General features: G+C 41.2%; 6 protein-coding genes across 8 annotated transcripts in view; 1 reads left to right on the top strand and 5 right to left on the bottom strand.

Moving 5' to 3' along the window:
- Positions 1-8307, bottom strand: part of LOC124146773 (neuronal acetylcholine receptor subunit alpha-10-like) — an 11418-nt gene extending 3111 nt beyond the window's left edge. Inside the window, exons 1-5 of the mRNA XM_046517228.2 lie at positions 8132-8307; positions 4543-4682; positions 3741-3785; positions 700-809; positions 1-340 (exon numbers count right to left, since the gene is read on the bottom strand). The exon at positions 1-340 is cut by the window's left edge and continues 196 nt beyond it. Of these exons, the coding sequence (XP_046373184.2) occupies positions 1-340; positions 700-809; positions 3741-3785; positions 4543-4682; positions 8132-8177 (681 nt within the window). The 5' untranslated portion in view covers positions 8178-8307. The remainder of the gene's footprint in view (positions 341-699; positions 810-3740; positions 3786-4542; positions 4683-8131) is intronic.
- A 14108-nt stretch (positions 8308-22415) lies between these two features.
- LOC124146814 (acetylcholine receptor subunit alpha-like 1) lies at positions 22416-38466 on the bottom strand. Its single transcript, XM_046517281.2, has 7 exons — positions 38384-38466; positions 28067-28206; positions 27579-27623; positions 25434-25543; positions 23724-24259; positions 23265-23488; positions 22416-22796 (listed from the first exon to the last, which is right to left on the bottom strand). Exons 1-7 carry the CDS (start codon positions 38421-38423, stop codon positions 22506-22508), a joined length of 1386 nt encoding a protein of 461 aa, XP_046373237.2. The 5' UTR covers positions 38424-38466; the 3' UTR covers positions 22416-22505.
- Positions 38467-40420: 1954 nt separating this feature from the next.
- LOC124146815 (neuronal acetylcholine receptor subunit alpha-10-like) lies at positions 40421-51187 on the bottom strand. The gene is made up of 7 exons (XM_046517282.2): positions 51064-51187; positions 47598-47737; positions 46412-46456; positions 43137-43246; positions 42424-42959; positions 41829-42058; positions 40421-41258 (listed from the first exon to the last, which is right to left on the bottom strand). The coding sequence occupies exons 1-7, from the start codon at positions 51101-51103 to the stop codon at positions 41001-41003; spliced, it is 1359 nt and encodes a 452-aa protein (XP_046373238.2). The 5' UTR covers positions 51104-51187; the 3' UTR covers positions 40421-41000.
- An 11280-nt stretch (positions 51188-62467) lies between these two features.
- On the bottom strand, positions 62468-97966 carry LOC124146813 (neuronal acetylcholine receptor subunit alpha-10-like). Of its 3 annotated transcripts, none has more exons than XM_046517279.2 (8): positions 97810-97966; positions 73896-74035; positions 73180-73224; positions 69936-70045; positions 68575-69110; positions 65819-66048; positions 65662-65697; positions 62468-64675 (listed from the first exon to the last, which is right to left on the bottom strand). In XM_046517279.2, exons 1-8 carry the CDS (start codon positions 97865-97867, stop codon positions 64388-64390), a joined length of 1443 nt encoding a protein of 480 aa, XP_046373235.2. In that variant the 5' UTR covers positions 97868-97966; the 3' UTR covers positions 62468-64387. The 3 variants fall into 3 exon arrangements, with proteins under 3 accessions (XP_046373235.2, XP_048256919.1, XP_048256924.1); XM_048400962.1 differs by lacking the exon at positions 97810-97966 and adding an exon at positions 91352-91675; XM_048400967.1 differs by lacking the exons at positions 65662-65697; positions 97810-97966 and adding an exon at positions 91352-91675.
- An 8427-nt stretch (positions 97967-106393) lies between these two features.
- LOC124146812 (neuronal acetylcholine receptor subunit alpha-10-like) lies at positions 106394-128789 on the bottom strand. Its single transcript, XM_046517278.2, has 8 exons — positions 128654-128789; positions 116403-116708; positions 116051-116196; positions 115652-115696; positions 113013-113119; positions 112238-112770; positions 108437-108633; positions 106394-107705 (listed from the first exon to the last, which is right to left on the bottom strand). The coding sequence occupies exons 2-8, from the start codon at positions 116467-116469 to the stop codon at positions 107358-107360; spliced, it is 1443 nt and encodes a 480-aa protein (XP_046373234.1). The 5' UTR covers positions 116470-116708; positions 128654-128789; the 3' UTR covers positions 106394-107357.
- A 10596-nt stretch (positions 128790-139385) lies between these two features.
- Positions 139386-140156, top strand: part of LOC124146811 (neuronal acetylcholine receptor subunit alpha-5-like) — an 11405-nt gene continuing 10634 nt past the window's right edge. The window contains exon 1 of the mRNA XM_046517276.2: positions 139386-139509. Within this exon, the coding sequence (XP_046373232.2) occupies positions 139431-139509 (79 nt within the window). The 5' untranslated portion in view covers positions 139386-139430. The remainder of the gene's footprint in view (positions 139510-140156) is intronic.

The following is a 140156-nucleotide window of genomic DNA, read 5'->3' as shown; positions in this document are numbered from 1 at the left end:
GCGTCGTAGATTGACGTAGAACGTCACGTCAGGATAGGGTTCCGGGCAGCAACCATAGTACAGCTCATGTCGTTCCACGGGAACACTCACCAAGTCCCACTCGCTGTTGACTTTGAAGCTGGACATGTCCCCGGCGCTGTCTCTGTTAGTGGAGTTGATCTGAAATCCGTTGAAGGCCCAAGAGCCGAAGCGTAGGGCGCAGGATTGTCTGTCGAAGGGGAAGTAGGTGACGTCGACTTTGCAGAGGCTGGTTATGATTGTGGGGAAGTTGTAGCTGGCAGAACCGTCTGAGTTGAAGGTAGGGCGGTAGTCCTTGAGTCCAACAAGTTCGTCATCGGCGCTGGATGATAGTGTAAATGAGGCATTATTAGATCAGTACAGGTAATACAATGGATAGACATGCTGCAAGGAACATTGTTTGTTGTGTAACGCCGCACTAAGCAATTTCTACAGCTTATGACGGCGGTCTGTTAATAATCGAGTCTGGACCAGGCAATCCAGTGATGGATATCATGGGCATCGATCCCCGCAATTGCGATACGATGACATGCATCAACTAGGTCCGCGAGTCTGACCACCAGATCTCGTTAGTCGCCTCGAGCGACAAGTATGGGTTGCTGAAGGCCTATTCACAATTTTGCAGTTCAAGTTTAAGGAGGAAGAGAAAAGAGAAAAAGGGGTGAAGTATAATCGACTCACTTGTCATATAGAGTAATATCCGGTGTCCATACTTTCGTATAGGGGAGGATAAGCTGTGAGATGCCCCCATATTCAGTGGCGTTCCACGTCATCTGACAGTCGTACCAGTTCTACAACACAAACATACAGACATGACTGAAAAGCAAATAAGGCTTAGAAGGTTATTGCTGTTAGTGTTGTCTATGTAGATCATGTATGTGGAGGGGCACAGACGGAATTCCCTTCTGAACAGATACGATTCGTCTGTGCCACAGGTTTTGTGTGTTTGTTTGGTGTTCAACGCTGCACTCGGCAATATTCCTGTTAGGTGACGGCGGCCTGTGATTAACATCATGGGCATCGATCTACGTAATTGGGATACGATGACATGCATCAACCAAGTCAGCAAGCCTGACCACCCGATCCCGTTAGTCGCCTTTTACGACAAGCATGGGTTGCTGAAGACCTATTCTACCCTGGATCTTCACGGGTCTGTTCCACAGGTTTGACTATGTAATATCTTCCAGTACTTGAAACAGTTTGAAAAATGTGTACACACTAGGATGATTTAAAATAAGCAAAATAATTCGACTCGGAAGGTACTGGTCAATTACACCTTGCTTCGGGTTGTGCACAAAAACAAACTTGTTCGCTAGACGCGCCAGATTCCTGAAGCAAAGGTGAAGTTTAAAAAGATGAAGTTGGACTCTTGTTATCAGAGATACCTCCCCAACAAGATGAAATGTTCGGAAAAGAAAAGTAATATCGGGAGGTGATGAGTGAGTGAGTTGGGTTGAACGCCGCTTTTAACATTATTCCAGTTATATCACGGCGTGTCAGCTTAATGTGGGAGGAAAGCCCGAAGTGATGCAGGCCTCAGGCGTTTACCACTTCGGTGAAACCCACGAGCACAGGTATGGTGCTGACAAACCTAGAAAAATAATCGGGGCGACCTGGGATTCGAACCCACAATAATAGGTTTCTGGTGTGCCAAAGGGGCGCAACTCTGCACAGCGAATCGCGGCGCCTTAGACGACTGGCCCACCCGTGCCCCCGGGAGGTGATGGGTTTGGCATTAAACGTCAAGGCCAGAGAACAACCAGTCTCACAATTCGCCTAAACAGATTCCACCGGGCGCAAAGGGCAAAACAGTGATGAAAAACACACGAATGGGTCACCGAAACCGAGCGACGACACCAGGTATTCGCGAAAAGGGTAAGCATGTTCTTTCATACCAGAAGCACCCGCCACTCTCACAATTTACTAAAAATCCAGACAATCATGAAGTTCCAGTGACACAACAGGGCATTTACTAATATTGTTGAACCTAAAAATATGTTAAATTAGAATAAAGTCTGCTGTGTAGCTTGAAGAAAATATTCATAATAACACAAGTATACTGAACAACAAAAGTTCCTGTGACACTGAATAAGATTTAATGCAAAGTTATGTTTTTTACCAAATCTGAAACAATTTCGGTTTTCAAAAAGACTCCTGTGTTCAAATGGTTTAATTTGCTATACTGACTTCAGAAAATGCGTGATTTCATAAAAAGACCCCATGAACATGACAAAATGTCAATTTACAAATCAATAGCGTGTGTGTCCACCTCTGGTTGCGATGCAAGCAACACATCTTCGTCTCATGGAATGCACCAGGCGTCGCACAAAGTCCTGTGGAATATCTGTCCATATCTGCTGAATCATGTTTCGAAGTTCCTGGCGTGTCTGTTGAACACGTGGTTGACGTCGAAGGCGCCGATCCATCTCATCCCACATGTGATCGATTGATGAGAGATCAGGGGAGCGAGCCGGCCATGGGATGACATTCACGTTGTTTTGTTGAAGAGAATCCTGAACAAGTCGAGCAATATGGGCCGGGCGTTGTCATATTGAAAGGTAATGCCTGGGCCATGACGACGCAAACACGGTAGAACAACAGGGCCGGTGATCTCGTCGCGGGAGCGCTGTCCATTGAGTTTTTCCTCTACCACTATCAAACGGGTCCTCTGTCTTGCTGTAATCCCACTCCATACCATAACGCTGCCGCCCCCGAACCGATCTTCTTCCATGACACATTGATTGGCGTAACGTTCACAAGGACGTCGGTACACTCGAATCCGTCCATCGCTGTGGCTGAGGTGAAAACGAGACTCGTCAGTGAATAGAACTTGTCCCCACTGCATGGCCGTCCAGCATAGACGCTGTCTGTGCCACTGTAGACGTGTTTGACGGTGGTGGTTTCCTGTCCAAATGGGACGTCTGGCGGGTCTTCTGGCGACAATCCCTGCATATCCTAGGCGAGGACGTACGGTTTGTGAAGCTATTCGTCGAAGGCCAGGGATGCTTCTTGCAGTCACTGTTGCTGGCTGGAATCGATTTCTTAGGTGTGTTGTTCGAATCCATTTGTCTTGTCGATTATTGGTTACGCGTGGCCTGCCAGTCAGAGGATGGTCTCTGACTGCATTCGTCTGTTGCCAACGTTGCCATAAACACCAAATGGTGTTTCTGTGGACGTTAAATTGTCTTGCAACATCACGTTGACTCGATCCTGCTTCAAGCATACCAATGGCTCGCAGACTCTCATTTTCGGACAGGCGTGGCATTTCGTAATGTTGAATAATTTCGTAATTTTGTTGTTTTTCTAAGTGGTTGTTGTCAGCACGATGCTAAACAATGCATATGGAATCCCGTTAACGTACAAGTTTTATTACCCATTCTTGGGTAGTGAAATGTATGGGGCTTGCAACTTTTGCATGGCATGCATGCTTTTCTGTAGCAGTTGCGTTTTTGTGACTTGATTCCATACAATGTACTACAATAATGAAAACCAAACTTTACTTGTTTAATAACACTAAAATATTGGTGTCACAGGAACTTTTGTTGTTGAGTATATTTTTTCAATATTTTGGAGACAATTTATTTCTTCCATTTTTTCCAAATTATTCTTATAAAGCCCATGCAAGCCATATAAAGCCCATGCAAACTTTACTTGTTTGAAAAATACACTAAAATATTTGTCACAGGAACTTTTGAGTATAACATAAACATGACAGAACTTACCAAACGAATCCAGGCGTTGGCTGTCAATATTTGATGAGGTTCATCCTGGAAAACAGCAATTGACATACTTGATGCTCAAAGCTAAGGGGTCAGTCGAAGTGTATTTCAAAGGTTTCAATGTTAGAAGTTTGTAGTAAAGTTCTGAGGAAGTACTTATTTTTTAAGTTATTGATTGGAAAATATGTGTGTCTTAAAATATTATAAGTTGGGCATACTAACAAAAAATGTAAATCATCTCCTATAATATTTTTACAAGGAGGACAAAATCTAAGGTTTCTAGGTACCCCCTCCCGCCTACCTATAATTTAAAAAAAAATCTTTTTCAGATAATGTTCAAAGAACATGGGATTTGAAAAAACAACAGCCCTGTAAATATGTTAACCTGGATTTGGCGTTGCATTGGGATTCGATTACCAGAAATGTATGGTCGTGTACAAGTGTGTGAAATTGCCATTTTCATCCTTCTGATAGTTTGTTGATGCATTCAGACTTGGGGTAAATGAAAGATTGATACTTGTTGATTGTATTGTGTTCATAATACACTACTGCTTAGCCCTATCTATAGATGGAATGATGGGCCCTATCTATAGATGGAATGATGGTCAAGGCGAGAGGTTACAAACTCTTCTCTGCATTGTCTCTTGAATATGAAAAAAATGATTCCTAAATGTGATAATTTCTTATATGATGATATTTTCAGATCAATGTGACTTAATAATGTATTTCAAAGAATAATGAATTTTCTATAAATTAGATAGTGTATTCAAAGTTATATGAAATGATTGACAGTTTGTCTGCTTACCAGTTCAATGACCTGTCTTATGGCAATGCCAATTTTTAACTCTATGGGAGCGTCTGTTCCACAATTTGGCCGCGCATAACTGATATAATTTGCAAACAGCTTGTCCATCAGTGCAGTCTGGTTGCCATGGGTAACTGTCACTGCAGGAAAGAGTATACATTGTGAAGAATATTGAACGTAAATGCAATGGTAAAAAAGCGTCCAGTATATGCCTCCACACCTTGATGAAGGAATGGTCTATTTTGGCTCTAAATTCTAATGGGGCAATATACTACTACATGATCAGATAAATGTATTGCATTTGGCACGCCAGAAACCTATGATTGTGGGTTCGAATCCCGGTTCGCCACGATTGTTTCTAACTTTGTCATCATACCCGTGCTCGTGGGTTTCGACGAAGTATTAAACGTCTGAGACCTGCATCACTTTTGGATTTCCTCCAACATTAAGCTGACACGCCGTGACATAACTGCAATAATGTTAAAGCGGCGTTAAACTCAACACACTCATTGTTATTGATGATCAGGCAAAATTAGACACGGGGGACACATTTGTCGCAAATATTTATATGAAGATACAATATTGACGAATACGGACGGATACAGGTATGCCGTAAGTCACCCGCACTGACTATTACATAACACGGGACTATAGGAATGAAGTAGAAACAAGGTTGCCGTTTTCGGAAAGAATGTTTTATTTCTCGTTTTCGGTGTCGTCGTTTTTGTTTGTTGCAGTACCCAACGAAAATTGCCAATCCGTATCTAAAATTGAAGTCATCTAGGTACCGGTTTTGGAGCATTTGTACGTTATTTGGTTAAGTCGCCAGTACCCAAATGTGGAGTACCCGAGCTAAAATTTGGAGAACCGTACCCAATTTGGGGGGACTCATACGCATTTATTTTTTTAAAGCGACATGTCCCAAACGAGATTGCTCTAATCCGTATAAACCGATAATATATATAAACGATAAAATATATATGTTTCTAATAATTTATTCAGGAGTAAATTCTCATATATTCTGACCCGCAATATAATCATGAAACTATTACATCTTCAAGACCCGTGAAGATCCCGGGGTAGAATAGGTCTTCAGCAACCCATACTTGCCGTAAAAGGCGACTATGCTTGTCGTAAAAGGCGACTAACGGGATCGGGTGGTCAGGCTCGCTGACTTGATTGATACATGTCATCGATCCCAATTGCGTGGGTCGATGCTCATGATGTCAATCAGTGGATTGTCTGGTCCAGACTCGATTATTTTACAGACCGCCGTCATATAGCTGGAATATTGCTGAGTGCGGCGTTAACCAACAAACAAACAAAACATTTTCAAAATCCACTCATTTCACATTTCCGACATTTATTCATCACACACATTTCCAACATTTATTCATCACACACATTTCCAACATTTATTCATCACACACATTTCCAACTTTTATTCATCACACATTTCCAACGTTTGTTCATCAGCTCAATCAATGCAATGTGATGATGAATGACTACTAATCAGTCATTGCCTCTTTGATATACAAGTAACATTAGGGTTATATAAACTGAGTTAACTCAATAGGCGATGGTGGCATATTGTTGTTCTAGTAATTCTACCATTAAGTTCTTCGAAGTCGGTCGGTGTAACAAGACGTTTACACAGTCCGTGATTGGAAGACTCATGTGTTGTTATAGGAAATGGCATTGTGTTTTCACAACAAAGTCTAAGTTAAAACATGTTTAATCCGATTAATGTTCAATGTTTCAAATCATATAATATATTTTCATGGGCACGGATTCGCTTTTTTGGTTACGAGTTATCCAGGTGATCAGGTACGGATGATCCAACATTTGGGTACGGGACGGTGTCTGGTTCAGATCTCCCTGTTTAGGGATCTCCCTGGGTACGGACCTCCCTGGGTACTGATCTCCCTGGGTACGGATCTCCCTGGGTACGGATCTCCCTGGGTACTGATCTCCCTGGGTACGGATCTCCCTGGGAACTGATCTCCTTGGGTACGGATCTCCCTGGGTACTGATCTCCCTGGATACGGATCTCCCTGGGTACTGATCTCCCTGGGTACGGATCTCCCTGGGTACTGATCTCCCTGGGTACGGATCTCCCTGGGTACGGATCTCTCTGGGTACGGCTATCTCTTAGCGGCTATCTATTAATGCTAATCAGTAACCAGGAAGTGCACACTTCGTAAACAATTTCAATTTACTCGGAATGTTCCGTCTGCTGTAAGTAAGGAGTGATTAATCCGTTGATACATATTTCTGGCATCTGTTGTAATATTGCCTTACCCCCATCTATCAATGGCCAACGATATAACCCGCAGTTCCCCAAGTAAACTTTCTCTATCGACCTGAACTAGATCATCTGCATATTCATGGCGACTAATGAGGTAACGGAAGTTACGTATTCCGCACATTTTTTCCCGCTCTGTGCCCAGAATCTATTGGGAGATCATACGAGCCATAATGCCAAACTTAGAAATACGTTCTTCACTAGTAACCAAAAGATAAATACATACTTTGGGCATACTAGGAGTCTGATATTTTGATGATGACTTATAAAAATATTTTTCTCTTACTTTTCGGTAAATATGCATTGAATACCTATTGCTGATAACACATTTAGAATTTTACTTGTGCTGTCTTTGCACTTGTCTGGACAAATCACTGATGTCTGGCATGATCATACCAAGTGGTTGGTAGAATTATGTCCTCTTTTTGTCCAATTCGGACCCCCATACACAACTTTTCTCTGTACCGCGATACGATGGAGTTCTCTCCCTTGTCAAACAGAGCACGAGGCCCTGCTTTTACTCGGAGCTACTAATGTAAATAATGAACTTTTATCAGTAAAATATGCATTGTTTGATAAAATAAATGATATCTGATATGGAGAACACGAATAATCATAAAGGTTAGTGAGTGCATTTTGTTTCGATTAGCGTACATGACAAGTATCGCGATACCCCGAGGTTGCAGGCTAATACCAGTATGTATCCATGTACCAACAAAAGAAACCATAGAGCCAGGTAATTATGTATTAATGTAAGAATGTATCAACTATGTCATATGTATCCATGTACCAACAAAAGAAACCATAGAGCCAGGTAATTATGTATTAATGTAAGAATGTATCAACTATGTCATATGTATCCATGTACCAACAAACGAAACCATAGAGCCAGGTAATTATGTATTAATGTAAGAATGTATCAACTATGTCATATGTATCCATGTACCAACAAAAGAAACCATAGAGCCAGGTAATTATGTATTAATGTAAGAATGTATCAACTATGTAATGTGTATCCATGTACCACGGTGAGTGTTTTAAAAAAACAAAACTTTGACTTGAAAAAAGTCGAGAGCAAAAACAAACCTTGACAGCGTGAATTAGCGTTTCCAGCCTAACTAAAACACTTTACTGATCACAAACATCTGGCAGAAGAGGAGTAAACGTTTCGCGTTCGCTTTGTTAAGATGTACAGAAGAATTTATTACCAAGCTATGGACAGCACAACATATGTTTATACAACTTTCAATGCTTATCGTTAACAAAATACAGAAAAGTACGTACCTAACGTTCCGAAGAATGCGACAATGATTATTCCCAGGCTAGCCATTTCGGTAAACTTTCCAATGAATCACAGTCTGTTGCCCAGTTTCATAGTCCTGTCAGTTTCCTGAGATTATTCAGAAAATTGTTTCAGTAAGTAAGCAATTTGGGACCTCGTGCCCTATTCCGGACCTATATCGCGCAGGTTTGTGCAAAAACGGGGTTCCCTTTCTTATATGATCGATTTAACGATACCTTCCGGTTAATCCAATTGTAACAACGAATTACCGTACCCCAGTAACCAATTACAAATACCAGAAAAAATAATTGTCGCGCCAGCAAGGCATTAGGTAGCCGTTTTTCTTTGTTTGAAACATTGATCTATTGTCTATGAGTTCATTGTTATGCAACTGCAGTATACATTTAAGTGTTACGCAACGAATGGTATACAATTAAGTGTTGTGCAAAGAATGGTGTACAATTAAAGCAAGAGGTATAAATAGCTCTATTGCCCTTGCCGCGAGCTAATCCCAAACCACAATCTCTTCAATCTGTGAAGAGTATTCTTATCTCAACAATAGTGTTTAATAATTAGTGCACAAACAGGTTTGGGGACAAGGAAACGCGGGGCCGCCAATGACCAACTGATGTTGTATGGCCTCCAGCGCCTTTAGCCGCCTTAGTGTGCGAAACCTGTTTGAAAGTACTGTTGCTTGGACGTTCACACTTGGTGTTAGTTTTAAAAATATATATGAGAAAGTGCCCTTTCTTGGGCGAAAGAGAAGATGAAATATTTTTTTCCTGATAGACTGTCCCATGTATGAGGATATTCGGTTTAATCACATAAACAATATCGAAAGTGTAAATAACTTGACGAAACTGTCTCCAGTTGGAAAATTAGTATTCTTCATGCGGTGTAAATACATGGAGTAATGTCTTGCCGATTATTTACAATGTTTCGTCGCCGGAGATCTCTAATGTGTTGATTATAGTCAGAATACAAAAGTTTGGTTTAATCATATTGTGTTACATTAATCTGCTATACTGAAGGGGTACAAAAGCCTGATTTTATGGTGTTGTTGAAAAAAATATTGTATTCTTTTAAATGTTTTTTTTTATGCATTTCAAATGTATTGATTCTTAATGTGAAACTTCTCTCTTCATTGTATGGCGGAAATATTGCAATTTTACGACGTTAAATTTTAATTCACTCCCGCTTCTTTAATACGACCCGTGAAGATTCCGGGGTAGAATAGGTCTTCAGCAACCCATGCTTGCCGTAAAAAGCGACTATGCTTGTCGTAAAAGGCGACTAACGGGATCGGGTGGTCAGGCTCGCTGACTTGGGGGGTGATGCATGTCATCGATCCCAATTACGTGGATCGATGCTCATGATATTAATCACTGGATTGTCTGGTCCAGACTCGATTATTTACAGACCGCCGTCATATAGCTGTAATATTGCTGAGTGCGGCGTTCAACAACAAACCAACCAACCAACCAACTTCTTTAATACTATTATATATGGTAACAGTAACTTCTATCATAGGCAGCAACTTAATAATGTAACACACACACACACACACACACACACACACACACACACACACACACACACACACACACACACACACACACACACACACACACACACACACATCACACACACACACATCACACACAGGCATATCCTACACCACGAGGTCTGACTTGGTTGTGGTTCAGGGAATTTTGACAGCAAATCGCTACATGAATCAAATTCTTCAACCTCACCTTCTTCCAATCATTGACCGCCCAAGCAACGACCAGCACAACGCTCCACCGCACACAGCTCGTATCACGGTAGACTACCTTCATAATGCCAACATCAACGACTTGCCCTGGCCGTCAAGATCTCCACATCTCAACCCAATCGAACCCCTCTGGGAGTAACTCGATCGACGTGTACGTCAACGCCAGAACACACCGCAGACAATCCCACAACTGGCCAACGCGTTACAAGCAGAATGGCGCAGAATTCCGCAGGACCGAATTCGTACACTTATCCAGTCATTGCCGAGGAGATGCATAGCCGTGATTTCTGCCCGTGGCGGTCACACGAGATACTGAGTTCAGTGCAACCTTGTGGCTTTATGTGACATGACAATGAACAGTTTTCAATGCCCTTGTACAACGACAACATGTGACTATCGACCTCCAAAATTTCATATTTGTATCTGTTATTTTGAATTAAATACATCGACTTTATTAGGTACAATACATTTACAAGAAAGAATCCCGTGCGTTCTCTTTTTTGAAGAGTATATATATAATATAACTTGTCACGGGGAAGTATTAACATCAGCCTTTTGTCTTGTTTACAGATCCAGATTCATTGAATAAAGATATGTTTAAATCATATTTTTTATGATAGAAATGTTTTACTGTCTCTCTAAAATGGGTGTTTTTTGTGCATCAGTTGCATCTTCATCACAATGTTTCATATTTTACGTAGTTTTAGTTTCATTTTTTTATGCAAACTGTGTACAATTATGTAAAACCCGGTTAAAAGTAAGTGCAGTAGATCATTTAAAGTTAACTCAATCAGAAAAATATAACTTAAACAGTACTTTGTTCCTTCAATTCCTATTTGAAGACATCTCCGATACAAAATACTTATATAATATATCTCAACACATATTGGATGATAAAAATTCAACATTATATATATTAATTAGTTTCTATTAGTCTCATATTTGCTTCTCATGTTGGATTTATGTTATTTCAAAAATAAATAAATCAATGTTTAGCAGTGCTTCGACAAATGACTTAATTTGTTGATATGATGATGAGCCATTTCCGTCAGCTTTAGCCTGACGGATTTTCATATTGAGTAATATAGATTTCAGAAAGCCATCGTTCAAGGGTTCTCTGATAATCGTCTGAACAGGACTTAAAATATCTATAATGTGCGCGTGTCATTCGCGGGTTTAACTATAGGATTTTGTCCAGACAGGCCGGGTATGTCAAGCAATAACAAACAATGGTATGATCTCGAATGTCTGTTTACACGATGCTGTCCAGCGCTTCGGTCCAGATACTAGTGTGTACTGACTGACTGATATAGAAGATTTAACGTGCGCTTTCCGACTGCAGCGTATTTCGCACACGGGCCTGGCCAGACCATTTAGTGTATTCCGAGAAGGGTGAAAGTGGTGTGTGCAACACAAGAGGGGGGCTTTTAGGGGTTGCTTATATCGATTTTTGAAATTTTAAAATTTGGAATAAATGCCTAGGTGGATGGAGGAGGGAACTAAGGGAGCTGGGTGAGGTGGGTATTTGTATGTTTATTGGATTTTGGGTTGGTAGATTAATTAGTTTTTAGATGCGCTTAATTAGGCCTGTTTTGATTAGGAATACGCCTAGGGCCTTGAAGTTTTCTAGTTTATTTTGTGTACTAGTGTGTACCAAACAACCTGTTTTTATAACAAACGCTGGCTTCTACCAGGGACCCTTTATGAAGGGCTCTTTGTATGGCCTCCCTGCTTCCAACAATTATCTCTTATGTTGTATCAACACAACTGTAATTATATGTGTATTGTCAGAGCCCGTGTCATGTCGGTATCAACCCGCTGCCAGGTGAACAGTAGCTATAAGATAACCTTGGTATAATCTGGGATGAGTGACTGTTGGTAAGACAAAGATGGTATGTGGATCAATCCATTTTACTGTGAACAGGGATGCACAAACTTAAAAACAAAAATACCTTTTCTAGCATCATTTATTTATCTATCTTATCCCATAAACACTTCACTTTTCTCGACAAGCATAGGATTCAACAATTATTCCACACAGGCACTTCTCTGTTCACGACGAGCGTAAGATTCAACCATTATTCCACACAGACATTTCTCTGTTCACGACGAGCATAAGATTCAACCATTATTCCACACAGGCACTTCTCTGTTCACGACGAGCATAAGATTCAACCATTATTCCACACAGGCACTTCTATGTTCACGACGAGCATAAGATTCAACCATTATTCCACACAGGCACTTCTCTGTTCACGACGAGCATAAGATTCAACCATAATTCCACAAATACACTTCAGTGTTCACGACAAGCATAAGGTTAAACAATTATTCCAAACAGACACTTCACTGTTGAAGACAAACATAAGATTCAACAATTGTTCCACACAGGCACTTCACCGTTCACGACAAGCATAATATTCAATTGTACTGTCAGAAATGCTAGAAACATGCTTTTTGCACCTTCAAACTAGATCAAATGTTTCATAGACAGGTGCTACCGAAATATCAAGTAAATATCGATCTACCTACCTGTGGCTTGAAGTATTTCAGTTACAATGAGTTTTAATGACAATTTTTCTATTGTCTGCTATTACTCTTCAATATGTTATTTCCCTTACATTTTTTATTGAGAAACACTTTAATTAATCTTATTCCATTACGAAGAATCTGAATAAATACACTGCTTTATTAAAAACACCTATCATCGCCAATCATCTGTTGGCTTCCCTTGTTAGTTCCCCCCTTGTTAGTTCCCCCCTTGTTAGTCCCCCCTTGTTAGTTGCCCCCTTGTTAGTTCCCCCCTTGTTAGTTCCCAACTTGTTAGTTTCGACCCCTTGTTAGTTCCCCCCTTGTTAGTTTCCACCCCTTGTTAGTTCCCCCCCCTTGTTAGTTCCCCCTTGTTAGTTTCCACCCCTTGTTAGTTCCCCCCTTGTTAGTTCTCCCCTTGTTAGTTCCCCCTTGTTAGTTCCCCCCTTGTTAGTTTCCACCCCTTGTTAGTCCCCCCCCCCCCCCCCCTTGTTAGTTCCCCCCTTGTTGGTTCCCCCTTGTTAGTTTCCACCCCTTGTTAGTCCCCCCCTGGTTAGTTTTCCCCCTTGTTAGTTTCCCCTTGTTAGCTTCCCCTTGTTAGTTCCCCCCTTGTTAGTTTCCCCCATTGTTAGTTTCCACCCCTTGTTAGTTTCCCCCCTTGTTAGTTCCCCCCTTGTTAGTTCTCCCCTTGTTAGTTCCCCCTTGTTAGTTCCCCCCTTGTTAGTTTCCACCCCTTGTTAGTTCCCCCCCCCCCTTGTTAGTTCCCCCCTTGTTGGTTCCCCCTTGTTAGTTTCCACCCCTTGTTAGTTCCCCCCTTGTTAGTCCCCCCTTGTTAGTTTCCCCCCTTGTTAGTTTCCCCCTTGTTAGTTTCCCCTTGTTAGTTCCCCCCTTGTTAGTTTCCCCCATTGTTAGTTTCCACCCCTTGTTAGTTTCCCCCCCCTTGTTAGTTCCCCCCTTGTTAGTTTCCACCCCTTGTTAGTTTCCCCTTGTTAGTTCCCCCTTGTTAGTTTCCCCCCTTGTTAGTTCCCCCCATTGTTAGTTTCCACCCCTTGTTAGTTCCCCCCTTGTTAGTTTCCACCCCTTGTTAGTTCCCCCCTTGTTAGTTTCCACCCCTTGTTAGTTTCCCCATTTGTTAGTTCCCCCCTTGTTAGTTCTCCCTTGTTAGTTTCCACCACTTGTTAGTTCACCCCCCCCTTGTTACTTCCCCCCTTGTTAGTTCCCCCCTTGTTAGTTCCCCCCTTGTTAGTTTCCACCCCTTGTGAGTTTCCCCCATTGTTAGTTCCCCCCTTGTTAGTTCCCCCTTGTTAGCTTCCACCCTTGTTAGCTTCCACCCCTTGTTAGTTTCCCCCTTGTTAGTTTCCCCTTGTTAGTTCCCCCCTTGTTAGTTTCCCCCATTGTTAGTTTCCACCCTTGTTAGTTTCCCCCCTTGTTAGTTCCCCCCTTGTTAGTTTCCACCCCTTGTTAGTTTCCCCTTGTTAGTTCCCCCTTGTTAGTTTCCCCCCTTGTTAGTTCCCCCCCATTGTTAGTTTCCACCCCTTGTTAGTTTCCCCCCTTGTTAGTTCCCCCCTTGTTAGTTTCCACCCCTTGTAAGTTTCCCCTTGTTAGTTCCCCCTTGTTAGTTTCCCCCCTTGTTAGTTCCCCCCATTGTTAGTTTCCACCCCTTGTTAGTTTCCCCCCTTGTTAGTTCCCCCCTTGTTAGTTTCGACCCCTTGTTAGTTTCCCCACTTGTTAGTTCCCCCCTTGTTAGTTCTCCCTTGTTAGTTTCCACCACTTGTTAGTTCCCCCCCTTGTTAGTTCCCCCCTTGTTAGTTACCCCCTTGTTAGTTCCCCCTTGTTAGTTTCCACCCCTTGTTAGTTCCCCCTTGTTAGTTTCCACCCCTTGTTAGTTTCCCCCCTTGTTAGTTCCCCCCTTGTTAGTTCCCCCTTGTTAGTTCCCCCTTTGTTAGTTTCCCCCCTTGTTAGTTCCCCCCTTGTTAGTTTCCACCCCTTGTTAGTTCCCCCCTTGTTAGTTTCCACCCCTTGTTAGTTTCCTCTTGTTAGTTCCCCTCTTGTTAGTTCCCCCTTGTTAGTTCCCCCTTGTTAGTTCCCCCTTGTTAGTTTCCCCCTTGTTAGTTTCCAACCCTTGTTAGTTTCCCCCCTTGTTAGTTTCCCCCTTGTTAGCTCCACCCCTTGTTAGTTCCCCCCTTGTTAGTTTCCCCCTTGTTAGTTTCCCCCTTGTTAGTTTCCACCCCTTATTAGTTCCCCTTGTTAGTTCCCCCTTGTTAGTTCCCCCCTTGTTAGTTCCCCCTTGTTAGTTTCCACCCCTTGTTAGTTCCCCCCTTGTTAGTTCCCCCCTTGTTAGTTCCCCCTTGTTAGTTTCCACCCCTTGTGAGTTTCCCCCCTTGTTAGTTCCCCCCTTGTTAGTTCCCCCTTGTTAGCTTCCACCCTTGTTAGCTTCCACCCCTTGTTAGTTCCCCCTTGTTAGTTCCCCCTTGTTAGTTCCCCCTTGTTAGCTCCCCCTTGTTAGTCCCCCTTGTTAGTTCCCCCCATTGTAAGTTCCACCTTGTTAGTTTCCATCCCTTGTTAGTTCCCCCCTTGTTAGTTCCCCCCCCCCCGTTAGTTCCCCCCTGTTAGTCCCCCCTTGTTATTCCCCCCCTTGTTAGTTCCCCCCTTGTTAGTTCCCCCTTGTTAGTTCCCCCATGTTAGTTCCCCCTTGTTATTTCCCCCCTTGTTAGTTCCCCCCTTGTTAGTTCCCCCTTGTTAGTTTCCACCCCTTGTTAGTTTCCCCCCTTGTTAGTTCCCCCTTGTTAGTTTCCACCCCTTGTTAGTTCCCCCCTTGTTAGTTCCCCCTTGTTAGTTCCCCCCTTGTTAGTTCCCCCTTGTTAGCTCCCCCTTGTTAGTCCCCCCTTGTTAGTCCCCCTTGTTAGTTCCCCCCATTGTAAGTTCCACCTTGTTAGTTTCCATCCCTTGTTAGTTCCCCCCTTGTTAGTTCCCCCCCCGTTAGTTCCCCCCTGTTAGTCCCCCCTTGTTATTCCCCCCTTGTTAGTTCCCCCCTTGTTAGTTCCCCCTTGTTAGTTCCCCCTTGTTAGTTCCCCCTTGTTATTTCCCCCCTTGTTAGTTCCCCCCTTGTTAGTTCCCCCTTGTTAGTTTCCACCCCTTGTTAGTTTCCCCCCTTGTTAGTTCCCCCTTGTTAGTTTCCACCCCTTGTTAGTTCCCCCCTTGTTAGTTCCCCCCTTGTTAGTTCCCCCTTGTTAGTTTCCACCTTTTGTTCCCTAATAATTTTGCTGTCCTTACATGTACATATATATGCTCTCTGCCTAATGACATTCATTCACCTGGTGAAGGAGTTATACCCCCTTTCACTACGACCACGAATATCCCGAATCACCCCGAATCGGAAACTTTCGAAATTCCTGATGATTCGGCCAATAATGCAAACTTTCGTGGTTAATTGCGTTGAAAAATATGAAGAATGCGGGAATGGGTTAAGAAACATGTACGAATTACAAGATTCATGTACGGATCATGCACGAATTGTAAGAATCACATACGACTTAGTTACGAATATACCGAATGTTGTTCTAACTTAATTCTTACATTATTCGTAGTTGACATTCGTGGCTGTTTCGGGATGTTTTCGGGTTGAGGACAAAAATATTTGGGAGCCACGAATCGCTAAGAATAGCCAAGAATGCAAAAGAATCGATTACGAAGCTGTTAGGGAACATAAGAATGGATTACGATACCGCCACGAAATTGCAATTCGGGGATCCATCCACGAAAGTTTTTGACAAACGAAAACTTTCTCGCCGATTCGACGAACTCCCGCGAAGAGTACGAATGTTTGGGAATCAAATGAGATTCATTTAAGAACTTCAAGAAATTATTGAGATTTATCTACGAACATGAAAAATTTCCTATTCAGGGTGATTCGGGATAATCGTGGTCGCAGTGAAATGGGGGCATAAACATGTACTCCGAAACGTTGTGTTCCTCATAAGTTGACATCAATAAATTCTCTTCCTTATGTGTTTCACTTCTATATGCCTTTCAAAGACCTACTTTATTAATCTCCATCTCAAGTTGTCGTCCCTACCCAAACACCCCTGATAGTCTCTCCCAAACAGGTTATACGGGTCTGTGACGACACGAATTACACTTGAACCATAGAGAAACCTCTCATGCATAGAAAGACAACCCAGGCATGGGAGTATATACTTAGTGTCCACCCACTTCGTGTACTATTTACCCTTTGTGTAGCCGGTTGTCTGGTCTACAGTTCGTTTCGTGCAGTCTTTTGAAAACAACGTTATGCACCAGTTATTAGAAGGGTCATGAGCTGACCCCTTGAAACGCATAACAAGCCAGCCGGTGTAGGATAAGATAAAGAAGAAGTCGAACTGTAGTCGAAAGAAGGTTGCAGCCTATGCAGTTATTTAAAAAATGTTTGCACGGAGTCAACATTTCATTACTTAAAATTGTAATCCCTTTTTATTGGGTTTCGAAATCCCGTAACTTATAATTCTATTATATAAATAATGGTTTTCATTGTTCATTGTGTCTCATAGGCCTTTTATGGCCTGATGTTGTATGTATTTTATGCCTGTTTTTTTATGTCTAATGTGTAGACATACAACATGTGACACATAAATAAAATATTTTCTTCTTCCTATGGCATAGTCCACTATTCAATAATGGAGAGAGGTTGGAACAATAGGTTATCTGGAAAAAAATCAACGATTATCCCCCCAAACCCCAAAAGAATAGCATATATAATTGTGATCAATGTTATATATTTTCTGTTTGTCATTTCGCAATTTGAAGATGATTTTCAATAGTCACATCTACAATAAGGCAGGCCTTAGGCGAGTGGATAGACTAACCTCTAGTCTCTGAAATGAACATATTTTTCAGATAAAAGCAGTTATTAAATTATGGTTATAAAATATAATAAAGAGCCAAGAGACTTTCTTCATATTCAGATAATGCAGTAATGTCGACTTGCCAAATACTATAGACTTGCATGGGCTTTATTAGATATATTTGGAAAATAAAATGGAAGAAATAAATTGTCTCCAAAAATATTGAAAAAATAGTAATGCTTTAGATTGTTGAAAAAATAAGAAATTGCCTGCCACAAAACGAGGGGGGTGAGGGGTGGGGTGGGGGATTGGGGGGTGGGGGATGGGGGGTGGGTCACGGGTGGCCCATTCTCTAAGGCGCCGCGATTCGCTGTGCAGAGTTGCGTCCCTTGGTCGCGCCAGGAACCTATGATTGTGGGTTCGAATCCCGGTTCGCCCTGATCATGTTTCTAGGATTGTCAGCACCATGCCCGTGCTCGTGGATTTCACCGAAGTGGTAAACGTCTGAGACCTGCATCACTTGGGGCCTTCCTCCAACATTAAGCTGACACGCCGTGATATAACTAAAATACTGTTAAAAGAGGCGTTAAACCAAACTCACTCACTCACTCATAATATCAAGTATTGATTTGTCTGGTTCAGAACCGCTTCTCTACAGCTCGCGTGAAATGGCTTTAAATTACTGACCGCCGTGTTGACAACAAAGCAACCTTCATGTTACACACGGTGCGGTCGGGTAGGCGATTGGTTAAAACGTTCGCTCGTCACGCCGAAAACCCTGGTTCGATTCCCGGCATGGGTACAATGCGTGAAGCCCAACGCCGTGATATTGCTGGAATATTGCTAAAAGCGGCGTAAAACCAAACTCACTCACTCTCTCACACTCACATGTTACAAATGTTGGGCTACAATTATTTGTTTCAACTCAGTGACTCAGGGAACAAGGCACTTGATTAACTCACGCTCCCAGAATTATAACTGCAACCATGAAAAACAACAATTCTGTTAAAATAGTTTTTATTGTACATTCATAAATATTTATAATGGTTAACAATGGCTGAAGACAAACACAAACCAGGTGAGGTCCACAATAGATGGCTGTCATAGGGATACTTTTCAGGAGTGACACTCACCGGGACTTTTGCTTACGAAGAACTTTTTTTATACATGAGTCACGATGAGCCTTCATCGAATTCCTTGTTAATTCCTTTTAATAAAGTGTCTCTGTACATGGTTTTCTACAAATACAGATGCGCCTTTCTTCTTTCGCTTTGATGAATAATGTTACTACACATCATAGCTAAAAACACATTCTCCTTATTTCTTTTCATATCTATGGACGTGACACTTAATGAATATTTCCAGAACTTTTTTTTTTTCATTTTTGGGGCCATGAACGTCCATGTTTCCAGCCAGACATTGTTCAACCATACGTCATTCCGGTGACACAAATATTTGCCTATTTCTCCGACAATGTGTATATCGCCATGCAAGATGTATATCACACAAACTCAACACCGAATCTTCATGTTTCTTAAGTGAGTGAGTGAGTTTGGTTTTACGCCGCTTTTAGCAATATTCCAGCAATATCACGGCGGGGGACACCAGAAATGGGCTTCACACATTGTACCCATGTCGGGAATCGAACCCGGATCTTCGGCGTGAAGAGCGAACGCTTTAACCACTAGGCTACCCGACCGCCCCTGTTTCTTAAGGACAAACTATGTAAAGAGTGGAATTTCGAGTGGGTACAAACATAATTTACACTGTCAGGGTTACATTTCGTAATCGACTCAGAAAATATATATCATACAAAAAAGAAATGAATGTATGTCGAGTTCCAACACTAACACCTATTGGAAGAAATACGGTATTGAAATACCTATTGGTACCTAGATTAAACCATCTCTTATCGGCGTGCCAAACACATCAACATCAACTGATGCCATTAAATTATGCTTTAAATTTATTTGGAAACGTAAACCGGACAGAGTAAGACGAGATATTATGACCTTTATCCCATAACATGGGGAATTAAGGTACCAAGAATTAAAGAATCGTTAGCTGCCCAATTTGTTAGATGAATTAATCGGTTAATATTTGATAATCAAAAGTGGGCTGTTCTTTTTAATAAAAAGCTTTCAAAAATAATTCTAATTTTCCACGTGGATAGTCCTTATATTAATAAAGAAATACAACCAAGATTTACAAATATGTTTTGGAAGGACGTGTTTCACTACTGGTCATGGCTTATATCACTGTGTGAGGACGAAATTGGCAAATAATCTGAAATACAATCACAATCTATGTGGTATTATAATCATATAAAAAAGGAGAAAATCGGTTATGTATATTAGCCACATAAAGAAACTGTTCATTGTTACAATCTATTCTAAATTTGAAATATACCAACAATGAAAAGTTTCCATGTAAACTTTTACAGGTGGATATTGAGATCACAAGAGGACGGCAAAACAGCATGTTTAATGTCCATGACAATAACCTTATGCGGGGAACAAGGTCACAAACTCAATAACGGGTACGCCCACCGTGAACAGCGATAACAGCAGTGCATCACCGACGCAAAGAGTCTCTCAGATGGGCATGGAAGGCTTCTGGAATGACTTGCCATATTCCCAGCAACCCTGCTGGGAAATCACGAACGTTATCTGGTGGAGTTGGTACTCGGGGTAGACGTCGCACTATTTCGTCCCTCTATAGGGAGAGATGCGGCAGTGGCAGTTTTTGAACATTGTCCAGTGGAGGAAAAGCCCGAGAAACCCTGACCATGTGAGGATGGGCATTATCCTCTTGGAGTGTCAATCCTGGGGCATGACGTTGAAGAATTGTCACAGGTCCGAGAATCTGATTTCGGTAACCCACACCTGTCATATTGCCCTGCACAGCAACTAAAGGGCTTCTCTGACGTGCACATGTCCCACCTAAATCATCACGGAACCACCCCCAAAGCGATTCCCCTCCACGACACAGGCTTCAGCATGACGCTCCAAAAAGACGTCTGTAGGCACGTTGACGCCTGTCACTATGAGAAATGTTATATCTGGACTCGTTTGTAAAAAACCCAAAAAACAAGTCCTCGACCACAACCGAGGTTGACGGACGTGATTTCAGCACCACTTCTGACGGTTTTGTCGAGCGTTGCGCCAGGATAGGTTGTATGATGGGACGACGTGGTCGTTTCCCGTAAGGAAGTAAGCGGTGCCTGACTGTGTTGGGCTGGATACGCCAAGTCGTGGAATGGTCTGAGCAGTGGTCACTGCAGTCTGGAAATGGGTCAACCGTGTCCATCTGTCCATCTGTGACGCGTGGACGTCCTGTACAAGGGCGATCGGCAACTCCATCACTGTCCTGGTGACGTCTCAACAGTGTTGATATGTTGTTTCGATGGCAAGGGAAAGGCGAAGCTACCTGACGTTGAGGCATTCCCTCACGGACCATCCCAATAGCCTCATGACGTTGTGCAGTCGTGAGTCGTGGCATGATGTGCGGTTCATTGGGTGTGTAATTTTTTAAACGATCAAATGTAAAATATTCAACTTCCCAAATCGACATTAGTTTTTGCCCTCCATATGCTCCACGCACTATATCAAGATGCACATGCACAAACGTGTTGCACCCGGCCATGCCGAAACCACTGACGTCACGAAACGTAGCACACTCATATTGTTCAATATCAATTCATTTCACTAATTACTGTGTTTACTGTATTTGTTTACACATGTAGTTCCAATATATATTTTGATTCCCTATGTGCACAATTTCTCTTTGTGGCTAATATATAACCATTGGTATGAAACAGGAATATGTTTTGTTAACGATGTGCTCAATGATATTTTCGATACTTTACAAGAATTAGGGGATACATATTAATGGAAAAATACAAAATCCTCACCCCACACATACGCGTTATATAAGTGCAATAATCTTGAACGCGACGCTAAACCCCATTTCACCCCAATTATGTATAGACTTATGTATATATATATATTTGTATATATTTGTATATATATAGTCAGTCACATGATTTCGGGGTCTACATTGAGATGTATTGTTTCGTCACGTGGTTCGAATTAACCAATGTAATTGCACGATTCTGAATATAGATATTAAAATAATCGATATGTCACAGTGATAATAATCGATATGTTGATATCATCGACGAGTTGGTATTAATCGATATGTTGATATTAATCGATATGTTGTTATCACTGACATGTTATTAATAGATATGTTGATATTAATCGATATGTCGATATCATCCAGATGTTAGTATCAATCGATATGTTGATATTAATCGATATGTTAACAGTACAAGAATGGGATATAGTCATTTATGGGATTGTCTGGTTCAGACTCCATAATTTACAGACCGCCGTCATATAGCGTGCATTTTGCTGAATATATTGAACACATTCTTACATGTGGCATATGAGAATACTTAGTCTGGTATATCCATATTCACTGACACACAGAATACGTATTCCGTATACCGTCACTGCAATCGCCAATTACACACATACAACTAACTGAAAATGCTTCTGTGTGCATAATTGTCAACAATGATGATTTGAATCCAAGAGCAGCCCATGTGTAAGATGGTTTCGATATAATCAGTCTGAGGGTCGTGTTTAATTATTTCAGATGGAAGAGAGACATGGCAGTTACCACGCCTAGCCAAGTAGACTGTTACGATACATACTCTGTGGAAGGTTAGCAGTCAAATATTGTGGGATTTTATCGGAAAAAAAGAAATTGTCCCCCCAAATTATTGAAAAAAAATAATTATGCTTCTGACTGTTAAAAAAAAAGTTGTTGCAAGGTGTTTTCTTAAATATAAATTGTCAATGCAAGAGAATACCCATCCTAGATTTTCTGCCGAATCAGATACCACTTGGCGTGAAGGGCAAGAAATCAGGCTCACAGTCTTGAATAAAAATATATATCTGGTTTTGAAGCTGCAATATATCAAATCTCAATACAAAATCCCAGAAATCTTTGATTATGGGTTCGAATCCCGGTTCGCCCCAATTATGTTTCTATGTCAGCACCATACCTGTGCTTGTGGGTATCACCAAAGTGGTTACCGTCAGAGACCTGCATCACTTCGGGCTTTCCTCCCACATTAAGCTGACACGCCGCGATATAACTGTAATACTGTTAAAACCGGCGTTAAACCCAACTCACTCACTGATGTTGTAGCTTGTCCTAAACTCAGCCTCTATCACCAACATACTGCAGCAAGATCGCCATCGTGCAAACCACGGACGAAACGAAGAACAAGACAAGGAACAGTCTGTCCATCACAACTGCCACTTTCTTCCAGTCCTCCTCGATAGATTCAGCTGCATCCTTCTCGATGTACCGATTGTTGATCTGCTGAAGGACACCCAGCTGTTCTTCCATCACTTTGTTCAAGGGAGATGCCTGCTGTTGGGAATGTTCTACACCGACGCGTGAGTCATTTCGCTCAAACTGATCTTGGTTTAACTCATTGAAAACTCCCTGAAACAATGAAGAATGTATAAACATGAAGCGATATGTAAACCCCTATCTTAAATGTACACGATGAAGCGATATGTTAACATCTATCTTAAATATACAGCATGAAACAATATGTAAACACCTATGTTAAATATACAGTAACCTTGACACAAAACCATTAAGATATGCTCCTTATTATTTTACAGATAATGAGTGGGAACTTTTCAATATCATACCATCAAACTGTACACAGAGTACAGGCGTACTGGCGCCGGCGCTCGGCATTAAGGGGCTAAAATAGGACTGGTCGATCGGAGTCAGTGTACTGTGCCTGAGTGGGGTATTCACGTTAAACTGAGGCATGGTATCTCAATGGGCTAGCACTATAAAATCGGAATACGTATGGACTAGTACAAGCACACACACAAACACTCATGCACGCACGCACGCACGCACGCACGCACGTACACACACATACTGTATTCTTACCGTAATTCCGTTCAGTTGAGGGTCACCATTGACGTCCTTCTTGACAGTGAAGTCTGACATGTCTGTCTTGACACAAAGGAGGCGCGCAAGCGTACCAAGAAACAGATTCCTGACCCATCGAGGAACAGCAATACCATGTTGACCTTTGAAGTGCACGTTCAGCACAAGCACAGTAAGGATCAAGGAGGCGGCCACCAGCGCCAGAGTTAGGCAGAAATAGATTCCTGTGGAGGACAATGACGTTTAGTAGTCTCATATTAGTCTCCATATATGATGGATTATGTCACTTGTTTAGCTGACGGTAAGATAGGTTGTACATGTATATAGTATGTCGAACATACATGAAGTATTTGTCACCTTTTGGAAAATATTTCTTATGTCATGAATAGTATCAGTAGATCCTTATCGAACAACCATGTGAAATTAAGGGTTATATTTAAATTGGTTTTGATGCCTTACCTACATAAGGGAATGTTTCCGAAGTTGGTGGTAATATACCAGACACAATCAGCATGAACACTGACAGCGACAACAACACGGTGATCTCCAGCGACACCTTCTCCCCGGCGTCTGGAGGCAGCAGGAAGCCAAGAAGACCCACAGCGGAGATCAGTATGCAAGGAAACAGAAGGTTCACTACGTAGTAGAACGGCTTGCGTCGTAGATTGATGTAGAACGTCACGTCAGGATAAGGTTCCGGGCAGCAACCGTAGTACACTACATGTCGTTCCACGGGAACACTCACCAGGTCCCACTCGCTGTTGACTTTATAGCTGGAAATGTCCCCGGCGCTGTCTTTGTTAGTGGAGTTGATGTGGAGTCCGTGGGAGGCCCAAGAGCCGAACTTGAGAGCACACGTTTGAGTGTCGAAGGGGAAGTAGGTGACGTCGACTTTGCAGAGGCTTTGTATGATGGTGGGGAAGTTGTAGGTGACAGAACCGTCTGAGCTGAGGACAAGGCGGTAGTCCTTGAATCCAACAAAGATATTTCCGGCACTGGGGGTAAACGTCAGGGAGGAATTATTGCAGCATGCATGTGATGGTGTATCGATGTAAGTTATTATGATACAATCATGATATTTATGTATATTTATTAACTTGAACGTGTAATAACTGAACCGTAAAATATGATTGTTCTTCTTCTAGTGTCGTTAAACACTACAGTAAATGACATTTCAGTTATAATACGGCGGCCTGTAAGAAATCGAGTCTGGCCTAGACGGAACGATGCTTGAGATATTGAACACCCTTCCACGCTGTCGGAACGCACTATTAACTAAATCACCTGCCCTGCTCTCCTGCCCTGCCCTCCATTGTTTTTCCTCTGGTGACAAATGTAGATAGGCGGGGGTTTATACGCTATCTAGAGTGAGTGAGGTATTGGTTTTGTTTTGCGGCGCTTTTAGCCATATTCCAGAAATGTCACGACGGACGACACTAGAAATGGGCTTTACATGGTGTACCCATATGGGGAATAGAACCCGGGCAATTGGAGTGACGAGGTAATGCTTTTGCCACGGGCCTATCCCACAGCCTTCGGAGTCTTGAGAGGGGTGGCATGAATAACGTATATCAGTATACAACCACAGGTTACTGTGCAAAGTAAAAAATTACGACACATGTACTATGAACAGTGGCATACTGATCTGGACACTAAAAGAAGATCAGAGCTCTTTCTGGAAATTACTTTCCTCCCGAAACGTGAGGTAAGAGTTGGATTTAACGCCGCTTTGAACATTATTCCAGTTATTAGTATATCATGGCGTGTCAGCTTAATGTTGGAGGAAAGCCCGATGTGATGCAGGTCTCAGACGGTTACCACTCCGGTGAGACCCACGAGCACGGGTATGGTGCTGACAAACCTAGAAGCATAATCAGGGCGAACCGGGATTCGAATCCACAATCATAGGTTTCTGGCGTGCCCAAGGGACGCAACTCTTACAGCGAATCACGGGGCCTTAGACAAAACCCCGTGTCCACTCTCCCCCCCCCCCCCCCCACCCCCCCCACCCCCAACACACACACACACACACACACACACACACACACACACACACACACACACACACACACACACACACACACACACACACACACACACACCTCCGAAACGATTTAATGAATGCCTTTAGGTAGAGCTGGTAAAAAGGTAGAGCTGAGTAATACTTACTTGTCATATAGCGTAATATCCGGTGTCCAAACTTTCTCAAATGGGAGGTTAAGTATTGAGATGCCCCCATACTCACTGGCATTCCATTTTATCTGACAGTCGAACCACTTCTACAACTCACAAAAAACCGTTTATAAAGTTAAATTCAATAATGTGAAAGCTGTTCTACATTAACTTTAGTCTGATGCCAATATCGATGTGGAAGATCAGAGCAGCAGCAGCACCAACACTGATCAGATGATGTAAAACCTATGCTAAGGGTACTTTAGTAACCATGGTAACAGATTTGTCACTGGGATAGTTATGGGATGATAAAGTTGTTATAAATAATAAACGACATAACCCTTTTCCAAATCAAGGAAATCGCTTCCATTGCACGATTCCTAAAAAAAAAGAAAAAAAAAGTACTCACGGAAATGAAGAAAAACTGTTTTTTCGATCTCAGATTTTAAATAAATGCATTTACTATTCAAAATATATAAATATTCAAACAACTCAATTAGTACTAATTGGGCCTTGGCACAAATACAGCGTATCAAAGGTTTTTATGTCTTTTTACACGTAAAACCCACGTGCATGTGATTTGTCAGTGGTTAGTGATTTGTCAGTGGCATTGTGGGATAGTGAATCATCGTCGAAATATCAGAACGTAAAAGTAACATATTCCCTTCTCAAACAACAACTTACATGTAATTATTATTATGTACATAAACATAGCTGTTATTTTTATTGTTGTTTTGATAACTTTTTTTCCAGGCTAAATTGCATAATGCCTATAACCTGTTTCTGCCATGTCAATTTGGACTTAGTTTTATTTTTGAATGTTGAAAGTGCCTACAAATTACCCCCTGTAAAGTGCATTTTGTATTAAGCACTGAGATAAAACTAGCAAATCAAGACTAGTACTTTTCCAGTTGTTTTGTTATTTCGTAATGCTTTGTGTATATTATTAAATCCAGCAAAACAGTTTTTTTTCATTTCCATGAGTACTTTTTTTTTTTTTTAGTGTATCACGGGCATGTTTTCGATTCACCGTTAAATAGTGATGACACCAGGTGTTTGCCAAAAGGTGAGTATATCGTGCCCCCACCGGTGGCTCACCTCTTGCTTTTTGAGCTATATTGAACGATGTAAGATCTTCGATATACATGAAGCTTCTTATAAGTAAAATCTTGGTCAAATTCTCTTGCTTTGATTTTGCCAATCCGAGCAGAAATTCGTTTCAATGACAATGACGATGGCAAACACAATCTGGATTGTTCATTTGGTCAACAGACCCATACAACACACATTTGCTTATATGATATAACGTAAACATATTGTTATATAGACTGGTTATAACTTATTGTTCTATATTTGCATGGACTTGGAACATGTTGTACACACATATAGGAAGCATGAATATTGTTTTCTTATTATTTGATAAACAAACGCATGTCACGAAGAGCGTATATCATATTGGGGACGGTGCATGTTCTTCATTTTCTAAAACAGAGAAATTAATGAAAAGAATGCCCTAATTATGTACAGTACCTTTCCTAAGTTTCTGACTGCCCAATGCATTAAACCCACTTCGAAATGTAAACACATATATATATATATATATATATATATATATATATATATATATATATATATATATACTTCGATGTCATATATATAGTTTTCGCTTTTCAAATAACTTTCATGGAAGGATAGAATTTTAACGATGGGCTATTTATGAGTTTGTAATGCCTTGTTGTTTATAACAATCAGTCAATTTTTGTTTGATGACATCACGAAATAGAGACATGTTACCGACATCTTGAGCAATGCACACCTCTCCAAAACCAAACATGTTTTATTCTCAGTTTCCTCATAGATTTTATCACTGAGGTTGTCCGGCATTTCACATATTGTTTACTTAGTAAACTGAAATCTCCGTCAAAAGCAGGGACCATCTGTACCATAGGTATCTTTTTATGAATCACTATCAAATAGTCACGATACCAGTTGTTCTCGTAAAAAAAAGTGATTGTATCCTGTCCTGCTGGTGGCATCGTCACAAAGACCTGAACTATTTGATTAAATTGTTCACCTGAACAAAGGCAACGGCAATATATGGAACATGTTAAAATACTCAAATACTCTACAAAAACAACCTACCAATCGAATCCAGGCGTTGACAGTCAGTACCTGTTTAGGCTCATTCTGGAATGGAACATACACAGCGGCGTCATTAGGGTAACACAATGGCGTCAAGGCATTCGGGATAGTGTACAATGATCGTGGAGTAGTTATGGTAACCTGATTTATATACTGATCCGCTAACTTTGATTTCTTGGCGGACATAATCCAGATGGCTAATGTTTGTGTTTGTGCGTAAATGTAAATTGCGCGTAACATATAGCCTTGATATATATTGATTACCACAGCAGCCCAAGTAATATACTCACGTACATGTATCTATTCAACGTGGCACAGGAGAATGGAAGTTCAGCTTGGGAATTTGAATAGGTGGAAAACATTTCCTTAGGAAGGTTTGAAAAAATGAAACAACCAAGTCATGTATTTGTATCCACGGAAGGCAAAGTATACATTATATGAACTGATAATTCTACTCTATGAACAATAAAATCAATTCGTATACTAACCAGATCAATGACCTGTCTGATAGCGATTCCAATTTGAACTTCTATAGGAACATCCTGTCCACATATTGGCCGCATTTCGCTTTTGTAATTGGAAAACAGTTTGTCCATCAATGCCGTCTGGTTGACACAGGAACCTGTCACTGTAAGACAAAATATTATGAAATTTATTGAACACAGATATTGCCGTGGAAAGGTCACTGCATGCCCTTTTTACGAAAAAAGATACTTTCAACTTTGGGTCATTACAAAGTAAAATAGTCAATGTTGTACATTGTTTGAGTAGTCCATTGCAAGTGTATTTGGTCTGTGTAGGCCGTTTGTATATTAGTGACAGCCAGTTGAATGTGATAGGTGTCCAAATGGACACAGATATGATGAAAAAGAACGAGTAACGAGCAGTCATCAATTATTTGACTTTAGAGAAAAGTACTCCCCAAGAAATTCATGACCGCATGTCACAAGTGTTTGGAGATAAGTACCCTAGCTATTCCACTGTTAAGGCTGGGAGAACAAGCCTTGATGATGACCCAAGGTCTGGACGTCCCTCAATTTCCAGCAATGACGATTTAATCAAGGAGATGGAGAGACTCATACTGTCAGATGGACGTATTACCATTGCCGAACTTGTGGAAGACACAGGTCTAAGATATTATTCATGAACATTTACGGATGGATAAGATATCTGCTCGTTGGGTGCCAAAGTTTCCAAATTCTGATCTTAAGGACAAAGGAACAGACATTGTCAGAGAAAATTTAGAGCTAATTGAGGAGGATTTCGTCAAATCCAGAAAGACATTAGTAACGGCAAAACATTGGTCTACCATTATGATCCGACTCAAAACATCAATCCATGGAAAGCAGGGAAAGCAGGGAAAGCAGGGAGATTTTGTTGAAAAATAAAATTTAAAACACTTTCACAATTGCTAGTTTTGTGTTTGACCAACCCTCGTAGTAGTTTATTTTACCACAGCAGATGGTGAAAAAATCTTGCACACTGCAGTAAAAGTATGAAATTTAGCACACATGTAAAACTACCTCAGAATAATTAAATTTAGATATGGTGCCATTTCTTATTTGTCCTCTGGTGACCTTGGCGGCCATTTTTCAAAATGGCGTCCATTCCATATGTTGCAGCGACAAGCACAACATATCTGTGGACCTAACCGCTAAATCATTTATGGTGTTTGAACACACGTATGAGGTCCCAAAGAGTTTTACAGAAAACATACAAGCTGGTCATTTAAACTGCATGTATGGACATATAATGCCTTTGAGATGGTATGAATGCTAATTTTTTCCCAAAGGTAGATGGCGTATCCAAATATGTCCTCTAAAGTAAAGTTGATTATGCCTATCACACAGTCTGTTCCTGTCGTTTAATAAACTGACTGGTCAAAGTAGGATATTTGTCAAGGAGACGAAACTGAGAAGCTTTCATGGCCATGTGATTCTAAACGCAAAAAAATTGTCAGACACACTACAAGTTCATTGTCGACACATTTGCCTTCAATAGCGTGTATGACCAGCTGCCTCAATGTATGCTGTGATACGCCGCCTCATCGATGACGTCAGTCTTCTGATGACGTGGACTGGAATCCGTTGCCACTCGTCTCTCAGGGCCTGCTGCAAATCCTGTCTGTTGACGGGAGGCTGATGCGTGCTCTAATCTGTCTGTGAAGATGGTCCCAAAGATGTTCAATAGGATTCATATCGGGTGAGTGGACAGGCCAGGGCAAAACGTCAACGTTCTGCTGGTTTAGAAAGTTCCGAGTCAGTCTTGCAGTATGGGGCCTGGCATTGTCGTGTTGAAACAATGTCCCCTGCTGTTGGTTTTGTAAGAACGGAAGCACAACTGGCTGCAACACTTGGTCTCTTTACTGCATAGCGTTCAGGTTTCCCTGTATAATCACCAACTCAGTCTTCTGATCTCCACAAATACCGCCCCACACCATGACATCCCCCCCCCCCCGCCGAATGGATGGACCTCTCGAATACACGCCGGAGCCAAACGTTCCCCTCTGCGTCGATAAACTCGTTCTCTGCCGTCATTTCGAAACAAGTTAAACCGACTTTCATCAGTAAACAGCACTCGACGCCAATTTCTCACTTGCCAGCGTCGAACCTGCCTCGCCCATCGCAGTCTCAGGCGTCGATGTTGAGCTGTCAGTACCATTCCTCGGAAAGGACGATACGCTCGGATTCCAGCAGCACAAAGTCGTGGTAGTACTGTACGTTGGCTAATTGGATGTCCCAACGCTGTTGCTGCCGTCGCCGTCGCCGTTACGTTTCTGTTTCGCAAGTGAATGAGCCGTATCTGACCGTCTTCCAGTGGTGTTGTCACTCGGGGTCGTCCGATTCTAGGCCTGTCCTGTGTCCCCCCTGTCTGCCTGTACCGTTGAATCAGCCTGGCTACTGTCAATGGTGTACAGTCAAACCTTCTGGCAATTTGGACCTGTGTTGCCCCCATTTCGGCCTTACAGATGGCTCTCTCTGCTCCTGTGACTGTCCTGGCATTTCTTTTGTGTGCTTTCACCACGTGTGGTTATACCCTTCAGACGAACGCATTTATACAGCTAACATGCACCTTTCACCATTTTTATGTCACCACACGAGCCCCGTCAAAAGGTGGCGCGTTCGGGTGAGGTGTTTTTTGGTACCTTTTCCATGGCAAACATATTCCCAATACCCACTTTCCACTAGTTATCGCTGTTTTTAGGAAAATTACAAATTGCCAACCTTTACTTTCTTTTGCCGCTTAGTTTATTTGTGTTTCTCAGCACAGAAGCTATCACTACTCAAACCGACGAGCAAGTCATTAGCATACTGAACGAGGATGTTGTCTGCCTGGAACAAAAGAAGGACGAGCAACTTGCACACACGAAGAATCAGACAGCCGACCTACGGCCCGTGTTGCAGATGCAGCTAAGCAGTACAAGAACGTTCTCATCCGTACAGGACCGCCTCCGTGGTCCAGTGGTAGAGCCTTTTGATCCCGGTGTCTTCATCCCCGGCTGCGTCATACCAAAATACGTTAAAAAATGGAACTTGTTGTTACCCTGACTGGCGCTCGGCATTAAGGAGCTAAACAAGGACTGGTCGGCTCAGAGTCAGTATACTGTGTCTGAGTGGGGTATTCATGTTAAAACTGCGATATGGTATCTCAGTGGGTTAGCACTATAAATTGGCCTCAGCCTCCGGCAGCTTAAAAATCCCTATGCGTTCATAATGTGTTATTGATGAGTGACTAGTAGTACTACTCTGATACAGGAAACTGACAGTGACAGTATATCTGACTATAAGGATAAACCCTTAAGTTAATTTAGTTACCATAGACAGCCGCCCCCAAATTAGTGAATCAAATTAATACAACTAAAATAGCCCCCCCCCCCCCCCCCCCCCACACACACACAGACAGACAGACAGACAGACAGACACACACACACACACACACACACACACACACACACACACACACACACACACACACACACACACACACACACACACACACACACAATCCACACACTCCCTTCTGTATCCACATTAAACGCTTATATAAGCATAGAGAACACCCTTTAAAATGAACAGTGTTGGGCATAGATATATAGTGTAGACAACATCAGGGGTCTCACGTCCATGTTACATCTGCATCAATTCAGCCTATTTTCATGGTCTGCCACGGGTTACTGAGTAAAAAATGTGGACACATATAATTTGTACAGTCATCTCCCAATTTGTTGCCGAAATAATTGTACCTCTTCTCCTGGAGTAATGAAAAGACGCCTATTGTGACTAGATACTTCAGGGTTTTATTACTTAAGGTACATGAGTGTATACATTTATGTATATCACAATGTATTTTCATGTTTTTGTTTTGCAATATCCATATACTAAATAAAACACACTCAAATGGCAAGGTTTATATATTTAGTCATAAATATCCGTCATAAACGTCATCGTATCCAAATTGCGTAGATCGATGCACATGTCAATCACTGGACTATCTACTCCAGACTCTATTATTTACAGCCCGGCGTCATATAGCTGGAACATTGCTGAGTGCTACGTTAAACAACAACAATAAAAAAAAAATAGTATGTCCGTCATGGTAGTGACTCTCTGAGTCACTGACTCATTGTTGTTGGATTGGGGCGGTTTGGTAGAGTAATGGCGAAAGCATTCGCTCTTCACACCGAAGGCCCGGGTTCGATTCCCTACATTGGTATAATGTGTGAAGCCCATTTCTGGTGTTACCCACCACCGTGATATTGCTGGAATATTGTTTAAAGCGGGATATAACCATTTTCAGTCAATCAGTGATTGGAGGTGGATGACGACACTAGGATGAGATATTTCAAGTGGTATTGTTCGGTGGCCCATAAGGGACATGGAGTCTGTTTTTCAATATTTTGATATTTAACTTACTTTTATCATAACCTTTTGCAAATTAACACAATTTGTCATACAAATATGTGGTAAATCATGTATAAAAACAACCGAAAACATGGAAAATGTACTTCCAAGTAGCTATTGAATCGCTGAAATTTGAAGCGAAAATGTCAAAAACAAAGCGAAAATATCAAAAACTACGGTGGCCCATAAGGGACATGGAGTCTGTTTTTCAATATTTTGATATTTCACTTACTTATATCGTAACAGAAAACTATTTCCACCGCGGTAGAAATATTATCACCGCGGTGGGAATAGTTTTCTGAATTTTCATTTTAGTTTTTGACATTTTCGCTTTTGTTTTTTGACATTTTCGTTTTTGTTTTTGACATTTTCATTTTAGTTTTTGACCATTTCGTTTTTGTTTTTGACATTTTCATTTTAGTTTTTGAAATTTTCGATTCACTTTTCAGCGATTCAATATCTTCTTTATACATGATTTGTATGACAAATCGTTTTAATTTGCAAAAGGTTACGATAACAGTAAGTGAAATATCAAAATATTGAAAAACAGACTCCATGTCCCTTATGGGCCATCGTAGTATTGAAACGACATCTCAGTCCGACATGAATCATATTACAATCATTAAAACTCTACCTTTTGAAGGTACCATGAGTGCATTCTTTTAAACCATTTCGTGTCCCATGCCCCACGATGACACAAGCGTTTTAGCGCTGACAAAAGATAGCACATCTTTTGAAATTTCACAGTTTGAAATACTTTATGCAACATTAATTTTCGCTGCCTCTGTTACTCATGTACATTAACCGATATGGTTGACGTTATAAACAAATTGAACTGCGGTATTTAAATGGATGATGTCTTGTTGTCAAGGTTGTTATATGCTGAGAATATTGCACCAACAACACGATATGAAGCGTCGCAACAATCCATGTTTATGTGATCCCTTGAACGTCTCTATATCGTTGGCGGAAGTAGAGAAAGCAATAGAGCGTGCTAAATCCAGAAAGGCGGCGGGTACAGATAATCTTCCTGCTGATTGTCTGAAAAATCCTGTCTGCGTTGACATATTGTTTAAAATAATGACTATTGTGACATTTTAAATGCGAGATTGAGTGAGTGATGCGAAAGAAATAATATTTTAGCTGAGGAGCAATGGCTTCAGAAAAAACGAGCTGTTTGGATCACCTCTACAGCATTTGTACAATAATCAAAAATAGAAAACAATCAACATTATCAACATTTATTGACATGAAAAGGCGTTCGATAATGTAAACAGAGATTGTTTATGGTTTAAAATATTAAAAAATGGCATAAACCCCCCAAAAATGTTTGAAGCTGTTAAAAGTTTATGCAGCAATGTGAAGTGCGATGTGAGAGTAAATGGTTTGCTTTCACCCTGGTTTTTAAGGCCTCACGGGGACTAAGGCAAGGGTGCCTTGTCTCTCCATTATTGTTCTCTATTTACATTAACGACCTGGCGGCCAATAAGAAAAGCATGAACTGTCGTGTTGACGTAAATGATTTAAATATTGGTATTATGTTATATGCTGATGATATTTTATTATTGGCGCCCACGGAGGATAAACTGCAAACTATGTTAAACGTGGTCAATGAATGGTGTCAAAAGTGGAGACTTGCAGTTAATCCCACAAAAATTAAGATTGTTCATTTTAGGCCTGCCAATACAAATTGCTTAACAACCAACTTTTTAATTGGTGAAACTCTTTTGAATTATAGTAACAATTATAAATATCTTGGTTTGTGGCTCAACGAACACATGGACTTTAAGTTCCCAATTAATTAACTGACTAAATCGGCAAGTCGAGCTTTTGGTGTTTTATGTACAAAATATTTTGATGCTGGTAGTTTTACTTACGCAGTTTATACTAAATTGTATGAATCTTTGGTTCAGCCTATTATGCAATATGGTGCTTCCATCTGTGGGGTGTATGAACATAAAAAAGTGCAAAACAAAGCATGTAAATATTTCCTCGGCCTTAAACGTAATGTGTCAAATGTTGCCGCCAGGGGAGACATGGGTTGGAAAACATGTGTCACTTAGCAACGCATACAAGTATTTCGTTTTTTCTTCCGCCTTAACAGTATGGACATTACAAGATTGCCCCGTGTCATCCAAGCAAAAAGAGGGCGCTCATGGGAAAAGGAGGTTTACAAGCTGTCTAGAAACTTAAAAGTCCTCGACTTGATCGATGTCCATTCGATGACACGTGGTCAGTTCACTCTCATTAAGCAAAATTATTTCAAGTGGATGAAACTGCTTGGTTTTCAGAGCTGTGGAATGATGCTAATAACCCTAATGGTAATAAGCCGAGGACCTATAGATTGCTTAAGAAGTATCTAGCGCCTGAGCCCTATGTCTATTATATCCATAAACGTATAATGCACGTATGGTGTGTGTGTTTGTGTGTGTGTGGGATAGAATGTACGTATGGTGTGTGTGTGTGTGTGTGCGTGCGTGTGCGTGCGTGCATGCGTGTGTGTGTGTGTGTGTGGTATAATGTACGTATGGTGTGTGTGTGTGCGTGCGTGCATGCGTGTGTGTGTGTGGGGGGGGGGGGGGGGGGGGGGGGGCTTGTGTGGGTGTCTACGTGTTTGTGTATGATGGTGTGCGTGACTTTATAAGTAATTTGGCGTGTGTGTGTGCGTGTGCATGTGGGTGTGTGCGTGCGTGTTTATAACCCAATCTTAACTTCAAACATTGTGTTAGTATATGACATATGTTACGTTATCCAGATCATGACGTTATACATATACCTGTATGGCTTGTGTCTCGTAGACCATACCTGGTCGGATATTATATTTTATTGTTTGTGTACGTGTTTTAGTATGAAGTGTATATAACATGTGACACTATAATAAACATCATTCTCTATTCTCTCTCTCTCTCTCTGTGTGTAAAGGTTGGCATTATCAATAAACAGCAACAATAAAAATAAAGTGCATTGCAATATGTTGATTGTTACAGTGGAACTATATATTATAAAATGTACGGTTTCGAGACCAGCGCCGAGTAGGGTTTAACGCCGCTTTTAACAGTATTACAGTAATATCGCGGCGTGTCAGCTTAATGTGGGAGGAAAGCCCGAAGTGATGCAGGTCTCAGACGTCTACCACTTCGGTGAAACCCACGAGCACGGGTATGGTGCTGACAAACCTAGAAACATAATCAGGGCGAACCGGGATTCGAACCCACAATCATAGGTTTCTAGCGTGCCCAAGAGCCGCCTTAGACGACTGGGCCACCCGTGCCCCCGACCAGCGCCGAGTCTTAGGACCCGTGAAGATCCGATGTTGAATAGATAAACGGCGACAATGCTTGTTGTAAGAGGCGACAAACGGGATAGGGTGGTCAGGCTCGCCGACTTAGTTAATGCTGGCTATCGTATCCCAATCATTGCGCGGGCCGATGCACATGATGTCAATTACTGGATTGTCTGGTTTAGACTCGATTATTTCCAGACCGCCGCCATATATCTGGAATATTGCTGAGTGAAGCGTTAAACAACAAACAAACAACAAGAAGCCGAGTTTTAGCCCTGTATAGATGTGGTTCCCTTCCCATTGCAGTGAAAACCGGTCGTGATAGTAAATCACCAAACCCTTTAAATGCTAGAATATACCCACATTGTTTCGGTATGTCTAATGTCCGCATTGTTGAAAATGGGAAGAACGTTTTTATTTCAGTCCTTTTAATTGTGACATTTTATCTAGAACATTGTTATAAATGTATAAAAGAAAAAAAATGTCGTGACTACATGCAGCACATAACGCAACTATTGATCATTTTTCTGTATACACTGATTGTTTAGTTGTATATATACTGAACAACAAAAGTTCCTGTGACATTGAATAAGATTCAATGCAAAGTTGTGTTTTTTTACCAAATCTGAAACAATTTCGGTTTGCAACAGATAAAAGATTCCTGTAAGTGTTCAAATGGTTAAATTTGCCATACTGACTTGCAGAAAATGCGTGATTTCATAAAAAAAAAATTGAACATGCCAAAATGTCAATTTACAAATCAATAGCGTGTGTGTCGACCTCTGGTTGCAATGCAAGCAACACACCTTCGTCTCATGGAATGGACCCGGCGTCGCACAAAGGCCTGTGGGATATCGGTCCATATCTGCTTAAGCATGTTTCAAAGTTCCTGGCGTGTCTGTTGAACACGTGGTTGACGTCGAAGGTGCCAATCCATATCATCCCACATGTGATCGATTTGTGAGAGATCAGGGGAGCGAGCCGGCCATGGGATGACATTCACGTTGTTTTGTTGAAGAGAATCCTGAACAAGTCGAGCAATATGGGGCCGGGCGTTGTCATGTTGAAATGTAATGTCTGGGCCATGACGACGCAAACACGGTAGAACAACAGGGCCGATGATCTCGTCGCGGTAGCGCTGTCCATTGAGTTTTCCCTCTACCACTATCAAACGGGTCCTCTGTGTTGCTGTTATCTCACTCCATACCATAACGCTGCCGCCCCCGAACCGATCTTCTTCCATGACACATTGATTGACGTAAAGTTCACCTCGACGTCGGTACACTCGAATCCGTCCATCGCTGTGAAAACGAGACTCGTCAGTGAATAGAACTTGTCCCCACTGCATGGTCGTCCAGCGTAGACGCTGTCTGCACCACTGTAGACGTGCTTGACGGTGGTTTCCTGTCCAAATGGGACGTCTGGCGGGTCTTCTGGCGGGTCTTCTGGCGACAATCCCTGCACATCTGAGGCGACGACGTACGGTTTGTGAAGATATTCGTCTTGCAGTCACTGTTGCTGGCTGGAATCGATTTCGTAGGTGTGTTGTTCGAATCCAATTGTCTTGTCGATTATTGGTTACGAGTGGCCTGCCACTCCGAGGATGGTCTCTGACTGTATTCATCTGTTGCTAACGTTGCCATAAATACCAAATGGTGACGGTGGTTTCCTGTCAAAATGGGACGTCTGGCGGGTCTTTTGGCGACAATCCCTGCACATCTGAGGCGACGACGTACGATTTGTGACATATTCGTCGAAGCCCAGGGATGCTTCTTGTAGTCACTGTTGCTGGCTGGTTCGAATCCAGTTGTCTTGTCGATTATTGGTTACGCGTGGCCTGCCACTCCGAGGATGGTCTCTGACTGCATTCGTATGTTGCCAACGTTGCCATAAACACCAAATGGTGTTTCTGTGGACGTTAAATTGTCTTGCAACATCACCTTGACTCGATCCTGCTTCAAGCATACCAATGGCTCGCAGACTCTCATTTTCGGACAGGCGTGGCATTTCGTAATGGTGGATAATTGCGTCATTTCGTTGTTGTTCTGAGTGGTTGTTGTCAGCACGATGCTAAACAATGCATATGGAAACCCGTTAACGCACATGTTTTTATACACATTCTTGGGTAGTGAAATGTATGGGGCTTGGATAAAAGTCAACTTTTGCATGGCATGCATGCTTTTCTGTAGCAGTTGCGTTTTTGTGACTTGATTCCATACATGTACTACAATATTATAGGATACAAGGATCACAATATATATATTATACTAATTTATTTGTGTATTTATCTTGTATTTTATATGTATCTAACCAGTAGTTTTATTATTTTATTAACGATGACAAATGCAACGCGGGACACGTAAATAACTCTCTCGTGACATTTTGGCGCATTAAGAATCCAGGTGGTCTATATGGCGATTCGACAATAACTTCAATCAATTTTATCACTAGATCTGTTTCGTCAGACTGGTTCTTGTCTGGCGTTGACGTTATATGGTTAGAATTGATGTAAATTTGTGCATTTATATGTATTTCCAAACCCGAACGGGTCAAGCTTTTCAAGCAGTGATGTATATATATATACCTCATCATATACAGCTCCAGAACAGCCTTTCACTTACCTAACATTCCAACGAATATGACAAATCCTACAAGCGCCATTTCAGTGCAGCTTCCAAAAGGTCCCCTCTCACAGAACGCCAGATGTATAATGTCTCTGTTCCCCTTCTTGTACCTCAACTTGTTCAATGTTATGCTCTAAAAGTCTCCAATTAAGATACGCATGGAGCGGTTTACACGCACTATGCACACATAAGATCTGTCTGTGACATTGTAATTCTACCCCAGTTGGAGTTTCGTTATATCTTTACTAGATCGTTGGAGTACATGTGTACGTGTACACGTAGTCTAATATAACACTAAAGGAATTAAACGTTAGATAAAGCATTTAAATGAATGAAATTTCAAAAGATTCTTTTTTTGTCATCGATCGGGCGTGAGTTAAAAGGTATCAGCTCGGAATACATCCCGCGTTTCAAATGTAGACGTGAAATTCTTTTCAACAAAGAATCGATTTAATTCCAAATAAATGTATCTGGCCAAAATCTGTGTATACATTACTCAACTTGTGTAACGTTATAGCCCGATTTATTGTATAACTGTTAAGTAAGATTGAAAAATGAAATTAGAACATTTTGCATACATCTACCATCTTGATATGAATGCTATATAATGTATACACTCATGGTGGTTTGGATATTGAGATGGAATGATTGGTACTTTTTTAATACCTGCAATTGGTGGACAGCTATGTTATTGTATGTTTGTTTAAATGTGGTGTATATGTTGAATTTGTATGGATGATGGGGGGAAATGTTAATTGTAAATTTCTCCTTTTCAGTTTATTATATGTCATTCATGGTTATAACATTGCTATGATTTCTTCTGCTTTGAGTTAGGGCGGTTGGGTAGAATAGTGGTTAAAGCGTCCGCTCGTCACACCGAAGACCCGGGTTCGATTACTCAGAAGGGTACATTGTGCGAGGCCCATTTCTGCCGTTCAGAGCCGTGATATTGCTGAAAGCTGCGCAAAGCAACATACAATCAATCACTCTGCTTAGAGTTATTGAAATAGCCCCAAACATATTCTTTCTATGAAACAAATCACAATACTCTAAAACATCACAATGGAATACACAAATAATGCTGTGCGGTTGCCTCCTGGTGATGTTATACAGACCGTAGCTTATTTGGCCTACAGTCTTATAACACCCATTCAGAAGACTATTGGTGTGTAGGCTGCAGTCAAACAAAACTAGAGGCGATTGGAGCCCACACACAAGAGCTTGTTATCAATGAACCTGCCCACTTGGAAGTAGTTTCACTTTTTAACTATGGCTCAGAAGACGGAGAGATAGGGATAAGCCTATGTATAATGCTAGCTCTCTGAGATACCGTGCCGCGGTTTAACATGAATCCCCAATCCAGGCATAGTATACTGACTCCGAGCTGACGAGTCCTTGTTTGAGCCCCTTAATGCAGAGCGGGTAACAAGAAGTACCATCTTTTAACGTCTTTTGGTATTACGTGGCCGGGGATCGAACCCCGGACCTTCCGCTCTCCGGGCAGACGCTCTACCACTGGTTATATATATATATATATACTGCCTCCGTAGTCCAGTGGTACAGCATTTTTGGATGAAATTAAGTCATTTTCCAAATCTGTAACATCTAAAAAAAACCCCACATTATTTGATGGTAGTCTTGGCTATGTTCCTCCTAAACCCTTTCTTTTCACTAAATAATTTATTTGGTATCGAAATCCTTTACACATTTCCTGAACTAGTTCATTAAAGTTGCCCGGTCTGAGAATATGCGGGTGTTGCTTAACTAATTTCCATGTGTATATATGCAGATTTACTAAAGCATACGGAATACACCCATATCTCGGCGTGAAGTGCCAAAACCAACATACTTGCTCGTTGTTATCTAACTCAGTGAATGCTTTTAAAGAACCGTGGAACTCATGAAAGTAGTTGTCACGTGGGCCAATCACGTTCTCTCAGTTGGCCAATGGGACTGGACACCTATGTGAAACACCTGAAACTAACTTCTGTAACTAGATAAGAAACCAACACGAATTAAAATGTCCCGAAACGTTATAAACATATATTTTAAATTATTAGATTGTTACAAAGACACATGGCATCTCCAAATGTACATTAAATTTGGTTTTGGTCTCTCAGTGTCTCTCGATTTAAAATAATTTTCATTTTTTAAGTTGTTTGACTGGAACATATACACACAATATAATGAGCAATGCTCATGTGAAATCATTTGTTAGTGTTACAAGTAAAAATAGTGTAAGCGACAATCGCAGAATACCAAGAAAGTGAATTATCAAAACTTCGTAACCATTACCGATGCGACCCCCAAAGATGCCTGCCATTCCTAATTCCAAGAAAAAACTGCATTTCACTTTGTTGATAAATGTGGCGATATACATTGAAAAAAACAACAAATGCACTTGCGACTGGCGCGGCACATTTTGCGATTTAGTCGAAATTTCTGGAATATTATCCACGTAAAAAAATAACAAAGGCAACATCACGTACCAGAGAATTGAGGAAATTGAGATCTGTGTCCCTTTAAGCTTTCACGCCGTGATATAACTGGAAAACTGTTCAAAGCGGCGTTCAATCCAACTCACTTACATACTGTCAGCGAGTTTGTCATAAACTTATCCACTTGCAACAATGCACTGCAGCAAAATACCTAAAGTACAAAGCACAGACAAAGTGAAGAACAAGACAAGGCATAATCTGTCCATCACGACTGCCACTTTCTTCCACTCGTCCTCAAGGGCTGCGGCTTCATCCTTCTCTGCGTGTCGACGGTTGATCTCTTTAAGAACCGCCAGCTGTTCTTTCATTACTTTGTTCAAAGGAAGCAGGTCGTTCATTTCGGTGTCATGATGTTTTCCCTTTTTGAAATCACCCTGAAACAATTGGAAACATATGAGCTTGACGAAGTGGCTACATATATGGATTTATACCATAGGTGCTTAACTGATTTTATGTTTTATCACAACGAAAAGTCATTTTCAATCAGTAATGTATAATCATCATTTTCCCTCTGTGCTTTTAATAATTAATGAATTTTGTATAGTCTTTACTCTGGTTAGCTTTAATCTGGAAAGAAGGGATCTATGATGCTAGTTTCAAGGGATGACCAAATTGAAATTAACTCTTTTGCAGGTTCTTCTCCCGCACTTAGATGTGTCTCTTTAAAGTGAAGTAGAATGTTTTTAACGTGAAGTAGAAAGTGTCTTTACTGGAACACGTGACAATTACCACATGACCATCGAGGCGAAGGTCTTATAAAGACTTTGATGAAAAACGTATTTGATTATTAAAGTATAACCTTCAAAGTTAAATCATATTGCATCTGGTCCCAGCGACATAAACCGGTGAAAGTATTTTGTCTGTAATAGGAGAGGTACCAGTTTAATGTTACAAATAAAAGTTACAGTTAATGTTATTGTAACTATCGGCTTGACCTTTCTCACCATATAGTCTTGGACGTGAAGGTCACTGTCATCGCGGATCGGTGTCTTGATTGGGTGGACTGGCGTTTCTTTCCTGACACAAAGGAGCTGCGCAAGCATCCCAAGAACCAGACTCCTCACCCATCGAGGCACAGCGATGCCATGTTGACCTTTGAAGTGTACGTTCAGAACGAACACAGTGAGGATCGTAGAGATGGTCACCAGCATCAGGGAGAGACAGAAGTAGATTCCTGTGGAGGGCAGAGGCGTTACATAGGAAAACCACTGAGGATGTCAGCTGGTATGGGTTTGTCAGGTAGATTCTTGTGGGGGACAAGGGCGTGTACTGGACTCATAAGGGTATTACAGGGTCATGAGGATTGGCTGCATCTCCAACGTAAAAGCAGGTTATCGAGTCATCCTTACATTTATAAAGTCTTAAATTGGTATTAAAGTTGGATCATGTCCAACTCTCAGATCGTCCAGTTGAACATAATATTCATTCATGGTGTCGTTTGTTTTATATTATCCCCGTCAGGAATGATTTTACAAATTTAACACACATGATTTCAAAGTTATGAATAACGTAAGAACGAACTTCGGTTTATGCACGTACCTATAAACGGAAAGGTTTCCGACGTTGGCGGTAAGGTGTCAGACACAACTAGCATGAACACTGATAGAGACAGCAACACGGTGATCTCCAGCGACACCTTCTCCCCGGCGTCTGGAGGCAGCAGGAAGCCAAGAATACCCACAGCGGAGATCAGTATACAGGGAAACAGAAGGTTCACTACGTAGTAGATACTCTTGCGCTTCAGAATGACGTAGAAGGTTACATCAGGATAAGGTTCTGGGCAGCAACCGTAGTACTCTACATGTCGTTCAACGGGAACACTCACCAGGTGCCACTCGCTGTTGACTTTGAAACTGGACATGTCCCCGGCGCTGGCCTTGTTGGTAACATTGAGCTGGAGTCCATGGTAGGCCCAAGAGCTGAACTTGAGAGCACACGTTTGAGTGTCGAAGGGGAAGTAGGTGACGTCGACTTTGCAGAGGCTTTGTATGATGGTGGGGAAGTTGTAGATGACAGAACCGTCTGAAGAGACGACATTGCGGTTGTCCTTGAGGCCAACAAGTTTTTCACCAGCACTATGCAATAAAGTATCTTTTTCAGGAAAAATCCGCAGAGCCTTACAGATAATGTAGTGTGATTGTTGTGAATCTGTATTTATACACGTATGAAAGGTAACCTGAATCATTAAGGTACAAGGATAAGTTTCCATATAGTTAAATTATATTAAAGCAAACATACTACATGCAGCTCACTTGTCAAATAGGGTAATATCCGGTGTCCATAATTTCTCATAGGGGAGGATAAGCTGTGAGATGCCCCCATATTCAGTGGCGTTCCATGTCATCTGACAGTCGAACCACTTCTACAACACAAACAGACGGTCTCATATGGAAATACAATTATGTAACAGGTACATTACAGTTACTGTAATCTGGTGGAAATATTGATGTGGAATACCAGAAAGGCAACAGAAGCTCGTTATTTTAATAAATAATTAAGAAATGACCTTCACTTGATGTGAGTTTATCGTAGTGTGAGCCATGCGACCACGTTCATACAATGTTTGGCCCTCACAATGAAGGCTCACACTCCAATGAACTCACATAAAGTGAAAGTCAATTCTTATGATTTAATATGTGACTATCATTTTACCTCCAGGTATGTAGATCTATTAACAACCTCATTTAGTAATTGTGAATTCATATTTACACTGACAGACATACACCAACCAGCTGTATCGAGGAATGAAGTAGTTACTCAGAGATGTGGCATGACCCTGTGTATGCTCGCAACGTTCTTCAGTGACTTGTTTTGTAGCTTGTTTACAACAAACGTATTCATATAAGGTAAGGCACGTTAAGAATTAACCCAGTGAGTCGGTCACAATGACAGTGCGTCGTAATACATGTACATCGCGTACAAGACGTCAAAATGGCCGTTTCACCACACGATATCAGATCATCGATATACCCGAGATAAGATAAGATAAAATGATTGATTAGATTAACAGTATTCGGTGTAAGTCTGAAATTATGGATCAACAGTGTTTCACAATCAATATAACAAACTAAAACAACCCTCATTCAATACCAGTCAATCAATATAGCACTAGGCACTACCAGAGGCACCCCTTTACTGGCGGTTTGAGCCCTAACTGGAGGTCTTCACCTCTAGTGAGTGAGTGAGTGAGTGAGTGAGTGAGTGAGTGAATATGGATTTACACCGCTTTTTGGCAATCTTCCAGCAATATCGCGTCGGGGTACATCAGAAATGGGCTTCACACATTGTACTCATGTTGGAAATCGAAGCCGGATCTTCGACGTGACGAGCGAATGCTTTAACAACTAGGCTACCCCACCGCCCCTCTTTCCCTCGGATGGACCAGTTCTCTTCAAATTACTGGCCGCAATACACTGATGCAACGACTTAGATATAATCAGCAAAACCTAGGTCCACGTATCGAAAAGTTCATCAAAGTAGCTAAACGTAAGGTCAACAATCAGGCGTTAGCTTCAATCAAATATACAAACTAGGCATTAGAGTAGTACACTTCCGGTCAAAAGGCCCCATACTCCAGCTACCTATTTCAGTCACAAACATGAATCGTATTAACTTCACAAGCAAAAATGGGTTTCCATCTCCCAACAATACATTGGGCACCAAATGGTTCCTGAACACAAGCTAGTAGCTGACAAAGTATGCTTAGGAACCAACTACTCAAATCCTAATACATCAAACCTCATAAGGATTATGATGGTTAATCAATCCTCACGGCGGAGCCGATGGCTATCTGCATCGCCCTGTACATTACACTAAAAACAAACTGTAATACTTAATGATGTTCTCTGTAGCATACAAACACTCAAAACGATCTCCCATATAAAGAGGTATCTTACAGGCAAAATACTTTCAGCTCTAGATACAATACAAAATACAGGATAATGATGTCAAGTTGGCTCGTGTTCCAGCCCAAATAGGGGGGCACGGGTGGCCCAGTCGTCTAAGGCGCCGCGATTCGCTGTGCAGAGTTGCGTCCCTTGGGCACGCCAGAAACATATGGTTGTGGGTTCGAATGCCGGTTCTCCCCGATTATATTTCTAGGTTTGTCAGCACCATACCCGTGCTCGTGGGTTTCACCGAAGTGGTAAATGTCTGAGACCTGCATCACTTCGGGCTTTCCTCCCACATTAAGTTGACACGCTGTGATATAACTGGAATACGGCGGCGGAAAAGCGGCGTTAAACCCAACTCACTCACTCACTCAAGCCCAAATAGGAATATTTGGAAAAGGAGAAGCCGATGAAGCTGCTGAATCACAGAGTACCTATAAACACAGTTACACTTTATATAATTCGACAAATTCTTTCCATCATCAAAAGAAAGTTTTTTGAATGCAGAGTCCATTGTACGATTCCGATTATACAATAATCATGTGTTTATGAATAACTATCAAATATGGATGATACCAGGTGTTCGCGAAACAATCAAACGGACAGTGCTAAAACTGGCTAAAGAGGAGACACGCATATTTGGATAACAGTGCACACAAACTTTGGAAGCATCGTACAGGTCACTGCTCTCACTGTCGTACAGAGAATATGAACCCGGTAATATTCCAATGCAAACACTGCCAATAAAACACCGCAACAACCTCTCAAGCAAATATCTTAACAAAACCAAATTAACGTTAGAACGGTAAATCACCCCACCCCATAAAAGCGTGAGGCACAAAAACGTATTATGTTCAGCAAAGACTTTCCTCCCCTAACGCCAATGTTTTTCATGGGTTATTTTAGAGAGCATATTGTGAACATCCAATCATATTGTTAACATCCAATCACCTAGAGTGTACCGCCTCTGTGGTCAGGTGGCTAGCGTGTTTGCCCAAAGAGCGGAAGCCGGTGGTTCGATCCTCTGCAGCGTCATACCAAAATACGTTAAAACTTCTGTACTCTTCTGCCTTCTCAAAGTCAGTATAAAGTACCTGAGCGGGGCATCCATGTCAACTGAAGCGTGGCAAATATGTAGGCTAGCACTATATAACTGTCATATGTCCGCATCAGAACAAACAGACAGACGGACAGACACACACACACACACACACACACACACACACACACACACACACACACACACACACACACACACACACGTGCATGCACATCGCTATATCAAAGTGAAATACTCTTGAAAACATTCATCACCATAAAACTTGTAATTTCACACGCAATTGTGACCAGAACATGTATATGGAAGCTACAACAATCTAGGTGGTGAGTTGAGGTTAAATTGGGTTCAACGTCGTGTTCAAAACTATTGCATTTACATTGCGATGTGCATGCACGTGTGTTGGCACCAGTACAACAAGTACCATCTTTAGCGTCGTTTCGTGTGACGCTTATGTAATCTGGGACAATGGTGGCAATTGCAATAAGATATTGTCGGGACAGGTGAAAAGGGACTTGTTTCACCTATGAAACCTTTTTAATAATGTCATTGATTATGTAAAGGGTTCAGCAGCACCTACCAATCGAATCCAGGCGTTGACAGTCACTATTTGGTTGGGTTCATCCTGGAAAAGAACAGAAATATAAATTGTTAACTTAACATGTTAACATATTAGCGATAATTTCCATTGTAAGGTTCATGTATCGCCAATTTGTTTGGCTGAAGGATTGCTGGGAAGAGTGAGTGAGTGAGTGAGTGAGTATGGTTTTACGCCGCTTTTAGCAATATTCCAGCAATATCACGGCGGGGGACACCACAAATGGGCTTCACACATTGTACCCATGTCGGGAATCGAACCCGGGTCTTCGGCGTGACGAGCGAACGCTTTAACCACAAGGCTACCCGACCGCCCCTTGCTGGGAAGAGAAACTGGTGGTTATACACGGTATGTTCACGTATTCGTGTATGCTTGTTTGTGCGCTGTGGATGACGTGATTCATTGGCACCTTGATCTTTACTTTTGGGATTAAAGTGTCAGCACTCGCTGATGAATGAGCAAGTGAGTTTAGTTTAACGTCGCTGTGAGCAGTAGTTCTCATTTACGAGGGGATATCAAAACGTTTTGAGCCTCACACAGTATTCCTGGTCGAATGGTACAATGCGCTACACCTGATGTATATGAATGTCTTAGCTACTATGTTAGCTCCATGTAGGAGGAAAACCTGAAATAATAATGTTGACGTTTTCACACTTTGGTGCAACCCATACTGACAAATCCAGAAACATAACATAGAACAGTATGAGGTAGATATGTAACCTTTAGTTGAACCTATTGTCCGCTGTCCTATTATTTCGTGTGCTATTGTTCTCTAAATTTTGTCCATCCTTCTTCACATTTTTAATTCCTCCTTCGTGGTCAAGTGGAAGGGCGTCCGCCCGGACAGCGGAAGGTGCGGAGTTCGATCCCCGGTCGCGTCATACCAAAAGACGTTCAAAGATGGTTCTTGTTGTTACCCGCTCTTCATTAGGGGCTAGAACAAGGACTGGTCGGCTCGGAGTCAGTATACTGTGACTGAATGGAGTATTCATGCTAAACTGCGGTATGGTATCTCAGTGGGCTGGCACTGTAAATCGACATCAGTCCAGACTAGTACAAAAGCAGCCACACACATGAATGCGCGTCGCTATATAAGTGCAATAATAAAGTTTAATCTGACATAAATACATATTTTTGAAACGTTTGACGCATATGATGGGACTCTCACCAGTTCGATGACCTGTCGGATAGCCAGGCCGACTTTCACCTCTATTGGAACGTTCGCTCCACAGATTGGCCGTACGTCGCTGATATAATTGGCAAACAGATTGCCCAACAGTGCTGATTGGTTGCCATGGACACAGGTCACTGTGCGAAAAAAGAATAAACACAGATACATAGATTACTGAAGGTGTGACAATTTCCTCTGTATGCTGCAACACATTGACGACTTCTTTTGCCGTCCAGATTCAAAAATAAATGATGGGGTGGTTGATAAGCCAAAGTTGCTTAATGAACATTCTGTTGCGAAATTAGCAATATTCCAACCTTATCCCGGCGACATGTTTAAACAAGCAACACCTCCCTTTCCATAATAATAGGAACTTTCTGCTATAATTGTGCGAGTCCGGGTGCATCGTAAGCATGTTTCTGAATCACTATACAGTCGGAATCGTATAATTGACTCTGCTTTTAGCAGAAATTTCTTATGATTATGGAATACGTTTTGCCGCATTTATTCCACCACATTTATTTCTAACGATCCAGGAACGCAGCAGTACTGTACATCATGTTAACCTGACCGAATCGACTTCCATGCATAGTTTACTGTGTAAACCTACGTTGAATATCCAAGGTATGGATCATGCCACGATAACATATAATACATTCTGTATTGTGATCTTTGACAAGTTGCATTGCCCCGAGGCGTGCTTTTAACGTCAATCATTTCGAGACTTCATAAACAACTGTGCACAAATAGACTCATTATACTCTCTTTAAAAGGGCGCAGATGAAAGTGTGCATGCCTCTGTAACTTTATCAACATATCTTTAATTATATAGACGCTGAAAAGGTGATGAAAGCCTAGAGATGAAGGATGTTGATTACTTGATAAACGTTCTTCATCTGTACCGAAGCGTCGTATTCAAAAGGTAAAAACTACGGTGGCCCATAAGGGACATGGAGTCTGTTTTTCAATATTTTGATATTTCACTTACTTTTATCTTAACCTTTTGCAAATTAACACAATCTGCCATACAAATATGTGATAAATCATGTATAAAAACATCCGAAAACATAGAAAATGTACTTTTAAGTAGCTTTTGAGTCGCTGTAATGTGAAGTGAAAATGTCAAAAACTAAAATTGAAATGTCAAAAACCAAAACGAAAAGGTCAAAAACTAAAATGAAAATGTCAAAAACACAAAACGAAAATGTCAAAAACTAAAATGAATACACAGAAAACTATTTCCACCGCGGTGAAAACTATTTCCACCGCGGTGATAATATTTACACCGCGGTGAAAATAGTTTTCTGTATTTTCATTTTAGTTTTTGACATTAATTTTTCGTTTTGTGTTTTTGACATTTTCATTTTAGTTTTTGACATTTTCGTTTCGTTTTTCAGCGATTCAATATCTTCTTTACACATGATTTATCACATATTTGTAAGACAAATAGTGTTAATTTGCAAAAGGTTACGATAAATGTAAGTGAAATATCAAAATGCGGAAACACAGACTCCATGTCCCTTATGGGCCACCGTAAAAAACAGTCGAAAGTTAATCTGGTGTACAATGAACTCTGCTTTTAGTAGGAATTTCTTATGGTTATGGAACATTTTTGTCGCAAATTATTCAACACACAACAAGGTAATAGAGAGAGGAACGGAAGTTTGTCTGTTAACAGACGTACATGCTCAGAGACCCGTGAAGATCTGGGTTAGAACTGACCTTCAGCAACCCATGCTTGTCATAAGAGGCGACTATGCTTGTAAGAGGTGACTAACGAAATCGGGTGGTCAGGCTCGCTGACTTGGTTGATGTCATCGTATCCCAACTGCGTGGATCGATGCTCCTTTTGTCAGTCACTGGATTGTCTAGTTCAGACTCATAAAGAAACTGTGCACGGAGAAAATATAGATATAAGGGCACACCGTCCATATATGAAAGATAGGTTTGAACACAGCAATTATTGGAGACATTCAAACGCTCATGCACGTGCCATGCGATATGACGTCATTGATGGGGGCCTATGGACGTGCAATGTGTTACTGCACGTGTATCCTGTGCAGCTGTACACAGCATGTGCAACTCGAAATTCGCTGTCACTTTGGAAGCATGATCTGTGGTCATTCAAAAATTCAAAACTTCTCAGGCGCAGACGCAAGCATATCACAAGCAAATCATGCCAAGATTGACAGCTGCACAGCGTCATGAAGCCATTGGAATGATCCGAGCGGGAATAAGGCAACAACAGGTGGCAACACTTTTCCAATGCCATCGTAACACGATATCGGCATTGGTGAGGCGTTATCAGAACACAAATGACGTTGCCGACCACCCACGTTCAGGACGTCCCCGAGTAACGACGCCAAGACAGGACAGATGGATTCGAGTTACACATCTCCGACACAGGTTCCAAACGGCAGTAACGACGTCCCAGACAATTCCTGGACTGCGCCGTATCCATCCCAACACTGTCAGGAATCGTTTACGTCAGTACGGGATTCGACCACGACGCCCTGCCATACGTCCCATCCTGACACACCGTCATCGAGTCAACCGTCTAAGATGGTGTCGAAATCATGTTCGCCAACCTCGAATATGGTGGAGAAATGTTGTCTTTACAGATGAATCGAGGTTCAACATTTCCCACAGTGACGGGCGCCAACGTGTCTACCGGCGTTTGGGAGAACGTTATGCACGCAACTGTATTGTGGAGAGGAATCGTTTTGGAGGTGTCTCTGTGATGATTTGGGGTGGGATAACAGCACGGCACCGAACCCCTTTGGTGGTTGTTCAGGGCAATCTCACCGGTGTTGGCTACAGAGATCAGATTCTGAGGCCTGTGGTCATTCCTTTCCTGCAACGTCATGGCCTGGGATTGACATTTCAACAGGACAACGCTCGTCCTCACACGGCTAGGGTCGCAATGGATTTCCTTCACCATAACAATGTCATGTTACTGCCATGGCCTGCAATTTCTCCAGATCTCTCCCCAATAGAGCATGTGTGGGATGAAATGGAGCGCCGTCTGCGTCGTCTTCCACATCCTCCAGATAACGCCCGTGACTTGGCACAGGATTTGAGGAGAATATGGCAGGCCATTCCCCAGGCCTTCCATGCCCATTTGGTGGACTCCATGCGTCGCCGATGCACTGCTGTGATTCACGCACAGGGTGGTCATACCCGTTATTGACTTTGTGACTTTGTCGTTTGACCCCCTACTCCATTTTGATCTTCTGACGTCATCGTAACAGATGTTGTTCAGGTCCCGTTGACATTTTCTGATGGTCCGATCATTCAGCTGCTACAGCGACTGCATCATTTTGTTCTTGCTGTGTTGTATTTCAATCCAGAATATATTTTCTCCGTGCACAGTTTCTTTATGTGGCTAGTATAGCTGGAATATTGTTGAGTGTGGCGTTAAACAACAAATAAACAAACAAACATTCTCAGAGGGGCCACTTACCCAACATGCCCACAAGGATGACAATTCCTACGTTCGCCATTTCAGTGAACTTCCACAGAACGTTACATATGCCAATGCCTTAGCGAAGCTCCGTTCCTACCATGTGTATGGTTCAGAAAAGACTGAAACGAATCATAATGTTTCACAGCAAAAGGATTTAGGTTTATGGACTGATTATTGTATCTCAGAACTTTTTGTACATAATGAAGCATGGAGTATAAGGCTCCCAGAGGAAAGTATTAGTTAATCGGCTTTGTAAATCGTATTATCCTGTAGGTTCTACTAAATATGTTTGTAACTACGTATTATCATCACCTGCATAAGGATTGATACAATGTAGAAATAATAAGCATTAGCGAGTGGAACCTAAGCTTAAGTCAACCAGCAAACCGGCCTTGTATTGGTTTTAGGACATGATTTCCTGTTTACGGAAAGGACACATTCTAGTGGTCAGGGGTAATGGCAATAGGCGCCCTAGAACACACTATGCCGGTGTTACGTGGCGACTTACGGTCAGGCTAGATGGCTTTTGAGAAGTTGCTCATAGTATCAATCTCTGGTTTGTCTGGCCGCCGGGTATTTACACGCCGCCGTCTAGCGTTCAACAACAACATATATTGCTAAATATGACGCGCAGATATACTGTGATATAACGGGAATAGTGTTTGAAGTGACGTAAACCCAATTAACTGACTGACTGAATATGTCGCTCTGGACGCGCTGATGGGCCCTGTTGACAGCTGATCCTAAAGTAATGGCACATTGCAAGGTAATTGGGTGGTGGTGGTGGTGGTGGTGGTGGTGGTATGTGTGTGTGTGTGTGTGTGTGTGTGTGTGTGTGTGTGTGCGCGCGCGTGTGTGTGTGTGTGTGGTCCAGTCGTCTTATGCGACGCATTTCGCGATGTCCGTGCATACCAGAACACTATGATATTGGGGTTCTAATTATGGTTCTAGGTCTGTCAGCACCATATCTTTGCTTGTGGGTATCACCAAAGTGGTAAACGTCATAGACCTGCTTCACTTTGGGCTTTCCCCCACATCAAGCTGACACGCTTTGATATAACTGAAATACTGTTCAAAGCTCGATTAACCAAACTCACCTAATCGTCTATTCATCGTCTAATGAAACTTTCGATGCACTGTGTTGATTGTAGGCCTTCCAAGTACATTGTACTGGTTCGTTATTCTCTGTTGGTACATCACACAATAATTGTGTTTGAACGTCACGAGGGTGTCACTTGGTACACACGTTAAACACATTAATGGCGACCTCAATAGAGCCCAAATTTGGTTAATGCTTTTTCTGGATATTGATTGATTAATAATAAATATGCCTCTACAGTTGCAATCTCTTGTGTAAGTCATACGTGTTAGTTGTTAATAGTTAGTTATTATTTGTTTGTTCGTTTGTTTGTTGTTTAACGCCGCACTCAGCAATATTCCAGCTATATGACGGCGGTCTATAAATAATCGAGTCTGGACCAGACAATCAAGTCATTGACATCATGAGCATCGAGTCACCCAATTAGGATACGATAGCACGCATGAACTATGTCAGCGAGCCTGACCACCCGATCCCGTTAGTCGCCTCTTACGACAAGCATTGTCGCCGTTTACGGCAAACATGGGATACTTATATTTCAAATAGTAATGGTCTGCTTACTACAATCGTACATAATATTATCATAAAATGAAATGTGTTATCTGATTAGTATAAAGTAACATGTTGATATTATAAATGGATAGAGTTATCTGCTTACTATATCGTTATATGTCAATATCATAAAACGAATAATGTTATCTGCTTAAAATAAAGTTATATATTATTATAATAAAATGGATCGTGTTATCTGTTTACTATAAAGTTATATATTATTATTACAAAATGGATAGTGTTGTCGATGCGATAAACCAATCAGATATAATTGTCACGATTCAATAAATATGCAAATGAGGGTAATCTAGCAAGAACTACTCAGTCTGTTAATAAACCCGAACTCTCAAGTTTCTTTGATGGGACGAGAAAAATCGTAAATTTTTTGGAAAGAGATCATATGAAAGATTAAATTTATACACAAGAGACTATTAGCCGACTGTATTTTCGTATCGTAAATGTCATATTTATACTCAACGCCAATAGAAACGATAACCATAAAAACATATAGAGAAGTATGTACGTTAAGAATAGATGTTTCCAATGTGTATCACTTAATGACATAACTAACAGTTAGTCCAGTGTTACTACAGTGTCTTTATTCTTATCCCGATACGCTGCACGTGATTTCCAAACTTAATACGCTAATCCTGCACGAGACAAATGGTGCATCTCGAATCATAGATCTATGACGTCCCATGTGATGCGTTCATGAGCGTCGATTCACACAAATACCAGAATGTTCGTTTGTGCGTCGAACCAATCTAATATGTCTTGAACATGAGTAATTCTTCATATATTAAGCAAATGGTACTATATTTTTCCGGTGATTATATATAAATATCTTTGAAGTGTAACAGCTGGAAACCGCCGTTCTGTAATAAGCTATTGCTTTTTGTTATAGAAAATCAATCTCAGCAGTAATCCATCCGTATTTCGTCCGTGATTAAAAGACAATTAAGCCGGAACAAGTGATCGGTATGAGCAATGTCCCATGACGTCGTTGTACAACTACACCCAATCAACCATGTAAACGAACCTCACTACCCGATCCAATTCGTCGCTTCGAACGACACACATGTTGTTGGAGATCTATTCTAACCCGAAATCCCCACGGGGGAATTAAACTCATCATTTGTTCAGTATGCGAATACCTGCGCGTTTACAATCGCATAACAACAGAAACGATCCGCATTAGGATTTTACTCGGCCATTCATTCATGTATGTCTCTTCAGTGTATGCGTGTTTTCTATGTTGATGAACGATAAATCAGTGCACAGTTTTATTCTATCTTCTTGCCGATTTAGAGATTTTGTCTGAGATGATGGCTTTGCTACATGGTACTGCGATGTTGTTGTGCTGGAAGTAAATAATAACGTAACTGTAGTTATGAAAGATAATCCAGTAATTAAACACTTTCGTCACAAACACATGCAAAATTCAATTGTTCACCTGAAAAACCACGGGAGCAATATCTGCTACAAGTCAAAATATAGAAGTGCATCGACAATCATTTCGGGCGCTGATGCGTCAGATTTGGAAATGTCCTCTACATGTCTGCCATAAAACGTTTTGAAGCTTTACTGAGGCCTTGAGACTCGTGAAGAGCCGGAGTAGAATACGTCTTCAGCAAGTCATGCTTGACGTAAAAGGCGACTATGCTTGACGTAAAAGGCGAATAACGGGATCGGGTGCTCAGGTTGATGCATGTCATCGTATCCCAATTGCGTGTATCGATGCTCATGATGTCAATCACTGGATTGTCTGGTCCAGACTCGATTATTTACAGACCGCCGTCATATAGCTGGAATATTGCTGAGTGCGGCGTAAGACCACAAACGAACAAACAAACAAAATAAGGCCTTAAAAGTTGTAACTTGATCAAGTAACTCCTGAGCAGGAGTTGTATGGCGCTCTTCGAAATCTTCATAGAAAGAGTGAGGGAGTGAGTTGGGTTTTAACTTTGTAGTAATGCTTTTAACATTATTCCAGTTATATCACGGCGTGTCAGCTTAATGTGGGAGGAAAGCCCGAAGTGATGCAGGTCTCAGACGTAAACCATTTCGGTGAAACCTACGAGCACGGGTACGGTGCTGACAAACCTAGAAACATAATTGGGGCGAACCGGGATTCGAACCCACAATCATAGGTTTCTGGCGTGCCCCAGCTACGCAACTCTGCACAACGAATCGCGGCGCATAAGACGACTGGGCCACCCGTGCCCCCTCTTCATAGAAAGAGCATGCTCGATTGTACCTCAAAAGTTTGAAATGGGAACACCAAAGGCCGGAGCTACTGGAACATATTGCTACACATAGGAGTTACGATGACCATTCGAAAATCTAGTGGCATAGATCAAAATATGAAGCAGATGAGGTGGTTTCACTGGTCTCTTTTATGTCTAGATTAGGAGTAAAATCAGTGAATGGACTTTTCTCATTGATGACTATTGAACGTTATTTGATAATCGATATACCTGAAGCTTATGGTAAACTTAAGTCCAATTGTTCAGCACAAAGAAATAGATCACCGTTGGTACCCATGGGCATACTTACTTCTTGCCTACATGTCCTTTTGTTGAGGACGACCAGCAACGTATTGGAGAAGTATGTTTAATGACCTCTCTGTGACGTAAAAAGAGTGAAGAGTTAGTGAGTATGGTTTTACGAGGCTTTTCGCAATATTCCAGCAATATCACGGCGGGGGACACCAGAAATGGGCTCCAAAGCATTAAAATAAATGAATACACAGTGAAATGTAAAATGCTGACAATAGTATACATTTGTTTTTCAAACTATAACAGATGGTTGTGAATTATTCTGTTACGAATGATTGTTTGTTTGTTATTTATGCAACAATATTCCAGCTATATCACAGTGATCTTTAAACAATCGAGCCTTGCCCAGAGAATCCAATAGTTAATATTTTTGGTAACGTCCCGCGCCGTGGGTATATGATGACAATCAACCAGTCACCGAGCCTGACCACCCGATGCTCTATAGTCCAATGATGACCAGGAACCCCTGCGGGCACAAGGCAGATTGGAGATGTTTGGTAAGACTACGCGTCTATGTGAAATCATTTCTCTGGAATGGCCGCTACTGTAAAGAATTGTAAATAATGTAGTTATGATCATGGTCATGGAAGGGCGGTCGGGTAGCCTAGATGTTAAAGCGTTCGCTCGTCACGCCGAAGACCCGGGTTCGATTCCCGACATGGGTACAATGTCTGAAGCCCATTTCTGGTGTCCCCCGCCGTGATATTGCTCGAATATTGCTAAAAGCGGCGTAAAACAATACTCACTCACTCACTCATGGTCATGGACATAATTTTGTCTCCTAATTACTATTCGTTATTCAAGTCCATCACTTGACAAGGAAAACGCTTTACTGTAATTGATAACTTTTATTTCTTCAGTTTATTCACTGTTGTGCTACTAGTATTCCGGCCTAGCCTTTATTTGTCAGGTTATTACTGTCGGCTGACTGTGTGGCGTCAGACAACAAACACTTCCTTTTTTATATAAATGTTTGAGTGAGTGTGTTAAGATTTAAATTCACATTGGCAATATAGGTAATTTGTGTGACTAGGCGGATACTACTGGTAGGGCATTACATGCTTACCCTTTTCGCGAACACCTGGTGTCATCACTGATTTTCAGTGAACCATTCATATCATTTTCATCACTATTTTGCCTTTTACTCCCAATTAAATATCTTTCGGTGGGTAATCGATATTTGTTACTCTCTCACGTTGACGTTTTTTTTATTTCTTAAACAAAACCCCACAGGTTGGTCAATTGCGGATTGAACTGGAAATACAATGTTTTCTTTCTGTGACGTTTTGATTTGTTATGTCAAAATAAGAGCTAATCACCAAGACCATCAATAAACGTTATTCGAAAACCATGGCGTTGGTTATTTGTTGATCTTGTAAACACTGCGTGAATGTCATCATTATTAGATGTGGTTTCATGGAAACAGTTTATTGACAATAATTCATTTTGATAGTGCTGTGTCGCGGAAACGGTTATTATCATCAATCATTCCGAGAGAGTTTACAGATTGGAAACAAATCCCAAATAGTGGCAAATAGTGGTGAATTTATAGGAATGAATCCCTGGAAATCATTGACGGCAACAGGTGTTCGTGAAAAGGGTCAGTGTGTCCTGACCTCATATAATTGGCACAAAAAACGTTTGTGTTCATGTTAATCATCAAACAGCTGACATTGGTTGGAACATACGCTTTGACACAGTACATAATAATATACAAGGGACGAATAACAGCAGCAGCTAGTCATTACATACAGTCACCACAGACGCTGAAATCCAATCGTGTTTGATTCTTATTTGACGCATCAGTGACCAAAATAATGTCGGATAAAAGTCCCTTTTTGTACTTGTACTATACGTTCCAGTGTTTTTGCAGTGTGGCAGTATATCCTCAACCTTTCACGAACTACTGGTATCATCACTATTTGATAGTGAATCATAAATACATGCTCATGTCAACAATCGAAATCGTACACTGGAATCTGCTTTTGGCAGAAAGTTCCTATGATTCTTCATTTACTGTATATTTTGCATGCTATTTAGTTTACTCTTATGTTTTCTATCACACACAAAGGCGCTACCTCCAGGCTTGAAGCTGGCCATCACTGTGAGGTTCCTGGCTTCAGGTGACAAGTACCCCAGCCTATGTACAGCTTCCGTGTGGCAAGGATCACCATCAGCCTCATCATCCCTGAAGTCTGCCAGGCCATTGTGGAGGAATACAAGGATGTGGTCATCGCATTGGCACCTACTGGAGAGGTCTTCAGAAACAGGTGGAATGTTCCTCATGCTGTGGGAGCTCTGGATGGCAAGCATGTGGCCATCAGGTAACCTGGCAAGAGCGCCTCCTTGTACCACATCCTGGTTACCGTTATCCTGCTCTCCACAAACGGTATGGTGGATGAGGAAGATGACAAGCTCAACGTGGTGCCAGGAGCCTGGAGACAATTTGCGCAGCTTGAAGATGTGCAGCGTGTTGCAGGGGGAAACATAGGCATCTAGGCTGGAAATAGGCAGCGGGAGATCCCCAAGCATTACTTCAACAACCCAGTAGGAACCATGCCATGGCAGAACAGCACGATTGATGGATAAGAGACAGAAAGGATGATGACATATGCCATATGCACACGGGATTTGTTGTTTTGCCAATAATCTTATCATTAATAAAAGTAGTAATTGCTTTTTGTTTCTTATTTAGTTATGACACAGTAATTTCGGTGTGTTATTATTATGACATATTCAGCTTTAAAAGGGAGAGAAATAAAATAAATGTTACAATACTTGTTTACCAATTAAGTTCCAGGGTCATTACATTTTTCATAAGCTATGTTAACTGTATTTCTAAAACATATTACAGTTTCAATTCAATTCAATTGAATTCAATTCAATTGAATTCAACAATTCAATTGAATTCAGACTGACGTTCCAGCGGCAGCTGGTCGCGTTTTCATGCGATTCAGCGGTTTTCTGAATTACGTCCGTAGTCATTCGAGGGCCAATCGGGACGTTCCAACTGCATTCGAGCGGCAATCGAAAGATTCTAACGGCATTCGAAGTGCATTCCAGCTGAATGCTTTTAATATCGAAATAGATTCCGTCAGCAATCGAGATGCATTCGAGGCGCATTCCGGCTCATTCGAGGCGCATTCCGGCTCATTCGAGACGCATTCCGGCTCATTCGAGGCGCATTCCGGCTCATTCGAGACGCATTCGGGACATTCTGGCAGGATTTGAAGTGGCTTGGCGTTTCGATTCTCCCTCGAATGCGATCAGAATGTTTTGAATGCTGTTGGAATGCCGTAAGAATATTTAGAATGCCGTCAGAGTACAGTTAGAATACTTCGAATGCCGTTCGATATTTCTCTACTTCGAATGCACCTCGAATGTTTTGAGCATGAGCAAAACATATCGGCCGGCCACAAGAATGGGCCGAATATTTGGAATACACTCAGAATACAGTCAGAAGTTTTAGAATTTTCATTCCGACGGCATTCCGGCTCATTCCGCCTCTAGCGTGGATAGGGTTTTACAGTAAATTAAGAAGTTGTTATCCATAAATTGTGTTTACATTGTCATCCGTCAATTTCTAAGTAAAGCCTCTCAAACAATTTATCAGAAAGTTAAGTTTGGTACAGGGCACTTTACGCGGTGACAAATACATACATGTTGCCTTTTGAAAGGTTTAACATGCCTGATAGTCCAAATACGTTCATAACACATTATGTTATGTAAGTGATATGCGCTGTTTAGTACATATTATGTACTACCGAATATGCCTGACATTTCAAAGAGCAAGATAAATCACACGTTAGCCATGTAATGTTCCAAAATGCAGGTTATTATTAGGACGTTACTGACATCTAATAGGATTTTCCTTACAGTCTCACTTAACAAATATTAAATATAAGACCATAGATCCGTTTATTACGTACTTATTATACACTATAATATTACCTATGTATTAATAGGAGGTATTACATCAAATGATCACACAAAGTTCTTGACATTGCCTGTGTTCGTTTGCACTGAGCCTGCGCTTAAAGTACTTAGAAGTACACATGTGGTTATCAGTAATAATAAATCGTTGTTTGCAAACCTTTCTGCAAGTATTGATAGAGTTTACCGCGAAGTATACTCTCCAAGAAACGAAACGCACAGCTAGATTTGTGTGAGGAAGGAAAATACTTTAAAAAGAGGAACCGTACAAGGTATTGATCCAAAATGTTGTGGAGAGAACACTTGGTGATTGTAGCCATGTCAGTTATCGGTACATAGGAAAAGTCCAAGGTGAAGGTCAGCTACCATCAATAACGCGTATGTCCCCCTTTGGAATCGACAGCGGCCTGATATCTCCTGCCCATGGAAGAGACGAGTATGCGAATCACATCCTGGGGACTTGTAGCCCACTCGGCCTGCAACGCAAAAGCCAACTGCTGCAACGTCTGGGGTTGTGGTTGACGTCGGCGTATCCGTCTATTCAATTCATCCCACAGGTGCTCTATCGGGTTCAAATCCGGAGAGGGCCAGGGGAGACCATCAACGTTGTTGTGTAGACAGGCTCTTGTGATCCGTGCTGTATGCGGTATTCAAGACGGCGAATGATTGCTTTCTTTATCACCAAATTAACTGTGCAAATGTCTGTATGATTGGGTATGCGACGCCAATGCGGTCGGTTGCTTTGTGGAGGGTGGTTAGACGTTAATGAAGACTTGGGTTCCGCTGTAGTCAGGTTCTGTGACTTGGTTGATGCATTTCACCATATTCCAATTGCGTAGATCGATGCTCATGACGTCAACCACTGGATTGGTGGGTAAAGATTCGATTATTTACAGACATAGCTGGAATACACGCTTAAAAAAAAAAGTGCACACGTAGATTTTTAGTAACTTTATTGTACCTAATAAAGTCGACATGTTTAATATTTATATAATATCATAGATATAAATATGAAATTTTGGAGATCGATAGTCACATGTTGTCATTGTACAAAGGCATTGAAAACTGTTCATTGTCATGTCACATAAGGCGTCAAGGTTCCGTTGAACTCAGTATCTCGTGTGTCCGCCCCGGGCAGCAATCACGGCTTTGCATCCCCGCGGCACTAACTGGATAAGTGTACGAATTCTGTCCTGTGGAATTCTGCGCCATTCCGCTTGTAACGCGTTGGCCAGTTATGGGAGTGTCTGCGGCGTGTTCTGGCGTTGAGGTACACGTCAATCGAGTTCATCCCAGAGGTGTGTCATTCTGGGGATCTCGACGACCAGGGCAAGGCGTTGATGTTGGCATTATGAAGGTAGTCTACCGTGACACGAGCTGTGTGCGGTGGAGCGTTGTCCTGTTGAAACAGTTCCCTCTGGCGGTCAATGATTGGGAGAAGGTGAGGTTGAAGAATTTGATCCATGTAGAGATTTGCTGTCAAATTTCTCTGAACCACAACCAAGTCAGATCACGTGGTGTACGATACACCATGGCACTACCGCCGCTGCATTTGTCGAATTCACGTACACAACTCATTTCTACAATGATAAACACGTTGTCTTCCATCTCGCCGGTGAAGAAGAAATCGTGATTCATCGCTAAACCACACTCGTCTCCAGTTTCCCAAATTCCAAGGCTGTAAGGTATGGCACCAACGCAAGCGTCACTGTCGATGGATCTGTTGCAAAAAGGGACGATAACTGGTCGTCTTGGTTGGATTCCAGCCTCGCGAAGATGGTTCTAGACAGTCTGGTCCGCTATCCTTCTCAAACCAGGGATGCGTCCTGCAGTCCCCGTAGCTGTGGCATTGCGATGACGTAGGTGGAACAGTCGAATGTAGCGATCCTGTGCAAGGTTGGTAACTCTTGGTCGGCCGGTTCTCGGACGGTCTGCGGTGGAATTGAACTGTGTGTATAGGTCCCAAAGGCGGCAAATGTTGCCGTGGTGGACGTTGAAGTGACGTGCAAAAGAAGACTGCGATTCCCCTCTTTGGATACTTCCTGTGGCGATGTTCCGATCGACAGCGCTGAGTCGCGGCATTTTCGAACTTGAAATATGTTGACAAATGTCAAATTATTAGTTTATGCTTGCCTTTTTATAGCCACTACCACGATTTAGGAATGCCATAATTTGAACGTGCTTTTGCTTTACTGTTTTCCTCCATGACATTTTAGAACAAGTGTGAAAACAACGCCATTTAAGACATTTCAAATCGACAATGGCTGCGTTTTGACGCATTGTTTGTCGAATATCAGGCCACCAACATCTTCCAAAAAAGTATATCCAATGTATATACTGGATTTTTGGTGTAGTCGGGTTCAATGAACTACCAACTGCCTATGTGTTTCCTTTTTGTGAAGAGTGTTATGGTGATTTTGGCGTTAAACAACAAACAAACAAAATAAACAAGGGTGCATGAGAGAGTGAATGAGTATGGTTTTACGCCGCTCTATTATTATTATTCTAGGGGACACCAAAAAGGGGCTTCACGCATTGTACTCATATGGGGATTCGAACCAGGGTCTTCGGCGTTACGAGCGAGCGCTTTAACCACTAACCGTAAAATCCTGTTCCTCCTTTGACTGAAAACAGTTCAACAGTATGTGTGTGTATGCGTGCGTGCGAGCTTGCATAATACTCTTTGGCCATCCTTTTTATAAAAAAGCAAAATAACTCTTAATATAGTAGTTTTTATTCTATATTCATACAAATTAAAAATATTGGTGTCACAGTCACCATTTTCGTGAACTCAAATTATATCCAGTAACGTTTTTTCCAACGCGCTTATAATACACCGCGATAGCCCTGTTGGAGGTCTAAAACTAAATCATGGTGTATTAACATTGACAAAAACTGAACTCGTACAAGACTAACAGAATCTGTATGACTCTGAGAGTAATATACCAAAAAGTCTTAACTGATAATATTTATGAAAATGTACACAAATGCATATTTTTCACGACATTATGTTATTTTCAAGTGACCACTAACTATGAAATATAACGTAAGCGACAAACGAGCGTACAGTTGCACCAACGCTTTGAACATCACAACAAGTAAAGACATCAGATGTTTTGCTTCTTTGTTGTTTAACGCCGCACTCAGCAATATTCCAGCTACATGACGGCGGTCTGTAAATAATCGAGTCACGACCAGACAATCCAGTGATTGACATCATGAGCATCGATCCACGCAATTGGGACACGATGACATGCATCAAACCAAGTCAGCGAGCCTGACCTCCCGATCCCGTTAGTCGCCTCTTACAACAAGCAAAGTTGCCTGTTACAGCAAGCATGGGTTGCTGAAGACCTATTCTACCCCGGATCTTCACGGGTATGGTTAACTCGATTGATATGTGTGGTACTATATTCACCAAGGTTATTTGATCAAATCGCAGGGGGCCATGATAAATAAATCTAATTATTTATAGTTCGAGACAAGCAGAGAGTACCGGGACTTGGTCACTTGGTCTTAAATGGTAACTAGATGCCACATGCATCACAGAAGTGTCGAAAACACAAACATTGGCTGAACATTCAATGATATGCAGCAGTTGTTAAACAAATGTATATAAACACATCAATGGACACACATATTGCCAGCACAAACTACCATCGACTATTGTTCAAATAGATTATTGACACACAGACTTTCTATATTTCTCAACAAACCTGTTCGATGTCAAAAATAATAATTTCCATGACGAGCTTGTGGTTTCACATATAAAATACAAAACTCCTCGGTCATCAATGAGCTTAGACGGAGTAAAATCGTCACTCACCACAATATCATTTCCTACCCTTTGTTCGACTGAAAGGTTGATCAAAATGTCTATCACGGCTGTCCTCACTACAACATTTTCACATATATACACCGTGTGCTACCGTCAACTCGAACATCATTAAACTGGGCAAACAGAAAATGTTTCTTTATCTGCTGAGACAGATTGTCAAGAACTCGTTAAACTTGTATGGTTTATCATACCATGAAGCAGACCTTTGTCGATACAGTCACATCTATTTGCGTATGGCTTAGAGTATACGAATATAAGTACATACACTAGTGTACGATCTACAGGGTCAGACACGGTATGTGTGAATATATCCGTACATATGTATGCCTCCCGTCATCGTCTATTCCAACCAGGTAGCTTCGGGACCTTTGTTTCTCATCCCATCTCTTATGGCAGACATCTAGAAATATCGCAATACACATTATTTGGGCTAACTACACTTCCGGTAAGTATACACTTGAAGAAACATTGGATTTGACCTCAAAATTACAACGTTATTGAAACGTTACTGTTCTGAAAACAGTTGGCGAAACATCGCAAACACAAGGTCCAAAATACAACTATGACACCCGTATCAAATACTTGACTATCGAATAACTATTTTTAAAACAAAACAAAAACAAACAAAATAAAACAAAACAACAACATGTTTTACAATGCAAGAACCCTGAACAGTTTTCATATTTGAAAAATTCTAACTGTTAGTGCACAGGTTTGGGACATAAGTGACAAGGACGCTTTAGTAAGATGCAATTCAGTTTCACAACTATCGTTAAACATTGCTCAAGTATCAGCTTATACCTTCCTTTTAACTCATGCTACTCTAAGGCTAGGGATCCTGATCACAGATAGTTCCAAGTGTGACATGTTCATCCATGGCGCTTACTGGTAGCGATTTCGTTGAAACGCCCTCTTGTTTACCGCTACTAGCTCCGAAATTCAAAACCAACCAGTAATCAACAGTGAATGTTCCTTTTACAATATATATTTTTCAATAAATGCATCCAAATGTTAATATTTCTTTCTAGAATATTTCAAAATGTCGTCCAAAATAATTTCCATATGGACATGTTGATGGCGATAGATTCAGACTGAGGGAGGCGGTTTATCAGATGGGTGAGACTCACTGATACAGGGAGTCTACATACGACATGGAGACCCTGCTGCTACAATATCTACCCAGGAACACGTTGAGTGTGTTACATCGTTAATGGACAGCTGTCCGGGAATATCAGTGTTGTAATATGTCCGTCTATATGGTGTAAAGTCCCATTCGCTCATGTGTTGACGGCACGTGTGACATGCATTGTTTGTACTGTGTCCAGCTGGTCATCGTAGCCGTCACCCACTGTTAACACACTGAAGCAAAATCCCCAAAGTAACAATCACAGACAGTAGGAAAAATACCACCAGGAACAATCTGTCCATCACGATTGCGACTTTTTTCCACTCCTCCCCAATAGCTTCAAATTTATGCTTCTCGGCGTACCGAGTGTTGATCTTCTTTAGAACCGCCAGTTGTTCTTTCATCACCTTTTGCAAGGGAGACGACTGTCGAAGATCGTGCACCTCAGTCTCGCGGGAGTCGAAACGATTTACTCCATTTTGATTTGTCTTGTTCAAATCATCCTGAAATGAATGGGTGATACATAAGTCAGATGAAGTTAGTGAGGGAATGAGTAATTTGGGTTTAACGCCGATTTGAACTGTAATCGAGTTATTTCACGGCGTGTCAGCTTAATGTAGGAGGAAATCTCGCAAGTGATGCAGGTCTCAGACGTTAAAAAACACGGGTATGGTACTGACAAACCTAGAAACATGGCGAACTGGGATTTGAACCCACCATTATAGGCCTGTACAGCGAACATATATATAGATAGACTGGGATATATAGATGACTAGGCCACTCGCGCCCATGAGACAGCGAACGTACTATGTATGAAACTGATATAAAGAAGATGATGGACTAACGTGGACTTTATTATTTTATTATATATATATTATATTATATATATATATGGAGGTCATAGTGTACAGTTATAACACCTTTATCTGGTGTTGTGATAGATAAGTGGATGTTTGATTAACGCTGGCGATATGCCCACATTGACACAGGTCGTACACATCCATCACTTCGAGGGCGGTAGGATGGCCTCGTGTTTAACACATTGGCTCGTCCAGGTTCAGTTCCCCTCACGTGTACAATGTGTGAAGTCCATAATCTGTGTCCCCGCTATTTGTGGCTTTAAGACTGATATATCAGTGGATTTCTCGGGGCACTGATGTGGTATTAGAATTCAGCAAATTTTGCATCAAACAGACGGCAAACGTGTTGCACATTTGGGAATACAAATACTAAGAAACACTACAAATGTCGGATTGAGTTCAAGAAGTTTATATATCTAGGTGATATACAACACACGGTTGTATCTTGGTTGTATCTTCACGCAACTACATAACAACTTGGAACTAAAAGCAAAGCATCCGTTCTAAACACAACCAAGAACTATCTTACTGGATTGGAGAATCATGAAACGTAACATCTAGATGCTAGATAAATGCAGACAATGTATAAAAAGGTTAAAAGAAATATGGTGATAATGTTAGAATTTTACCTGATCATCACGACATAAACTTTGAAGGTATTTTGTCTGTAATGAAATAGGACCCGGTTGTGAGCAATTCATATTAAATTACACATATCACAAATGAATAGTATGTTTTAATTATAACCGCAATGATTGACTAAGAATTCTGCCCTAAATCTCTTACCGCATGATCTTGGAGAAAAAGGTCAAGGTCACCATTGACCGCCATCTTGATTGGGTGGACTGCCATTTCTTTCTTGACACAAAGGAGCGGCGCAATCGTCTCAAGGAACAGACTCCTCACCCACCGTGGAACACCGATGCCATGTTGACCTTTGAAGTGCACGTTCAGCACGAGCACTGTGAGGACCGTGGAGAAGGTCACCAGCATCATAGACAGGCAGAAGTAGATTCCTGTGGACGTTATTTAGTGGTCTCATAGTAGTTACAAAGGTATTTTGTGTGAACATCTCGGTTTTATGGTGGACATGTGGAGGACATTTCCAAATTTGACGCATCAGTGACAAAATGATGTCCGATGTTATTCCCTATTTTGACTTGTGTCATATGTTCCCCAGCTTTTTCCCCCCAAAAATTGACTAGCCTGTGCATGTGTTCGTGACGGGTGTCTCCGGTTGGGCAGGATACTCTCACCTATTAGCGAACACCTGGTATTATCACTTTTTGGTAGTGATTCATAAACACATGCTCCTAATAGAGTCGGATTCGTACAATCGACTCTGCTTTTAGCAGATATTTCTTATGAATATGGAAAAGGTTTTGTTGCTCTTATTTAGGATACCCGCTGGTATGTTTTTGTGAGGCAGATTCCTGTGACGGTTAAGGGTATTCATAAAGTACGACATCACAAGATCATGTTTTTGTCATGCAGACATAGATTTCTATGGAGGACAATGAGATTGGTTATTCTCTGGTGTTCACACTTCGTATTTAGCATTATATTGGTAATGTTTCCAACAATGTCAAACTAGTTATTAAAACATTTACGTTTACGACAACAAAAAGTCATATATGTTCAATCTCGTATGTATATATCAACTAGAGAAAACAAAGGTATTTGTTGCTTCAGAAGATATATTTTTGTCTGTCAGTGTACAGCATTAAAGAAACCAAAAGACCCACTTTGCATAGAGGATACTGCCCATGCTACTGTCAACTTCACACGCCCCTCTATGTTTCAGCCATGCACATTAATGGTCTCATTACATGCAGAGAGTGAGTGGATTTTACACCGCTTTTGGCAATATTAGTCACGGCGGGACCACCAGAAATGGGCCTCACACAGTATACCCATGTTAGAAACGAACGTTTTAACCACTAGGCTACCTCAACACCCCCAATATGCAATGACTAATTTACAAATATCATAAATTTGTCGTGAAAATATCAAAACATTTTCGTGAGTGTTAAATGTGGGTTTTATGTACAGGATGAATCGGTAGTCTCTTGTTGTGGCTGTTGATCCTGATGCTGTACATGAACAGTAGAATGCAACAACGATTATCTTCCTAAAACACTTGCCTTCAAATATGTGTACTAATGTTTTCGACCCTGAAAAATCATATGTACATATCGGGGTGGCACTATCGAGAGGGTACGGATTTGGCGGATAAAAAAAATCTGGTTTCCGATAAGTAAATATATCGTTGTACGATCTAGAATGTAAGTATTCGTATTTAAAAACAAGTGTCTTTGAAAGTGGATCAAGTTGCATTTGTCGTTAGATCCAGTTGCTTTCACTTTGCGAAGAATATAAAGTGAGATGCAGATTTGGATCGGGGATCTATTAGCAAAACACGATGTGCAGCGACTAGTCAATATCAAAATCGTTTATAGGGGACAGCAGAGAGATGCGGTTCCGCGATCATCAGCGAAATCTGTCAAGATTTTCTTTTTTGATGTGAGTGAGTGAGTGAGTGAGTGTTCTTAACGCCACAGTCAGCATTATTAGGCGGTCTGTAAATAATCGAAACTGGGTCACGCAGAACGAGCGGCTAAAATGTGGTGAGGTGAAGGGAAAAAGGGTTTAACGTCCCGTTCAAGATTATTGCACTTATATAGCGAACTGCATGCACGTGTGTGTGTGTGTGTGTGTGTGTGTGTGTGTGTGTGTGTGTGTGTGTGTGTGTGTGTGTGTGTGTGTGTGCGTGTGCGTGTGTGTGACTGTTTCTACTAGTCCGGACTAATACAAGTTTTATACTGCTAGCTTACTGAGGTGCCGTGCCGCAGTTTAACACGAATACCGCACGCAGGAAAAGTAAACAGACTCCGAACCGAAGTACTTGTTTTATCCCTTAATACCGAGGACCGCCTCCGTGGTCTAGTGGTAGAGCGTCCGCCCGGAGAGCGGAAGGTCCAGGGTTTCGATCCCCGGCCGCGTCATACCAAGAGACGTTAAAAGATGGTACTTGTTGTTACCCTGTCTGGAGCTCGGCATTAAGGGGCTAAAACAAGGACTGGTCGGCTCGGAGTCAGTATACTGTGTCTGAGTGGGGTATTCATGTTAAACTGCGGCATGGTATCTCAGTGAGCTAGCACTATAAATCTGCATCAGTCCGGACTAGTACAAGCAGCCGCACACACACACACACACACACACACGTACATGAACGTCGCTATATACGTGCAATAATCTTGGACGCGACGTTAAACCCCATTTCACCTCACCTTAATACCGAGAGGCAGGGTAACAACAAGTATCATCGTTTTAATCTTTTGGTAAGATGCGGTTGGAGCTATACAGACGCTCTATCCTCTAGACCAGGCACATGATCGGCTAAATTATGAGCCACGATACATTATAGTTTGCTCTCACACGTGAGGTTACAGGGAGTGGAATCCTAACAGACCTTGTGCGAATGTCAAATCCAAATATGGCATAGGGTAAAACGTAGCAAGGGGTTGGGTTTTAGAACGTACCTATCAAAGGGAAGTTTTCTGACGTTGGCGGTAACGTCTCAGACACCACCAGCAGAAACACAGCCAGAGACAGCAACACGGTGATCTCCAGCGACACCTTCTCTCCGGAGTCTGGAGGCAGCAGGAAACCCAGCAGAGCCACGGTTGTGATCAATATACAGGGAAACAGCAGGTTCAACGTGTAGAACAGCGGTTTGCGTCGTAGATTGACGTAGAACGTCACGTCAGGATAAGGTTCCGGGCAGCAACCGTAGTACACTACATGTCGTTCCACGGGAACACTCACAAGGTCCCACTCGGTGTTGACTTTGAAGTTGGACATGTCCCCCGCACTGGCCCTATTCGTGGAGTTGACCTGGAGTCCGTGGTAGGCCCAAGAGCCGAACTTGAGAGCACATGTTTGAGTGTCGAAGGGGAAGTAGGTGACGTCGACTTTGCAGAGGCTTTGTATGATGGTGGGGAAGTTGTAGCTGGCAGAGCCGTCTGAGTTGATGACAGGGCGGTAGTCCTTGAGTCCAGCAAGTTCATCTCCGGCGCTGGGTGATGACGTCCAGGAGAAATAATTAGAGCAGTACAGGTCATGCAAGAGCGAGACAGAAGCAGGGGTGAGGGTCTGATGACATTATTACGATGAGACGTACGTTTTGAAGAAGTGAACAAGTGTCAGTTTGAGAGCACATGTGAAAGGGGGGGCACCCGTGAAAGCGAGGACATGCCATACGTATATTGTAGCATGTGGATATACATTTACAGCACGACATCTCTACTACGTTGCTTGTTGTTTTTTAAGATAGGATACCTTGAGTGAGTGTTACATAATGCAGCTCTCAGCAATATTTCAGCTATAACTGTGGTCTGTACATAATTCAGTATAGACCAGACAAGGCAGCGATTGACATCAATAGCGTCGATCTACACCATTGGGGTATGATGACATGCATCAACCATGTCAGAGAGCCTGACCACCCGGTCCCGTTAGTCGCCTCTTACGACAAGCATAGGTTTCTGAAGACCAATTTTAATCCCAACCCACAAGAAGATCTACAACTACTGCATAAACATATATATTTATATATGAATGAGGAAATGTAAGATGAGGACAGAAAAGTGTACATGCTGAGGAAGCAACTAATACAAAAACGCCAATGAAAGCACAAAATAAAACCATAGAGTTGGTGAAACTGGTACATTTGGATATAACGTGTTATCGAAACGTTGCATTAATAGAGGAACGTCTATTTTGACAATTTAGGCCATAACATGAGTCTTTAAACAAACGATGGCGATCATATCACTTTTACTGAATGGAATTTTAACACTGAGGGTTGAGCCACAAACACACTTGCGTATATCCAACTCACTTGTCATAAAGGGTTATATCCGGTGTCCAAACTTTGGCATAGGGGAGGATAAGTGATGAGATGCCACCATACTCAGTGGCGTTCCATGTGAACTGACAGTCGTACCAGTTCTACAAAGAAATACGTCAGTAACGTTCATTTTAATTATTGAGAATAAATTGTAATAAATAATACAATTGTTTTTATGGGACAGGATTTCAATTCACGTCATGAAAGACACGGTACATGTGAATCACATACTTGTCACTCATGTAAACGCACTGACCAAAGACCCGGTACATGTGAAATATAAAACCTGTGACTCATGACAACGCACTGACCGAAGACACGGTACATGTGAATCACGGTACCTGTCACTCATGACAACGCATTGACCGAAGACACGGTACATGTAAATCCCAATAGGTTTTACTCATGACAACGCACTGACCGAAGACACGGTACATGTAAATCCCGATAGGTGTTACTCATGACAACGCACTGCCCGGAGACACTGTACATGTCAATCACGATACCTGTGACTCATGACAACGCACTGACCGAATGCACGGTACATGTGAATCACATACTTGTCCCTCATGACAACGCACTGACTGAAGACACGGTGCATGTGAATCACGATACCCTTGACTCGTGACAATGCACTGACCGAAGACACGGTACATGTGAATCACGATAGGTGTGACTCATGACAACGCACTGACCGAAGACACGGCACATGTGAATCACGATACCTGTCACTCATGACAACGCACTGACCGAAGACACGGTACATGTGAATCGCGATACCTGTGACTCGTGACAACGCACTGACCGAAGACATGGCACATGTGAATCATGATACCTGTGACTCTTGAAAATGCACTGAACAAAAACACGGCACATGTTAATCCCGATAATTGTGACTCATGACAACGCACTGACCGAAGACACAGCACATGTGAATCGCGATACCTGTGACCCATGACAACGCACTGACCAAAGACACGGTGCATGTGAATCACGATACCTGTGATTCATGACAACGCACCGGCTGAAGACACGGTACATGTGAATCACGATACCCGTGACTCATGACAACGCATTGACCAAAGACACGGAACATGTGAATCACATGCTTGTCACAGGAAGTATGTAGTTCATTGAACCTGACTACACAAAATAATCCGGTATGTAAATTGGATATATGTTATTTGAAAATGCTGGTGGCCTGATATTCGAAAAACGGTGCGTCAAAACGCAGCCATTGTCGATTTGAAATGTCTTAAACAGCATTGTTTTCACTTCAATACCTTACAGCCTTGGAATTTGAGAAACTGGAGACGAGTGTGGTTTAGCGATGATTCACGATTTCTTCTTCACCGGCGAGATTGAAGACAACGTGTTTATCGTCGTCGAAATGAGCGTTTTGCCCCACATTGTGAACGTGAATGCGACATTTTCGGTGACGGTGGTGTCATGGTGTGGGGGGCCATATCCTACACCACGAGATCTGACTCGTTGTGGTTCAGGGCAATTTGACAGCAAATCGCTACATGAATCAAAGCTCGTGTCACGGTAGACTACCGTCATAATGCCAACATCAACGCTTGCCCTGGCCGTCGAGATCTCCAGATCTCAACTCAATCGAACACCTCTGGAATGAACTCGATTGGCGTGTACGTCAACGTCAGAACACGCCGCAGACACTCCCACAACTGACCAACGCGTTACAAGCAGAATGGCGCAGAATTCAGCAGGACAAAATTCGTACACTTATCAAGTCAGTGCCGAGGAGATGCAGAGCCGTGATTGCTGCCCAGAGTTCAGAGCAAGCTTGTGGCCTTATATGACATGACAATGAACAGTTTTCAATGCCTTTGTACAACGACAACATGTGACTATCGAGCTCCAAAATTTGATATTTGTATCTATGACATAAAATCAAATATATCGACTTTATTAGGTACAATAAATTTACTAAAAATCTACCTGTGCGTTCCTTTTTTTGAAGAGTGTATATGTCTAATCTCCCAAGAGATATAATAACTCATTTGTTTCAAACGAAAACGACGTACATGGACGTCCCTTGTCGATTCAGACTGATTGATACGTACGAGGGGTTTTCCTCGGTGGGATAAAATAGATTAACAGTAATCATCCTGAATAAACACACTTGCCGTTAATTTTCAGAGCAGGAAGCAAAGGCGTGCGGACCAGTAACTTGTGATGAATTAATTTGATTATTGAATGATTTATGTATTAATCATGATGATAGTTTCGTGTGTGTTAAATTATTTCTCAGCCCTTATTTATTTGCAGTTTATACACTGCAAATTCATTAATATGCAGATAACGCATATTCAGTCTTCGAAAAAGTTCATGTTGATCATCAGCTGACATTAGTTGGAACATACGCTTTGATACAGTACAGAATAATATACAAGGGATGAATAACAGCCGCTTGTCATTACACACGGTCACTGGTGTTGCTGAAATCCATACGGTTTGGAATCATATTTGACGCACCAGTGACCAAACTGATGTCCGATGCAATTCCCTATTTCAGTGTGGCAGGATATCCTCAACATTTCACGAACTACCCGTTTCATCACTATTTGAGAGTGATTCATAAACACATGATCAAGACATAGTCGGAATCGTACAATGGACTCTGCTTTTAGTAATGATTTCTTATGATTATGGAAATGGTTTTAGTCGCTTTAATTTTGTTAACATTAAAATATATCAATAAACCTTCAATTTCAACACGTGGTGTACGAAGAAATTCAAACACAGATTCATTCATGTACCCCACGGTTTGTCAATACGGTATGACACAGGCTAGACAGAGGATTACATCGAAACCTCTACCGATAAAGAAATGTCAATATTCATCCCACATGTTTTATTCAAAAACCATTGTTACCAAACCCATTTAACAAACACTCGTCATCCCAATTGAGATAAAGCGCAGTTTATGTGTGTTCAGTATCCACGACTCAACCATCCCGTTGTCAATCACTGTTCTTTCGTCCGCAACTATGGCACCTCTAGCACCTTTGGAATTCAATTATTATATAGAGTACCAGAGCAATCGTTCGTCATTTCACACTAAACAATCGACCAGAATGTTCAGAAAGCAATGTCATCCCGGGCAGTTAGAACAATGGTAACAGAAAGAATTGTGCGAGGGTATTGGGTTTCTATTTGGAAACCTTAGTATAAACGTGAATGATTCAATAACGGATGCAGCCGCACTTACCAATCGAAGCCAGGCGTTGATTGTCAATATTTGCTTTGGTTCATCCTGGAAAGAAGGAGAAATATTTGGCATACAGAGGTTAATGCATTAGCGTCAAGTTTTCCTCTCAAAGGACTCAGGTAAAGTACAGCAAATGTTCATATAAATGGGAAACCTGACATTACGTCCCCCAGTATTTGGCGTTGTTCGGAGTCATGGTTCTTTGGAGTTTATGGTTCAAATGTCGCCATTGTCATTTTCAATTGTTATGAAATAATTTTGCATTGGACATACCACTTAGAGACCATTGAAACATTCTGATACATCATTATCTCACCTTATGCACGTGTGCCTGTTGTGGACAGAGGTTTGAAGCCCATTTGTATGTTATTCGAAACGCACCTGCTGTATGAGTTCAAAATAATCACACGTTTCTGACATGTCACCCTATTTGCACATCGATCAAGATCAGATTGTGAATTTTGAAGTAAACTAGATTCCACCCGGGCCTTATTGAATAACGTGTGTTCCCCTATATTTGCCCACCTGTATATGTACATGTAATATAAACTGTCAATGCAAGAGAATAATCAGTCTTGATTGGATAACAGAAAATCAGTGATGACACCAGTCAACATGTTCGGCCCTACACAATAAGAATAATAACAACTACAGGTAAACTATATACCGTTGGAGAAATCCTACTTTTTGAAAGAATAAATTTTCTTAACACTCACAAGTTCAATGACCTGTCTGATCGCGATGCCGATTTTGACCTCAATAGGCGCATCTGTCCCGCAGATTGGCCGCACATCGCTGTGGTAATTGGTGAACACCTTGTCCAGCAACGCTGTCTGGTTACTCAGGACTCCTGTCACTGAAGGGAAAGGTATGCATTCTGAATTAGGGGGAAACTTTTGTGTCTAAAATGATATTTATATTCATCTCTCATGAGTTATTGTTAAAAGCATCAATAAGAAAAAACAACATACAAATCAACAGGAAAGATTCCAACCGGAATAGTTATCATAGAAATCGGCACCTCACTTTGACAAAAAATAAATGCAGAGAAAAACGAAATTGTTTGTTGTGGCTTCGAATCTAATACAGAAATGTCGTAAAGTATAAATATAATACTGAATCATGTCTAGCAAGTGATTGATAAAATATGATTAAATATATTAAAATTATGTTATAAAAATACTCTGAGTATATAACAGTCAGACAATGGTGAGAAACAGAACTCGACACAACATTTATAGAACATCAGTTAACCTTATTATCGCTGCATAATGAAATATGGTTTCAATGTACCAAAGACTACAGATAGTAACACTATGTTAATCGAAAACAATGAGGCTATAGAACGTGGCTATAGCATTACGTCAACAGCGAGATGTGATCACCGGGCACAGCGACACCTGGTATACTGTTCTAAGCGACTAATTATGACCAACATTATTTATCTGTTAACTGTGGAACTCGATATTCGTGCCTTTGTAAATAATGTACCGTTGATATAATCCTTTATAGCCGTTTCCCCTTTCAGCTGTAAAAAGATCAATGTGATACACTACCATGGTGCCAGGCAATATAGGGTATCACAAAAAAACGGTATTTTGGTAATTGAATAAGCGCCTCGTAGAATAATATAGAACTTTGTTTGTTGTTTAGCGCCGCATTATTCCACCTGTATGACGGCGGTCTGAAAATATTCGAGTCTGGATCAGACAATCCAGTGATTAACATCGATCGAGCATCGATCTACGCTATTGGGGAGGTGAAATAGGGTTTAACGTCGCGTCCAAGATTATTGCACTTATATAACGACGCGCATGCACGTGTGTGTGTCTTCTTGTACTAGCCCGGACTGATGCCGATTTATAGTGCTAGCCAACTGAGATACCATGCAGGAGTTTAACATGAATACCCCACTGAGACACAGTATACTGACTCCGAGCCGACCAGTCCTTGTTTTAGCTCCTTAATGCCGAGCGCCAAACAGGGTAACAACAAGTACCATCTTTTAACGTCATTTGGTATGACGCGGCCGGGGATCGAACCCCGGATCTTCCGCTCTCCGGCGGAAGCTCTACCACTAGACCACGGAGGCGGTCTCTACGCAATTGGGATACGATGACATGTATGAGCCAAATCAGCGAATCTGAGCACCCTATCCGTTTGTTGCGACAAGCATGGGTTACTGAAGACCTATTCCAACCCGGATCCTCATAGATCAACACTGCAGCAAAATCATATGTTTCTCTGGGAGCGAGAAGACAGTGGCTTGTGATCTTTCTCCGTGTGATGTAGTTATTTCGTGACGGCGGAACTGATGAAGTGACGGACCGGTTATTTATCTCTGTGAGGAAACAGTGATCCCTTTAGTTAATACACCAGTCGGTGTTGTATTCTTCATTCATCGTGATTATACCAGCATTTAGAACGGAAATTAATACAAAAAGTGAAAGTAGAAGATCAAATGAGGTTCTTCTGTAGGATCAAATTTGACAACGAGCTTTTTAAACTCTAATAGAAAAGTGCATAATTAAGGCGTTGTTCCACTAAGAAACCGATTCCTGTCGAAGAGGCGTGATTTACTACCGAAATTGTTTTTGTAGAATAACAAGTGGATTACTCTGTGCTGATCAATTACGACCCGGGTTCGATTCCCGACATAGGTGCAATGTGTGAAGCCCATTTCTGATGTTTCCCGCTGTGATATTGCTGGAATATTGCTAAAAACGGCGTAAAACCATACAAACTCACTCACTCTGATCAATTACATTGATCTGAAACGAAACATTTTCGAGCCTTACAGCAAGTTATTTAACTGTACGTTTGACGAAAGTATGGAGTTCAAACAAAACTGAAAGAGCCAATATTTGCTTCCACATGCGTATGCCTCATAGATGAATGCTTTCTAAACGTTCTCTTGCACTGTTTCTCAATGTAAATACAGTGTCATGCTCTGGGATGATATGAAAGAAAACAGGATTAATCCTACTAGTATGTCGAATGGCACTATCAACATTGACTGATATAAATACTTTAGAAATGGACAATGAAACAATGCAGTGAACTAACATGATAACGTCATCTTACATAGCAGACACTGTAAAACTAAAGTAAGAGTGAGTGAGTGAGTTGGGTTTAACGCCGCTTTTAACAGTATTCCAGTTATATCACGGCGTGTCAACTTAATGTGGGAGAAAAGCCCGAAGTGATGCAGGTCTCAGACGTTTACCACTTCGGTGAAACCCACGAGGACGGGTATGGTGCTGACAAACCTAGAAACATAATTGGGGCGAACCGGGATTCGAACCCACAATCATAGGTTACTGGCGTGCCCAAGGGACGCAACTCTGCACAGCGAATCGCGCGCCTTAGACGACTGGGCCACCCGTGCCCCGCACTAAGGTAAGATCATTTTCACATATCTTCCCTTTATATGCACCGTCAATTTGATCACGATATGTAGATTTCTTCGATTACGGTCACATTGAATTAATTCGAATTGACACCTGAATATGCCGAGCAAACTAGGTAAAGAATAGCATGCATTGTTTTATAGTACATAATATGATTCCGTCATGACTACGTTTTATTAATTATTCTAACCTTGATAATTAGAAATCTTTGTTAAAATTTCATTCCGACTATATCAAATCACTAACGCCTGAACAACTGTTTTAAGCCCATTTATGGAGTAACGAGTCTTGATATTGCTTGCTTATTGCTGAAAGCGGCGTAAAACGATATTCACTCATTCAATATGTGGACAAAGTATGTTACAATTCTTGCTATGACTCACACCTTTGGGACCACTGGCGTTTCTGAAAATTGCCTGACAAAAGTGCTGAAACCCACTGAAGGTTTAAAGGAATACAACACTGTTCTGTCTCATGATAGATAAGTGATACGACATTGTACGTTATCAACCTATCTTTATCTGTTTAACCTTATTTAGTTTCTATCCATGCCACAAACAAACAAATATATTAAAATAAATTTATTTCGAAGTAACTGAACATTTTGTTGTGATTATCTTTTTATTGTCTTGTCGAGGTTTGGTACATGCCAAATAGCAGATCAGATGTCATCGTGGCAGTTAATTGCATTTCGCGGCGACGTTGCATTACAGTCAAGCATTCCATGCTGACATAAACCAAGTTCTCTGTCCAGATGAAAGGAGTGACCAAGAGTCCACAGCACATTATCACGCCACCAGAGGATATATCAGCGGTAGCATGACATTTTAACGTTCTCCTTAAAAGGGCACTGATGAAAGAATTCATGGCGTTGTTTTAGATATTTAACATGGCGATTTGAAGAGTTTGGGTGAAAAAACATCACGTGAAATATGGATAATGTTGTAAAGCAATTTATTAAAAAATCCGTTTCACAATTATGCAGCATCCTCTCTATCTTCAGGGCACGCATTTCGGTAAACAAACATCAATTAAACGTAGAGGTAAAGGAAACGGTTGAGGGACTTGCCACCGCCAGTTTTAATGGACATGAAGACATCCTTACCTGAAAATATATTTTTGAGGACTTTCTTATGCGTGCGGACAGTGTTGATGAATTTCTCGCAAACTCTGTCATAATCAATAAGTCTGGCCGCCATGTTGTTGACATCGCCGACCTAACCCTACATTGAGGCTGGTTTGAAACTCGCATTCTGATTGGTTCGCTAGAATGAGTAGCGTAGCCAATGAAAATGGCCAAAAGAAATCAAGGGCGGGTAATTGAGATCGAGAGAACGACCGGACTCGATCCAGGGGTTAGTGTAAGTTTACCGAATTGCAAGACCTTGATATACAGAGGATGACTTAGCAGCAATAACGAGGAATGCATACACAAGAGATTCCGGGTTAGAATAAGCCCTCAGCACAGATTTGACCATATGGATTGGTGGTCAGGCTCGTTGACTTGCGTGTCATCGTACCCCGACATCGTGGATCGTTGCTCATAATATCGACCATTGCATTGTCTGGTTAAGAATCGGCTATTTACAGGCCTCCGTCCTCTAGCTGGAATATCGCTGAGTGCGGTAATTGACAGGTAAATAAACTAAACAAATATTATTTTGCTCAAACCTCTCTTCTTCAATGATTACATGCTGCAATGTTCTAAAGTTTGTCAGTTACATTAACAACATTACAAAGCCAATATATACCTAACACTCCAACTCGTACTCAACTTCTCGTCTCAAAATGGTGAGCGTGACACTGCCCAAGGCGGAAGTGAGGAATGACACGTGACTTTGATCCGAAAACTGAAATAGGATACCCCTTCTCTTCACTACTGCCGACAAGGCTACAATGCTGTCTTTTCTACACGGCAGGATGGTATATTCGCTGTTTACTAACCTTCTGACCGCGGTTTCATATTAAGCAGAGCTCAGTAGACTCTTTTCTCAGTGTGGTGACTATTTGTCTGAATATATGACTATACACGGTGTCACATATGTGGACATACAATCACTTCTTAATGATTTTATGGACATAAGAGGTGAGGTGAGGTGAAATGGGGTTTAACGTCGCGTCCAAGATTATTGCACTTATATAGCGACGTGCATGCACGTGTATGTGTGTGTGTGGCTGCTTGTACTAGTCCGGACTGATGCCGATTTATAGTGCTAGCTCACTGAGATACCATGCCGCAGTTTAACATGAATACCCCACTCAGACACGTGCACAGTATACTGACTCCGAGCCGACCAGTCCTTGTTTTAGCCCCTTAATGCCGAGCGCCAGACAGGGTAACAACAAGTACAATCTTTTAACGTCTTTTTGCATGACGCGGCAGGGATCGAACCCTGGACCTTCCGCTCTCCGGGCGGACGCTCTACCACAAGACCACGGAGGCGGTCTATGGACATAAGAGTTGTGTATATATGCATTATGGTCTTATAACCCTTAATAGGTACTGAATACCTAATGCTGTATATTCCCTTGTTAATCACAAAATTGAAAATTTTATTATAAATTGTATATTTATATACTTATCCTATCTCACACTATGCATCTCTCTTTCTTCTTTCGATTCTGAGTGGAAACGTATCTGAAATAAAAGTTTCCAGCTTCTAAAGTTAATTAACCCTGTCATACCTCACATCGTCACGGTCACCTCCCAGATCTGGGTCATGCGCGCTATGCATGCTGGTTGACCTTCTTGCACTGATCACGTGTCTATCCCAGTCAACTCGTTCTCTTTCAAGAGCATATAGACTAAGGAATTGCGATGTGGGGATGGACGGGTGGGCATATAACGTGTGAGATAGGATAAGTATATAAATATACAATTTATAATAAAATTTTCAAATTTTTAAACTTATCCTATCTCACACTATGCATTTTATCCCACGGTTGGATGGTGGGGCGCAACTCCCTTGTCTATAGATCACAACCGTAGAATATTTACGAGGAAGCTGGAACTTAACAGTGGTACAATACTTAATACAGTAACACAGTTAAGTGTCGTAAGACAACAAAAAACAACAACAAAAAACAACAACTCGTAGACAGGATAAGAAGAACACTCTCAAAGAATGTTGAGATCCTGATACGTGAACAACTGAAACACAATAAGTCGGGTACAACATGTGTAACATGTTCAAACGTAATCAAGCGTAATCGCATGTCTAAAACGAACGAGTACGACTTATATTCGAGAGAGTATACATCCAGTCGTCGAATCTACAAGACGGAGTATTCCTATCTCCAGAGGACGATAGGTTGGACCCGCTCGGCATCTCTTTTATCGCTTCGTCAAACCCTCAATCATGTAAGTGATTGAATCGATGGGTAAAAAACGAGAAGAGGAAACGATCAACAATATCCACAAAAGGATCATCGATCCGTTACTCAACACACATACCTAAAGTAGAGGTGTTTGAAATAAGGGATCGGGACACCGAAATCGGCCGCGTCTAATGACGACTTCAAGTTGAAGACCAAGGTCTCTACAGACGAGTGATTATACCCTCCAACCGGATACTCAGTCTGGGAAGCCCGAATGAATACAATAAACACCAATAATCATGACAAATGTTTATTATAAATAGAGATGGATGTAATGTAATGACAATCTGGTTATACATCTCCCTATCTGCGCAGGTGTGTCTTGGAGATCTGTTGTGCGAGTACCAAGGGTCCAAACTGGTGAAGGCCTTGAACGTCCGTCACTGAGATGTCTCGGAGGTAATGGGATGCGAACACGGTATCGGATTTCCAAAAACATCCCTCCATAATTGCGGTCAAGGAGCAATTACTGTGAAGTGCCATGGTGGAAGCGACAGCACGGGTTTCGTGAGGATTAGATGCGACTGGAGCAGGTAGGCCAGCGAAGGTGTAGGCTCGAAGGATCACTGAGCGTATCCAAAACGAGATTGTGGTACGGGATACCTCCGTAGTAGCTGCCGCAGAGAGCGGGATGAATAACCTCTTACGTAATCGACGAAGTGGTTTCGCCGCTTCAAGATAGATTCGAAGTGCACGTACCGGACACAACGATATGTCTTCGTCAGGGTTTAAGAGGGCAGTCAATGGTGGGATACTGAATAGTCGATCGGGTTGACCAGGGAATTGATTTTTGGCGATAAAATCCCATCGTAGTCCCAAAAATACTTTCCCATGTGCAGTTCGTTCGAAACGCACTCTGTTGACGTCTAAAGCGTGAATTTCACTCACTCGAGCCGCCGTTGCAAGGGCCAGAAGGAAAACTGTCTTCAAAGAAATGTGTTCGAAATCTTTCTCGGCGAGAGGTTCGTACTCGGCCGACGTTAGATGGCGAAGTATGATGTTTAGATCCCAAGTTGGTGGTCGAAAACGTGATGTTTGGTCCGCCAACTTGTACGATCTGATCAATGATTGTAATTCGGCGATTGTTGAAATCTTAGTGCCCGTTGTAGTTGCGATGACAGAATTGATCGCAGCTAAATAGGTAGCTAGAGTCGAACCTTTTAGTTTACGAGATGATCGAAGATAGTGAAGGTATTCAGCAATTTGTTGCGGGGATGCCGTGGCAGGTGTGGAAATGTCATGTGAATGACAAAACGATTCAAATGCCTTCCATTTATGGTCATATAGTGCTTTAGTAGATGACCTGTGTGCCCCCGCAATGGTCTTGGCCACTCGTTCAGAATAACCCTTAGCTATCAATGATTTCTGTAAATGCGCCAAACGCATAGATTGAGGGTTGTTGGCGACGGATGACGGAGCTGAGAGTGTGGTTGATGCAGAAGATCGTCCCTTAGAGGTAGATGGTAAAACTTTCTGTCTGCGAGACGAATGAGCGTTATGAACCAACTGCGTGTTGGCCAGTAGGGCGCGACCAAAAGTAGAGTGAGGCGATTGGTCGTTGATATCTTCTGTAGAACCCGATGTAGAATGCCAGTTGGGGGAAAGGCGTAAGCATGTAGTCCTTCCCATGGGATTGCTAACGCATCGTGGTCCCAGGCTAGGGGGTCTGGGATAGGAGATACGAACCGGGATAGCTGAGTATTGAAGCGGGTTGCGAAGAGGTCGACGTCTGGGCACGGAAATAACTGGCAAATCCACTGAAAAATCACGGGATGTAGACGCCATTCCGTGGGAGATGGTTTGTCGGGTCGGGACAGGGAGTCGGCTATGACGTTGGCGATGCCTGGAATAATGTCTCGCTCGAACTTGAATGTTGAGTGAGTCGATCAGTTTGAAGAAGTCGAGTGCTAGAGATAGAAGTGACGTTGACTTGGTGGATCCCATCTTGTTTATGTACCACACGACCGATAGGTTGTCTGACTGAATCATTAGTGTGGAGGACTGAAGGAGTGTTGACCAATGAGACACTGCCAGAATCACTGCTTTGAATTCTAGATTGTTGATGTGAAGCTGGCTTTCTTCTAATGACCACCGCCCTGCCACTTGTAGGTCTTGGCAATGAGCTCCCCATCCGACGGTTGAGGCGTCGACGAACAGGTGGAGGGTCGGGCTGAATGGTTGCAAGGAGACTCCTTCGCAGACATTTGATGGAGTTAACCACCATTTGAGGTGTGGGTGTAGATGGTTTGGAAGAGATATTAGAACCTGACAATCGTCGTCCTGAAGGAAGGGCTTGAGGAAGCACTGGATTGGCCGTAAGTGAAGTTGACCTCTCCTGGTGAGGGCTTGTGCTGATGTTAGGAGACCGAGAAGTTGTTGCCATTGACGTAAGGAAATTGGCTGTTTGAGTGCCAATGGAACGAGGCGTTGGATTTTCTCCCAACGATCTTGGGGTACAAACATCTTGCCCAGACTTGTGTCGAAGAGGGCTCCGATGAACTGGAGACGTTGTGTTGGAATAGTTTCGGACTTTTTTGGGTTGATGATCCAACCTAGTTGATGAAGTAGGCGTTGAGAGAAATCGAGTTGATGAAGTAGAGTGTTCGAATCCTTGTTGGCTTGAATGCAGTCGTCGATGTACGTTTCGAAGACGATGCCTCGAGTGTGTAGGAACTTGACGATGGGTTTTGTGAGGCGAGTAAATAGCCACGGGGCCGAAGAAATTCCAAATGGGAGCACTCGCCATTGGTAGTGTTGGCCTAGGAACACAAACCGAAGAAAATGGCGGTGCTCTGGCAGGATAGGGACGTGTAAGTACGCGTCTTGTATATCTAGGCTGATCATGAAGTCGCCGGGATGAATAATCGTTCGTAGTAGAGCGATTGATGTCATGCGAAAGTGTGGAGGAGTCTCTAGGTATAGTTTGTTGAAGGTTTTCATGTTGAAGATGAGACGTAGTGGAGGACTGTTTTTCTTGGGAACCAGAAAAATTGGAGAATAGAACCCTGGTGTCATTGGCTGAGTGCCCAGACACTCTATTGCGTTCTTTACAAGTAATGTGTTTATGGTGTCTATGAGAACTGGAAGTTGTTTGGCTGGATACAGATGTTGAGGCGGTTTGCACGTCGTCGGAGGTGTGGTGGCAAGAGGTAGAGGATAACCTGTTTGTAGGAGACGAGACACATATGGGTCGTCTAGGATGGTCCAGTTTAAAGCGAACGTGCCTAGTCTTCCGCCTACGGGAGACGAGAAAATCGGAATGGCTGGAGTCGGAAGGTCCCAGTCGTCCTGCTGTTGTAGTGAGTCATTTGTGGTTAGTGTCTCCTGGCTTAGGAGAGTTAGTGTTTCCTTTAGTCCCTGAAAAGGAGACCGTTGCGTCCGCCTGATTTCCCTCCTCGCTGATGTTGGCGTGCTCGGCCACGGCCACGAAAAGAAGCAGACCTATTACTCAAAACTTCTCTAAGGTCTTGTTGAGAAGGAGTAAAGGTCGGTCGTCTTCGGTCTTTCCTTTGTTCTTCCAGTTGATTTTTCTGGAGACGAAGTAAGTCAACAGTGACTTGCAGGGAAGTGTCTCTTTGGACTTCATGGGCGACCTCCTGTATGCGCCCAGCAAAAAGGGAGGGCGTTGACCATGGCATTTGGTACAGCCTGTTCTTAAATTGATCATCCCATGAGCAATGTTGTAACAACCCCCGTCTACGAAGAGAAGTGATAGATCCCGCATGGTGAGCAAGGAGGTCTAGTATAGCTGTCGTTTTATCCTGGATGAGGGTCACAGCACCTCGAATACGGGATTCTTCCGAGGAAGATGCATGAGCTAGAGCCGATGAAAGTGCTTCAGTTGCTGATAAAATAGTGGAGACCAACGGGAGGGTCCTTCGAACAGTGGTGTCGAGGTGAACGAGGTCCCTGTCATCCACTGAAGATGCTGAGTACGGACGCTTAGGAGCTAATGTTGCGATGTCACCATCTAGTTCGGGAGAAATCGTAGACAAGCCATGAGTCCCTGCATCCGCCAATACAAAGCGTGGAGATTGAAGCCGATCACGAAGACGGCGAAAGGATCCAAATGCTTTGTCTAAATTGGTGGCCATATCCTGTAGGACTGGTCTCGGAGGGAGTGTGATGTTCGGCGACGAGGCTGAAGGCACAACAAATGATGATAAAGTGTCCTCCGTTGAAGTGCTTTTAAACAATTGTAACTTATCTGCTATCCAAATAAGTACAGTGATCGGATCCGCTATGTCGAAGCTCCCAGAAGACGAAGCTGGGGAGGTATAGTGGTCTTATGACTCTGATTCTGGTGGTTGATCCACTGAAAGGGATGTAGTGGGTGTCGATGCAGATAGAGGTACCGTAGTTGGTACAGCAGGTGCCGGTTGGGGAAGACATGCTGCTGTTACAGCCTGTAACAGAGAACGAATCTGTTCTGCTGGAATAGCAGAAAATTCGCTAGGGATCCATGATGTAGGGATAGCTTGAGATGGAGCTTGTGATGTTGCAGGAGTCTGTGATTCAGAGGAAACAGGAGGGCGTCGAACCGGAGGTGGCGATGGGGAGCCGGTACGACGAGTAGGTGAAGTAGAACTCTGCCTATCTTTAGGTGAAGGACATCTACTAACGGTAGCTGATCTGAGTGGTCCATCTCTATGTCGCCGAGGAGAATCCTCATGACGAGAAGAGGAAAAGTAGCTTGACCGATAAGGTCTGTAATCTGGATCATGAGGATACCCATGCCATGGAGGGTGGGGATCCCTGTAGTGTGGGTGTCGTTCCAACTCATGTGCGTAGGCACTATATGAAGTAGTGTTCCATGGGTAATCACCACGTTGATGAAAATCAAAAGTGTGAGGGTAATCTCTTAGCCGAAACTCCGGATGGGTGAGTGAAGGAGAAGATCGAGACATGTAGGATGAATGGCTAATAGACTCGTTGTAGCGTTCATCCTCCGAGCCTAGACGTGATGGGTCTGAATAGTCTCTTCGTGAGACATGATAAGGGGATGAGCGATAATCCGCTCGTCTGTCATAAGACGAGTAACGATCTGTAGGTGAACGTCGCATATTCGAGTCTCTCGAATGTCTCTGTTCCTTGGAGGTTTTATGAACTCTCGTGTCCCGTTGAACCTCCTTTGAAGTGTGTCGATACTTAGGAGTCCGTATGTCCTTCGAAGTTCGGTTCGATGATGTTCGTTGAACCTCAGAGGTTCGACGAGGCTCGAATCTCTTTTGTTTGTCCGAAGATGTACGATTCGAACGTGACTGTCGCACCTCGGGAGTACAGCGACGTTCGGAGGTTCGACGATGTTCGAATGTTCGACGAGGTTCGGATGTTTGACGAGGTTCGGAGGGTCGGTTATGTTCGGAGGTTCGATGAGGTTCGGAGGTTCGAGGTTCGGAGGTTCGAAGTTCGGAGGATCGAGGTTCGGAGGCCCGATGTTCGTAGGTTCGAGGTTCGGAGGTTCGGAGGTTCGGGGGTCCAAGTTCGGAGGTTCGGTGTTCGGAGGTTCGGTGTTCGGAGGTTCGAGGTTCGGAAGTACGAGGAACCTTCGATGGTGGGATGTTCGGTGAATCATCTCGGTGTCGAGAGTGAGAAGTCTGTTGGTCCCAGTCTGAATGCCGATCCCCCGATGATTGCACTGAATAAAGTGCACTGACTGTCGATGCTAGTCGATCCCGGGACGAATGTCTATCGTCTTGTGAATCCTCTCGGGAATTGGAGGTTCGTGAACCTTGATCCGATGAGTCGTCATACGACTCCTGATCTTGAGAGGATCGATCCTGCGAAGATAGTCGTATGGGAGATTTCGAACGACGGACCGAACTTACAGGGTCGACCGAGGGACCAGTACCATGTGTACCCTCCGAAGGTAAAACAGGAGCGAGCTTCATGTTAGTCGTAGAACACGACGAGTCGAAAGTACGAACCTCGGTCGGGTTGGATACGTTGGCTGACGTAAGCCGATCATCCACACTCGTGTCTAACGAGAGGACTCGTCGAATGTCCGAGTCTCGGGATGTGGAGGGTAGGTTCGGCTTTGAAGGTGGATTCGTGGATACCTTAGACATGTCGTCTGTGAGAAAAGAGTCAGAGACCCCCTCATCATCTAACGAGATCATGGGACCAGTTTGATCCCTAGTATTCTGGCCCGCCTGTGAGGGTGATCGGGCCGATCTCGCTTTCTTGACCGGTGTTTTCTTGGCTTTCGTGGATTTTTCTGCAGTCTTAGAGAGACGATCTGACACCCGACGCCGACATTTATTATGCAGGTACAGTTTGAAGGATTCATCTGGTAGATCGGAGCAGAGCTCGCAACGCTCTAAAAAATTGCATAATCCACGACAATCCGAACATTGGGCATGAGGGTCAGACGGAGAGAAAACACGTCGGCACAAAGTGCAGACAGGTCTCCGTGTGGACTGCTCGTCCATTATGATGAATAACTATCCCAAACAGGGATATAAGTAAATTTGCAGGCAATTAGACGACAAAAATATGAAGATCGCTTGCAAGCGAAAAGAAAAACCCAAAATGGATTCCTGTAATAACAACACGTCACCACTGCGTGGCGATTTGAAAGAGAATGAGTTGACTGGGATAGACACGTGATCAGTGCAAGAAGGTCAACCAGCATGCATAGCGCGCATGACCCAGATCTGGGAGGTGACCGTGACGATGTGAGGTATGACAGGGTTAATTAACTTTAGAAGCTGGAAACTTTTATTTCAGATACGTTTCCACTCAGAATCGAAAGAAGAAAGAGAGATGCATAGTGTGAGATAGGATAAGTTTAAAAATTAGTCAATTTCACGTTGGTCCTAACATTGATTTACTTGGTTGGCGAATCCGTCGACCTTAGTTATGAGTACATTTCAATTTTTCTTATTATACTTTAAAAACTTTATTCAGGTTCCTCATATCAAAGACGTATAGATACTTTGCTCATATACAAATGTCATATATATTATATACATACTTATATTTTACATACAACTCGTTTTTACAGTTGAACTTCATGATCACGTCTTCAAGACATGGCATGTAGATATGTATCTAACAAAAAGGTATAATATGCATTGTCTAATTTGAGAACGTACCACGTGTTGGTGTATTAAGTATCAAATAGTTCTTAGAGAGTATACATATACACGATTCGCTGTCATAAACTTACTGAGGTAAGGTGAATTTGGGTTTAACGTAGCGTCCAAGATTATTGCACTTATATAGCGACGTGCATGCACGTGTGTGTGTGACACAGACACAGTTTACTGACTCCGAGCCGACCAGTCCTTGCTTTAGCCCCTTAATGTCGAGCGACAGACAGGGTAACAACAAGTACCATCTTTTAACGTCTTTTGGTATGACGCGGCTGGGGATCGAACCCCGGACCTTCCGCTCTCCAGGCGGACGCTCTACCACAAGACCACGGAGGCGGCACATAAACTTACTGAGGATAGGAAGACCAACATAAATTGTTTTAAATGAGGAATAAGATAAATATTTGTTTAAGAGGGAGGCATTCGGTATTTCCTGTCGTATACAATCGATGGTAGGTACGTATATCGGAACATTGTCAATTAAAATCTTGACCATCAGGGTAATGAACATATGCAGTTTAGCCTTATCAACCTTTTTTGTTTTGAATACCTAAATATATTACCATTGGAGTCATTAACTAATAAATTTCACTTTAACCCCTATATTGTTTATCTTGGTTTACGAATGAATGTATTTAAAAAATGTTTATAAATTTTATTTAGGTATCTCATACACGAATCTCATATATATTAATTAATCTTTATATATACTTAAATATAGTCTACATACGAATCTTTGTCAAATACAATTCATGAACACGTCTTTCAAGGCATGGCATTTGTACAATGCAGATATGTATCTGACAAAAAGTATAATACGCATTGTGTGATTTGATGACGTATAATGTATTGGTGTATTTAGTAACAATTTGTTCTCAGAGCGTATAAAAATACAAGATTTGCTCATTTCATAAAATAACTGAGGACAGGAATACCTACAACTCATAATTGTGTTAAGCGAGGAATAACCTGATAGTGGAAGGCTTTCAATATTTCCTGTTCTATATTATCAAACAAGGGACCATATCGGAGGATTTTCTTTTAAAATACTCTATTTAGTAAGATTATTTAAGATTTAAGAATTAGTACAAAGTTCATACATCGTTCCTTCTTTCTGACACCCAAATAGAACCGGCTACCTTGTTATATCTATTTTAATTCCTGTTTTATCTTGAAACAAGAGTTCCAGTTCATTCCTAATTGTTCTTACATATGCGAATTCATAGCTGAAAAAGTCTCTTTTCCCCCTTTATGGCTATTTTCAACATATCCCAATGTGCAAAGCAGATAATTTATAAAAAGAAATATATATAATGCAATTTTTGAAACCATGTAAACTTTGTGTTAGATCGAACCCTAGAGGGTACGTACCTTGTCAACGATTTTAATATTTTCATACTTTATAGCAGCATAACACAGAAATGTGCGTCATATTTCGACCTACCCACCATGTTTTCCGTTAATACAATCGGAAATATGGCCTAATTACACAGACTATCGTTGTAATGAGAAGCAAATACAGACATCCTTTGAAGGGGAAATTAGATATCAATAGCCGTAATCGTTATAGACTATAGTTCTATAGGATTGCAGTACCTTAGACGGCTGGGCCAGCTGTGCCCTATTGTAAATATACAGAGGACAACTATTTTACTGGGTTGAGTGCATATATGATGTACGTTGTTCCAATACGTTTCTTCATATGTTGGACACTGTAGGGCTGGGACGGGTAACTCGGGTACACGGGTCGGGTGGGTACTGAGTAGGACCCGGGTACCAACAGGACTACCCGGACCCGTGGTTATGTGATCTATAGTTTAAAGACAAAAATTATTTAGAACTCTATGGTTACACTATAAGTCACTAATGTTCGCATTTCTTTCTGACTATGCACCCATTCCTTCTGACTTTTCATATGGTTGAATAAGGATATAACTTAAGTGAACTTCAGTGTATGCATGACCAGATCGTTTAATACATGTATCTAAATACGTTTTGCAAGTGCTGTGGGAAAAAAAATTCCCAATCGGACATTTTGTATCTCTTGAGACCTACAGTGGGTACCTAGGTAGGGTCGAGTAATAGGGGGTAATAGGGGGTGGGTACCCGGGTAGTAAATTTGGACTCGTCCCAGTAAATGTAGGCTCTTTGTCTTTCATTGTAGCTTGAGCGGCATGAGTACAACAATGGGAAGGATTCCCAACAGATGTTTCTGATGTACGTTAATTGGTCATGAAATATTCAGTTGCAACTCTAATCTGTGCATAACATTTGTAGTATTTGAAACACCCACATTACTTAGCACTTCTTCAGCTACATGTACATGTATGTCATTGCATCAATTCCCACATGTTTAACTCTCCATCGCTATTGCTCATGCACTGAAGCTACACAGATCACTTCTACAATAACGTGTCATGTTTCGTTTTGCAATGTTTTCTATGAGAATGTGTTTATTTAAGTATACGTTGTAGGAACTGAAAGTAAATAAAACCCATAAATATATAAAATCACAGTATGTTGGAACACGTGAACATTCGGGGTAAATAGGTCTTCAGCAACCCATGCCTGCCGTAAAAGGCAACTGTGCTTGTCGAAAGATCGCGACTAACGGGATCGGGTGGTCAGGCTCGCTGACTTGGTTGATGCATGTCATCGTATCCCAATTGTTTAGATCGATGCTCATGATGTCAATCACTGGATTTTCTGGTCCAGACTCGATTATTGACAGACCGTTAAACAACAAACAAACAAACAATATGGTAGAGTCATCTTAACAATTCTAATGTTCATACGTTCAGAAAATGATGAATGATATAGATTGAAAACATTAAAGCAAATCCCCCACATGGGTACAATGTGTAATAACTCATTTCTGTTGTCCCCCGCATTGATACTGCTGGAAAATTGTAAAGAAACCGGCGTAAAATTATTGTCACTCACTCAGATATCAGATCAGTTCTTAGGTGAAAGAAAATTCACTGCCTTCAGCCCGATACTTACGAACAGAAAACCTCAGTTACGCAGGGTTAAAAGAAAAGTATTCATATGCAGTGAACAATCTGTAAGATTTCCGTGATCCAAAACCATTTAACAAAGTTTCGCAACAGGTCAGATTGCAGCACGCACGTTTAATCAGTCATTGTTAAACATTCTCATTTGGCAACAAAACCTGGTTTCAGTAAAGAACACCAGGCTAGAACCCTCATGCATATTTCTCTTATTCTCAAAATATCTCAACATCCATGATCAGATCATGTGAAATACACTTAAAGTTATTTTGAGTTCCTGGATGGAAGCTAAAACCTTTTGGTTTTAAATATCTCCCAACAACTGCGGCCTTGGAATGGAACAAACTATCCGAAGTCATCAAAACATCGTCAACGCTGCATTTTAGTGTCAGCTGAAAACTTACCTTAACTTATGAGTATGATTGTTCTTATCTTCGTCGTCATCATCATCACCATCAACATTATTAGTATTAAGTATGGAAGCATTCATTAACACACGCCGGCAGATATACGATGTCAGTCTGTCGTATAATTACATAGTCTCACATGGAAGCATTCATTAAGACACAGGCCGGCAGATACACCATGTCAGTCTGTTATATAATAACATAGTCTCACATGGAAGCATTCATTAAGACACAGGCCGGCAGATATACCATGTCAATCTGTTATATAATAACATAGTCTCACATGGAAGCATTCATTAAGACACACGCCGGCAGATATACCATGTCAATCTGTTGTATAATTGCATAGTCTCACATGGAAGCATTCATTAAGACACAGGCCGGCAGATATACCATGTCAATCTGTTATATAATTTCATAGTCTCACATGGAAGCATTCATTAAGACACACGCCGGCAGATATACAATTTCAGTCTGTTGTATAATTACATAGTCTCACATGGAAGCATTCATTAAGACACACGCCGGCAGATACACCATGTCAGTCTGTTGTATATTACATAGTCTCACATGGAAGCATTCATTAAGACACAGGCCGGCAGATACAGCATGTCAGTCTGTTGTATATTACATAGTCTCACATGGAAGCGTTCATTAAGACACACGCCGGCAGATACACCATGTCAGTCTGTTGTATATTACATAGTCTCACATGGAAGCATTCATTAATTACTCCTGGAATCAAACTAAATACAAATTCAACTATCCAATATAGTTAACAGCTGTTGAGCAGAGACAATCTTGTGTTGAGACTCCCGCATCACGTGTACAGCTTATAATCAGAAATAGATAATTTGAAGTTAACTTACCTAACATTCCTACGAGCATGACAAGTGCAACACCAGCCATCAGCGTACCTCCATAAACCATCGCGTGTAATAAATCTGAGATCTTCTTCCTTACCACGTGGATTGTTCAGAAACTTTAGAGACAATCCAAATCGATGGTATTCGAGGTTTGCAGGCAGCTTGTAGCCCACTATTATGGTCAGATGGTGTGCGCGCACTGGCACTAATGTCCGTACACCTAATATGACAAAGACCGTTAATATTTGATTGTTGAGAATGAGACTGAAGGCGCATTATCAACAGCGACTGTCGGAGTCCAGTCCCAGTGCGTACAGCAAACGGACGCAGGGTGCTGGGGGGTATTCTCACGAGGCAATGCATATTACTATAGCAACGCTGTCAACAATATTTGACTATCAAACAGATGGTGTCCAATGTGATTTGTGAAAGCCTTGTCGTGAAACATTTAAACAGATTTGTTGTTTCTCCATGTTGAGCCACTGAGGTAGGAGAGCTCATTTTAATACGTATTGGGAAACAACTACGGGCAGTGAGAATCGATCTTTTATTGGTTTCATATAAATGCAACATATCACTGCAAGTAATTTCGTTTAATTGTATATATCCATGGTTCACATTAGATAGTTTCTTAAGGACTTAAGGATGGAGGTATAGCATAGGAATGTGCTGTCTAAATAAGTAGTATACAGTAAATTACGGTTATAACGAACTCAAAGGGACCACTAATTTTAGTTCGTTTTAACCGTAGTTCGTTATAAGCATATAATTATGTATGTAGCTAGGGTAAAGTAAACACACACACACACACACACACACACACACACACACACACACACACACACACACACACACACACACACACACACACACACACACACACACACACACACACACACGCACACACACACGCACACACACACAGATTCGGTGTACATGTAATATATAAAACAATAATAGAGTCCACGTTAGTCCAACATCTTCTTTACATCAGTTTCAACTGAGAAGATGTTGGACTGACGTGGACTTTATTATTTTATATAGATATTGATATCTAAATTATTTTTTTATATATTAATAGGTAATTAAATGATATTGATTTTGTATTGAGTTTATTCTTTTTCCTAAGCAGATGCATTATTTAATATACCAATGTGGCGAGTAAGGAAGGGCACAGTTGTTTATATACTGAAGTGTATGTTTGAAAAGGAAATCTCTACTTGTATCGCCCTCTACAAATAAATAGCACATACTGATCTTTATGGCATTCTTGCAGGATTGGGAATGTCAGTATTGTCCTGATGTGTAAAACTGACAGACCCACAGCGTTTTATTTCACAGTATCAGCCGACCATTAACAATGCTGGTAGATCATTTGTATTTCGTTATTTCCATCCAGGATATCATGCTCAAAACACACCATTATTCGCGGTCAGAGGATCGGTGTGCACTCGATTTCATTCTCATCAACTTCTTGAGCATACAACCCAAGCTGCCCCCATGGCTAGAAATTTAACAGTCACATCATCCACCCAAATACCCTTGGCAACCAACGTTGCTAATCTTCACTCGTGACCTGCGCTCTCTGCATAGGACCACGTGCCACCACCTCGCTAACAGATGTTAATACAATACAGTGAGCATTTGGAGTGTCTGTATTTACGTACTTCATAAATATGTAAATCATGTTGTGAAAAGTCGGTCTCGGTAAGGAGCAGTATTGGTGAAAACGCCCCTTCAGTAACACATGACTAGGTATTGACCTCGATCCTGTTGGACAGCCCCATCTTACCACTACCATTATGGTGACTATGAAGGCCTTTTGGGGTGATTTCTGATCACGGCGGTATTTCACGTACAGCTTTTTAAACATCAGATCCATATTGTATACCACATGACTCATGTCCCAGGTGTTGCCAAACAGCAAAATGACACGGCGTGAACAGTATGTTGTGGACAGGATAAATATCGAAAATCTTTAACTTTTCTGTAGTAATTCACCAGTTCACATGTAAATTGTCTGGCTGAGCACATTATATGTAAAGGTAAAAAAATGCATATCAAATATGACACAGGCACGCCAAATCCTAAATATCCATATCACTGAGGGTCAATCTGACATCTTGGTGTCACTTAGAGGGTGTGAGTTAGTATGGTTTTACGCCGCTTTTAGCAATATTCCATCAATATCACGTTGGGGGACGCCAGAAATAGGCTTCACACGTTGTACCCATGTCGGGAATCGAAACCGGGTCTCTGGTGTGACGAGCGAACGCTTTAACCACTAGGCTACCCGACCACCAGTTAATTAGACACGCACCTCATTAGAGATAGACCTTATATCATCACTGCTTGATAGTGATTCATAAACCTCATGCGAACCGTACAATCGACTGCTTTTTAGCAGATATTTCTTATGAATATGGACAGGAGGTCTTTGACAGGCATTTAGTTTTAAGAACATGTCAACATGACACTTTTCTATAGACCAATAAAAGAAGTTGTTATTCCTAAAAAAGTGTCATGTAGTCAGTATGAAAAGGGCTTTTTCGCTTTTTATTTAATATATAGAAATACGTCGGATCCACTTACTGCAAATAGGTTATGTGATTTGTAGAGTCGTTTGTACGACGTAATGTCACTCAGAGTGTAGACACCTTGTAATATTGATTAGGCAGAACATCATTGTATCAGGCAAATGTCAGATTGAGTATCAGCGGGAAACGAACCGGAACGATTGCCCATTGTCTATGATTATTAACGTGTTAGCTACACGATGAATGTCCCACTTCCAGGACCTCACTAGGATTTCTCGTCAGTCTCTACGTTCAGCTACCTGAATCATAAATATTTAACAAGGAAGCACATACTCGGTATCACGGCACGATCAAAATTGGTAACATGAGAATTCTCAGGTGGACATAAGAGCCTAATGAAATTCCTCAATTGCGGAAATGCGCGTGGACATCCTTTAATTGTAATTACAATAAGTATTGAATACCTGCTCCATTTCAATATCGTGTGTTGGCGTTGCGTTGTATTATGTGGGCGTGGTATGACTGTAGGATGTCGATATCGGGTTCATCAATCACGAGAAAGCCTTAACGGTCCATTAATGTGTCAGATTGCTTTTCAATCATGTCTAATCTCTCGTATGGTCAAATGGTGTTACAATGATACTAGATATGAGTTATACTTTAACGTCAAGTCACCAGTATTGCAGTTATATGGTAACGAGTACCAGATATAAGTTAGAGTAAAGATGGCGACGTTGCCATTGCTTTGTTTGCGTGTGCGTGCGTGTGTCTGTTTTGGTGCGTGTGTCCGTGTGTCTCACCATGTGTAACATGAAGGCAACTTCTATTTCAAACGGGCAGTCGGGTAGCCTAGTGCTTAAAGCGTTCGCTCGTCACGCTGAAGACCCGGTTTCGATTCCCGACATGGGTTCAATGTGTGAAGCCCATTTTCATGTGTCCCCCGCCGTGATATTGCTGGAATATTGCTAAAAGCGGCGTAAAACCATACTCACTTACTCACTCACTCTATTTCAAACATAAAGTTGAATTTGCAAACATTACTAACTCAATGCTCAGAAGAGTTTGAAGACATCTTTCTTTCTTTCATGCGGTCATTTCTTCATGCGGCACAAACAATTTCAAAACCAATCCTATTTTGATGACTGATCCTGAATTAGACTACCCTTTGAAGATTTGTCTTGTCGAACTAAAACGTAATCTGTCAGGCATTATTTATATATATTGGAGAGTCATTGCGTGTCAGCCATCATAGATGGGGCATCAACTGAACTTTTTGCAATTGCGTGTGTATGTGTGTTCACCACCATGTTGAGCCATTGAGGTAGGAGAGCTCATTGTAATACGTATTGGGAAACAACTACGGGCAGTGAGAATCGATCTTTTATTGGTTTCATATAAATGCAACATATCACTGCAGGTAATTTCGTTTAATTGTATATATCCATGGTTCACACACACACACACACACACACACACACACACACACACACACACACACACACACACACACACACACACACACACACACACACACACACACACACACACACACACACACACACACACACACACACACACTGCACGTGTGCAATAATCATGAACGCGAGGCAAACCCCATTTCACTCCACTTCATCTTAACTCTTTACACCGATAAGAAATCTTTTCATGATCAGTTCTGTTACATTAACAAATAGCGAAATACTGTTCCTTGTATAACTATATCAATTACGGAATAGCGTGCAGTAACCTTCCACTTTTTAGATTTCACCAAACATGGCCAGTTAAATACACGCATGTAAGAGAGTATGTCATATACGGGCGATGCACTATAACATGTTGATGGCCACATTTACACAAGCTTGTGTTGTATATGATACGCGCCATACCTTTTGCATGACATTGTATATCACCAAACATATGTTACACGCTTTAATAACGGCTAGAGCAACAGAGTTCAAATGTGTAATAAACCGATACTGGTATTGTTGTTGGAAGTTTTCTGGTAATTTCTGTCATTTTTTGGTTTATTTTTTATAATTTAATATAATATTTCCATAATCACATTTAACTGTGCCAAACGTAGTAGTTTCATTAGGAATCGTGTGTCAACAAACAATCAGGAATTGTGTCGCAGTGATTTAAACCTAAGCACATGGGCATTGAGTTGTTTTAGCATACTATTGCGTTGATTAGGAGACTATGTACTAGTATATAACATAAGCTTTCTTAACATTAGCACAAGAAAACGACGATCACCCGGATTGATCATTCTTATATCCACCTAAATTCTTACAAATCCTCATTATTTACTTTGTTCCAATTGCAATATTTAGATAGTGTTACATATGCGGTATTTATATCATCAAATCCAACGAAAAGGAGAGAACTCCATGTTTTAAACTGAAAACTAGTATCACTATGTATATCCTATTCGACAGTGTCTTTATGATAAATGAATGCTTGTTTGTTCAGGGCAGTCAGTAAAGAACAGCATATGGGTTAATGTAATCAATACAATAGAACATGTGATAACTTACTTTTTCCCTATTGTGTTGTGAAGCTGTCCATTCTTTACAAAGCTCACTTATATTGAAGTTCGTTTCTCATCGAATTGAACTGTATATTAACATATATCAATAAAACACACCTTGTGTGGTGATAATATTTAATAATAGAACAAATGGATCACTATATCAGACATCTAATAGTCTTTACTTGTATTGAAATATAATCAGGTTACTCGGGTTTTACACGGTTAGCAATTACAGTAAACTACGGTTATAACGAAATCTAAGGGACCACTAATTTTAGTTCGTTATAACCGTAGTTCGTTATAGGTTTATGAATACAGCATATATACAGCAAATGGACTAAAAAATAAGTTCGTTATATCCGTCAGTTCGTTATAAGCGTGTTCGCTATAAACGTAGTTTACTGTATTTGTGTTTATCGTAATGACCACGAAGATGGGAAGCAATATCATTCTTCATATTTCAGTGAATCATGTTAGATCTGTGCAGACATGTATCTGGCGTACAAGGTCTCTAAGTATCTGGATTACCAACTGTTTGCTACCACAGCCAAATCACAGCTCATATTTAATCTACCCAACTGTCCTCAATACGTCACTGTCATATTTGATGTGGGCCCTGACTCGGGACAAGTTTGGCAGTCGTAGCAAAATTGAATCAGTTCATTCAATACCCACGTTGTTTGTGTGCAAGCTAATGTGTTTCGTTGTACATCGCTCTCACAATTAATGGGTACACAAATAACATAATGTAACCATGTGTTACTATGGTACAATTTCACCGATGGAAATAATTATATGGTCTGTATAAGTTGTTATTTACAACAAACACCTCTTCTGGAAATCAATAGAGAGCTATTGTTATTAACGACTATGGCCATTGATACCGAACAACCTCTTCAGAAGGAACCTTTGTTTGCTTCTCGTTGCAAAAATAGACACTCTAATTACGTGAAATTAAATCATGTTTAATGATGTACAAAAGGATATAAAATATTTAGGTATTCAATTCTACAAGTTTTGAATAATACAATATTGCACACATACATTTCCCGACTTGTCAACAAAATCATTACGAATGGTTTTCATATCCGGATATATTTCAAGACCTGACTTGTTTGTGTGTAGCCTGATATGTTTCCTTTATGGCGATCTTATAATTAATGGGTACACTAATTACACACTGTAATACTGTGTAACAATGGTACAATGTTTAAATTTCACCGTTTGAAATAATTATATGGTCTGTTCCAAGCGTTGAAATGGGCCACATGCCGTGACGTATAATTTCTCTTAAAAGTGCATCAAATTCACCATGGTATAATCTAACGTCGCAGAAAATACAATCAGACATGACAGTAAACCCGTAAAAAAAATAAAGAAACAATACTTACTCCATCCAGAAACAACAATAACGGACACAAACCAATTCGTCTTTCTACATGTATTCATGGTGACAGCTTTGTCTGTCGTTCTCACCGTCACTGCTACACCTCGGATGCTGTAGCGCCACACAACGCTAAACTATTTACCGAACCTTCACAAAAGTTATGCTGTTGAACAGGTTATGGAAAAAAATGCGGTCGTAATGTAGACGCAAATACGTTGATGCCTCATGTGTAATACTGTGTTAGATGTCTAGTCTGCATCCGAGGAAGTATCGATTTTTTACAGACAGGTTAGACTGTCGAAATTTGTACATTGACCCATTCGTCCCCAGACTGTGATAAATGACAAATGAATAGTTATCACTAATCTCTCGTTCCTTGTACATTTTGTGTCAGTTTGTTTACTCACATATGTTGCGCTATACTTATGCTTCACTGAAATGGTTTGGCTATGCTGCCTTTGAATGCATTGAGTGTTTACCTGGGCGTAGAAAGAGTGATTCAATATTGACTGATCACTGTGAGGAACTTGTTCGTTTTGGAAAAGTGACGACAGTTTATCCTCATCGGCGAATTCAAATTTGTCAACGTGGTTAGCAAAGAAGACATGTTACCAACACTCTCAAATAACTTGAAATAACTCTTCAATGTTTAAAATGAATGATTGTACTCGTGGTTAATATTATGCTAATGTTTGTGCCGAACATTTGGACGTTATGCGTTCATGACTAGGTTTAATGATATAGCCCATTTCTGTTATTTGATATCGAGTTCAATGAGGGCATTGTTGACTGTTCTCTTACAATCTGTTTGTTATAAACTGAACAACTCAATTACTTTGTGTCATTTAGTACAGTTTTTATTGATGACAGCATTAGACTTGGTAAGTTGTTTTCATAACTAAATGCAGGCCGAGATAAAAAACAACATGTGATGTTATGAAGCTGTGTACTTCTCCTGTTACATGTATGTGTAAGTATTTGTATACATTCCTATAAAGCTTTACCGACATCCTCCCTTATTCACGTACTATTCTACTTCTGTAAGAAGTGAGCTTTTCACGAAAAAACATCAGAGAAACATTTGGTTTGTTTGTTTGTTTTGCTTGCCTGTTGTTTAAAGCCGGACTCAGCAATATTCCAGCTATATCACGGCGGTCCGTTAATAAGCGAGCGTGGACCAGACAGTCCAGTGATTGACACCATGAGCATCGATCCATTCAAATGGGATACGCTGACATGCATCAACAAAGACAGCGAGCCTGACTACCCGATCCCGTTAGTCGCCTCTTACCACAAGCATAGTCACCTTTTTCGGGTACCCCGGGTTGCTGAAGACCCATTCTAACCCGGATCTCCACGGGTCAGAATCGTTTTGTAGGATGTAGAAATTTCAAAAAATTATTCCGAATGGAGGTGGAGGTGCGGAGAAAATCTGAATGTCATAGATCAACGTAGATATCTTATGTTTGAGACGTCATTGCACATACATGTCGACGTTACATGTTCACACACACACACACACACACACACACACACACACACACACACACACACACACACACACACACACACACACACACACGCGCACGCACGCACGCACGCACACACACACACACACACACACACACACACTCTCTCTCTCTCTCTCTCTCACACACACACACACAGCATATGTAAAGATTTAACATGTATTCATATAAACATATAACATATACGTGTAGGTGTGTGCATCATATACACATGCATGTAACACACACAGTAACATATGTACATGCCTGTGTATATTACATATACAAGACAGACACAGCTACCTCTAGCATACACATAAAAGATACATGGCGTCATACAGTAACCTAAGGCGGCGCAATATTCGCTCTACAGAGTTGTACCACATGGGCAAGCCAGAATCCCATGATTGTGGGTTCGTATCTCGGTTCGCCCCGATTGTGTGTCTAGATTTGTCAGCACCACACCCTTGCTCGTGGGCTTTACGAAAGTGGTAAACGTCTGAGACCTGCACCACTTCGGCTTTCCTCCCACATCAAGCTGATACGCCGTGGTGTGATCAGAATACAGAGTGTAAAAATGGCGTTGATCCAACCTCACTCCCTTCGAAAGATACATCGCCATTTGGTAACTGAATTGAAGAAGGAGTTTTATCTAACATATGATATGACCATGTCCTTGCACCTATATTGTGAAACGTACAGTTTCTTTTTAGTCTTCTTCAAGTATCGTTGGTATTTTATACAATTGAATAACAATCCATGCATATAATGAATAAATTAATAATAAAATTTAATTTTTTTTTTATGTTGATATTGCCAAATATTCAAAGAATATATAATTATTCGGAACATATGGAAATAAAAAAAAGAACTTATTCTTTTTAACTCTTTTCCGAGTCGAATATCGAATAATGCACCGAAAATGAATATTTATAAAACAAACATCAAAACACAGCAAAATAATTATCGGCTAAAAATTACAAAATATAACAAATATTCTATCACATTCAGAAAAAACATGTAGGGATACTGAACTCACTAATATAAGACCATTAAAAATACATAAAACCGTTCTATTGAATCCATACTTTTCCAAAGGGGATTGACTGTTCGACTACGCCAATGAATAGGTACAGCATATATAACAGGAATACATGTAAACATATACACAAAGCATAGAACCATTGTGAGCGACCAATGTTCCCGTTGATGAATACCATCACAATCATATTATCTAAATCCTTTCAGATTCCCTAATGCTGTCTATTTTCAGCGATACAAACTTGTAAAGCAACAGACTATTAATTATCTAGTAACCTAGAAGTTGTAAATGTTATTTACAACAAACACCTCTTCTGGAAATCAATAGAGAGCTATTATAGTAATTAACGACTATGGCCATTGATACCGAACGACCTCTTCAGAAGGAACCTGTGTTTGCTTCTCGTTGCAGAAATAGACACTCTAATTACGTGAAATTAAATCATGTTTAATGATGCACAAAAGGATATAAAATATTTGGCTATTCAATACTACAAGTAGTAATATTACAATATTGCACACATACATTTCCCGACTTGTCAACAAAATCATTACGAGTGGTTTTCATGTCCGGATATATGACGCCTGACAGTTCAGATATATGCTTGTCAGCATTTTACGGTATGTCACAATCATTTAAGATACTGTACTGTACAAGTTGCGTCCCTTTGGTATACCAGAGTAATATGATTCCTCTTGGTAATGATTTATCATGCAATGAACAGAAACTCGCAAATAGTCATGTTCAGAGGAGAGAGCAGATTGCAACTTTTCCTAGCAGGTGGAAGACGAGGAGAACGAACATTGCGTTCAAGATGTCGAACCGTTTGGAGGTGGCAGTATCACTCAATGACGTCAATGCGCCATCATTAGCCTCGTCAAATCGGCATCTGTAGCAAAGTTAAGACAGATCTGGTGATGTTGGACAGCGTTACATTTACCAATCTCTCCATCCAGTTTCAGCAAGATAACTCAAGGCCTTGGCCGGCACAATCACCTGATTTATCACATATGGAACACTTGTGGAATCTGTCACGGATCAGTTAGCACAGTCAGGCTTTGAATCCCATTTCCCTTCCACTGATTTACCCACCTGAACGAAAAATAAAGGAAACCCTTGACACCGCCTAATTTGTTTCATATCTAGATCAATGCATAAAGAATCAGATTGACAAAACACTTTTCACAAGAGGGATGACTTCAACTTTCCAATAGTCAACTTTTCCTTCATGTCGAGCAATATTTTCAACGACTTTTGAGATACAATCGAACATGCTCTTTCTACCAAGATTTCAAGGAGCGTCACGCGAGTCTTGTTCAGAAGTTGTTTGATCAAGGTAACAGCATTCAAGGCCTAAGTGAAGCTTTCAAAACGTTTTATGGTAGACGGGGGCACGGGTGGCCCAGTCGTCTAAGGCGCCGCGATTTGCTGTGCAGAGTTGCGTCCCTTGGGCACGCCAGAAACCTATGATTGTGGGTTCGAATCCCGGTTCGCCCCAATTATGTTTCTAGGTTTGTCAGCACCATACCCGTGCTCGTGGGTTTCACCGGGGTGGTAAGCATCTGAGACCTGCATCACTTCGGACTTTCCTCCCACATTAAGCAGACACGCCGCGATATAACTGGAATACTGCTAAAAGCGGCGTTAAACCCAACTCACTCACTCACTTTTATGGTAGACATTTCAAATTTGACGCATCAGTGACAAAAACGATGTCCGATGCAATTTCCTATTTTGACTTGTACCATATGATCCCGTGTTTTTCAGGTGGACAGTTGACTTGCCTTTGCATGTGTTTGTAACGGGTACCACAGTTGGGACAGGATACGCTCACCTTTTCGCGAACACCTGGTATCATCACTATTTGATAGTGATTCATAAAAACATGCTCATGATGTAGTCTGAATCGTACAATCGACTCTGCTTTATGCAGAGATTTCTTTGGGCTATGGAAAGGGTTTTGTCGCTTTATGCAATTAAATATTGTGATAATAAATCTCACATCTTCTGCCCATCGTCGAGTTTAGTCGTGCATTGATGCCCATAGATGGTATACACAATACTGACTGACAATTGTGACATTTTAAAGGATTAAAGGGCGTTTCATATGCTGATTATAGTTTTGATTGTTGGTCGAATAGTGAACGACTGACCCCGTCCTACGAAACAATACCTTCAATTTTGTTCTCATTTACGGCATCACTTGTAATGATGTTGTTGCTTCATGTCTTTTGACAAAACAAGTATCATCCTTGATATTGGTACTGTTTTTAGGAATGTTGGTTGTTCACGCGCCCAAACGCAGCTTTACAATCGACCAGGGTCCCGAATGCTTTCTGTGAAAATCAAAATTCCTTGTGCCTTTTCTGATAAACGGCACCCCGATACTAGCGCGATGTCAAGACTTGCGAAGAATTAGAGAAACCAGGCTTTATGACGACTGCGTGCTGACAGGAAGCGCGGACGGTTTATCTTAATGTTCACGTGAGAACCATCTACAGATTACTGCAACGATACTAGGTCACCAAAAGCATGCCGTCGTCATAAAGACTGGCTTCCCTTATTCTTCGTAACTCTAGGCACAATTTACGATTTCATGGAATAGAAAATACAAAAAAAATGTATAAATTAAGGGAACGTGAATGGGCATTTCACGTCAGAGTCAAGAACTGTTGCTATCATATCACAGCAGGACAAGTGGAGTCATAAACCCTGTCCAACGATACAACACAGTGACTTGCAAGATATGGCCTCTTGAAATGGAAGATTTTAAATGATTACTAACAAATGAGTGTTACAAGCATACTGTCTTTCATGCTCATGTCAACGATTATGGCTTTGCTAATAAAATACTCTGTACGAAGAGGTCAAATTGCAGTCTTACTTTATTGTATATACTCTTACTATAGATCTTAATTGTACAGGAGGCGGTCGGGTAGCATAGTGGTTAAAGCGTTTGCTAGTCACGCCGAAGACTCGGGTTCGATTCCCGACATGGGTACAATGTGTGGAGCCCATTTCTGCTGTCCTCCATGAGAGCCATGATATTGCTGGAATATTGCTAAAAGCGGCGTTAAACCATACTCACTCACTCACTTAATTGTACAGGCGTCCTCCGAAAACGAACTGTACGACATGTTGCGTTATTAGAACTAGTCAGGATATTGTGAACGGACGAAATGAACGTTATTGTATTCCATTACTCGCAACCAATATAACGTTTGGCCAAATAATCATATAAAATAGTTTTTAGTCAAGTCAAATGGCGTTTTAGACACAAGATATCCAAACATTTGATAATAACCTGCGACAGTATTGTATGGCAAGTTGTTTAACTGTCTTTCACAAAGGCACTTTCTGCTCATAACTACGCAATTATTTACCACGCCGCGCCTGTGTCGTCCTGTGCAATTAATTTTGTTTTATGTTTTCAATTTAGAAATCTATATTAGATTTGACGTTAGGTCATTTGAAATATAACCCAAAATGATTGTGATCGATCGTGGAAGGCTATTAGTGTATTTGTATGCCTTGTTTGTTCAGGTTACAGGCTCTTCCTAACGTTTCACGTTTACAAAAAGACAAGGGAAATCCTTGTGTGAGTCTCTATGGCATTTGGGACAAGTTCCTATGGTTCAACAACTTCTGGATTGCATACTACAGCTGAGGTGACGTGACTGTATAGATTCAAAAGACCACTGTACAATAACAAGTGCCCATGTGTTATTTGCATGCACATAAACAACATTGCATTGTTGATTTAAATTGACACACTGTCAGCTTTTTCAGCCAATGGTGTCAAGCTGTAACCGCAACACTCCACCCCGACGGGGTATGTGGACAGCCATGTCACCAGGCCTGACCATCGATCCGTTGTGTCGGTCGTACGACCTGCATAGGTGGCATATTCTTACCTGCATTCCTATATCAGAGAAGCATGACTGTGCTATCAAGTACCTTAACATAACCTCGTTCGATGCCTGAGGACCATGGAACCACGAGTGACAGAAAGAAATTTGATATTCCCGCACCATATATGTCACAAAAACCTCGGGCCACCATCAGTTCCGCAAAACACAGATGTTTTTATCTTTAGTATGCCATGCATTGTACGGGGGCTGGTAAAACAGTTCTCAGCCTTACTAACTTTCAACTATGGCCCACAACAAAAGTGAATTAGTCAATGTAGTACATTGTTTGAGTAGTTCATTGCAAGTGTATTTGGTCGTTTGTATAGTTGTGACAGCCAGATGTACGTGATAGGGATACAAATGAAGACAGAAACGGAAAAGAACGACTACCGATCAGTCATCAAGTTTTTTTTTACTTTAGTACTCCTCAAGAAATTCATGACCGCATGTCACATGTGTATAGGGATCAGTGCCCTAGGTATTCCACTGTTCAACTTTGGGCAGCTATGTTTAAGGCTGGGAGAACAAGCCGTGGTGATGGACCTTGGTCTGGACGTCCCTCAGCTTCCATCAATAAAGACTCAATCAAGGAGATTAAAAAACTTATACTGTCAGATAAACGTATTACCATTGCTGAACTTGAGGGACACACAGGTATAAGCCACGGATCCATAGAAACTATTATTCATGTACTTTACAGATGGATATATTATCGGCTCGTTGGGTGCCAAAGTTTCTACATTCTGATCTTCAGGAAAAAAGACCTGACATTGCAAGAGAAAATATAGAGCTAACCGAGGAGGATTTCGCCAAATTCAAAAAGGGATTAGTAAAGGTTGATGAATTATGGGTCTACCACTATAATCCAGAGTCAAAACGTGAATCCATGGAAAGACACAATTTCACTTCTCCGGCACAATAGAAATTTAAGTGATCAAGATCAGTGAAGAAAGTTATGGCCACTGTATTCCGGGATGCAAAGGGTGTGATCCTTGTTGATAACTTAGAAAGTCAAAAGACGATTACCAGTGCCTACTATGCTGACTTGCTTCATCGCTTGAGAGATTCTATCAAAGAAAAGCGGCGAGAAATGTTGACTGCTGGAGTTCTACTTGTTCATGACAATGCCTCTTCTCACACCTCTCTTGCAAAAGCTGCTATGCTTCCGAAGAGCTTCCTCACCCTCCATACTCGCCAGACCTGGCACCAGGCGATTTCCACCTGTTTCCTGAACTGAAAGAAAACCTTCGTGGAAAGCGCTATGACGACAACGATGACCGTTGAATCGGTTTTTCAGGGTTACTTCAGAAAACCTCCTCTGACTGGAATTGAAAAGTTCCACTATCGATATGAGATGTGTATTGAAAAGCAAGGAGATTATGTTGAAATATAAAATTAAAAACACTTTCACAATTGTTGGTTTTGTTTGTTAGGTTAAGAACCTTTTGACCAGCCCTGAGAAAAGCCGAGGACCACGAACCTGACAGAGTTACGCTCGCAAGCTGGTGAATGCCATGTGGCCTTAATGAGGTGAGGTGAGGTGAAATTGGGTTTAACGTCGCGTCCATGATTATTGCACTTATATAGCGACGTGCATGTATGTGTGTGTGTGGCTGCTTGTACTAGTCCGGACTGATGTCGATTTATAGTGCTAGCTCACTGAGATACCATGCCGCAATTTAACATGAATACCCCATTCAGACACAGTATACTGACTCCGAGTGGACCAGTCCTTGTTTTAGCCCCTTAACGCCGAGCGCCAGACAGGGTAACAACAAGTACCATCTTTTAACGTCTTTTGGTATGACGCGGCTAGGGATCGAACCCCGGACCCTCCGCTCTCCGGGCGGACGCTCTACCACTAGACCACGGAGGCGGTCGGCCTTGGAGAACACATAGGAGTGAGTGAGTTGGGTTTAACGCTGCTGTGAATAGTATTTCAGCTATGACACCGTGTCAGCTGGATGTCAGAGGATAGCTGGAATATATGCAAGTCGTAGACGTTGATAACATCGGTGAAACCTCCGAGCACGGCAACTCTTACCAAAACAGATGAGTCGGGACCAACCTATTTCTGAGCTCAAGCCACGGCGACGATCTCTAGGTGCTCCAGACATAATAACACTCTTGGGTCACAAAAGGGTTGTATTTCTTGTTACATATATACGTCATAGTTCTGCACACATGCAAATATTTTTTGCAATTTGATTCCTTCATTTGACAATCACAGCACTAATCATGTGAGTAGCAACCCTGGCAGAAATGTGGACTGTGGATCAAATGTTAACGCTTCAAGTTGTTAATCAATTTTAGTTACAGGTAAATCAACACGTCCGAGTGCCATATAACCAGTTTGATTTACGGTAGGTACATTAAGAACATACAACATACAACATATGGAATCATCCGTAATGTATAGCTGGGAAGTGTTACAGCTTTCCCGCAGTATTATCTTCATCTTCACCATCATCATCCCCATCACCATCAACTTCATCTTCAGGGCCATCAACCTCATCTTCGCCATCAGCGTCGTGGTCAGTAGCAGCAGCGACATGTCGTCATCGTCTTCTTTTTGTTGTTGTTGTTCTTCATCATCATCATCATCATCATCATCATCATCATCATCATTATCATCATCATCATCATCACCCCCTTCGTCTTCGTTTTCTTCATCATCTTGATCATCATCATCTTGATCATGATCATCATCATCATCATCATCACCACCCTCTTCGTCATCATTATCATCATGATATTCGTAATTAAATTTTAAGTTCGAAAGGGGTACAAAAGCAGACTGTAAGGTAGTTACCGATTTGTTCTATTGATTTCAGCGACTGATTTACATTTGCATTCAACATGGGGCATCCAAGATTGTCCAAACAATCAAGGAATAGTCCATAATCATGATTTGGTTAACAGGCAAATTATGCGCATAATTAAAAGAAATTAAACCAAAATTCACGTTCGGTCGAGAGGGAGATCCTAGCCATGTTGAAATCGATCTCCTTCTTTCTGATGTCATGAGGTGGTCTGACTGAATACCAGGATCTAAGTACCCGAGGGACCTCATTTCACACCGGTCCCCCACTTACTGTGTCTGGAATATTATTATGAAAATCAGCAAAGTTAAACAGGTGAGGAAGCCATAGAGCAGGAGAAAGGCTCTGTCCAGGACGAGAGCCATAAGCTCCCACTCCTCACACATGGCCTTGTCACTCTTCCTGTCACCCAGTTGGGTCACCATATCACTCAGGCTAGCATTGATCCGATTAAAGTGTTTTAGAAGTAGGCTTGTTGCCGGTGAGAGGGAGGTGTCTGCGTCTACGTTTTCTATGGTACTGATGTTGTCTATGGCGCTGACGTTGTCTATGGCGCTGACGTTGTTCAGAGGTTTCACAGTGGTCTTCCGTCGTTCAAACCGAAGACCTTGAACAACCTGGAATGATAGGGGTATTTCAAGAATATGAGTCAGTGAGTGCATTGAACAGTATTTCTGGTAACCAATAAACACTGGAACCCACGCATCCTTCATTTTGTTTGGGCGGTCGAAATGTATTCAAGGTTCATCTGAGGCAACCATCTATGGAGGTGTACCGAGAACATGACATACACAGGTATTTGACTATAAACCCCCAAACATCGGCATGTTTCAACAAATACAGTACCAGGCGACTCTGGGATTCGAACCCGTTGTCACCTGATTCTGGTGCACACTATGGGGCGCAACTCTGTACATGTAATTGCGTCGTCTTATATCAATGAGACACCCGAGCTCATAGAACCCCGTTTCATTAAACGCGATCGTAGTGTTACGACGGTCATAGTGTTACGAACGCTTTGTGAAAAGGTGCCCTGATGCTCAGCTGCAATACATCATGAAAATATGTACAATATGATCATGATAAACAGCTTTAAAGGTCCTTTTTGTCCAAAATCAAATCACTTATCTTCACAACTCAAGTTAAGGTTATAGCTCACATCCGGATACAGCTAACAATGGTCCAGCGAACGTAAGCATTATTTACGAAGCAAACTCTATTTGAATTGACATGTTAATTTTTTTTACCCCAACCTGTGAAGGCTAATAAAGATAAATTATAATCTTGCAAACATAAACCAATATTTAAAAAAATAAATTTATGGAATAAAACTGAGGTCTAAACTCACGTCATTAGCGGGATGCTTCTTCCGCCCTTTATGGTTTGGTCTCACACACAGTAACCTGCCCAATCCCCCGATGATGATAGTTTTGCCGATCACTGGAACTGGCCAACCCTGGGAACCCTTGAAATGGACGTTCAGAACAACGACTGTCATGAGACATGACAATGCCACCAAGACCATGGTCGAGGCAAAGTATATACCTGTGGGTGAATAAGATAGCATTCAGTGACGTATCATATCAAAACACACGTTCATAAGATTGAAACGAAATTACCATCGGCGTTTATAAACGCACCACAAATATCCTTTTTGATAAATCCCAAATGTATTCAATCAAGTTTCAAGCACGAAATAAGGTGTCAAACTGTTTGCATTGTAAGGTTAACGTAAATAAAAGTGACAAAACCCATTCAACATTCATAAGAAATCTCTGCCAAAAGCAAGGTCGATCGTACGTCACGAGCATGTGTTCAAGGCGTCAGTAAAGTTTTCAAAAAGTTTAATGGTAGACATGGTAAGGCATTTCCAAATTTGACGCATCAGTGACCAAAAAATGATGTCCGATGTAATTCCCTATTTTGACTTGTACCATATGTTCCCATGTTTTTTTTAGGTGAACAGTTGTCTTGCCTTTGCATGTGTTTGTGACGGGTGCCACCGTTGGGACAGGATACGCTCACCTTATCGCGAACTTCTTGTAAAGGTGCACCGTGTCATACCAAAAGACGTTAAAAGATGGCATTAAGGGGCCAAAACAAGGACTGGTCGGATCGGAGTCAGTACACTGTGTCTGAGTGGGGTATTCATGTTAAACTGCGGCATGGTATCTCAGTGAGCTAGCACTATAAATCGGCATCAGTCCGGACTAGTACAAGCAGCCACACACACACACGTACATGTACGTCGCTATAGAAGTGCAATAACCTTGGACGCGACGTTAAACCCCATTTTACCTCACCTCACCTCACCTGATTAATGTACATAATGTCGGGGCCAGCAGGAGCGAACCAGTTTTAGGTATTCCAAGACTTCCATGACAAAAGGACAAGTATGGACCTCACACACTGCTCCCATTTGGAGAATGGAACTGTTACATATATGGGGCGGTCCGGTAGCCTAGTGGTAAAGCGTTTGCTCGTCACGCTGAAGACCCGGGTTCGATTCCAGATATGGGTAAAATGTGTGAAGCCCATTTCTGGTATCCCCCGCCGTGATATTAATGGAATATTGCTAAAAGCGGCGTAAAACCGGCGTATAATCTTATTTGAAGTTGGTCTTTTGTTCCCATGATAAGATGCAGTTGAATATATAGTCCGTCTACCATCATTTTGGCTCCCGTTTTTTCTCAATTATTTTCCATTAAACACACAATCACGCGACTAAAGTTGATAATGATAATTTCATTATAATCATATAATTTTGTGACCGTAAGCATGGCCATGTGGTGGTGGTGGTTGGGTAACAACAGACCATAGTCTAAAAACTATGACATAATCTGTTTCAAACATTCTTGCTGCATGCATGTCAGCCTCCATCTCGGTTTGTACAGGTATTATAGGTACATTGGGGCGGTCGGGTAGCCTAGTGGTTAAAGCGTTCGCTCGTCCCGCCGAAGACCCGGGTTCGATCCCCGACATGGGTACAATGTGTGAAGCCCATTTCTGGTGTCCCCCGCCGTGATATTGCTGGAATATTGCTAAAAGCGGCGTAAAACCATACTCACTCACTCGTCGCGTTATGACGTGGGACTCAATAACCCCTTGGGTACCACACCTTCCCGCGAACATAGAGAAATACTATGTATTAGTGTAAATATAACACATGAACGTTGGTCGTTCTGTGACATAGTGTCTAATTTTGTCATTGGCTGGTATATTATAATGTCAAGTATACGTATATTCTGCATCTTTTAACGTCACTTTATCATTAATCAATGTCAGCAAAGATTTGTTGTGAATGCACAAAGAATTATCCATTATATTGCCTCCAACGTAAAATATCAATGACCTTTAATATGAGAGAATTTTATGACGTTTTCAAGAAAAGACAATTTGAAGATCGTCTGAGTATGTTAAACTGTGTACGATCCTGGCTAATAGTTTCAAATGCTGTATTCTAGTCAAGTGGATTAAGGAAGCATCAAAGACACAGACCAAACCGTCGTGGAAATAATTACGATATAAGAAACAAATAGATCATAGTTTCACATATTGAAACGACTTTTGGCTCTCCTCGGCAATCCTACGTTCGATATTTGAGATTGCATAATCGCAAGGTAGGCATTAATCAATGGTGATTAAAACATGAGCCGATGTCTGTTACCATCAGTATGCATTGGACGTGACGTTGCATCTGAATCAGACGTCTGAATACTTTCTATTTAATTTCCTCTAGTCAGGACATAAGCGTATCCTATAGCTGCGTTATGCAAAACACTAATTAACCAACATGAAGGAAAGAAATTCCTTCTCAAATGTATGCAACTGATAATTTTACCATGTACTTATTGCAAATAACGGCAGGCAATTAATATCATATATCTCAATAAAACGTTTGTTTGGACCGAAATGTTCATACATATTAACCCGTCTTTGGCTATATTTAGCCATATCAGCGCTTTGCAGCATTATTGACGCATACCGTAGACGTTAGGAACTTGTGAATCAAAAAATCACGGACATGGTGCTGACAAGACAAGGGTCATTGTCAGTCTTATACAGCGGAGAGAGCCACGACAAAGGCACGCAACTCTACACAGCAATTTATTGCACAAGACAATCAACTACCCGTCCACCTCATTTGCAGTTCGAAGAACATAATGCACGTCACAAATGTTTAAATATAACGAAGGGGGAGTGAGTGAGGTTTAACGCCGTTTTTAACAGTATTCAAGTTATATCACGACGTGTCACCTTGATGTGGGAGGAAAGCCCGAAGTGATGCAGGTCTCAGACGTTTACTACTTTCGTGAAGCCCACGAGCAAGGGTTTGGTGCTGACAAATCTAAAAACACAATCGGGGCGAACCGGGATTCGAACCCACAATCAACGCGCAAATCAATCTACAATAATTAGGTTCCAGGATCGAGTGTGTGACCTGACTTATCGTATGTCACATTGACCCGACGACATAGCTCGTGGACATAAAACGTGTTTATTGGGCCATAAAAGAACATTTCATTACTATTTCATCCCTACAATGATTGGTTATTCGATCCCAGTGTATGACAGATATGTGCACGTATCCCAACGGGTATTAATATCAGCAATATAACCGCCTTCTTTGCAACATCTCGAAATCAATTCATACTTAGCAGTACTGTCTGTTACAAAATGAATCCGTAAATGGAGGTTATACTCAGGAAAATGTTAGACTCATCAAATTTTATTGAAGTCATTTAAACAGTTCACGTTTTCGCGGTACGATGGTATATAATCCGGCAAGATCACACATTGTAAATCCCCGCTCATGAGTTAATAAAATCATAGGACACTGACGGCCTACTCCACCATGACTCCCAAGCATGTTTTGTTTGTTTGTTGTTTAACGCCATTGTTTATTCCAGCTATATGACAGCGGTCTGTAAATAATCGAATCTGGACCAGACAATCCAGTGATCATGAGCATTTATCCACGCAATTGGGATACGATGACATTGATCAACCAAATCAGCGAGCCTGACCACCCGTTCCCGTTAGTCGTCTCTAACGACAAGCATAGTCGCCTTTTACGGCAAGCTTTGGTTGCTGAAGACCTATTCTACCCCGGATCTTCACGGGTCGACTCCAAAGAATGAGTACTCACTGATAAACGGTAACGTCTCCGAGTTGGGCGGCATCATCTCCAGGACAATGAGTTGGAACACAGCCAGCGACAGGAGAACCGTCACTTCCAAGTTGACCTTTTCCCCTGCATCTGGAGGCAGCATGAAACCCAGGATAGCCACCATTGAGATGAGGACACAGGGGAAGAAGAGATTGAGAATAAAGAACAGAGGTTTCCTCCTCAACTTCAGATCGTATACCAATGATGGATAGGGAATGTCTTCAAAATAGGTCACACTACGTTCAACGTTCATGCTGAGCACGGTCCATTCTACGTGACCTTGATATGACGTCAAATCGGCATCGTCTCTGATATTTGTGAAGTTAACTTCCAGACCACTGTAGGCCCACATCCCAAATTTGAGATGGCATGATTGTCTGTCAAATGGGAAGTATGTTGTATCTATGGTACACAGGCTTGTGAGGACAATGGGTATCTGGTGACGTGTTTCCCCCTCGCTTGTTACGCTGACACGGTATTCCTTGGCGGCTTTCATTCCTTCATCTGCGCTACTTTGAACAAGAATATTAAAAACAGAGTTGTGATATGCAATATAATCAATCATTAAGTCACCATCAAAATATGAAAAACTATTCTTACACATGCATCACTTCGGGGAAGACTGAAATACGTTTCAAAGCTGCTTTATGCCCGTAAAGATCTGGGTTAGAACTGGTCTTCAGTATATATCTTACACCAAATGAAGTAACTTTTTGACTATTTTGTTGATTGCTACTGTATCAAAAGCACATACTTGTCATATAATGTGATGTCAGGAATCCACATAAACGACACAGGAAGAATAAGGTTGTCAACGCCCGTTTGAGTTTTGTTCCAGGTTAAACGGCAGTCTTTCCAAAACTACAATACAGAAAATACATAGCTATGCAGTTAGGGAAAACAATAATAATTATGCTATTCATTTATCCCTAAATACAACTATGGATCCGTGAAGACCCGGATTAGAATACTTCTTCGGCAAACCCATGCTTGTCGTAAGAGGCGTCTAACTGGAACGGGTGGTTAGGCTCGCTAACTTGGTTGATGCATGTCATCGTATCCCAATTGCGTGGATCGATGCTCATGATATCAATCACTTGATTGTCTGGTAACCACTCGATTATTTACAGACAGCCGTCATAAAGCTGGAATATTGCTGAGTGTGGCGTTTAACAACAAACAAACAAATATAAAAACTATGATAACAATATAGGTTAACCTCCTCGTCGAGAGTGCCATGGACTCGGCGTCAGCCCAGAACATAGGAGTCCATATCGCACGCAGAGCGTGAGCAACAGATTTACACTACGTGCAACCTCGGATCGTTTCACGTGCTGGGTCGTTACTATCGACGGGTATTCTGCTGGAGCTAGCCTGAGGGTTAGACCTTCTTATTTTTTGTGTCTGGGCCAAAATTTATATATCCAAGGTCATCTGACATTAATTTAATCAACAACAAACAACGGAATTAATGTGAAGTGTTGAACATAGTTGCACAGCTCGTCCAGGATGGCTGAAGTCAATGTATAATACAGATCATCGGCTGCCAGGGTAGGCAACTCTGCAAAGCGAAGTGCGCCCCCTTGTGATTGCACAGGAACTCATTACCAGTCCCTGACCAATAACGAATTCATGTGCTGCATGTAGACCGTAAATATAGAAATAATGAAACTATAGCGAAACGAAACGAATACACACATGTTCAATACGAACACTCGCAAGTTGCCCGGGCTTGACGAGTTATATGTGCAGAAACTCTGAACAATCAATCAATGTATGTTTGTGTGTCGTTTTCCCACGTACCCTGTTTTTATCTTCATTGACATACTTTTCACACAAAGTCAAATTATAATATGTTTGATTAAAATTAAAAATGTTGCCCGATTTACTAATTATTCATTTTTAAATTTCATATTTTTTTAAAGATGAGGGGGGTTGACTATAACTGGAACAATTTTCAAAGCGGAGTTAAATCTAGCGAACTCACACATGCACGCACGCAATCACTCACTTAAAAAAAGGACAATTAGTGTGAACGTTAGCCATTTACGCATTAATGCATTACTTACTTCAGAAAAAAACTAATTATTGGATGAAACGTCCTTAGAATGTTGCTGATCACATATTCTACTGTGAGTTTGGAAATATACACACTAACTCTATTCTGATTGTGCCATGAGAGGTTTCAAAAGTAAAATAACCACCTCTGATTGAAACAACTAATTTGACTGCCGCATCACCGCTGAAACTTTGTTTATGGAAAGGCTCTTCTTTCTGAATCATTGTCGGTAGGCGTTGCAGTTTGGTGGGGTGACACGTTTTAAGTAGTGAACACTCGAGACATCGTCCGAGAGCGTGTATTGAAAAATGCCGCTGCGTATGGCAATTATTATAAACAGATTCTATGGCCAATCGGCTGGAAGAGAGCACCTCGACACGCGTAGTTGCAAATATTTGTGTGACAGCTTTCGCAAACTCTAATATTTCTAACTACACCAACTACTCTATGTTGCATAGTAATGCCTAACTGACATTTCCAGACAGGGTCTTGCAATATTGATACAGCATTTGATAGAAAATCCATACTACAGACTAGGGTGCTGCTTCTAGTCATTACTGAAATTATTTTCAAAGTAGGAAATACGACGTTCTAGCCGTCGTTTATATAGCGCAGCATGAACAATGAATGAAATCATAAAATGAAAAGTCGCTGTAATCAGGGCATTAAATTCTCACAATGACGGGGAGATTATAAAATAAATTACCAAATGGCTTTAGTCCCCGGAGAGAGTAAATCATTATGAGCTGCATATTAATAAAGTATTTCAATTCAAAATGCATGAGAATGCTTGACATAGTGGTCACAGTTTCGATTCCACCCATTTCTGACCATTGGTCAGCCAGCACTGTGCTCTTGGGTTCCAGACAAATGGCAAACGTTTATGTCAACGTTTATGAGTCTTCCTCCATCATGATGCTTACACGGGCTCAATCAATCAAAATGCGGGCTCAATAATTGACTAAAACCATCGTGTAAATATAATTAGTTTTCGGTAACATTTTTGGTGTATTAAACTAAAATGATGAACCCTCTATTCCCCCAAAAAGAACGTTAACGCTTAAAAGTAATTGCTTGGTTAGATTTCCAACTTTTATTCTAAATAACACATGGCGGTTCATGGCTAGTGTGTTTACTGTTAAACATAATTATCAGCTGCTACAAGACAAACAAGGAAGTACAACTAAACAAATATATCAACAGATGTTGTGACATCTGAAGTACGTGATTTATGTTTCAGGATCTCGGATATTAGGGGTGCAACAAATGATAAATTACAATTAACGATTTGTGACATTCTGAATGTAGTTCGTGCTCCATAACCATTGACGTACCGCTCGTAACCACACATTTGTTTGCAGAAACTGTTTTGGCTCGTTCTGAAAAGAGGAAAATGTACATGGCAGAACGCGAATATGTATTCTTGGCACCGACATGCCGAGGATAGATATGCAACATAAATGAAACCTCACACAGTGTGTTCGTTAAACAATCTCAAACATACATCTTTTATGCCCATTGGCATCAGATATAATCGCCAACAAGGCATCATTGTAAGCACAATCACAGGAAACAGCAAAAACTGATGTGCACAATAAATATGGAATGTCATTACAATTTGCAAATTTGAAGGAAGACTGTTATATTATGTTGCCGAGCTTTTATTGGGCACATGACAACATGTAGTTAATCTTAATAGCTGTATATCGAGGACACATTATAATTATTCCTACCAGCTCAATAATTTGTCTGAGCGCCAAATCCAGAGTGACATCAACTGCCGTAACACCCGGACATCGAGGCCGCACTTCCTTTCGGTAACCGTTGGCTAGTATTCCTTTAATGATGTTGTCAGATACGAACTCATCACACATCGAATCTGGAAGACAGAAGCACAGAGACAAATAGACTGATTACAAATTAAGATTTACGGTTGTTGTGCGATTATGTTCTGACAAAGGTTTGTCGTTTGTCATAAAAGGAATTAGTACATACTCGTAAGGGTGACAATATATAATTTGAATTTAGTGTCAAATTAGCGTCGATGTTATATATTTGCATTAATTACGCGACCCTAGCGCTCACCTTGCAATGCAATGAGGCAGAGCAAAGACACCAATTCGATCTTCGAAAGACTCATCCGAAAATACATGTCTGGCGTTAACCCTTCCGGCAGCGGCGGAATGTATCCGTGAACTATCTATTGAAGATCACCGGAACCTCTTGATCTGAAATTGAGTTCCATAGACAGATTCTTGGAACTGTCATAACAGTATTGTCTACTTATTGACGATACTGCTTCCCTGACTGCAGACGATCGTCAGCTAACCATGACACGGGACATATGTTCCACTCTAGACTCTTCAACATCCAGTTCTTTTAGAGGACAATCTGCAAGAATATGAAATGAAACATGATGTAAATGTACCCATATTTCTCAGAGGACTTTCATGGGGTATCAGTCACCTAAGTTGGCAGTTGGGTTTCTTAGACAGCTGTGTCCCATTTAGGGCTGAGACGGGTAACTCGGGTACCCGGGTCGGGTGGGTACTGAGTAGGACCCGGGTAGCCACAGGACTACCCGGACCCGTGGTTAGTCATGTGATATATAGTTCAATGACAAAAAGTATCTAGAACTCTATGGTTAAACTACAAGTCACTAATTTTCGCATTTCTTTCTGACTATGCAGCCATTCCTTCTGACTTTTCATATGGTTGAATAAAGATATAACTTAAGTCAACTTCAGTGTATGCATGACCAGATCGTTTAATACATATATCTAAATACGTTTTGCAAGTGCTGTGGTAAAAAAAATTCCCAATCGGACATTTTGTATCTTTTGAAACCTACAGTGGGTACCCGGGTAGGGTCGGGTAATAGGGGGTGGGTACCCGGGTCGTAACTGTGGACTCAGCCCTAGTCCCATTGATGATGACTAAACATTGGACCTGAGGGCAAGAAGGACATCAATTTGCACTGGCCCCACACGGCGACGGTCTGTAGCCATGCTCCCGGCCACAGCTTCAGTCCCGACCACCTGGCAGGCTGGCGCTGTATTACACATATGACCATCTGATATTACAAATGAGCTCATTTCAAGAAAACACAGTGCACACATATGCAGGGGCTAATATGGGGCATATTTCACTGAACACGGAGACCATAGATATAGTTTCATCTCAACACTTCAAGACAACTGTAAAATATAATTAAAACAATTTTTACTGAGAGATTTTCTCATTGATAGCATCTACGTGAAAGTTGGGGATAGGAACCCTAGCAAGAAGTAGGCAAATCTTTTGGCACCAATTGTGCCCCAACCCCCCTTCCTGCTGATCTGTTTCTTTATGCAAAGGAGTCAGAGATCCTGCTCGGATTGGCAATTTGGCCAAGAGGTTTAACTTAAGCTTCAGGTGTATCAAATAGCCATTTCCCCTCAAGACAGGAGGAGTGACTTCAACTTTCCAAGAGTCAACTTTCCCTTTACGTCAAGCAATATTCCAGCAGTTCCAGTCTTTGGTGTTAACATTCTAAACATTTAAAGAGCGTCATCCGACAAAAAGTTGTTCAAAGATTGTTTCATCAAAGTTACAACATTCAAGGCTTAAGTAATTTAAAAAAAAAGCTCTCCCAAAGTTTTATGGCATACATGTGGAGGACATTTCTTTGTGACGTGTCCACCGGTGGGGCAGGATACGCCCACCTTAAATAGCGAACACTGTTACCTTGTATGTGATAGTGGTTCATAAACACATGCTTACGGTACAATCGGAACCGTACAATCTGCTTTTAGCAGAGAGTTCTTTTGAATATGGAAGGATTTTTGTCACTTTTATTTATAAGGGGTAATGAGGTCGCATAATAAACATTATCAATATTTTGCTATTTACACAAACCAGATGTGGAGAAACTCGATATATTGACTCATGATTCCACTAATTTTATCTGCTGAGGGTGTTGAGGCAATGCAAATAGTAGCTTGTGTGACATGCCGAAGTTGTCATGCCACATAGCCTTGGCTGTCGGAGGCACGGGTGGCCCAGTCGTCTAAGGCGCCGCGATGCGCTGTGCAGAGTTGCGTCCCTTGGGCACGCCAGAAACCTATGATCGTGGGTTCGAATCCCGGTTCGCCCCGAATATGTTTCTAGGTTTGTCAGCACCATACCCGTGCTCGTGGGTTTCACCGAAGTTTTAAACGTCCAAGACCTGCATCACTTCGGACTTTCCTCCAACATTAAGCTGACACGCCGCGATATAACTGGAATACTGTTAAAAGCGGCGTTAAACCCAACTCACTCACTCACCTTGGCTGTCATCATTCACCTGCCTCTTTCGTATGCAATAGTAGTATTCCATACTACTTACTACACACACGGTACTGCATGAACAAGTATCATAACACACTGTTTATGAACAACGCGTGTATGTAATGTTATTGATTGATACTTCTTCCTGGCTGGTCCTGCCTTTAAAATGTTTCTTTAAATTGAAAGGTTTACTGGGGCATTTAAGGTGACGCTCTTGGAAATTTTCTGAGAAAGAGAATAATCGATTCTACCTGAAATGTTGGGATATTTTGAGGCCAAAGGCTAAGCAGCTGGAATATTGCACGACATAAAGGGAAAGTTGGCAGTTGGAGGTGAGGTGAAATTGGGTTTAACGTCGCGTCCAAGATTATTGCACTTATATAGCGACGTGCATGCACGTGTATGTGTGTGTGTGGCTGCTTGTACTAGTCCGGACTGGTGCCGATTTATAGTGCTAGCTCACTGAGATACCACGCCGCAGTTTAACATGAATACCCCACTCAGACACAGTTTACTGACTCCGAGCCGACCAGTCCTTGTTTTAGCCCCTTAATGCCGAGCGCCAGACAGGGTAACAACAAGTACCATCTTTTAACGTCTTTTTGTATGACGCGGCTGGGGATCGAATCCTGGACCTTCCGCTCTCCGGGCGGACGCTCTACCACAAGACCACGGAGGCGGTCTGGCAGTTGGAAAGTTGAAGTTGAACGTAGAGATCGGATAGTGGTGGACAGTTGGATGACGTTTCCAAACGTGATGCATCAGCGACCAAAATAATATCTGGTGCAGTTTTGACTTGTTCCATATCTTCCCGAGGTTTCTTCAGATGAGCAATTGACTTGCTTTTGCATGTGTTTGTGACGGGTTCAACCGGCGGGGCTTGATGTGCTGACCTTTTTGTAAAAAACTGGTATCATCCCTATTGATTCTTCAACAAATGCTTATGATATAGTCGGAATCGTACAATTGACCTTTGGTAGAGGTATCTTATGATTATGCATGCATGATGATGCTGAATTGTGTTAGCATAAAGCGCCGTAAAAAGGGTGGGTGATTTCAAACATTTAATGCTTCATAAAGCATGTCAAGAATGAATCAATATTTCACACATATATTTCTGATACAAAATACACATTATTTTATTAAAATATCCTGACATGTTCAAACATAGAGAGGTTAAGACCAAAGCGAACTTAAGATTTGTACATTTTCTTGAACTTACCAGAATCACATGATTGAATGTGACATGCGTTTCATGTTAGGTACCTGTATAGATCGTTTGCCGGAATTTAACCGATTTACCTAAAGTGCAATCTTCTTGAACAATGTGTATAAATACGAGTAGGTGGATCAGCCATAAAGTATATAGCCTCTACTCAAATTAATCATTCATTATTGACAAACCCGTTTTGTTGAATACATAGCTGTAGCGAACCAGACACCAATCACCGATACAGTAAATGACACCCGTGTTTCTATCCTATCATGTCACATGTCATTTGATTTGATTGATTGTGCTGTTTTCCTACACGTGCTGGCGGCTATTTAACATTCGTAACATTCCCAGTCGAATAGGATATCCTCTTACCACATACAAGTGACAGTGCATCTCCACAGATCAGTGTACATTATTTAGAGGTTAATAACAATGATCATAAGCACAGATGGACATTCGTAACATTCCCAGTCGAATAGGATATCCTCTTACCACATACAAGTGACAGTGCAGCTTTACAGATCAGTGTACATTATTTAGAGGTTAATAACAATGATCATAAGCACAGACGGACAACGGATTTGAAAAGAGCCGTTTCAAAAGGTTGCCGTGAATTAAACATTACGTAGCTAACAGATTAAAAGGGTTGATGCTGAGCAATAATGTATGACTCGCATGTCCTTCACCATTAATTACTTTCAAGGGGCGAAACAGTGGAAATGTGTTATGGCAATGTGTCAACCAAATTTACAGTCAGGCCAAAACGTTTCTTTGTTAATGTGGTCGGTTTGGGCTTTGTACAACTGAATTAATTTTATATTATACATCTATACCCCATGGGGATTTCGGATCGGCATACGTCCCCAAGTACCGTATGCTTGACAGTCATGTCTGTACATGGACTGTGCCTGAAGGTGCAAGTGTACGTACGTGTGTAATTAATCGTAATTAAACATAATTCTGTAAGGGCCTCTGTGTAAGTGCGATACGAATATGAATACCAATACGAAATGGACGTTTTTATGAATATGCTACACGTTTCTCTTTAATGAATTAAATTTGGTCGAACATGTTATGTATGTTGACAAAGGTAATTGTGATGTGTGCATACTGCAAGATTTGCTTCGTATTTCTGTCAGAGATGAAATTGATTATCTGTCGATAACTTGATAGTCGGGGTTTTATGTCCTAATCGGTCCTTTCATGAGATACTGCGATATACGTACATACGTTCATAACTAACTTTCATAATATGTGAAGCTTGAAGATCCGGGGTAGAATAGGTCTTTAGCAATCCATGCTTGCCGCACACACGACTATGCTTGTCATAAGAGGCGACTAACGGGGTCGGGTGGTCAGGCTCGCTGACTTGGTTGATGCATGTCATCGTATCCTAATTATGTGGATCGATGCTCATGATGTTAATCACTTGATTGTCTGGTCCAGACTCGATTATTTACTGACCGCCGTCATATAAATGGAATATTTCTGATTGCGGCGTTAAACAACAAACAAACAAACAAACGGATATAATATAACGACAATGGAAGTTCGAACAAATAGTTTCTAATTAAAGACATACTGTTTGTATTAAATGTTATTTCCTAATAATAGGAATCAAATATATTGATATGCGTAACAGCTTAATGTCAGTTTAGTAAGAGTCTAATGTCACATACATTATTCTTCTCTACCGTGTGCGTGATACAAATACATGGGCATGTTTCTAGAAATGAGTGTATTAGATTTTTTTCACAAAGAAGTGTAGGATATAGTCCTAAAAGTCACGATTATTTTTGCGCGTGGGGTCAGTTCGAGACCGTCAGGCCGAGAACTTGCCCCACGTGCAAAAATAATCGTGACTTTGAGGACCATATCCAACTTAAAACAAAGTCCCATTCAAAATACATGTTAAACTAATGTCCGCCCAATATGCACGTGCATATATAATGGAGGGTCGTTCTTGTTCATGCTGAATCAATAGGGACTGCGCGCATGAACGCGCTAAAGTTCGAGCAAAACTATTGGACGTCTCGTCTTATATGAGCGCGGAAAAGCACGTGCGATTTCTCATTTGGCTTTCAGTCTTTGTACGTGATGAACATATTCATTACACAAAGTCATTTTACGAGCTCGTACCAGGCAGCATTTAACTCAGATTTTGAAAGACTCATTAATGCTCATATTGAAATACTTGACGTGGCCGTACCAGATTTTGATGTGGGTAAAAGTGATATCTTGGAAACAGATGAGTTGGCTGGAAATGATACAGATTTGGTGGAACTCTCTCAACACGTAGAAGCAAGTATTCCCCAGGCCATACAAATTCCCGTTACAACTCATAACATTGATGACGCAGATAGTATTTGGAATTCCTAACCGTTTAGCAAGCCTGTGCAGAGCAAGATCTTCAAAGTCTTAATTGTAATTCGGCTTTTTCTCAGAACACAGAAAACAAGAGTAAATAGGCCGTCAACGTCTTCCAAGCGCGGGTCAAGGAAAGACCATCCCATGGGTTACGTGATGACGTCGTGTTAAACCCCGACAGTATTGCTCTTTCGCATCGTGAAACAGATATTAATAAAAAATCTCATGCGTTTCTTGGTGGAAGTACGAAACTTAAAGGGCGAAAAATATCGGGGAAAGACGTTATATGAACTGATCGCGATCGCCTCATCGCAATACTATCGCCGAAGACATGATATCGAGATTAACGTCAACGAGTCTCCTTATTTCAAGGGGATGAGAAACGTCTTGGATGCTCGCATGAAGTCATTAGCTAAGCAGGGTATTGGCATTAAGAAAAGACAGGCAAATGTTGTTTCTGTCAGAAATCATGGTAGTTTTATAGTGTTAACACAAATACAGGACGGTTCCTGTATTTGGGGTTTAGTGCCCTTTTTGGATCTGCCGCCTCTGGTCCTGCTATCTCAACTTCGAAAACGTTGACATCCACTGCCTCTACATCGGCTGAGGCAATGTTGACACCTACAGCGGTGACCCGTGAAGATCCGGGGTAGTATAGGTCTTCAGCAACCCATGCTTGCTGTAAAAGGCGACCATGCTTGTCGTAAAAGGCGACTAACGGGATCGGGTTGTCAGGATATCAATCACTGGATCGTCTGGTCCAGACTCGATTATTTTCAGACCGCCGTCATATAGCTAGAATATTGCTGAGTGCGGCGTAAAACAACAAACCAACCAACCAACCTACAGCGGTTCTGGATGAAACGTCAACTCTCGCAGTAACTGAAACAACTACAGCCGAGAGTGCAGCACAAAAATCCATGAAACTCGTATTACCAGATTGGGCAACTTTGCCGTCGTCTTTCTGAAATAAATTTATTTCTAATGTGTCTCCGTTTCATGTACCTCAGAGGTCAGATATCATGGTAGTTTTATAGTGTTAACACATATACAGGACGGTTCTTGTTTCGGGAGTCAAGCGCCCTTTTTAAATACAGAATTTCAGTTATATCACGACGGCATATTTCATTTCAGAAGAAAAGTCTGCAAAACCAGGTTATATATGTTGCAGGGTAACGTGCGAACGTCGACTGGTACATGCAAACCAATGGTGAGCGTAGTTCCTTAACTGATTTAGCGGGTGCGTTTCTACGTTTTGTCTATCAAAGATCACAAACACGGTTCGACTGACATGATCGGGTAATGGAGTTTAGAACTATTGGAGGGTGAACATTAGTTGATAACTATTGGAGAGTGAACATAAGTTGTTAACTATTGGAGGGTGAACATAAGTTGTTAACTATTGGAGGGTGAACATTAGTTGATAACTATTGGAGGGTGAACATTAGTTGTTAACTATTGGAGGGTGAACATTAGTTGTTAACTATTGGAGTGTGAACATTAGTTGTTAACTATTGGAGAGTTTATCTGCAATACACTGACTACTGGAGGATTACAGCATGAATGTGCATGACCCAGTTCACACAAACATTCATGTGACTTTGTTTTAAATTGAAATAACCCCACAGCAACATGTTCTTGTCGTGAGAGGTGACTAAATGCATCGTGGAACGCACACGTATACCCGTGAAGATCCGGGGTAGAATAGGTCTTCAGCAACCCATGCTTGCCGTAAAAGGTGACTATATGCTTGTCGTAAGAGGCGATTAACGGGATCGGGTGGCCAGGTTCGCTGACTTGGTTGATGCATGTCATCGGTCCCAATTGCGTGGATCGATGCTCATAATGTCAATCACTGGATTGTCGGTCCAGACTCGGTTATTTACAGACCGCCCTCATATAGCTGGAATATTTCTGAGCGTGGCGTAACAACAAACAAACAAACAAACAAAAGCACTCGTATATCTGGTTGGTAGCGTGTTGCTGTATCGCGACAGCGTGATATATTGACTGAATCTTTTTTATAATATCGATCACTTCTTTGTCTGGTCTAGAAACGATTTATTATAAGACCGCGGCCATAAAGCTGGAATTGTCGACTGTGGTGTTAAACAACAATAAACAAAACGCTCTTGTGAAAAGAGTTTACAGAACATTTCTTGCATCGTCATCATATGCTTTTGCAGTGTTATATATTGTGTGAGATCTTTGATAAAAGGCATTTGCGTTTGTATAAACATGTGTTACACGTGTCTCTATTATCAGTTCTATTTGCTCGCACGTATTGTACATATTGACAAAGGTGATTTGTTCTTGTCATGTCTAAACTGTTTCTGGCAATGGACATGAATATCAATGTGATGCATGAATTGTGTACCGACATACTGGAAGCTTTCCCGCGTATTACTTTTGTTTGTTAGTTGTTGAACGCCGCACACAGCAATATTCCAGCTACACGACGGCGGTCTGTAAATAATCGAGTCTGGACCAGACAATCCAGTGATTGACATCATGAGCAACAATCCACCGTGTATTACTGTCCGATGTGACGTTATTTCATCAGTGAAGAGTTCTCTGAGGACTTTGTGTCTGTATTAGCTGATCTGGCATGAGATACCTTTGACTTGTGGAAAGTTGTTGATAACAAACGCTGATTTTGTCTTCTGTTCTTTACGGTAATCTTGTTTCCAACCCTGAGCGGGGACCAGAAACATGCAGTTGAACCCAAATCACTTCTATGTGTCACCATGCCTCTCAGGAAAGTTATTAAATCTCACTTTCACTACACCACTTTTTGTGGCAATTTCGTTAATGTACCTATAGTGAATGAGTATGGTTTTACGCCGCTTTTAGCACTATTCCAGCAATATCACGGCGGGGGACACCAGAAATGGGCTTCACAGATTGTACCCATGTCGGGGATCGAACCCGGGTCACCGGCGGGACGAGCGAACGCTTTAACCACTAGGCTACCCGACCGCCCCAATGTACATATAGTACCTGTACAAACCGAGGTGGAGGCTGACATGCATGCAGCAAGAATGTTTGAAACAGATTATGTCATTGTTTTAAGACAATGGTCTGTTGTTACCCAACCACCATCACCACATGGCCATGCTTACGGTCACACAATTATATGATTATAATGAAATTATCATCATCAACGTTAGTCGCGTGATTGTGTGTTTAATGGAAAATAATTGAGAAAAAACGGGAGCCAAAATGATGGTAGACGGACTATATATTCAACTGCATCTTATCATGGGAACAAAAGACCAACTTTAAATAAGATTATAAAAGAATCTTGAAACTCGATTATAATCACACCGCTTTTTGTATAAATCAATACAAATTGTATCTAAGCGGATGGAAATGAAATATGATTGTCCTAGCAAGTGTGGTTGATGGGAAAGAGATGACGGACAACACAGGATGAACGTTACACCCATTGACCTTATTGAAATGAACAGTTACGTTATTAAAAGTCATACATTTCTACCTTAATAGTTAATGGGATGGGAATAGGAACCCACCGGAGATCATACATTTCCCTGGTAGCAGCTACCTCATAACTGTGTGTCGCAGATAAATAGCTGAATCATTTATGATGAAGATATTGAATGATAAGACGTTAACTGTGTTTGGCATGAAACCGTAAGTGCTCTGAACAAAGAAAACAAAGAACATCGGATTGGCAGCAGAAAATACACACACACACACTTGATATTTCCTGAACTTGGAACGCTGCAAGCAGACAAATCGACCGCAATTGTCTGTTAATTGGATTAACATTTGGATGTATAAATTTTGTATTTAATTCATGTTTTGTATGAAGTTACATGTATTCCAGTATACATCCATTGTGATTTTTAGTATCGTTAAGTCACAAATGAATCGATTAATCTTTCCTGTCGCTTATACTGTACAGATTGATATTTTGCAGTTTTAACAAAATTATATTCGCATAAACTGCGATAAATTATCAAATATGTACAAAAAGAGGAAGACTTTTGAAAAAGCCTATTTTGGACTTGTAATAACACTACAGGTATGGCCACACTGTGTCGCATAAGTTGATTTTAGATGTTGTCATTGCGTGTTTTCTAATATTTGAACATGATATATAGGGGAAACCTGTTGAGACAGATGGAGAAACACTCATCTAGAGTCACGGCGTTGCTCATTGTTGAATGTGCCCCTTTTACACTCATCTTAGCCATACTTATTTGGTCATCTGATTTGTCTAAAAGTGAAACAATGAAATGCATTTGCCAGTCACGTGTAAGGAATTTTAAAGACCATTTCAAGACCACTTCACAGTGTTAATGCTCAAGAGACACATTTGTATTTTTCACGAACAATTCTGAAATACTGACAACATCCTACGTACGTATGTAACGATGCCAAAACGAAACATATTAATACAAAAATCTATGAAAATTGAGTGAGTGAGTCAATGTTCTTGAGTGCCGCATCCAGCATTAACGCAGATAAATCAGACACTGAAAGCATAAATACCGCTCTCAAGTTGGCTTCATCACAAGGATGGGATACTGCGGACAACAGGGCACTTCAAAACACTAAAAGACACCAAGAGAGATAAGAAAAAGAGTATACGGGTACAAAAGCTTATCTAATAATGATAAATTGAAAACAAGCCATTCCGCCGATAAGGAATAATACTTTAGTGAGTGAGTGAGTTGGGTTTAAAGCCGCTTTGAACAGTCTTCCAGTTATATCGTGGCGTGTCAGCTTAATGAGGGAGGAAAGCCGAAAGTGATGCAGGTCTCAGACGTTTATCACTTCGGTGAAACCCACGACAACGGGTATGGTGCTGACAAATCTAGAAACATAATCGGGGATTCGAACCAACAATTGTAGATTTTTGGTAAGCCCAAGGGACGCAACTCTGCACAGCGAATCGCGGCGCCTCAGAGGACTGGGCCACCCGTGCTCCCGAATATTACTTTAAGTTACAAGAATGACAACAATTGCAAAGTGCTCTTTTCATGAAATTTCAATTTTCTGTGCGATAAACATCATCACTGAGTTTTTATCACGTTTGATCACAACAGCACTCCTGCATGCGACGGCGGTAAAACAATCTGGTCTTCACAAAAGGATAGCATTGTAGATTTAGCACGACTAAGGGAGGAAACTCTGCCCATTGATTTGCTTCGTCTAAGACAAATTCTCCGCGTTTCCCCGAGAATAAAAGACGTGAAAGACAACAAATACAATATATGCATCATTTAGTTACAGAGGTAATATAATTCAAATCAATTTCAACTCCTAGAATCTTAAATGGCTTTATATAATGTAGAACTACAGATTGAAATGAATCAAATGCAATAACGGAACTGTGGAAAGCCAAGCAAACTTTTCAAAGACAACTATACCCAAACTCACCCGTGTCAACTAAGAAAATACCCAAGTACTAGTCCTTAGTAAAGGGCCGAAAATTCACGATTTTCTGAAGAAAAAGGGTTTGTGTCAAATTACTGGATCTAATACGGCATGTGGAAAAAAGTAATATGGGGCTTAACGTTGCGTTTAAGATTATTGCACATATTTAGCTATGCACATGTATGTGTGTGTGTGCGTGTGCGTGTGCGTGTGCGTTTGCACGTGTGTGCGTGAGAGAGTCCGGACTTATGCCAGTTTTATAGTGCTAGCTCACGGAGATACCATGCCACAGTTTAACATTGATACCCCACTTAGACAGAGAAAACGGACCCCGAGCCGACCATTCCTTGTTTTAGCCCCTTAGTGCCCAGTGTCAGGCATAATACAACAAGTACCATCACTTAAAGGTACAATGTATGTAAAAAGGTATAAGATAATAAGGCATGATACAGGTAAAGACAATAAAGTACGTGACTTGTGATAAAACTTTAATTTTGAAAAACATCGCACCTTTTGTGTGTGTTATGCTGTGCGAAGGCACAAACATACTTCCATGATTTCAGAGATTGATCAACAAAATGTCCTTATCAACAACACAGTGAGAAACATGAGAAACACCAGTCTTAATGTACGGTGATGATTCCAGATAGGCATATACATCAATAATGCATTGATACAAAGTATTTGAGAACATTGATGGCCAGTCAGTGTATACTTACGACAAATATACTGCTGTAATCATTCAGTATCATCGCCAGAATATCAACATACAACCGTTCAATATTCGCTGGTTATAGGTTAATAAAAGCATTTACGAATACCTCGCCTGTGATGAGCTTTGCGTTCACGATATTACAAGGTAAATTATACATATAACAACTCCCATGAACATCTTTATTGTCTACGTGTTTATCAATCGGCACTCTATTCATAATAACATATATACCTTTGATACCGATCTACATACAAATTTAAATAATATGAACAAAACCAAACGGTTCTTGACATGGAACTAATGTAGGACAGTTTCCATTCTTACCTTTCTACCTGTAACCGCATCTTCACGACTGTTTATTCCTCCCTGTGACATCACACTACACTCACGCATTCAGGTACAGTTAGCTAAGGGCAACACGTCGGCCGCGGCCTGCATCGAGTATTGATTGGACTCTGTGGTAGCAGCAGTCAATGACTGGTCTCTAACTGGGTGTGGGACGGATGGGCTTGTTCACGATTATTATGTAAATATGACATATGTAAACGTCTCGTGGACGTTTGTAATAGTGTGGACATCAATTCACTGTTTAGCTGCTGATGAGGGCTCCAGGTGCTGGTGTTGCTTCATATTAAAGACATTTCATTGTTGACGCCCGGAGCATGATTCATCACTACGATGTTGTACGACAGTAATGTGTTTCCAGTGCGTTGTTTCTGTTTTATCGCATCCATATTTCATATTTATCTTTATATAATTTAAACATTAGGAAATTGGCTCTGTTAATTGAAGCAGAACTGCACTTGGTTTAAACATATTTATATTTCATCACATTGCATGAAATGTGGATTGGTAAACAAGCAACAATGCTTATATTAATACCGCTCCTGATGATTACATATTATATATACATTGGCAGTTTCAATACATAAATAAAAAAATATTTCAAAAATACAAATATCATGTAACAATATGGTAGAAGTGTATGATTAATGTACAGCTCATAGTTGGCATCACGATAAGTAAAGAGTTACTTCCTTAAACACTTTTGCGGGGGCACGAGTGGTCCGTTTAAGGCGCCGCGATTCGCTGTGCAGAGTTGCGTCCCTTGGGCAACCTATGATTGTGGGTTCGAATCCCGATTACGTTTCTAGGTTTGTCAGCACCATACCCGTGTTCCTGGGTTTCACCGAAGTGGTAAACGTCTGGGCTTTTCTCCCACATTAAGTTGACACGCCGTGATATAACTGGAATGCTGTTAAAAGCGGCGTTAAACTCAACTCACTCACTAAACACTTTCGCACTTAACATAATCGAGTTCAAATCTGTTAGATTTAGTAATAATCATATAAACGGATTCAATGATGTTAGTGTTAGTCACCTTATTCAGATTTGGGTTACCATAAAGAACTGTTTGCAAGTTATATCCACGGTACTAAAAATGCATATCGTGACTAATATTTGCATAATTTTTACACGTAAACAGATAGTGAGTAGCATCTATGTCTGTTAACCTTGTCAGCGTTTAAATCACTACACCCAAGCCTGAGGCGACAATGAATAACTTGGCACATTCAAAATCAAAGATTCAGATCGAAGTGAATGTCGGAAACTATTGGGACTTATGTCAAAGTCTTAAATTCATTTAGAGAACGAGCATTTTTGTATTCCTCTGGTAACGAATACCAAACTCTTGACCGTGTCGGGTAAAAAGGATTTAGCATAGTTATATGTCCTGTAAATTATTACAGTTTCTGGGACTGCAACTACTAACATCTGACAGTGTTCCAGGTATTAGCTCCGAAAGATATTCAGGTACATGTTGATAATACATTTTTTAAAAATTACCAATTTAAAATACTTTCTTCTTTCTGCCAAAGGTCGAAAGCCAGTTTCCTGATAAATTGTTTCATGATTCGTACCGCGAACAGCGCCCCATTTGGTTCTCAACGCATCTTGTTCCCTTATTTCAAGTAACAGTGCCTGTTTGTTCGTACGATTGTCCCTAAACATGGCAACAATAGTCGAAATTTGGTCTTATCAAGGATTTATAAATATTTTATACTGTTTATCTTGACAGACGATATTAAAAACCTCTCAGTTTGCCATTGGGCTGATCTTTTGGACGATATAATGGATATTGACTTTCCAAGTACAATCGTTTTGAAGTATTGCACCAAGATGTGATTTTGGACTTCTTGGATTGGAATATATAACGTCGGTTTATCTCCGTCGGTTTATCTCTGTCGTTTTTTTCTCAGTTTTGTGAGAATTAAACTTGACCTGTCACCTGTTTGCCCAATTTGATATTAAACAAAAGTCATGAAACAGTTACATTTTGATCATTAACAATAACATATACATAAGTATCGTCAGCAAACATGACTATGAATGCCTTCAACAATATCATGAATGCGAAAAAAGAAACAGCAACGGTCCAAGGTGTGAGCCCTGGGGAACTCCAGCTAAAACTGATTCTTAATTTGAATAACAGTCTTTCATGACTACGTTCTGGGTTTGGTCCCCTTAATAATTTTGAAACCAATCTAACAGGTTTCCGTAAATACAATATGAGATGAAGTTACAAATTATTCCTTTGTGTCAGACTTTATCAAAGGCTTTACTGATATCACAAAAGACACCTCGGATTTCCTTTCCTTTATCTAAAGCCTTAGCAGTGAAATTATATAAATATGTTAAATGATTAGAAGTACGTTACAGCTTTTGTAATGTTTAACATCATGGAAGTGATGTTTGTTTGTTGCTTAACACCCACACAGCAATATTCCAGATTCATGATGCCGGGGGCGGTCGGGTAGCCTAGTGGTTAAAGCGTTCGCTCGTCACGCCGAAGACCCGGGTTCGATTCCCGACATGGGTACAATGTGTGAAGCCCATTTCTGGTGTCCCTCGCCGTGATATTGCTGGAATTATTGCTAAAAGCGGCGTAAAACCATACTCACTCACTCACTCACTCACTTATGATGCCGGCTTGTAAATGATCGAGTCTTAATCAGACAATCGAGGGACTGATATCATGAGCAACGTCCCAAGTCATCGTACGATTGACACTTAATCAACAATGTAACGGAGACCACCAATTCCATTTAGTCACTGTCTGTGAAGATCCGGGGTAGAATAGGTCTTTTGCAACCAATGCTTGCCGTAAAAGGCGACTATGCTTGTCGTAAGAGGCGACTAACGGGATCGGATGGTCAGGCTCGCTGACTTGGTTGATGTCACCGATCCCAATTCCTTAGGTCGATGTCTATGATATCAATCAGTGGATTGTCTGGTCCAGACTCGATTATATACAGACCGCCGTCATATAGCCGGAATATTGCTGAGTGCGACGTTAAACAACAAACCAACCAACCAGCATTTAGTCGCCCTTCACAACAAGCATGTTTGGTATCACTTCTAACCCGGAGTCCCCGCGAGGTCATCGGTTCCCCGTGAGACCCGTCCTGAAAAAGCTGCACTGGCTACCTGTGAGACTCAGGATCGTGTTCAAGCTGATCATGTTTGTCTACAAATCGATCCATGGGCTATCCCCAGTATACCTCCAGGAACTCACTGCCCTTTACCAACCTGGCCGAACACTGAGATCTGCAAACAAACTACAGCTTGCTGTTCCACCAACCAGCAGAACAACATATGGCGACAGAACCTTCCGAAAAGCAGGTGCAACTCTATGGAATGCACTGCCCACTGATGTCAGGGGATCTGAAGATGTCAACACCTTTAGATCAAAACTCAAGACCATCCTCTTCAAAAGAGCATACGACTGAGCGCTCTTAAGCAGGCAGTATGTCTGGATAAGTAGCGCTATATAAATGTGTAATTTGAAAATTTGAAGAACTTGGTTATCTGGAAACCTCTACAACCGTTGGGAACATCTATATACAATTAAAGGTATAATTATTAGTACATTATTTACATGAATCAAGAAATATAATAATACGGACGTTTGCACAAGGAACTGTATCGTCTGGATTTAGGAGATTTGACGACAAAAATAGCTACTGATTCCGTGGCATTTCATTGGCTAACCAAGCAATGTTTTTTGCGTTCCATAAACCAAAATATAATAATAGGTCATGCTCACAAACGGACTATAGTTTCCTGATCATAGAATGGTCGGGGTTTGGGGTGCATTATGCGCTGATGGATGTCACTGATTTCGTACTGTTGTCTTCATTTTTGTGTGTTAATGGATAAATAAGCAGTCCGTGAAGCTACTATTGATGACATATTTGTTTGTTAGAAATGACTTCAATATGTTATTACGTTCACACACCGCGGTATTTACGTTTATACGTCTATAAATGCACAAATATAAGTCAATTCATTAGTAAATGCGATCTTTAGTTTTTCTCTCAATTGCAACAGTACATCAAGATAACCACTATAATAATAATACTATTTCGTAGTTCTTGTGGTTGAGAAGTGTTGTTTTTTTTTTGTTTAACGCCGCACTCAGATAATGGCCCTGTCACACAATAACGTATAGCAGTAAGGTGTGGCAACGTATGAGAATGTTTGCCGAAACACCGGCAAGGCTGAAACACGCTATGAATAAGTAAGGTGTAAGTTGTATACGTTAAAAGCCCGCTGGTATTTTCATGATTCAAATAAAACTGTTTTCTATGACACGGCACTGTTATTAAACGTGTTTCTAACGTTTAGCTAGCGTATTTGCACCGTAGTACCAGCGTTTTGTGGGTTTCTGTATATATTGGGTCCCGGTCAGTACCTCCTCATCACTGATTGAGACGTTGATGGAGACATCATAGAAGATCGAGGTGAAGGATCCTGAGAGGCTGCACCTAGAAAAAATACTCCAACATCAGCATGACATCCTCCAATTGACACTTTACCAGATCTTGCTCGGCCCCTGGCAGGTTTCTTTTTGAGAGGCATCTTGATGATGTTGACAGAGCGAGGACTACTGCTTGAGTGAAGTAGTTTGATGAATGGGTGTACACTACTAGTTATACTACTGCTGGACCCGTTTTGGGCACCTTTCCCCTACGCATCAGCGCGCTAGTGATACGTTACTCATACGCTGGGCATACGCTGGCCATACGTTGTACACACCAGACACACGCTACCAATACACTTTTATACGCAGTCATAAGTTATGTATAAGTCAGTGATACGCTACTAATACGTTTGACATGCGTTACATATACGGTGAATTCGTTATGTATACGCTATTTGTAGGCCAAAATCACGGTGTTTCGGTGAAAGCTCGACGTATGACAGCGTAGTCTTATATGTTGTAGTGTGACAGGGCCATTATTCCAGCTGTAAATAATCGAGTTTTGACCAGACAATACAGTGACTGACATCATGAACATCGATCCACGCAATTGGTATCGATGACATGCATCAACCAAGTCAGCGAGCCTGACCTCCCGATCCAGTTAGTCGCCTCTTACGAAAAGCATAGTCGCCTTTTACGACAAAGTTGAGAAGTGACCGGTTGAAATAACAGTAACCAGTTGGCGCACTAACCACCATGTTGGGATCTAGTTGTTATCATCTCCTGTATATGAGCATGTTCATGACAATCGCCTATGTTCTGCAATGAGTTTCAACAGGTTAACCACAGGTGTCGAAAGCACTTGTTTGAAATTGACAACCCATAATTCTTTTCCGGTACAATATAGATTTCATCTTGCGAGGTGTTTATTGTGTTACCTGCTGTCACATGTTCTGAAAGGTCACTTATATCAAACCAACGATCATTTATCGAGATATGATACAATTTGTGTTTTCCTGACAGGCAGCGCGAACAATTGACCAATTAATCTTCTGTGACATCTGTTCGGTCAAGGAATCTTGAAACAGGTTGTGTGTCGTTTAACATGAGACATGAAGGTTTAGTCTGAGATGGTAAAATTCCTATTTCATTGAGTGAGTGAGTGAGTTGGGTTTAACGCCGCTTTTAACAGTATTCCAGTTATATCACGGCGTGTCAACTTAATGTGGGAGGATAGCCCGAAGTGATGCAGGTCTCAGACGTTTACCACTTCGGTGAAACCCACGAGAACGGGTATGGTGCTGACAAACCTAGAAACATAATCGGGGCGAACCGGGATTCGAACCCACAATCATAGGTTTCTGGCGCGCCCAAGGGACGCAACTCTGCACAGCGAATCGCGGCGCCTTAGACGACTGGGCTACCCGTGCACCCCTATTTCATTGGAATTGTCAGTGTCTTTTGCTGTGGTTCTGCAAAAAGAGGGGCCGTGGGGTAGCCTGGTAGGTATAACGTTCGCACGCCAGGCCAAAGACCCGGGTCCGTTAACCCACATTGTTACCATGTGTGAAGCCAATTTCTAGTGTCGTGATATTGCTGAAATATTACTAAAGGCGGTGTAAAACCATACTCACTCACTCTGCATTAAGAAATACTCTGTTTGGTGAAATCCGCTCTGGTTGGTTTTACCAAAGTGTTCTAATGTCGCACAATACATATATCATCATAATCATCATCATAATCATCATTATCATCATCTGATTTGTATTTTTAAAGTATTTTTTAGATGCACATATACCACATCGTATGCTTGAAAATGACCTGTATTTATACTAAAGATAAACCATATGGGATTTCTTAAGGTTTGCATGTTAATTTAGTTTTTTCCTCTTAAAAGTACAAAAGTTGAAATTTACATTCTACCTGTGTGTCAGGTTAGTTTCACCATCCTCCAGCTCTGGACTGGATTACTGACAGACCGCCGTCGTAAAGCTGAAATATTGCGGCGTTAAACAAGAAACCAACAAAACAAAATTGTTCCTGTGGTGTAGTGTGCACAACGTTCGATAATAATCAATATACAAGACCAAAAAGTCCATATCAAGATTATTATTGATTTTCAGTTATGATGACAGTTACGTTCTATTGTTAAAAGATCACTTATCCATTTCCCTTCTGTGAAGGGAATCCCCGGGAGATTCAACACGCACCTAAAATAACCGGAAAAACAGGTATATTTTAACAAAAAAAATACGTCCTTCCATGCATTTATTTTGTTCAGTCGAAAGAATTTAATTTGAAATGTTGTCAAAAACTTGACAATGCTTCTGTGTTCATAACCACACAACGACATCGTCAGAACAGTGACGGAACATGAATGTGCACTAATCTATCGTCGACATGGAAATGTCCACAAGTAATACTTCAAACATTAATGTGCGTTTATCCTTTATTTGACTTGTTCTCACGAACATGCAATGTGTATGCTGAACATGCAATACGACATTCGATATGACACAAACATTAATCAAATGCACTCCAGTTACGTAGGTTTTATCGCTTAAGACATGCTTTGTGTACATCCACACGATTTCAAGTGTATTACCGTTAATCTTATCAGGAAATGACATTTCGATTTCATTTGATAGTGATTAATCGGAGTTGTAATGATATCGTTATTGACAAAACTGATTGACAAAACTGGCGTTATACTCACATAACTAATTGTGATACAAACATAATAATAAAGATAGCCTTCAGTAAATTGTCACATATGCCAAAGTTGATTCGGTAATTGTCTCAATAGTAGTGCGATATCGACGGGGTGGTGGTGGTGGTGGTGGTGGTGTGGGTGTGTGTGTGTGTGGGGGGGGGGGGGGGGGGGGGGGGGGGGGGTGTACGAGTCGCTGTTCGGCTTGTCTCGGAAATAACACCAGTTGGTCACGAATGTGTGGGACATCCATTAATCTCTTCCTTAAGTGAATCACTCCTAAATGCCCTTCAAAGACCTAATATCTGTACATATAATTTATTTTATTTTTTTTATATAGGCTTGCGAAGCCACAATGTATTATAAAAAAAAACGGGGTCCACACCCAACCGTTTGTTTTTTTGCAACAATTACAAGAGGAGGTTTCGTGTTGGACTCCGGATATCTTTTCAGAAGGTGTTTACTGCAAGATGATATTGGAAATGAATACAGATTGTCACGTTGTCTGACTGTAGACAGGATATATGATAACTTGTTTGATAGGCATTACTTAGAAGTTGCCGGATGACGAGATAGACACAATTTTATGGATAACAACTTCTTTAATACTGTAAAAAGCGACGTTTCGGTATAGATCCTTATACCGTTGTCAAGCAAGGTATAAGGATCTATACCGAAACGTCGCTTTTTACAGTATTAAAGAAGTTGTTATCCATAACATTGTGTCTATCACGATATATGATCTTAACAATCACCGGGAGTGACAATGTAGACAGGATCTCATTGGAGTTTGTGATTGACAATTGCCCAGTGAGCATGCTGTGCATTGGTGCCTGAATTGGGGACAACAGAGGTGACAGTTTTAATTGGAAGTGAATGTTTAATACCGTGTTTTTAATCATCTCGTCATCTCCATGTTTTACCAAGTATAGAAGAAGGTGAAATTGGGTTTAACGTCGCGTCCAAGATTATTGCACTTATATAGCGACGTGCATGCACGTGTATGTGTGTGTGTGGCTGCTTGTACTAGTCCGGACTGATGCCGATTTATAGTGCTAGCTCACTGAGATACCACGCCGCAGTTTAACATGAATACCCCACTCAGACACAGTATACTGACTCCGAGCCGACCAGTCCTTGTTTTAGCCCCTTAATGCCGAGCGCCAGACAGGGTAACAACAAGTACAATCTTTTAACGTCTTTTTGTATGACGCGGCCCGGGATCGAACCCTAGACCTTCCGCTCTCCGGGCGGACGCTGTACCACAAGACCACGGAGGCGGTCAAGTATAGAAGAAACAATGGTATCGGATAGCGAAATTCTATGTCAAAGACAATCTGTAACAGTTTCTGGCTGGTGACATTTTAGTGAACTTGACAAGTGATCATGGATTTTAATATTCATTTCATAACACATGTAGTTTGTCAAAGTGTAAATAGGACTTTGACTTACATCATTTCAAAGTGGAGAAATGTCACACAATCGTAAGGAATCCAAAGGATCACGAAATAATTAAAAAAAACTATACTCTAAACGACCATAATATGTGTATAAACTTCGGAAATATTCCAAATTTGGAATTTCGGGAAATGTGACAAAGTTGTTTTTGCAGGAACAAGATGCTGTATGGACGGCCATCGCCGAGAGAGCCAAAGAACCACGTAAAAGACGATACAATCGTTTGGAAACCACAGGAGCACGAAATAATTTTTAAAATACGAAACAAACTCTGAACGACCATAACCTGAGCTTAAACTGCAGAAATACTCCAAATTTAGAATGTAGGGAAGTGTGACAAAATTGTTTTTACACGAAGATAATACCATGTGTTTGAACTCTGAGATGGCCGAAGTTGATGACAAATCACTTCAATTGTAAAGAAAGAAATTGCTTGACAGCTGCTAATTCATATGTCACAAAACGAAAGAAAGTCACCGGTTCTGTCTAGAAGGTTAGCGTATCCTGCCCCATTGGTGACAACACCAGTTCACAGAGAACAGAAATATAAATGGCGATAACGACCAAGAAAAAAATACGAATAATCATGTGACTGTATGCCACGTGTATGCAATGGGGGTTATTACGTTAGATCCCGTCAAGACAATAACTTGAAGTCTCATCCTCAAGTACACAGGATGTGAACTTTGTCGGTGTTATGTATTTGCACATATATTTTGGCGTTTAACATGAATTCCCTACTCCGACACAGTATAATGACCCCGAGCCGACCAGTCCTTGTTTTAGCCCCTTAATGCCGAGCACCAGACAGGGTAACGACAAATACCATCTTTTAACGTCTTATGGTATTACGCGGCCGGGGATCGAACCCCGGACCTTTGCTCTAGATCTCCGTGCGGACGCTCTATCACTAACAACGGAGATGGTCCTTTTTAATATGTAGCCTTATAACCCAATGATGAGGTTACTGTACTCATTTCATTTTCCGCCTGAATGATACAACAATACTGTCATGTCACAGGTGCGCACATGTGGGTTTTTGTTTTGCGTGTGATTGGCCATTACATGTGTGCTATGTACATAAATTACACGCATGAGTAGACTTGCATATTGCAGGCACACTTCATCACGTTTTCAGCGTAGTGTAAACATGCTATGAATGTACAAATGTTATGTTCAATTAAGATTGTGAATGTGTAAGTAATAATGAACCAAACTGCACGTGATTTATACAACACTTCATGTCATCGAACATTTACACCTCCTCGTGCGATGACAAATCACGTTTTTCACGTGCAGTAGCCTCCGAAGTGGGTAGCATTGCGTCAATGACTGTGATGACCGATTTTACAATTGCAAGGCACTCACGAATATTGTATGGACGCTTCACGTATCTTACCGGCCATTGCACTGGATTTATATGTTCTTTCAAAACTGTGAAATGAAATACTGCGTTTCCCTGCATGTAATATGTCAGTTTTGTATATAAACGTTAAAACTAATTCTTGTTTAATTATATTCCTTTAATGTATTCACACTAACTATATTTGAATACATATACATAAATGATAGGAAGATAGTACAAATATCAAATGCTGTATTGATAATGCTCCAACTAAATGTAATAACATTATTATAATAATGAAAAAATAACATTTCACATTTAAATCTGTCTTAGGGGAAGCGACACACAGTGAAACTCCTATAGAAAATAATTGAGTTATCATAATGTCTGGCAGAAAAAAGCCACAAGATAGATATGTGAACACAAATAGTTCGATAAAAATGGCAAATTAAGGTAAATAACATTAACAGAATATAATTAAACATTAGTCTTCAATCTTTGAGAATGACTTGTCGGAAGGTATATGTCATGATGACTTTATTCAAATCTATAAACGTACTTTCCTTGTGACAATCCAACAACATTCTGCCCAGTACATTATCAATACTTTTAAACTCACCCATTAACCACTTTTAGAGTTAAATAACATAGCCCGTGGTTTTAAATCAAAAGCAGCTGCGAATCAATATCCTCCATAAATAATCCGCCGTGTGGAATTTCCTGCCTCAGCCGCTGATAACTTATCGATATTCTACAGACTTGGCACTGGCACAAGGTCAAGGTCGTATAACAAAATGGCGGCCGTCTGTTTATAGATAAGATGCTAAGCATCGTGCTCTCAAAGATGAACGGGGCGGTTGTGCTGCTGGCTTTGGCGCTAATAATTCACGGAAGTCACGGTATTGTATTAGTGGCCTGTATGGCTGTATATATGTGTGTGTGTTTTATGTTTAATTGTTACATTCACAGGACGGTATCAGGCTAACATTTCAACACATCAGGCATGTAGCAGTGAAATATTTCAGCCCTGTGCATGTTTGTGGAGGCAGGCAGAATAACAACACGGATTCGTATTTACATGGACATCTACAGTATTGCCTTTCCACAGAGTCTGACTTATGATATATATGAAGCAGTGCGCTACATTTACTTCTGACACTCAGCACATAAGTACCAATCGATTAGGTGCTACATACAGAACTACTACAAGTATAATACGCGAAACATCATTAATGAAAGGCGTTATATGTACAAAGCCTCACTACACCCTTACTGTATTTGAATTAAAAGATTCGAATAATTTTGTAAAACTTGGCCTCCATCAGTTACACTTTGTTAACCGGCCTTAAATGTCGAGCTCATCTTTCTCGGTTGCCATGGTACTGTAAGTTTCCATCACTTTTGACTGAGGCCATCCCCGTTCATCAACGGTGGTGTTTATAAATAAACGGCCGAAGCCAATTAGATTGGATGGCGTCAGATAGACGGATAGCTGTGTCCTGATGGGGGTATTTGATGATGCAGTTTACATCAGTTGGTTTGGTTT

This window comes from Haliotis rufescens, unplaced genomic scaffold (assembly GCF_023055435.1).
Source record: "Haliotis rufescens isolate VD_foot unplaced genomic scaffold, xgHalRufe1.0.p SCAF_1, whole genome shotgun sequence".
NCBI lineage: Eukaryota > Metazoa > Mollusca > Gastropoda > Lepetellida > Haliotidae > Haliotis > Haliotis rufescens.
The sequence above is the reverse complement of the archived record's forward strand: the minus strand, read 5'-3'. Positions and strand labels throughout refer to the sequence as shown.

What these genes read in the sequence shown, in the direction of transcription:
- LOC124146814 (XM_046517281.2), bottom strand. Translation starts at nt 38,423, where the DNA reads ATGGCGCTTGTAGGATTTGTCATATTCGTTGGAATGTTAG. An exon ending in GGAAACATTCCCTTATGTAG is followed by an intron (nt 23,489 to 23,723) that starts GTAAGGCATCAA and finishes TGTCCTCCACAG; the next exon opens with GAATCTATTTCTGCCTAACT. An exon ending in CTCAACTGAACGGAATTACG is followed by an intron (nt 22,797 to 23,264) that starts GTAAGAATACAG and finishes TCATTGTTTCAG; the next exon opens with GGAGTTTTCAATGAGTTAAA.
- LOC124146815 (XM_046517282.2), bottom strand. Translation starts at nt 51,103, where the DNA reads ATGGCGAACGTAGGAATTGTCATCCTTGTGGGCATGTTGG. An exon ending in CATCCTTGTGGGCATGTTGG is followed by an intron (nt 47,738 to 51,063) that starts GTAAGTGGCCCC and finishes TTTTTCGCACAG; the next exon opens with TGACCTGTGTCCATGGCAAC. An exon ending in TTCACGTCCAAGACTATATG is followed by an intron (nt 41,259 to 41,828) that starts GTGAGAAAGGTC and finishes CAATTGTTTCAG; the next exon opens with GGTGATTTCAAAAAGGGAAA.
- LOC124146813 (XM_048400962.1), bottom strand. Translation starts at nt 91,412, where the DNA reads ATGGTTTATGGAGGTACGCTGATGGCTGGTGTTGCACTTGTCATGCTC. An exon ending in CATGCTCGTAGGAATGTTAG is followed by an intron (nt 74,036 to 91,351) that starts GTAAGTTAACTT and finishes CTTTCCCTTCAG; the next exon opens with TGACAGGAGTCCTGAGTAAC. An exon ending in TTTTTCTCCAAGATCATGCG is followed by an intron (nt 65,698 to 65,818) that starts GTAAGAGATTTA and finishes ATTTCATTACAG; the next exon opens with ACAAAATACCTTCAAAGTTT.
- LOC124146812 (XM_046517278.2), bottom strand. Translation starts at nt 116,469, where the DNA reads ATGTATTTTCGGATGAGTCTTTCGAAGATCGAATTGGTGTCTTTGCTC. An exon ending in CTGCCTCATTGCATTGCAAG is followed by an intron (nt 116,197 to 116,402) that starts GTGAGCGCTAGG and finishes TCTGTCTTCCAG; the next exon opens with ATTCGATGTGTGATGAGTTC. An exon ending in AGAAGCATCCCGCTAATGAC is followed by an intron (nt 107,706 to 108,436) that starts GTGAGTTTAGAC and finishes CTATCATTCCAG; the next exon opens with GTTGTTCAAGGTCTTCGGTT.